Consider the following 137,582-nt stretch of genomic DNA (forward strand, 5'->3'; position numbering starts at 1 on the left):
CCATACACTAGCCACCATTGTGACATGTACACTCTCGTTGGTTGGCCCTCGCTTCATACTCCTTGCCAATCCCACTGGCTACAGGTTATCTACAAGTCTCTGCTAGGTAAAGCCGGCCTTATCTCAGCTCACTGTTCACCATAGCAGCACCCACTCGTAGCACGCGCTCCAGCAGGTATATCTCACTGGTCACCCCCAAAGCCAATTCCTCCTTTGGTCGTCTTTCCTTCCAGTTCTCTGCTGCCAACGACTGGAACGAACTGCAAAAATCTCTGATGTTGGAGACTCATATCTCCCTCACTAGCTTTAAGCACCAGCTGTCAGAGCAGCTCACAGATCACTGCACCTGTCCATAGCCCATCTGTAAACAGCCCATCTATCTACCTACCTCGTCCCCATACAGTATTTATTTATTCATCTTGCTCCTTTGCACCCCAGTATCTCTACTTGCACATTCATCTTCTGCACATCTACCATTCCAGTGTTTCAATTGCTATATTGTAATTACTTTGCCACCGTGGCCTATTTATTGTCAGAACTCCCTTATTTTACCTCATTTGCACTCAATGTATATAGACATTTTGTTTTCTTTTGTTCCACTGTATTATTGACGATGTTTTGTTTATTCCATGTGTAATTCTGTGTTGTTGTATGTGTCGAATTGCTATGCTTTATCTTGGCCAGGTCGCAGTTGCAAATGAGAACTTGTTCTCAACTAGCCTACCTGGTTGAATAAAGGCAAAATAATTAAATAAATAAAAACGGGATCGCCTCTGGATACCGGGTGGTATAATCCACAATTACCAGGATGTAATTGTGTCCCCTCGTGCTCTTCACCAACGGACCCACCAGATCCATCGCCACCCGCTCAAACGGCACCTCTATAATGGGCAGGGGAACCAAAGGGTTTCTATAATATGCCCTCAGGGCTGTGATCTGGCACTTCTGGGCAGGTACGGCAGTAGTCCTCAATGGCGCGCTTGACTCTGGGCCAGTGGGATTGATTCCCAATCTGCTCACTGGTTTTCTCCTTCCCCAGGTGTGCCCCAAGCAGGTGGGTGTGGGCGAGCTGCAAGAGTGTCCTAACATACTGGTTGGGTATGAGGAACAATTATTTTGTCTCCCCATTGCGCTTTACTATCTGATATAATAAATTAGGCTTGATGGCGAAGTGTGGGTAGCGCCACTCACTTACCCCAGGTAACAGCGCGCTTTTCACCGCGATCACCTGCCCCTCGCGTTCTGGAGGTTGGCGTCCTCTAACTGGGCCGTCCCGAACTGGCCCGTGAGGATTCCCTTGTCGGGCGGCCCATTTGGTGCCTCCACCTCCATAAAGAGGAGCCTGAGGTCCTCCTCTGACGATGGCTTGTTTCTATGCACAGGGTCATCTCCCTCCTCCTGGTCCGACAGTGGACACCTCATACGGCAGGACGTGGGTTGCGCAGGTGACAGTCCTTTTTCCTCACACGCCTCCCCAGGTCCCTCCTCCCCACTGCCTGAAAGATCGGGCAATCTCTACTGAGGAGATGGGCAGGTTAGGAACCCAAACACATCTGTCCTCCCCCCTCGGGGTGGTTATCCATACCAGCAGAGGTTGGGTACCTCTTCCTGTCCCCATGTACACAAGAGACCGTCATCTCTTCATCCCACAGTTCGTCTTTCCCCTCTTGTGTGAGCCCCTGCGGTTGGGCCAGGGTCACCATGCTGCCGGAGTCCAGCAGAGAACTGGTGTTGACACCATCAATTCGTACTGGAACCATCGGAGGGGCCATCTCGATGTGTGCCCAACAGGAGGTGACGTAACTCGCCATCCAGGTTACCCTGGAACTGGGGGATGCGGCAGGCATGGCTCCCCCCGGCCGGGGCAGCTCCATGCGAGGTGTCCCGGCTTGCCGCACTCAGTCATGGACCAGTTGTACACGGCGTGCGAGGCTGAATCCATAATGGCTCAGGATCTTGCGTTTGAGTCCCTCATAATTCGCTGCCTGGTTGGCATTCAAGTCAAGGTAGGACTTCTGGGGCTTCCCGGAGAGGTAGGGTGCCAAAAGGCTGGGTCACCTTTCCCGCTGCGCCGTCCTCTCGAAGGTGCACAAATACATCCTTCTCCGTTAGCTTGACCAGGAACTGATTCGGGCTAGACTCCTGGGCCGTACCACCTTTCAGCTGGATTACCTAACCTGGAGAGCCTGTTGCTTCTGCTGGCTGAGGATAAACTGAGCCACCAGTTTCTCCATGGTAATCTGCGTATGCTCGACCTCACGGCACCCAGAGCTACTGAGATGCTTGTGTACTCTAAGGTATGTGGTAAACTGTGGAGTGTTGGGTTGAGCGCACAGAGATGGACACAGAGACAGGGACAGGGAGGTTCTAGTCAGAAAACACAACTTTACTAGGCAACAAAAAAATTATGTAACAACATAATAACTTAGGGTTGGCTCGGCCCTTCTCATATTCAGCTCTGTGTCTCTGGGAGTTTTATTTCCCCCTTTAGGCTCACCCTTTGCCTCTCTCTTTTCCTCTCTTGTGTTGCGCTACGGTGCTCCATTTATGTGGCCTGCATGGCTGGTTGGCACTCTCCCCTAATTACCCCTAATTGGTGCCATTAGCGTCGGGGTGCCCAGCCTGGGTACTCCCAGCAGAGGGAGCCAACGTCGCGGCATGTACCTCCCCTCTATCACCAACCCCCGGGGTAGACCCCCCGGGATACCACAATGCGTTGAACACGATAGGGCCAAGTAGTGGAATAGTGGTGAGGTTTTAATGGGTGTAGGGTTAGCTGGTAAGGCACATTTCTGTCCTTTTTCCCCTTCCCTTTTTGTGTCACAGACTGTAATGAATTCACACTCCAGAACAGTAGGAGGAAACACAGGGCTAGATAAGATAAATAGATTAATAGGGCGGCCTCACGATAGGAAGCGGGAAGATGGCAGAAATGGAGGTTTGGTTTGAAACTGCTAGTGAGTCGGGTGAAGATAATAGCACAGAGAGTGAGAATGAGAGGGTTACAGTGGCAAAGAAAAAAGGAAACAAGAGAAGTAAAGCTGTGGAGGAAAACAGGAAGCCACTTGATTTGTTTTACTCAGAGTGAGCGTTTTGAATCAATGCTACCTGGGAAATCCGTTTAACTTCTCGAGGAAGTGTGGGTGAGATTCACAAGAAGGGGACTTTTTATGTGTGTGTGGAACAGAAGAAACTTGTTTTAAGACTCAAAAAGATATCAGAGTGGAATGTTTCCTGTATAGATTTTTTTTGTAGCAGTGCGCCTATCAAGGGGGTCATCAAGGTAAAGGGTGGCTACTTTGAAGAATCTCAAATATAAAATATATTTAGATTTGTTTAACACTTTTTTGGTGACTACATGATTCAATATGTGTTATTTCGTAGTTTTGATGTCTTCACTATTATTCTACATTGTGGAAAAAAATAAAAAAAATCCCTTGAATGAGTAAATGTGTGTCCAAACTATTGACTGGTTCTGTAAATGGAGTGGTTGGTGCATGTCGACTGGCTGGTTGGTGCACGTCGACTGGCTGGTTGGTACACGTCGACTGGCTGGTTGGTGCATGTCGACTGGCTGGTTGGTGCATGTCGACTGGCTGGTTGGTGCACGTCGACTGGCTGGTTGGTGCACGTCGACTGGCTGGTTGGTGCACGTCGACTGGCTGGTTGGTGGACGTCGACTGGCTGGTTGGTGCGACTGGCTGGTTGGTGCACGTCGACTGGCTGGTTGGTGCACGTCGACTGGCTGGTTGGTGCACGTCGACTGGCTGGTTGGTGCACGTCGACTGGCTGGTTGGTGCACGTCGACTGGCTGGTTGGTGGACGTCGACTGGCTGGTTGGTGCACGTCGACTGGCTGGTTGGTGCACGTCGACTGGCTGGTTGGTGCACGTCGACTGGCTGGTTGGTGCACGTCGACTGGCTGGTTGGTGCACGTCGACTGGCTGGTTGGTGCACGTCGACTGGCTGGTTGGTGCACGTCGACTGGCTGGTTGGTGGACGGAGAAAAGAAATTCACTTCATCCATGCTACTGTTCTTTGATAAAGAGTCTCTCCCTTCTCATATAAGTTAGGATTCCTAAGGTACCCTGTAAGAGCTTTTGTGCACAAGCCCCTTCAGTGTCATAAATGTAAAAGATTTGGTCACGTGTCAAGTGTGTGCAGAAGGGAAGAGTATCATGAAGTGAAATTCTGCAACTGTGGAGGTGAACATGTGCCTGAATTCCTGGGGTGTCTTGTTAGGGTGAGTGAGAATGAGGTGGCGAGGGTAAGGAGTGTCCAGTGTGTCTCCTATCTGGAGGCGGTGAGAAGATCGGAAGGAACGAGTGGCGGGGAAGAAGCAATGTTAGTAGAGCCTACAAGACCAGTGAACCGAGGGATAGTGAAATGCTACATGTTAAAAAAGTGGACTTTGTATTATTTACTGCAGTGTTCATAATCTGTACAGCCACAAGTGGAGAAGAAGTGGAAGTAAATAGGAATCATTGTGAATGCAGCTGAACCTTTTTTGGGTCTTCAGGATTTCATAGCCGAGAATATTCAAGAAATCATGTCGGTAAATATTCCGCTATCAGACATCTGAGCCTGTGTAAGGATGCATTTTGGAGTGGACTGTGACTGAAGAAGTAGGATGGGTTTTGTTAGTTGACGTGTCTAATTTGGTATTTTATATTATCTCGTTTTTCCCCGTTCACGCAGTTTTTTAATTTTCTCATTCAATACCCCGCCCAGCTGGTGGCAGTAATGCACCAATGACATTGGATGACAACCACCGGTAAACCTCATCGAGGTAGAAGAGGTCGGCCTCACACTCCAGTACAGTAGGTGGCGGTGTATTCAGCTTTCAGCTGGTTGCGATCCGACAATACACATTTTAATAAGAAGAAAGAATCCGAAAAAGACATGAGACAACGACCCAACTCATTCTCGTTTGGCAGCTGAAACTACACCACAGCGGAAAAGAGTCACCGCCGCAAGTTCTAGGCTCCCGTTGGTGGGTTAGATACAGAGAAGCTAGCGAACTTGTTTTGCTTGTTATCCGTGTATTTATGTGAGGGTGTTGTTTGGTTACTTAATCCGGATTCCTCCAAAATGCCTAACATAAAGATATTCAGCGGTACCTCTCATCCGGACCTTGGCCAAAGAATTTCCGACCGCCTGGGACTTGAGCTGGGGAAGGTTGTGACCAAAAAATTCAGCAACCAGGAGACATGGTAGGTTAAGTGTTTTAAACAATTCATATATTTGACCGAGTACCAGCTAGCTACGGTTAGTTATTTTACCAGTGGGTGAATGTTCTGCATGGGAATGCTACTTTGGTTGTTAGCTAGTCTACAGTAACGTTAGCCAGTTAGCTAAAGTTAGCCCACATGGCCGATTGAAAGCGCGAGTGAGTGTGGTAGTTATTGTTGCTAGTTCGCTAACTCAATTAGCTTACGGCCAACGTGTTTCACAACTAATCTAGCTAGCTAACTGGCATTACTTAGCTTTGTTGTTAAAAAAGTAGACGGTAAGGGTAGGAGGCCTAACGTTGGAACTGCAACAGCCCAAAATCCATGTGAACTATTGTAATGCCGGGCATACACAACGCGTTTTTTGCCGGCCCAGACGAATTTTCATGATCGGGGTGAAATCCTATGTATGAACTTGGACTAGGATCAGTACCTCTGGACTCGCGTAGTTTGAGTGGGTGAAGGGCAAGCCGATGGTGGCTGTTCTGTTTTCCAGACCCGTGTCGGATGATGGTCTGATAATGTTTCTTGTAAGTATGAGCAGTGCTACGACGCGATTGGTCAAGGACTACTGCCATTAGCCAATGTGCACTCAGCATGTTAGACCAAAACAAGGATAGAGGAAAGTAACAATTCGCAGGTTGTCACTGGTTACCACAGCCTAAAACAAAAATTGGGGTCAGAATTTAAAGTTAGGCGCAATGTTAGCAATGTGGTTAAGGTTAGGTTTCAAATCAGTTTTTAATAATTGTTTGCAGAAATCGTAGTGGTTTAGGCATCATTATGACTCGAGACCTATCACAAAGGCCCAATAGTGTGTGATTGTGGCCTTGGGAGTTCCTGCATATGGCCTTCCTGCATCTTTTTTTCAGGGGTAAAGGACACTATCTACCTGCACTATGTACTCGCTGCCCAGACTTACATAATTAGACAGTGGAGATTCTCATGATTAAAATGACGTCCGACTTGAAGAAATCGACATATACACACTAGAGGTCGACCGATTAATCGGAATAGTTGGTTAATTAGGGTCGATTTTCAAGTTTAAATAACAATCTGACATCGATTTGGCCGATTTAAAAAAATATATATATAATTAAAAAATATATTTCTTATACACCTTTATTTAACTAGGCAAGTCAGTTAAGAACACATTCCTATTTTCAATGACTGCCAAGGAACGGTGGGTTAACTGCTTTGTTCAGGGGCAGAATGACAGATTTTTACCTTCAATTTTGCAACCTTACAATTAACTAGTCCAACGCTCTAACCACCTGCCTCTCATTGCACTCCACGTGGAGCCTGCCTGTTACGCGAATGCAGTAAGCATCCAAGGTAAGTTGCTAGCTAGCATTAAACTTACCTTTATAAAAAACAAACAATCAATCATAATCACTAGTTAACTACACATGGTTGATGATATTACTAGTTTATCAGTGTGTACTGCGAATGTGATACGCAACATCTGGGATTTGCATTTAGCCACTAGCATGTTGGCAGAAAATGGTGTTTCATAAGGAAAGTATGCATATTTTCCCTGTAATTTATTATTTTTTCCCGCCTTCTTACCATTAAATAAAGTTAAGAAAATTGAAGCCTACGCAGCCTGTAATGGGGTATGTTTTAGGTACGAACCGGTTCATGAGAGCGAGAGATACAAATGTATTGCAGGCTGCTTACAATGCATTTGGATGGTAAGATGACACTACTCAATACTGTCATCTGTTGTCCTTTGGGCTACAAAAGACCATAGCTCTACTGGTGAAATGCACATGAGGGTGTACTCTGGACAGAGCAAAATTGTGTAACCGGAAAGGGTAGGGAATCACTGCTCTACTAATTGATTTTCCCATCAACATAATTGAAACTGGTTTGATAAGACAACTTATCTTTTCATATTGCCATATTACTTGCTACTCGTGAGTTGTTGTACTGTTCCTATTAGTGATAGAAAATCCCATGATCCAGTAGTCTTTGACTTGCTTACCTGTGGCCGGGTATAAGTAACAAGTGCCCTTTGAGATGTAAAAAGCCTGAGGAATTGGTTTACCTGGAGGTTTGTAATGATGGTGCTGATCCTGAGCTTTGACATCCATAGGGTTGTTCAAACTCCACGGTTTCTTCAAGTTAAATGGTGGTGGTATAATATGCAGGAATCGCTCTGCCATTTCCTGGTTGCTAAAATTCTAATAGTTTGCCTAATTTCAGTTTGTGAAGAAACAAGCAATGTATAAAATAGTCACTGTACCATCTAAACCGCAGCAAAATATATTTTCAATTTAATTTTTTTATTTTTTTTTGCTGTTTGAAGCTGGTGAACAAAACTGAAAAGTAAAAGATGCAGAAAATGTAAGAATGGGAAGCATAGAAAATGTCCACAAAAGGTATTTCCTGCTCCTTAGTCTAGCATTAAATGAGTGACCGATCTATGTGAATTTGGTTGGGTCGCCCAAACAATTACATATTGCAGCTTTAAACGCCAGAATAATTGTTAGGACAGGAATGTATGACTGAATTAGGCCTGACCCCATTTAGTTGACTGGTTGATGGGCTGTTGGTCAACCTGAGATTGTTTTGTTGAGCAGTTGCAAAAAATGGCATGTCTTGATTGGCGCCTGTTTCAGTGGACTAATCCATTGCAGAGGCCGCGGGGATGGCACACCAATACCACTAGTAGTACATTTACTGTTAATTCCCAGAATTTGTAACCGACAATGTTTGTTTGGTTAACTTAATTTCTGTTAATACATTCTTTATTATTATTTGTCTTTTACAGTTCCCATTTTCAGAGTTGACACGTTGTTTGCAGAGCACACAACCTAGGCTACACTTGTGAAAAACAAGTTTTGGTTTATTTTGTTCCATTTATGATTTGTCAATTTATTAATTGTTTTGTTTGGAGTGCTCCTGTCAATGTTGATTAAGGATGCACACCTGAATACGCATAGAAGTAGGCCTAGGCTACCTGGCCTGCGCACAAATGTAGGCTTATAAATGTGCCCACTTGGAGATCTGATAGTATGTCTTTCACTCACCACCACTAATGAATGAGCTGAGGAACTTCTTAAAGTACGTTTTTCTTCACCTCAAACGGCAAGTAATTTTATACTGAACAAAAATATAAATGCAACATTTCAACAATTTTACTGAGTTACAGTTCATATATGGAAATCAGTAAATGTATATTCATTAAGCCCAAATCTATGGATTTCACATGACTGGGAATACAGATATGCATCTATTAGTCACGCTCTGATCCGGTGGAAACACCATAAAATTGTCTTACCTGATTGCTTCTTATCTCTAGCGCAAATAGCCTACGTCTGTTTCTGTCTGAAGCTCACTGGCAAAACTCTGAGGGTCCAGAATATTTTATACAATGTCTTAAGTTTATTTGTGCAAGCTTGTGCTGGACCTAGTTGATACAATGTTTCAAGTTTCTTGCAGACAGGCCATGCATAACCATGTGATTGATTTTTTAATTTTTTTTATCAGGATATTTCTTACTGCTGGCTGCAATGTTTTTATTGTTGAATTTACATAGGCTATTTTTACATAGATTGCAATACTTACTTTTAGATTTGTATAATTCATTTTTATATCATTTTTATTAATCACATGACAATGATTTTGCGATATGAAGGCTTTATTATAAAATAAATGAAACGCTTTCACAAATGTGCAGATGAAAATCATAACTGGCGAGCTGATCGTTAGAAAGGGTAAGATAAATTGGCATTCCAAATGGAAAGGTTGCTGACCCCTGGTGTAACCTATTATCGGAAACTTCGGGATCATAATGGCAGAATCTGCGAAGGCCAGTGGGAGGTGGTGGTTCAGGAACCCTTTCCTCCTGCTGGTTAGGTTATCTTGATCTCTGGCTCCCTCTTGAGTAATTTGTCTTAATTATTGAATCACCGTTTGCTTAAAGCATCAGACAATCTTAGTAGCCGACATATAGTTGATTTTATTGAGAGTGCGCGTGAGAGGGGTTTTAATTTTGAACAGCTTTTTTTTTTTGTGAAATATGGATCATTCATTGAGTGTTTGTCTATTGACCTGGAAGCCCATGATGCCATGATTTATGTACATTAACAGATTGGTATTTGTGTTCTCTACCTGTCACCATGTATAGCCTACTGTCTGACAGTCTATGATTTGATCCTGCAGCGTGGAGATCGGGGAGAGTGTCAGAGGAGAGGATGTCTACATTGTCCAGAGTGGTTGTGGTGAGATTAATGATAACTTAATGGAGCTCCTCATCATGATCAATGCCTGTAAGATTGCCTCTGCCTCACGAGTCACGGCTGTCATCCCCTGTTTCCCATATGCAAGACAAGACAAGAAGGACAAGGTGGGGGTGAGGGAAACTTAAATAGTTTGTTCTGTTCACAGCATCAACACACTTCACATCCATATAAATCAGTCTATTTGCTTTGATTTCATATATTTGACTGCTTCACAGAAATGCCATATTGGGCAAACCAATTTGGTTGATTAGAATATAACTGCCAAAGCTAATTCAGAAAGGAGATTGATCTCCCTCGTAGTAAATTGTTTTAATTGCATTTTCTCAATAGACCTTCTGCATGCATTGTATGAGAATAGAGATTAGCAATGTTTTTCTCAACAGAGTCGGGCTCCCATCTCTGCAAAGCTGGTGGCCAACATGTTGTCAGTGTCAGGAGCCGATCACATAATCACCATGGACCTGCACGCCTCGCAGATACAGGTGAGCCTTCTGGCACATTATTTGCTTTGTTCCATCTATATTGCAGTCACTAGTGTGACAACTAAGTACAAATGATTGATTAGGCTATGAGATAGTTAAGTACTATAAACGGGTTGCCTGACAACGTCACAAATGATGCATGCACATCGCAAGTGTAGAAGGCTGGGTTAGGATTCTGAGCGATCAGGTGTAATTGTTGCTTGACAAGAAGCTGCCTTGTGGGGAATCCTAGGTGGCTGGTTTCAGAAATGTTTTTTTTGTAGTGCTGAGAAATAAAAGCTTTTTTATGTCTGTTTGGTTTTAGTTAGATTATTACAAAATAATCATGGTTTTCAGTTTCTATATTTGTTTTTGTATTTTACATTAAATGCATTATACAATTATTTAGAGCTTTTTAATGTAAAAGCCAGTCAAAATGGTGAACATTCAATTGCCAAAACATTGAAAATATTCCCTTGTCTGTCAGGTCCACATAGGAATGTATATTTTTTAATTCCTAAAAGTAATCTCATCACTTCTCAGGCAGTAGCAGACAGACAGAAAAACATCTAACAACTCTGTTCTCCCCATACTTTACTGTCTTTAGTCATCCTTTTTAGCTAGGCCAGCCGGCCTAAATATGCTGCAGAGCTGTCTGATAATCATTTTGCTAGTTCTTCAAAGTAGATGAGGCATACTTTCACAAACTCTCTATCCCTCTTGTCGTTTTGTCTACATTCCTCCCGTGTGGTCTTGTGTGTATCTAACCTAACGTAGCAGGCATCAGTGAATCTATGTCTGAGCCGGAAAAGAACCGGCGCAGTGGATTATGGTCATTGTAGTTAACTACTACGGTTCTGTGCTGAACTAGGTTGAATATTTTCTTAGTGAAAAGAACTCCCTTCAGCCCAGCATCCCATATAGTTCTTGACTTCATTTCTCTCATGACTGATTTGATGTCTCTAGATAAATGTTGCATTGGGCTCACAAAACCCGCCTAAATGGGATTCAAGTACGCTGAACAAAAATATAAACCTAACATGCAACAATTTCAAAGATTTTACTTAGTTACAGTGATATGAGGAAATCGGTCAATTTAAATGAATGCATTAGGCCCTAATCTATGTATTTCACATGACTGAGAATACAGATATGGATCTGTTGGTCACCATATACTGTACCTTAAAAGGTAGGGGTTTGGATTAGAAAAGCAGTCAGTATCTGGTGTGACCACCATACTTTCCTCATGCAGCGCAACAACATCTCCTTCGCTTAGAGTTGATCGTCAATGGCTGTGTGGAGTTGCTGGATATTGGCAAGAACTGAAACGCTGTCGTACACCTTGATCCAGAGCATCCCATACATGCTCAATGGTGACATGTCTGGTGAGTATGCAGGTCATGGAAGAACTGGGAAATTTTCAGCTTCCAGGAATTGTGTACAGATCCTTGCGACGTGGAGCCGTGCATTATCATGCTGAAACATGAGGTGATGGTGGCGGATGAATGGCACGACAATGGGCCTCAGGATCTCGTGACGTTATCTCTGTGCATTAAAATTACCATCGATAAAATGCAATTGTTCGTTGTCCGCAGCTTATGCCTGCCCATACCATATCTCCACCGCTACCATGGGAAAATCACAATGTTGACATCAGCATTCTGATGCCACACATGCTGTCTGCATCTGCCCGGTACAGTTGAAACAGGCATTCATTCGCGAAGAGCACACTTCTCTAGCGTACCAGTGGCCATCGACGGTTAGCATTTGCCCACTGAAGTCGGTTACGATGCTGAACTGCACTAAGGTCAAGACCCTGGACTACAAGCACACAGATGAGATTCCCTGAGATTGCTTCTGACAGTTTGCGCAGAAATTATTTGGTTGTGCAAACCCTTAGTTTAATCAGCTGTCTGGGTGGATGGTCTCCGATGGTCCGCAAGTGAAGAATTTGGATGTGGAGGTCCTGGGCTGCCGTGGTTACACATGGTCTGCGGTTGTGAAACCAGTTGGACGCACTGCCAAATTCTCAAATGACATTTGAGGTTGCTTTGCATGCCCCCTCAACTTGAGACATCTGTGGCATTGTGTTGAGTGACACAAATGCACATTTTAGTGGCCTTTTATTGTCCCCAGCACAAGGTGCACCTGTGTATTGATCATGCTGTTAAATCAGCTTGATATGCCACACCTGTTAGGTGGATGGATTATCTTGGCAAAGGAGAAATGCTCACTACAGGGATGTAAACAAATGTGGTCACAATAACATAAATGTTCCATTTTTAAAAAAAAATCTTATTTCAGCTCATGAAACATGGGATCAATACTTAACATGTTTTTATAATTTTTGTTCAGTGCAATTGAACCGATGTTAGTCAGTTGTTTAATAACCGAAAAACCCCTCAAATTAAGTTATTTCCGCCGCACTAGTATCTTGTTCATGACCCCATGTCTTATTTTGACTTATGCCACGTCTATGATATGACCATTTTGCTAACTAACAACTGTTACGATGTATTTGAGACTTATACAGTTTACATGTTTACAAAATAAGTGCTTATTTTGCAAATGTATTTATTTTTAATAAACATTTGGATCAAATACAGTTTACATGTTGTAAACCCCGTCTGTATTGCCCCGAAGAGGTGCGTGCATCGGTTTTGTTTCTAAACAACATGCTGTCAATAGTGAGTCACGTGAAAATCTGTTGCAAGTAAGGCCGCTTGAAGACGCTGACTAGTGATCCTTTATCTTATCACGGGTTTGCTCACTGTATGCCTCTGTAGGGGTTCTTTGATATCCCTGTGGACAATCTATACGCGGAGCCAGCTGTGCTGAAATGGATCAAAGAGAACATCAATGAGTGGAAGAATTGCACCATTGTGTCTCCTGATGCTGGAGGAGCCAAAAGGTAGATTGGAGGAGGCCAATGTGCCTGTAGATGCTTCATCATTACAATGGGTCAAAATGTCATAAGGTGAATGCACCAATTTGTAAGTCGCTCTGGATAAGAGCGTCTGCTACATGACTTAAATATAAAAATTTAAATGTAAAATGACAGATTTGAGTTGTTAGAAATATTAGCATTGTTGAAAGGATTGTTCTTGCTCAATTCATTATTTAAGGGATTTGTCAAGTTCACCTCATTCAGGCTATTACAACAATTTTGTTGTAATAGGAAAGTATTTTTGATACCGTCCTTACAGTGCTTTGATTAATCATAGAATCATAACTGTCTATATATTCCCTTCCTCCTATAGATGTGACTTTGTGGTATGGTTATGGTACTGCAAGTGATGTCAACCATTCCAATCTGTGGATTCCCTTTGCAGGGTCACCTCTATAGCAGACAGGCTGAATGTGGACTTCGCCCTAATCCACAAAGAGAGGAAGAAGGCTAACGAGGTGGACCGCATGGTCCTGGTGGGGGATGTGAAGGACCGAGTGGCCATCTTGGTTGATGACATGGCAGACACATGCGGCACCATCTGCCACGCTGCAGATAAGTGAGTCGCTACTGTGTTTAAGCTGCATACATTTTACAGAGGCTGAATATAAAATATTTTAAATGTACAACAAATACAGACCAGAGCTATTACATCCGTTTTTAAGGAAGTCTCTGAAAAGAAAATGTATGGATCGCAAAGTTTTTATTTTTTACAAACTGAATGTGGAGATTCAACCAAATGTTTTGTTTCTGAATATCCAGGCTAGTGTCTGCTGGAGCCACAAAGGTCTATGCCATCTTGACCCATGGGATCTTTTCAGGCCCTGCTATCACCCGCATCAACAACGCCTGTTTTGAGGCTGTGGTTGTCACAAATACCATCCCTCAGGAGGATAAGATGAAACACTGTTCAAAAATACAGGTAAGAATCGCAAGCTCATCACAGTAGCTCAGCACCTGATGTTTCCTTGTAGTTCCAGAGTTTAGATCACTTGGGGAATTGAAACATAAACATTCCATTATTTTCAAAAATTATTATGTTTTGACAAAGTTTCTTTCACAAATAACAGATCACCTGACACCAGTACAAGCACACATACCAAGCTCCCTCCACCTCATGAAAACCATTCAAACTTTGTCCAAACAATGTTCAATGATTACCTAAGTAGCAGGCTGTCAACAATCTTCATTTCAATGGCTCAGCATGTTGCCTGGACTACTTACATTTCTGCTTGATTGATTCTTACTGTGTCTAACTCCTTACTGTTCTGAACGTTTCCAAATCTTTGAGTTTAGTTACTGCAGTGTTTCCTCTGGAAGAATTTGTAATAGGGATTCTATAATATTTATGAAGGACTTAAACTCACTTCTGGTGACTTTTTTTTAAAAGGACCCCACCACCCCCGGTTGCCACTACTCAACAAAAAATCTGTCTCATCAAAATTGAAGTCAATCCCCCAAAATGATTTTGAGTTATGATGGCATTTTAACCCAAGTTACCCTACAATTGACGCGTGTTACATTTAGCCCCACTCTCCCCTATGCACTAACAGCAAATTGTGGAGTGGTAACACGCTTAACCATGCCACTGCTAAAAACTCAGGGTTTAAAATGGTGCAGTTTGTGCATATTTAGGAGAAATAAATAAAGTAGGAATCGAAAGCTAAGATCCCCCTGTTTTCCCCGTGATAGGAAGAATTGTTGTGCATTGACTGCTTGTCAGAATGCATGTTTCATGCCCTATGGCACCTGTAACTTGAATGGGCCTCGGAATATTTATCTCGCGTAGAACACACAAAAACACGATGACAAAAAATGTGTAAACTATTCTGGTATGAGGTTGTCGGAATTTTCTATCCATTACTCATTTTGTTTGCAGAGGAAGTAAATGTGGACTGATCCTGGATCTTCAAAGTGTGCCTTGGCAAAACAATTTGTTCAATATTTTTTTGAGTGCAATGATTTTGCCTTGGCGCAACGCACTGACCTACTGGTAGTGTTTCGTTAACCAATTGCTTTCTTTCTGGTTTGAAATGTTTATCTGTGGGGGAAATAAGTTTGGGTGATAATTTGGTTTATACATTTTCTTTTCTCCCCACCCTTCAGGTTATTGACATCTCCATGATTCTAGCTGAGGCTATTCGCCGGACACACAATGGCGAGTCAGTGTCGTATCTCTTCAGCCATGTTCCCTTGTAACATCCCATGAACAACCCCACCCTGCTTTCATTGGAAACCTGTACCAAAGGACGGTTGTCTGGAGCACCACCATCATCTCAACCCATCCATTTATTACCCATCGAAGGAAGGGAGGAAGGAAGGAATGAAGGACATACTGTGGGGTCAATTAAAAAAAAAAAAAAAAAAGCTCCTTACCAATATTCTGTTACAGTGCACTGGCTATCAACTGGTTTGACCTTTTGACTTACCAAATGAAGATTTTAGTTAATTGGTGTATTAATATGCCAGGCTGTTTCATATTGGCATTGTCTGCCATGTTTCACATAGGCATTGTTTATTACAAGATTGAAAAGCTCTAGTTTACATTGCTGCTGAAAGCCATTTTGAGAGAAATGTTCACGCCATTATGGCATTATGTTTAAGGAGCGTGTTATTTTGTTACTGATCTGTTTTCCGCTACAAGGCGGTCTATCTACTTGCATTTCCTAGATAATATTATAATTTTGAGATGCTTGTACTGATAGAAATCTGTGTTTACACAGTTGAACAACAAAGCATTGTGTACTGTTTACATCCACGCTTTAGTTAGACTTTAGTTGTTTTCATGCCTTTGAATTTCAAGCTATATTCTAGAACGTGTTTGCAGTTCCAATTCCAAGTGTCCTTAGTTCTATGCCTTGGTGTGTTGATACCATGATTTTAATATTTAGTTGCATGATTTTTATGTAGTTGTAATCAAAGCATGACTTTCAGTGCACACATACAGGTAACTGCCAAAATAAAGGAAACACCAGCATACACTGTAAAGTGTCTTAATAGGGTGTTGGGCACCACGAGAACAGCTTCAATGTGCCTTGGCATACATTCTACAAGTCTCTGGAAATATATTGGAGGAATGCAACACCATCCACGAGAAAGTCCATCATTTGGTGTTTTCTTGATGGTGGTGGAAAACACTCAGGCACTGCTCTAGAATCTCCCATAAGTGTTGAATCGGGTTGAGACCTTTTAAACCCCCTATGCTCATTTGAGACCTCTCTTTCAAAGTCACTGAGATCTTTTTTTAGACGTGGTCGCCAAAATAATGGGAAACGGGGCATTTTATACGTGACCCTAAGCATGATGGGATGTTTTAATTGCGTGATTAACTCAAACCCCATCTGTGTGGTTGCAACTGCTTTCAACATGAATCCCTCATTCACTCAAGTATTTGCTTTTATTTTGGTATTTACCTCGTACCTAATGAATGTGATTCAATATCATGCACATCTGCCATATTTTATTCATCAAGCAATAAGGCATGTAGTGCATGGAGCCTAATGTAACTGTCACATTATTTGAGCTTTACCAATCCAAGTGGTTTTGCGTTGATCAATTTCCACGCTAAAACTCGGGTATCCTAAGGGTACTCGCCACTTGGGGTAGCATGCACCCTTTCAAAACTTCAGTTCAGTCTTCTATTTCGAAAACAATGGCTTGTGTAGCTCAAAGGCTGCCCACGTGTAAGGCCTGCTTACATAGTTTTCTTTCGAGTATTAAGTATTGTCAGTCCGTCCTATATATAACTCAAACACGGCTGTAGCTGCTTCAATTCTCGTTAAAGGCAATCCACACCAAGGCCATTATACCACATCGAATCTGATTTTACTGTTTAAGACAATGTATGTAAATGTGTCTGATTTTAGCTGAGATTATAGTTCTTTAAACCTACTCTGACACCTCTTGATTGGTTTGAGGATCCCTGATGCCTTAAGTTTATCTATGCAATTCAAATTACCTACCTGGGAGTGGGGAATTTGTCAGTCAGAGGGCTTAGTCTAAAGTCCCTGTTATGTTCATATGTATGCATTGTATTCCCTTGATGTATAATAAAACCCTTTCCTTTGGGATAGATGCATCACACAAAAACACTGCATGCCTTCTACCAATTAATGAGTCAAGCAAGGTGTCCACAGCAGTAGTTATGAAGCCTTCCGGGCGCTGCTAACAGAATAAATACATCTCAATGGAACGCCGGGGGAGTTTCCACCGTTGGTTACCGTTATCAACAACAGCAAGCCAGGCAACAACATGATTGTGGTCCTTGTCTTGTGGGTGGTATGAAATAATCCCTATCAAACAAGCATTTTTTGTACTAATGGAGCCATGTATCCAAGTGTCGGTATATAACGTGTAGCATGTTGGAATACGAGCATTAGCTAGCTAGAGATGAATTAAACCAGAAGTTTATATTGCTAGCTTTTTTTTCATTTTTAAACTTTTGACGTTACTGTAGCTAGGTACTGTACTAGCCAAATGTGTGCTCTAGATAGTATTTTCAGTCTTGTAGGATATGTTGAGATGTTGTAGATAAGCAAGTTTTATGACTAAATCAAGACGGTTAACCCCATCTTATATCCTTGGCTTGGTCATTTCAAAATGTCTTGACAAGTAGTCCCAGTGGGCGGTTTTATTAAAGGTCAACACTATCGGATCTGCTACAGTACAGGCTGGCCAAGTAACGTTAGGAGTATATTATGGCCGAGGACAAGATTGATGAGTAGTGACTGGTGTGTGATCTGACTTCTCCTGTGTGATTGCTAGCAAGTCATTAACGTTACTCATCACTTATGACTGCTGTTGTCACGGAGATCCTTTATCAGAGGCAGCTTGTCGACTCTTTAATCCACATAAGACCCTGACACTGCTTTAAAGCCATCCAAGCTGTTGAGTCTCCTGCTGCAAATCTGGGTCTGTACTGAGTGTAGTGGAGGTAACATGATTCAGTGGCTCTACATTTTGAGAGCTACTTTGGACATTGATATATCGCTTTTACTTGATGTCACTGAAAGAAATGTTTGATTTGTGTTCTGAATTTAGTGTACAATTCAGATGCTTTTTGTTTTTCAGTCAGTGAAAAGTGAAGAACACTGGAGAATTGGAGAGCAGTTTAGGCCGGATATCGGGATGAAGCAGGACATTGCTGCACTGGAGCTGGTAGAAGTTCGAAAGTTACATGAATTAGTGCGGAGACTAGAAATTCAAAATGAATCTCTAACGGAGAGGCGAAGAAATATCAACACCAAAAACCAGGCTCTCTCTGGTGTGCTTATCAGCTGTCCCTCTTCACCGGAGGAACATCTAAATTGCTGTGATTTGCCAGACCCTGAACCAGCAGAGGTCAACGGTGGGGATGGTATATCTCCACCTCCTCTTGAAAGCCCCAGAGATACACTAGTGAGGCAGGATGGACACGTATATGATGGCTGTTATACACACTTGCCCCACAGTGACATGTTGGAAGAGACACACAGGCAGGGATGCATAGGGTCAGATGAGCTGGTGGTCAGGGACACAGAGAAAAGAGCAGAGCACTCTTCTCTGGAGCTAGTGGACCTCCTGGACCTAGAGGAGTGTTGTGAGGTGGAGAATGAAGTGAGCTGGTAGGTACCTGCACAATGTGTTGATAAAACTAAACTGTATAGTGTTAAGAATTTGCAACTTCACTATTTTAGGCAACATTTTTGTCCATGCCTTTGCAAACCACCTTTTTTAATACCTCAGTTGCTTAATTATAATTCAGTGCTTAAGTAGAATCTCTCATTAATCATTAGGTTATATGAGTCACCCAAGAAAGGGGCATCTGCCGAGAGAAGTGATGTGTCCCCTATAAAGTGGTGCAGACAGGTCCTGGACAACCCCAGCCCTGAAACAGAGGTGGCATGTCGCACACTAATTAATATCCTGGACCAAAGTAAGTACTGCACAGTATATTACAATCTCTCTCACACAAATGGACACAGACTAAAAGTGGCCATAATTCTTTATCATCTTGAACAGGTAACTCCTATTAATTTAATTTCCTTATACTTTCAATTAGAGACGAGATGGAGTAGTATCTTTAGCCGTCGCTACCACAGACGTCCTGTAGCCTTCCCTGACACTGGCCATCGCTGCATGGGCTCACCTTCCCCTCGGTACCAGAGATCAACTGACAGAAGTCAACAAACCAACAAACCTAACAGCTCAGGTAGGGTGCAATCTGGAGAAAACAATTCCCAATTCGTAAAACTGTTCTCTCCCATGGGTGCCTGTACATGCATTCGGAAAGTATTCAGACCCCTTGATTTTCCCCCCAAAAAATGTACGTTACAGCCTTATTCTAAAATAGATTAAATAGTTTTTTCCCCCTCATCAATCTACGCACAATACTCCATACTGACAAAGCAAAAACAGCTTTTTAGGAATTTTTGCAACATATACATAAGTATTCAGACCCTTTACTTGGGAATGATGCTATAAGCTTTGCATGCCTGTATTTGGGGAGTTTCTCCCATTCTTCTCTGCAGATTCTCTCAAGCTCAGTCAGGTTGGATGGGGAGCATCGCTGCACAGCTATGTTCAGGTCTCTCCAGAGATGTTAGATCGGGTTCAAGTCCGGGCTCTGGCTGGGCCACTCAAGGACATTCAGAGACTTGTCCCGAAGCCAGTCCTGCGTTGTCTTGGCTGTGTGCTTAGGGTCATTGTCCTGTTGGAAGGTAAACCTTCACCCCAGTCTGAGGTCCTGAGCGCTCTGGAGCAGGTTTTCATCAAGGATATCTCTGTACTTTGCTCCGTTCAGCTTTCCCTCGATCCTGACTAGTCTTCTAGTCGCTGCTGCTGGAAAACGTCCCCACAGCATGATGCTGCCACCACCATGCTTCACCGTAGGGATGGTGCTAGGTTTCAGGCCAAATAGTTCAATCTTGGTCTGAGAGTCCTTTAGGTGACTTTTGGCAAACTCCAAGCGGGCTGTCATGTGCCTTTTACTGAGGAGTGGATTCTGTCTGGCCACTACCATAAAGGCCTGATTGGTAGAGTGCTGCAGAGATGATTGTCCTTTTGGAAGGTTCTCCCATCTCCACAGAGGAACTCTGGAGCTCTGTCAGAGTGACCAAGGCCCTTCTCCCCTGATCGCGGCCAGCTCTAGGAAGAGTCTTGGTGGTTCCAAACTTGTTTCAGAAATGTTTCAGAAATGTTTTGGTACCCTTCCCCAGGTCTGTGCCTTGACACAATCCTGTCTCGGAGCTCTACGGACAATTCCTTTGACCTCATGGCTTGGTTTTTGCTCTGACATGCACTGTCAACTGTGGGACCTTATATAGACAGGTGTGTGGCTTTCCAAATCATGTCCAATCAATTGAATTTACCACAGGTGGACTCCAATCAAGTTGTATAAACATCTCAAGGATGATCAATGGAAACAGGATGCACCTGAGCTCAATTTCGAATCTCATAGCAAAGGAAATTAATACTTATGTAAATAAGGTATTTCAATTTTTCATAACTTTGCTAAAATGTCTAAACCTGTTTTCACTTCGATATTATAGCGTATTGTGTGTAGATTGATTTTACGCATCAATCTTTCCAAATGCTCTGTAACTCCAACCAACTAAAGTTCCAGATTGTCCTGGTTGTATTTACTCAGTGTCTCTATTGCCTTGGTATTTCAGATGGCAATGATGCCATTTTACCACCATCAATGGACGAGAATGAGCCGAGTTTCTCAGATGACTCCATCACCATGGGCTACAGGCTGCAGGACCTCACTGATGTCCAGATCATGGCTCGCATGCAGGAAGAGAGTGAGTATGGAAAGTTTTGATTCATATAGTTACGGTTCATATGAGGAAATCAGTCAATTGAAATAAATTAATTAGCCCCTATATATGGATTTTACATGACTGGAAATAGAGATATGCATCTGTTGGTCACAGATACCTTAAAAAAAGTAGTGGCGTGGATCAGAAAACCAGTCAGTATCTGGTGTGACCACCATTTGCTTCATGCAGCGCAACACATCTCCTTCACATAGAGTTGATCAGGCTGTTGATTGTGGCCTGCGGAATGTTGTCCCACTCCTCTTCAATTGCTGTGTGAAGTTGCTGGAGATTGGCAGGAACTGGAACATGCTGTCGTATACGTTGATCCAGAGCATCCCAAACATGCTCAATGGGTGACATGTCTGGTGAGTATGCAGGCCATGGAAGAACTGGGACATTGTCAGTTTCCGGGAATTGTGTACAGATCCTTGCGATATGGGGCTGTGCATTATCATGCTGAATCAAGAGGTGATGGCGGTGGATGAATGGCACAACAATGGACCTCAGGATCTCGCCACAGTATCTCTGTGCATTCAAATTTGCAACAATAAAATGCAATTTTGTTCGTTGTCCGTAGCTTATGCCTGCCAGTACCATAACCCCACCGCCACCATGGGTCACTCTGTCCACAACAATGACATCAGTAAACTGCTCGCCCACACGACGCCATACACATGGTCTGCTGTTGTGAGGCTGGTTGGAAGTACTGCCAAAATCTCTAAAACAATGGAGGCAGTTTATGGTAAATAAATTAACACTAAGTTATCTGGCAACAGCTCTGGTGGACATTTTTGCAGTCAGCATGCCAATTGCATGCTCCCTCAACTTGAGGCATCTGTGGCATTGTGTTGAGTGACACAACTGCACATTTTAGAGTGGCCTTCTGTCCCCAGCACAAGGTGCACCTGTGTAGTGATCATGCTGTTTAATCAGCTTCTTGATATGCCACACCTTTCAGGTGGGTGGATTATCTTGGCAAAGGAGAAAACACATTTGTGCATTACATTTGAGAGAAATAATAGTTTTGTGCTTATGGAACATTTCTGTGAAATTTTATTTCAGCTCACTATACATGTTGCGTTTATATTTTTGTTCAGTGTAAATACTATGCATATCTACTTTACTTGTGGACAGGGTGTATGACAGTGTTTTCCTTGTCCCAAGGTTTACGACAGGACTATGCCTCCATCCCTGCTGCCCCCACACCGTTCAGGGGTCCTGGTGCATCCATGCTGTCACCTTCTAATTATAGCTACAGTGATCTGGAGTTCGACAAGTATAGCCTGGAGGACACAGTCGCATACACACCGCCTCCCAGCCAGCTGCCCCACTACCGCCGTTCCCCATTGGGCCAGTCACCCAGAGAAATAGCCAAGCCTGGTTACAGCAGCCAGCTGCCAAGGCCTCCCAGTCAAGCGACTACTCAATCTAAGCTGTTTAAGATTGCAAAGAGCAGAAGTAAAAAGAGCACCTATAACAGGCAACATGGAAAATCCCTTGTGACACACAAATATACACATTGACTTTTACATATTCTTTTTTACATATCGACAGCACTCTTTAAAGTGGTGTGATGTCACATAGAACATTCTTTACTCCTATCAGTTTATCATAATCTGCTATGTGTGTTTCACCCGATTGTATGTGAAATGGGAGTTAACCCAGAATGTTGTTGTAGAGGGTCTGAGAAGCAGCATGTCCAACCAGGATTCACCCCCTCGCACCAGCCTCCGCTCTCTCCAGGCAGTCAGGAACAGCCGCAACCTGGAGGCCAACGGCCAGCTCCTCACAGACCACCCCACCTCCCGCCTCACCTACCCTGTAGCAGGTTCAACCAGATCTCCACCAGGTGGGTTGGCATTTTAGTAGGGATTAGATATGACTAAACCTTGCCCGCCACCATGTACAGTTGAAGTCGGAAGTTTACAAACACTTAGGTTGGAGTCATTAAAACGTGTTTTTCAACCACTCCACAAATTTCTTGTTAACAAACTATAGTTTTGGCAAGTCGGTTAGGACATCTACTTTGTGCATGACACAAGTCATTTTTCCAACAATTGGAAACACTATCACAATTCCAGTGGGTCAGATGTTTACATATACTAAGTTGACTGTGCCTTTAAACAGCTTGGAAAATTCCAGAAAACAATGTCATGGCTTTAGAAGCTTCTGATAGGAAAATTGACATCATTTGAGTCAATTGGAGGTGTACCTGTGGATGTATTTCAAGGCCTTACCTTCAAACTCAGTGCCTCTTTGCTTGACAAAAAAAAATGTCAAATCAGCCAAGACCTCAGAAAAAACATTATAGACCTCCACAAGTCTGGTTCATCCTTGGGAGCAATTTCCAAACGCCTGAAGGTACCACGTTCATCTGTACAAACAATAGTACGCAAGTAAAAACACTATGGGACCACGTAGCCGCCATACCGCTCAGGAAGGAGACACTTTCTGTCTCCCAGAGATTAACGTACTTTGGTGCAAAAAGTGCGAATCAATCCCAGAACAACAGCAAATGACCTTGTGAAGATGCTGGAGGAAACAGGTACAAAAGTATCTATATCCACAGTAAAATGAGTCCTATATCAACACAACCTGAAAGGCTTGTGTTGATATAGGAAAGTGTATGCAGTTTCCTCTGCTTGGAGCACCAGTGAAGTGGGCAGGGCTGTACAGATGTCTTCTCTTACATCTGCAAGCAGAGTCTGAACATCAGACAGGATGGCATTGTCTCCCACAATCTGTGCAATGGCTACTGCTATAGGTTCCAGGAGTTTCAGGCTGCTTACCACTCTCTCCCAAAATACATCATCCAGGAGGATCCTCTTGATGGGGCTGTCCATATCGGCAGACTGTGATATGGCCATTTCTTTGAGAGACTCCTTCCCCTCCAGGAGACTGTCAAACATGATGAACCACCCCAACAGGTGTTGCAGGGCAGCTTCAATGTGGTGCTCTTATTCTTCTCACTTTGCTTGGTGAGGTAGATTGCTGATAATACCTAACCATTTCCTTGGTTCTCTTGTAGTGTGTATCCATTGTTTTCAGTGCCATGATGTCCTTGAGGAACATATTCAATGCATGAGCAGCACAGCCAATGGGTGTGATGTGAGGGTAGGACTCCTCCACTTTAGACCAAGCAGCCTTCATGTTCACAGCATTGTCTGTCACCAGTGAAAATAACTTCTGTGGTCCAAGGTCATTGATGACTGCCTTCAGCTCATCTGCAATGTAGAGACCGGTGTGTCTGTAGTCCCTTGTGTCTGTGCTCTTGTAGAATACTGGTTGAGGGGTGGAGATGATGTAGTTAATTATTCCTTGGCCACGAACATTCGACCACCCATCAGAGATGATTGCAATACAGTCTGCTTTCCTTATGATTTGCTTGACCTTCACTTGAACTCTGCTGAACTCTGTATCCAGCAAATTAGGAGATAACGCATGTCTGGTGTGAGGGGTCTATGCTGTGCGAAGAACATTCAGAGATCTCTTCCAATACACATTGCCTGTGAGCATCAGAGGTGAACCAGTTGCATACACAGCTCGAGCAAGACATTCATCGGGATTTCTATGACTACGTTCCTCCATTGAGTAAAAAAAAACTGATTCCAGGAGGACCATGAGCTGTTGCTATCGATAAGGTGTCTGATTCATCATTTTCACCTGAAATAGAAGTAGGGGGACTTTTGTCAGAGGGTGCTTGTTGTGAGCACTGAGGGAACTTTATGCACTTGGCCAGATGGTTATGCATCTTTGTTGCATTCTTCACATATGATTTGGCACAGTATTTGCAAATGTACACAGCTTTCCCTTCTACATTTTCTATTTATTTATTTTATTTCACCTTTATTTAACCAGGTAGGCAAGTCGAGAACAAGTTCTCATTTACAATTGCGACCTGGCCAAGATAATGCAAAGCGGTTTAACACAGAGTTACACCTGGAGTAAAACAAACATACAGTCAATAATACAGTATAAACAAGTCTATATATGATGTGAGCAAATGAGGTGAGATAAGGGAGGTAAAGGCAAAAAAAGGCCATGGTGGCAAAGTAAATACAATATAGCAAGTAAAACACTGGAATGGTAGATTTGCAATGGAAGAATGTGCAAAGTAGAAATAAAAATGATGGGGTGCAAAGGAGCAAAATAAATGTATTAAATACAGTAGGGAAAGAGGTAGTTGTTTGGACTAAATTATAGGTGGGCTATGTACAGGTGCAGTAATCTGTGAGCTGCTCTGACAGTTGGTGCTTAAAGCTAGTGAGGGAGATAAGTGTTTCCAGTTTCAGAGATTTTTGTAGTTCGTTCCAGTCATTGGCAGCAGAGAACTGGAAGGAGAGGCGGCCAAAGAAAGAATTGGTTTTGGGGGTGACTAGAGAGATAAACCTGCTGGAGCGTGTGCTACAGGTGGCAGATGCTATGGTGACCAGCGAGCTGAGATAAGGGGGGACTTTACCTAGCACGGTCTTGTAGATGACATGGAGCCAGTGGGTTTGGCGACGAGTATGAAGCGAGGGCCAGCCAACGAGAGCGTACAGGTCGCAATGGTGGGTAGTATATAGGGCTTTGGTGACAAAACGGATTGCACTGTGATAGACTGCATCCAATTTGTTGAGTAGGGTATTGGAGGCTATTTTGTAAATGACATCGCCAAAGTCGAGGATTGGTAGGATGATCAGTTTTACACGGGTATGTTTGGCAGCATGAGTGAAGGATGCTTTGTTGCGAAATAGGAAGCCAATTCTAGATTTAACTTTGGATAAGAGATGTTTGATGTGGGTCTGGAAGGAGAGTTTACAGTCTAACCAGACACCTAAGTATTTGTAGTTGTCCACGTATTCTAAGTCAGAGCCGTCCAGAGTAGTGATGTTGGACAGGCGGGCAGGTGCAGGTAGCGATCGGTTGAAGAGCATGCATTTAGTTTTACTTGTATTTAAGAGCAATTGGAGTACACGGAAGGAGAGTTGTATGGCATTGAAGCTTGCCTGGAGGGTTGTTAACACAGTGTCCAAAGAAGGGCCAGAAGTATACAGAATGGTGTCGTCTGCGTAGAGGTGGATCGGAGACTCACCAGCAGCAAGAGTGGCCTCATTGATATATACAGAGAAGAGACTCGGTCCAAGAATTGAACCCTGTGACACCCCCATAGAGACTGCCAGAGGTCCGGACAGCAGACCCTCCGATTTGACACACTGAACTCTATCAGAGAAGTAGTTGGTGAACCAGGCGGGGCAATCATTTGAGAAACCAAGGGTGTCGAGTCTGCCGATGAGGATGTGGTGATTGACAGAGTCGAAAGCCTTGGCCAGATCAATGAATACGGCTGCACAGTAATGTTTCTTATCGATGGCGGTTAAGATATCGTTTAGGACCTTGAGCGTGGGGTGCACCCATGACCAGCTCTGAAACCAGATTGCATAGCAGAGAAGGTATGGTGAGATTCGAAATGGTCGGTAATCTGTTTGTTGACTTGGCTTTCGAAGACCTTAGAAAGGCATGGTAGGATACATTAGCTGCAGTGAAATGTCACCACACATAAGATAGTGCCCGTGGCATTTTCCTGTAAAGATGAGAAAAAAACGAGTAAAAAGAATAACAAATACAATTCCATGTACAGATAGATAGTTAAGCAGTTCGATTAAACAACTCCTTTGCAAGATACATGTTTTAAAATAAAACATGTATGGAAACAGGTGAATTAACACTCCTCAAAAGGGCTCAAGCAAGCTAAAATCCACATGGTAGCAAAAACTAACTAGCAGAAAATTAACAAGTTAGAAATTATTTAAACACATTTTGCTCAAGGCTACTATGTACTAGTTAACAAAAAATCATGTATGTCATATAAAATATATTCACCCCACCCAGTATTGTAATCAAAAGCATGTAGTCCTTGGCTCAGACAGTGTAGTAGTGTGGACTCAATAGCATCTCATTAGTGAGCAAGATCTTGAAGATCAGCTGTACATGTAATGGAAGAATGCACTGTGCATGCAGAGGGTTGCAATTCCATTGAATTGGGGATAGTTTAACCAAAATATGCCACAAGACCTAGAATTGCCTTTTGTGTGACCCAAAAAAAAGGTTCACTGTAATAAGCAAACCTTTTTGATGAATTTAAGAAAAATTCCCCAAATTCCCGGTCTTAACTTGCCAATAGAACATTTCTGGAAATTTCCCGGAAAGTTTCCGACACTTTGCAACCCTAATCCTGAGGAGTGGCTTCCATCTGGCCACTACAATAAAGGTCTGATTGGTGGAGTGCTGCAGTTGTGCTGCGGTTGTCCTTCTGGAAGGTTCTCCCATCTCCACAGAGGAGTCGGTTTTACTCCTGGCTCAGAGTTTGTCTGAGCAGTGTCTAGCCTTTTACTGCAGTGGGCTTAATCGGGGTCACAGAGTGATTCTTGGTAGTCTTAAACAGATCTACTTTGAAACAAAAGTATTACAACTCACACAGATGGTTACAGTCTTAAAAAAAGAAGACACCTGTACCATGTCATTTATAGAGTTTTTAATTCAAATAAAAAATGTATTGGTCACATACACTTGTTTAGCAGATGTTATTGTGGGTGTAGTGAAATGCTTGTGTATTCAATGTAGAGTTTGCATCCCAATATTTCACTTCATATACATCACAGAAGACTGAAATATAACAAAACTGTTTGACATACAAACACCGGATTTTCATCAGTTAAAAAGAAAACTTTTAACGATGAAATTATGAAAAATATGAACATTCCACCCATGAGGCCAAACAAGGCACTTTTGATCATTGACTGCAGGATAGTGCTACCATCATCCTTAAACTAACTGACCTGGGAGTTTTTTTGTTGTCTTAAAACAGGTTTTAACAGGATTCCTAGGAACTATTCTGCGATGCTTTGTGGATACGGGTTCAGATCTCAACCCAATTGAACACTTTAATAGAAGATTCTGGAGCTGCCTTTTTTAAAACTTGGCTTTATTTCAGACAAGACATGTTTAGTCCATAACATTTCCAAACTTGTGATTGCCTCCTAGGTGAGTCTTCAGCCAGGCTTAGGAGTGGTGGCCGATCTTCATCTGTTTCTGCCAAAACCTTGAACTCCAGTGACCCCCCTGCAACTGGAGCAGCACGGCAATCCCTGAGAGAATCATTTCAGGCCTTGTCTATTAGAGGGCTGCCGAGAGCCCAGTCCCTCATCCCCTCTGGTTTGAGGATCCCCTGTCCCAGTAAGGACTTTTCAGTTGGAGGGTACCTATCAAGTCATGTCTATGCCTCCCCTGAGAGGTCGACTACCATGGCTTGGGGCAGACTGGGGCAGCCTGCCAATAACCATAAGTAAAAAGGTATACTCAATGTTTCTCAGTAATTCCTCAGTAAATCTGTAACATACTCTCACTCAAAATAACTCCACTTAATGTATTAAAGCACATTAAACAGTGGTTTCTGTGAATTTGATTTTAATTATTGTTTTCTTCTGCCAATCATGCAGTGCTGGTTTATTTTGTGTGGCTTCACAATCCCTTCCACTGCAATTGGACACCTTATCCATAATTTCTCATCTTAAATGCTCAATGCTAAAATCCAAATGATCACCAATGAAATTCATCTTAATTTGATTCAGATTTGGGAATTGACACATTCACATACTTAGAACTGATACAGTATATCATTATTACATTGTCACTGTAGAGTATCTCACAGGGCTTGGTTGTAAACACCATCTAATTCTGCATACTAAAAGTTATACCACAACATGTTTCAGTTGAAACTATCATAATTTAACACGTTGAGGACAGTTACAGTATTGAGCCCTATTTAGTTCTTGTTGCAAATTGATCAGTTCTGGTATACACTACTGCGCCACCTTTTAGTTAGAATAAACTGTTGAAGACCGAGTGCAGTTTGTCACCTACTTCCCTACCGCCCCCACCCTTCCGAGCTAACAGCGAGCTACGTGATTGGTCCAGGCCTGAAAAACAGCCTTCAGGATCTAGAATGTTGTACAGGCCTTGCATTCGCACCATGAGAAATATAACCTAATTTAATAATACGACTGCGGAAATACTGTTCAAACCGGAAAAGTGGAATTAAAAAAAGACAGTAGTGACTTGATTTGGTAAGTATATATTACATTTAATGCGATATGACGATGGGGCCTTGTCACGAAGGCTTATGGGCCTCTACCCAAGCCGAAAAAACAACAACAATGACTGCTAGCTAGCCGTTGATAGCTATGCTAACTAACGACATAGCTCGTTCGGAAATATGTGACTTTTGTAAGACGAAAGTCATTTGTGCCATCTTCCAGTGCACACGTTCTAAAGTATGGTAGGTTTACTGCGTTTATTTGACTAATGATATCGATTGCAATTGCTGGGAATGCTATTGCTAGCTAGTTAGCTTGCTAATTTAGCCCAACAATGGCCCAGACTGGGCAGAAAATATGCATTTACGGTCAGGATGTCGCAGAGCGTCAGTCTTGCACGCTTGTTGTTGGAGTCTTGAAACAAGCGCATAGCTTGGATTTCATTAAATATTTAGCATAGATTCGATTTATGCTTATCATTCATGCATAGCCATTAATTTAGCTAAATTCACCGTGTGCACTCAAGCGCCTTTGTTGTCGGGATTCTGTGTCCACAATGTAAACAGAAGCCGCCATATTTAATGCGTCTGCGCGCGCTCTCTACGGTCAGTCAACTACTGCATTGGGCGAAAACAGTGCGTGTGAATCACTTGCCAGCTACTTTCCCGTATCTGTCACTGTAACTACAGACACAGATAGAACAAGGAGCAATATCTATGCTAGCGTGGCTCGGGGATTCTAACCAGCGACCTTTCGGTTACTGGCCTAAACGCTAGGTTACCTTCCGCCCCCAAACCACAATGTCTCCTGATACTAGGACATTATAAAGGCACATTCTTACAAGTAATAAAGTGGTATTGATTAAGTAGGGAATCTGAATCAGAGGTGCTGCCTTAATCGACTTCCACGTCTTCGACGCCCGGAGAACTCAGGGGTAGAACGACAGATTTTTACCTGGTCAGCTCGGGGATTCGATCTAGCAACCTTTCGGTTACTAGTCCAACGCCCCAACCACTAGGCAACCTGCCGCCCCATTACTATCACCCACAGTGCAAATGATGTTATATTGACACATTAGCCCTGGAGGCATGTATTATTTGTTGGTGCCAGAAGTCTCCCTTTACTTGTAACTCCAGTCTACTCAATTGATCCAAACCAAGGAGTATCACCTGTGAGTGTGTGAATATAAACACATTGTAGCTTTTTGCTTCCCATTAGATGTATCATTGTATCATCAACCACCTTACTTGTTTTTTTAATTGAACCTTTATTTAACTAGGCAAGTCTGTTAAGAACAAATTCTTATTTACAATGATTGCCTACCAAAAGGCCTCCAGTAGGGACTAAAAAAATGACAAAACACACATGACCAGAGAGAGAACTCTACATAAAGAGAGACCAAAGACAACATAATATACTTCTGCATTTATCAAATAGTTTACCCTCTCTAATTTTTACATTTGAGTAATTTAGCAGACACTCTTATCCAGAGTGACTTACAGAAGCAATTAGGCTAAGGTGCCTTGCTCAAGGGCATATTGGCAGATTTTTCACCTAGTTGGCTCGGGGATTCTAACCAGCGACCTTTCGGTTACTGGCCTAAACTCTCGGTTACCTTCCGCCCCCAAACCATAATGTCTCCTAATACTAAGACATTATAAAGTCACATTCTTATAAGTAATAAAGGATTATAGCAGTCTTTATTTCCATTACCACAATTATATTTCAAGATAGATAAAATCATTGAAGCTGATGCATCTGTTATGTGTTTTTCTTTTCTCTATTTCAGGCGTTTCTCCTCCCTAGCTGATTAAAAAAAACATAACACTTCCCTGATGGTTTGAGAGCTCAAAATCAAATATGGAGTGGTGAAATACTGTCATTAGCAATGTGTTTTTAATCTTTCAGTATTAACATTTTGTTAAAGCTTTAATGTCACATAAACGAGTACAGTGAAATGTCTTTCTTGCAAGCTCCAAACCCAACAATGCATTATTCAATGTTAATGTTTATTCAGCATTGAATCAGTGTTGAGACATTTGTAATGAGTTATGCATTGACAGAGGTCCTAATTGATCTGATAAAATTAGATCAACTTAATCATTTACATTACATTTACGTCATTTAGCAGACGCTGTTATCCAGAGCGAATTACAGTTAGTGCATTCATAGCTAGGTTGGACAACCATATATCACAGTCATAGTAAGTCCTCAATAAAGTAGCAACCAGCAAAGTCAGAGCTAGTAAGAAAAATAAAATAATCCTCCTCATTTGTGTTGGTAGCAGACAGGATAAAAAGAGAATGGACCACGGTGGAGGGGTCTTGAACTTTCAGATGCAAGACTCAAAGATGCCACACACAATGATAATGCAGGATTTTGGTAAGTCTATTCCATCAATGCAGAGAACTAATAGTCCATGGCCTTTTGTTTATTTGATTGTGTCTCTGTGTGCTCGAACTGATAACAGTTCCTCCTGATTTCCCCGGTGGCAGGTATGGCCCACATTGACGGTGATCACATTGTGGTTTCTGTGCCAGAGGCGGTGCTGGTGTCAGATGTGACTGACGAGGAGGGAATCATGTTTGAGCATGACCTGGGGTCAGAGGTTGTAGAGGGGCCAGACATCTGCTGCAGCGACGATCCTGACGGCATAATCATGACTGAGTCGGTCCTAGGGGCCGAGGTCGCCATTGAGGACGTGCTGGACCACCATCACCATGTGCTGACAACAGATCTCATAGAGGAATCTGATAGGGTTCCTGACCAGGTGTTTGAAATTGTCACGGAGGAGGTCATGGTCTCCAACTGCAACTCAGAGACGTATGTGGAGGAGCAGGAGGAGATTGAAGACTCTGCAGTCACCATCCAGGAGCCGGACGACGATGCTGGAGAGAGCGTCTCCGAGGACTACCTGATGATCTCCTGTAAGACACATGTCTTATTTTCTTGGTACTACTAGACTGCTCCAACACAAATTTTGACTCTAATAATAGGATGAATCTGATAGTGTATAATGATGAGTGTGCTATTGTTTGTGCAGTGGACGATGTTGGGGAGAAGTTGGACATGGAGGACACGCCCCTGAAGATGGGTTCTGAGGTGATGGAGGATGGCTCCAAAGAGGGTGACTATGACTCTGAGTGCATCAAAGTCTACATCTTCAAGGCAGAGGCTGATGATGATATAGGTAAGGACTCTTACAAGTTCCGATCAATTTGAAAGATACACTTCTGTTCAGTTTCTCTGAATTCAGACATTTACTGTGAGTGCAGGTGGCACAGAGATTGTAGCTGAGAGCGACTTCCACAACGGTCACGCAGTGCTGGAGACTGGGGGCATTGGCAAGCTGTCTCGAGAGAAGATGGTCTACATGGCAGTGAAAGACCCATCCCAGGGGGATTCAGAGATCAGTGAGTCCCCTGAATTAGCAGCCTTTCCTCCAATCCCTTATACAGCACAACATATTAAACGGCTGCCTTATTATTTTTGTCCCAATAGATGGTTGTAGTGTTAAATTAAGTGACTGAGTTTTCCTTGTCTGTGAGCAGACTGCACTGAGATGGCAGATGAGGTGTACATGGAGGTGATAGTGGGAGAGGAGGATGCCCCCGCCATCCAGGACTCACTGGATGACTCCAGCCACAATAAGACCTTCGGCACTGTAGCCTGGGCTGCAGCTTATGGTAAAGCCTACTCCTTTTCTCCATAGACACAAGTTACTCAGAGACATACATTCAGTATGGCGTAAGATAATTCTACATTTAGCCCAACGTTTAGATCTGTTCATGTCACAATTTAAGTGTGTTGAATTGGTGTATAATTTTCCTTAGGTAACAGTCTGGACTCCAGGCTGGAGAACAAGACCAACACAGGGACACATTACCTGAAGATCAGCGACAGCCTGAGTACAAGTAGAGCTCTCAAACAGAAGATCAAGAAAAAGAAAAAGGGAGAAACACGTCAGTGTCAGACAGGTATGGGGTTCTATGTTCATTAAAACATTTTCTAAAAGCTTGCATCATTTTGTAAGATTATACTTTTCTTTTATAGATGTAGGCCTAACAATTCCTGTTCTTTTTTGCCTCCACACTTTTCCTCAGCTGTGATCATTGGTCCAGATGGCCAGCCTCTGACTGTGTACCCCTGCCACATCTGCGGGAAGAAGTTCAGATCGCGAGGCTTCCTTAAGATCCATATGAAGAACCACCCCGACCACATCTTCAAGAAGAAGTACCAGTGCACAGACTGCGATTTTACCACCAACAAGAAGGTCAACTTCCACAACCACCTGGAGGGCCACAAGCTCATAGTGAAGAGTGACCGGGTCCCAGAGTTCACTGAGGTCATGAGGCGTTACTGTGTGGAGAGCCCACTCAGCTCCAATAAGCTCATCCTACGTGACCAGGAGCCCAAGCTGCACCACTGTAAGTACTGTGACTATGAGACAGCCGAGCAGGGCCTTCTCAACCGCCACTTGCTGGCTGTCCACAGCAAGAGCTTTGCCCATGTGTGTGTGGAGTGTGCTAAAGGTTTCCGCCACCCCTCTGAGCTCAAAAAGCACATGAGGACCCACACGGGTGAGAAGCCCTACCACTGCCAGCACTGTGAGTTCTGCTGTGCCGACCAGTCTAACCTGAAGACCCATATAAAGAGCAAGCACGGAGCGGAGCTGCCCTTCAAGTGTGGCCACTGTCCCCAGGCCTTCTCTGACGAGCGGGAACTGCAGAAGCACATGGAGATATTCCAGGGCCACAAGACGCACCAATGTCCGCACTGCGAGCATAAGAGCACCAACTCCAGCGACCTGAAGCGCCACATCATCTCCGTGCACACCAAGGACTTCCCTCACAAGTGTGACGTGTGTGAGAAGGGCTTCCACCGGCCCTCAGAGCTGAAAAAACACACAGAGACTCACAAAGGTGCCAGGCTGCACCAATGCCGCCACTGTGACTTTAAGACCCCAGACCCCTTCATACTCAGTCGCCACATCCTGTCCGTCCACACCAAAGACTTGCCCTTCAAGTGCAAGCGCTGCCGACGGGGCTTCAGGCATCAGCTGGAACTGAAGAAGCACATGAAGACCCACAGTGGGCGGAAAGTGTACCAGTGCCAGTACTGTGAGTACAGCTCCTCGGACGCTTCAGGTTTCAAACGGCACGTCATATCCATCCACACCAAGGACTATCCCCACCGCTGTGACTACTGCACTAAAGGCTTCCGTAGGCCCTCTGAAAAGAGCCAGCACATTGCGCGGCATCACAAGGATGTTTTAATGTAAAGTGCTTCTTCACTTTCCCATATTCAGAACAATCTGATTCTCACTCACTATAGAGCAGGGAAATACAATTATTTCAATGTGATAAATAAAGGATGACAATTGTCACATTTTCCTCGAACTGCATTAGTAATTTATTAACTTGTCCTCACATCACCATTAATACTCAAACCTGGGGTGCTATTCAAACAAACCTCAAGTCAGATAAATCCTGAATCAGAACACTGCTTGAAAGCACACATTTTCTCAGTAGTATGCTTGTCTGGGTTGTTGGAATAGCACACCACTTGTCATATGCAGTATCAGTGGTAAGATAACTCTGTAATTTATCTGTTGACTGTATTCTCACTGTTGACCTTGGGGTAACCATTATCTGACAAGTCATTGTATGATTTTTAGTAATGTTACTGCTAGCAAATTGTGAAAAACATACATTTAAAGACCCAGTTCTAATTTCAAACGTAAACAGTCATCTGTATCAGTTTTCTCTGTATTCAAAAGCATGAAAAGGGGATGTCGACAACCCAGCTTTTTACTTTTATTTGTCCTTTGAAATAATCGCTTGTCAAACAATCAGGGGTTTTAATTTGTCCCATGTGTGCACTGGTAAAATCATATTTCTCAAAGCCAATAACATGTTTACTATCAGGAATGTCTCATGTATCAGATCCAAATCAGTGTTATCTATTCTCTATGTCTGTCAACTGAAATATTAGGAGCTTTAGTAAATAAAGACATCTCCTGATGAATTGTTCACCTCAACCTATTACTTTCATTCACTCTTTTTGCCATCATTCAGTAACAAAGAATGTACCAACCAACAAGTGGATTTGTGTTAAGATGACAGTGTTTTGCATCTTACAATAAGGGCGCCTACTGACACCAAGTTATCCCATGATTGACCTAGAGGTGAAATTAAGATTGTATTTTGTTTATTGATTTAAAATGATTAACATCTGATTTGTAGAAAATAAATGTTATTTTTGAAAGCATCTTTAATTGATGTTGTATACAATGGTGTTTCATGACCAACCAATTGAGGTGTCTTGAGTTGCGACCCACCATAAGGGTTGAGCGGTGAAATAAATATACATAGAACATCATCTTGGCAGCAGAGAGAAGCTAATTTCCAGCAATTCTACACATTTTGCCATGACGCTGAAATAAAAGGTTGCAATTCTATACATTTTTCCAAGGAGCTGAGAATTTTCACTTAAGCTAATTTCAGTCAATTCTACACATTTTGACGTGTTCTTATCCTCAAACATAAAATCAATGGGTGCCTGATTATCTAGTTTTTATTTTGCTGATTGTACATTTTCAGATTATAGGGTATTATCTTTTCTACATACTTTCGATTTGGTTTTAGTTGTTTAAGTTTACACAAAGCGGTTTTCCATACATGTTTTTTTGTGTAGCTATACTGTAAATATAGAAATGTACGTTGAAATGATTTAAACCAAATCTAACTCGGAAATGTACAAATTTTGAATTCCAATTAAATGAAATTCCAAAGACTACATTTTTGTTTTACAATTCAAACAGTCTAATTCCAATTCCAAAACTTGAAGATTGTTGAAATTTGAATTGAATTTAACTTAAATTCTCCACTTCATGAGTGAATTCAAGAATTGAATTTGAATTTCAAATGAAATTGACCCAAACCCTGTTACTTAGGCCTGGAGATCCGAGTTAAAGCGACCGGAAATTGAAACATTGGAACATTGCCTTTACATTTCAATCGCGTGTGTGGATCCACACTACGGATTGAATCTAGGAATAATAGCCTTTATTAGTAACAAAATTGTCAAACAATAAACCTTAAAACAGCAAAAATATGAGCCAATTTCATAATCAGTCAATGTGGATTACTCATAAAACTTAGCAGCCAGCCACAATACATTTTTAGTATGTTAAATTAAAGTTTACAAAGTCCTTGAATGTTTACATTTTCCACTCACTTTAAATTATATACGAGTTGAACTTTTTTGAATTGTGATAGTGAAATTGGTGGTGTTCTAATTCAGGCCATGGTTACCCCTGTTTGTCCTCAGCAGTGTCTCCCTATCTGGGCTCTGGGAAACTGGGAACTGGGGTTGTACTCCGGTGCCGAATAGAGGGGAGCATGTGAACTGGGCGCAGGATACCCAGACATGCCTTCTCTCTGGAAGATAGAAACAGATCTCATGTCAAACTGCTTTTCTATATCAGCCTGGTCACCTAGGGTCTAACTAATATGGACCTTTAGGCTAAGATCAAAACCAAATGTTTTAGCCAGAGTTTCATCCTGCAGTTTACTTTTCCAGTTGATCAGTTGAATTCATCCTACTGTTCACTAGGGGGAATCAATCACTCACCATCATGCCTTTGAGTCCTGGTGGGGGGTGTGTTGGTCTCATGTGCTGGTCGTCATAACAGTCTGGAGGTGGCGCTTTGTCTTCATACGGGTTCCTTGGCGATGGAGACTTGGGATGGGGGTTACCCAAGGGCTGCGTCATACCTGTAGCGTAGCTGAATCCAGAAAACGATTCAACTTTCAGAAGCAGACAAACCATATAAAAACAATCCTAATAATGTAGTTCAAAGGTCAAACAATCATAACTTGTCATGGAACAAAGAACTATATCAGATTGAAAACACACAAATAAAAAGACAAAGGCTTCCTTGTATGGTTGGCTTTCAGGGTTGGATAAAGATGATCTATCTAAATTGGGTCGCATACTCGTGGACTTTTCCCTTTCTTCAATGACAACAGAGAAATGACCATGATGGATATGGATATACGCTGTATCGGCAGGATAGAACAGCGGCGTCAGGTAAGACAAGGGGTGGCGGACTATGTATTTTTGTAAATAACACCAGGTGCACGATATCTAAAGAAGTCTAGAGGTTTTGCTCTCCTGTGGTAGAGTATCTCATGATAAGCTGTAGACCACACTATCTACCTAGAGAGTTTTCATCTGTATTTTTTGTAGCTGTCTACATACCACCACAGACTGATGCTGGCACTAAGACCGCACTGAATGAGCTGTATTCCGCCATAAGCAAACATGAAAACGTTCACCCAGAGGCGGCACTCCTAGTAGCAGGGGACTTTAATGCAGGGAAACTCAGTATGTTAAATGTGCAACCAGAGGGAAAAAAAGCTCTGGAGCACCATTACTCCACACACAGAGAATAATACAAAGCTCTCCCTCGCCCTCCATTTGGCAAATCTGACCATAATCTTATCCTTCTGATTCATGCTTACAAGCAAAAATTAAAGCAGGAAGCACCAGTGACTCGATAAATTAAAAAAATGGTCAGATGAAGCAAATGCTAAGCTACATGCCTGTTTTTCTAGTACAGACTGGAATATGTTCCGGAATTCCTCCAATGGCATTGAGGAGTACACCACATCAGTCACTGGCTTCATCAATAAGTGCATTGATGACGTCATCGTACATACATACCCCAACCAGAAGCCATGGATTACAGGCAACATCCACACTGCACTAAAGGCTAGAGCGGGACTCTAACCCGGAAGCTTATAAGAAATCCTGCTATGACCTCCGATGAACCATCAAACAGGCAAAGCGTCAATACAAGACTAAGATCGAATCGTACTACACCGGCTGTGACGCTTGTCGGATGTGGCAAGGCTTGCAAACCATTACAGACTACAAAGGGAAGCACAGCCGAGAGATGCCCAGTGACACGAGCCTACCAGACGAGCTAAACTACTTCTGTGCTCGCTTCGAGGCTAATAACACTGAAACATGCATGAGAGCACCAGCTGTTCCGGAAGACTGTGATCACATCAAGTCGATGTAAGACCTTTCAACAGCTCAACATTCACAAGGCCGCAGGGCCAGACGTATTACCAGGAAGTGCACTGCGAGCATGCGCTGACAAGTGTCTTCACCGACATTTTCAACCTCTCCCTGTCTGAGTCTGTAATACCAACATGTTTTAAGCAGACCACCATAGTCCCTGTACCCAGGAACACTTAAGGTAACCTGCCTAAACGACTACCGACCCATAGCACTCACATCTGTAGCCATGCGGTGCTTTGAAAGGCTGATCATGGTTCACAACACCATTATCTCAGAAACTCTAAACCCACTCCAATTTGCATACCGCCATAACAGATCCACAGATGACGTAATCTCTATTGCACTCCACACTGCCCTTTCCCACATGGACAAAAGGAATACCTATGTGAGAATGCTATTCATGGACTACAGCTCAGCGTTCAACCACATAGTGGCCTCAAAAGCACATCAATTTTTTATTTTACCTTTATTTAACCAGGTAGGCCAGTTGAGAACAACTGCGACCTGGTCAAGATAAAGCAAAGCAGTGCGACAAAAACAACACAGAGTTACACATGGGAAAAACAAACGTACAGTCAATAACACAATAGAAAAATGTGTATACAGTGTGTGCAAATGAAGTAAGGCGGTAAGGTAATAATTAGGCCAATAGAGGCAAAGTAATTACAATTTAGCAATTTACACTGGAGTGATTTATGTGCAGATGTGCAAGTAGAAATACTGGTGTGCAAAAGATCAAAAAAACAAAAATGGGGATGAGGTAGGTAGATGGACTATTTACAGATGGGCTGTGTACAGCTGCAGCGATCGGTAAGCTGCTCTGACAGCTGACGCTTAAAGTTAGTGAGGGAGATATAAGTCTTTAACTTCAGTGATTTCTGCAATTCGTTCCAGTCATTGGCAGCAGAGAACTAGAAGGAAAGGCGGCCAAAGGTATGGCTTTGGGGATGACCAGTGAAATATACCTGCTGGAGCTCGTGCTACGGGTGGGAGTTGCTATGGTGACCAGTGAGCTGAGATAAGGCAGGGCGTTACCTAGCAAAGACTTATAGATGACCTGGAGCCAGAGGGATTGGCGATGAATTACGTAGCGAGGACCAGCCAACGAGAGCATACAGGTCGCAGTGGTGGGTAGTACATGGGGTGACGAAACAGATGGCACTGTGATAGACTGCATCCAATTTGCTGAATAGAGTGTTGGAAGCTATTTTGTAAATGACATCGCCGAAGTCAAGGATCGGTAGGATAGTCAGTTTTACGAGGGTATGTTTGGCAGCATGAGTGAAGGAGGCTTTGTTGCGAAATAGGAAGCCAATTCTAGATTTAACTTTGGATTATGCTTATTAATATGAGTCTGGAAGGAGTGTTTAGAGTCTCGCCAGACACCTAGGTATTTATAGTTGTCCACATATTCTAAGTCAGAACCGTCCAGAGTATTGATGATCATCGGATCAAAGAATCACCTGCAGCAGGAGCGACATCATTGATATAAATAGAGAAAAGAGTCGGCCCGAGAATTGAACCTGTGGCACCCCCATAGAGACTGCCAGAGGTCCGGACAACATTCCCTCCGATTTGACACACTACTCTATCTGAGAAGTAGTTTGTGAACCAGGCAGGGCAGTCATTAGAGAAACCAAGGCTGCTGAGTCTGCCGATAAGAACACGGTGATTGACAGAGTCGAAAGCCTTGGCCAGGTCGATGAAGACGGCTGCACAGTACTGTCTTTTATTGATGGCGGTTATGATATTGTTTAGGACTTTGAGCGTGGCTGAGGTGCACCCGTGACCAGCTCGGAAACCAGATTGCATAACGGAGAAGGTACGTTGGGATTCGAAATGGTTGGTGATCTGTTTGTTCACTTGGCGTTCAAAGACTTTAGAAAGGCAGGGCAGGATGGATATAGGTCTGTAACAGTTTGGGTCAAGAGTGTCTCCCCCTTTGAAGAGGGGGATGACCGCGGCCGCTTTCCAATCTTTAGGAATCTCAGACGATACGAGAGGTTGAACAGACTAATAATAGGGTTTGCAACAATGGTGGCGGATCATTTTAGGAAGAGAGAGTCCAGATTGTCTAGCCCAGCTGATTTGTAGGGATCCAGATTTTGCTGCTCTGCCAGAACATCAGCTGTCTGGATTTGGGTGAAGGAGAAGCGGTGCGGGGGGCTTGGGCCAGTTGCTGTGGGGGGTGCAGAGCTGTTGGCCGGGGGTTGGGGTAGCCAGGTGGAAAGCATGGCCAGCCGTAGAGAAACACTGAAATTCTCGATTATCATGGATTAATCAGTAGTGACAGTGTTTCCTAGTCTCAATGCAGTGGGCAGCTGGGAGGAGGTACTCTTACTCTCCATGGACTTTACAGTATCCCAAAACCTTTTGGAATTAGTGCTGCAGGATGCATATTTCTGTTTGAAAAAGCTAGCCTTTGCTTTCCTAACTGACTGTATGTATTGGTTCCTGACTTCCCTGAAAAGTTGCATATAGCAGGGACTATTCGAAGCTACTGCGGTACGCCACAGGGTGTTTTTGTGCTGGTCAAGGGCAGTTAAGTCTGGAGTGAACCAAGGGCTATATCTGTTCTTAGTTCCACATTTTTTGAAAGGGGCATTCTTATTTAAGATGGTGAGGAAAGCACTTTTCAAGAACAACCAGGCATCCTCTATGGACGGGATGAGGTCAATATCCTTCCAGGATATCCGGGCCAGGTGTAACGGATTTCCTCCTCTTCGTCTGAGGAGGAGTAAGAATCGGACCAAAACGCAGCATGGTAAGTGTCCATATTGATTTATTCAAAAACACAACTGAACACTGGAACAAAATAATAAACGTGAAATATAGAAAACCGAAACAGTACCGTGTGGTCCAAACACTCACACGGAAACAGAAAATAACTACCCACAAAACCCATGTGGGCAAGAGCTACCTAAGTATGGTTCTCAATCAGAGACAACGACAGACAGCTGTCCCTGATTGAGAACCATACCCGGCCAAAAACAAAGAAATACGAAAACATAGAAAAAAGAACATAGAACACCCACCCTTGTCACACCCTGGCCTAACCAAAATAGAGAATAAAAAGCCTCTCTATGGCCAGGGCATGACACCAGGTCGATTAGAAAGTTCTGCTAGCAGAAGTGTTTTAGGGAGCGCTTGACAGAGATTACTAGTCTGTTATTACTAGTCCCCTATTACTAGCCTGTTCAACCTCTCTTTCGTATCGTCTGAGATTCCTAAAGACTGGAGAGATGGATCTTTAAAAGTAGAAGCTCGAACTGTTTGGGCATAGAGCTGGATAGTATGACAGAACTCTGCAGGTTACCTCTCCAATAGATTGCAATTTCGCCCCCTTTAGCAGTTCTGTCTTGTTGGAAATTGTTGTAATTGGGGATGGAAATGTCTGAATTTTTGGTGGCCTTCCTAAGCCAAGAATCACACACGGCTAGGACATCAGGGTTGTCTAAAGTGTGCTAAAGCAGTGAATAAAGCAAACTTAGGGAGGAGGCTTCTGATGTAAACATGCATGAACCCAAGGCTTTTATGGTTGCAGAAGTCAACAGATGAGAGCGCCTGGGCACACACAGGGCCTGGGTTAATCTCTAAATCACCAGAGGAACAGAGGAGGAGTAGGATGAGGGTACGGCTAAAGGCTATAAGTACTGGCCATCTAGTGCTTTGGGAACAGATAATAAAAGGAGCAGATTTCTGGCCGTGGTAGAATAGATTCCGGGTATAGCGTACAGACAAGGGTGTGGTAGGGTGCGAGTACAGTGGGGGTAAACCTAGGCATTGAGTGATGATAAAAGAGGTTTCATCTCTGGAGGCGCCAGTTAAGCTAGGTGCGGTCTCCGCCTGTGTGGGGGTTCGGACAAGGGGGGTATCTGAAGCATGTTGAGCAGGACTCCGCTGTAAAATAAAACAATAAGAGCTGCCCTAAACAACAGTATACAAGGCATATTGACATTAGAGAAAGGCATTCCCCTCTTTCCACTGGGATTCACTGCCTCTAACCCTATTATTATTAGACCATGCTGGTCATTTATGAACATTTGAACATCTTGGCCATGTTCTGTTATAATCTCCACCTGGCACAGCCAGAAGAGGACTGGCCACCCCTCATAGCCTGGTTCCTCTCTAGGTTTCTTTCTAGGTTTTGGCCTTTCTAGGGAGTTTTTCCTAGCCAACGTGCTTGCTGTTTGGGGTTTTAGGCTGGGTTTCGGTATAGCACTTTGAGATATCAGCTGATGTACGAAGGGCTATATAAATCAATTTGACTTGATAAAGTAATCACAGATGTTGATTGGGACAGCTAAGACAACAACGGGTAAACAGCTAGGACAACAACAATGGGTAAATGGCGATGAATGGGCAGAGAGGGTCAGATAGCTACACACAGGCCCTGAGTTCAAGGCTGGGGCCGATAAGATATACAAAATGAAGTACCGTGTTAATGAACAGTCCAGCAGGCATCAGCTGTGTAGCCGAGTGATCATAGGGTCCAATGCGCAGCAAAGATGAAACAGGGAGCATGCTCAGGTAGTCGATTACTACGTAAGGAGAGCGGGAGACACAGCGTTCAGGAAGCTAGCAGGCCGGGGCTAGCAGATGGAACACCACCAACATCCACGACGCACATCGGCCGAATTACGTCAGCAGACCAGTCGTGATGGATTGGCAGGGCTCCGTGTCGACAAAGGGTCCAGGCCAATTGGCAAGAGAGGTATTGTAGTTGGTGTACTTTGTTTACTTGCCGGGAAATGGGCCTAGCTCGAGGCTAGCTGGTGCATGCTTCTAGTTACTACCCACTCGGTAGTAACTAGCTAGCAGCGAAGATCCAGTGTGATGGTCCAGAGCTTGCGGCAGGAATCTGGTGATGTAGTGGGGGGTCAGTTCGATATGCTCAGGGCTGATATTGTGCTGTGCAGACCGGCAGGTATTATTTGGGCTAAAGCGGCTGGAGTCCAAACAAAAGGTAAAGACCGCTAGCAGTGGCTAACAATTACTAAAAAGGTAGTAGCTAATTAGCTGGCTAGCTGCTGATGGAGGTTCCAGTTACAAGGTCTTAAATAGAAAAAATAATAGCAGATCCGTACCACATTGGGTGAGGCGGGTTGCAGGAAGGTATATTTAATTTGAAAAAGGAAAAAAAAAAATTTAGATAATGAAATGTATACAAAACCCCCCGAAAAATACAAGATTTTCATGGGACAAAAACAAGCACGTCAATAAGCTAAGGACCCTGGGACTAAACACCTCTCTATGCAACAGGATCCTGGACTTCCTGACGGGCCGCCCCAGGTGGTATGGGTAGGTAACAACACATCCGCCCCACTGATCCTCAACATGGGGGCCCCTCAGGGGTGCGTGCTCAGTCCCCTCCTGTACTCCCTGTTCACTCATGACTGCACGGCCAGGCACCACTCCAATACCATCATTAAGTTTGCCGATGTCACAACAGTGGTAGGCCTGATCACCAACAACGACGAGACAGCCTATAGGGAGGAGGTCAGAGATCTGGTCGTGTGGTGCCAGGACAACAACCTCTCCCTCAATGTGATCTAGACAAAGGAGATGATTGTGGACTACAGGAAAAAGAGGACCCGAGCACGCCCCCATTCTCATCGATGGGGCTATACTGGAGCAGGTTGAGAACTTCAAGTTCCTTGGTGTCCACATCACCAACAAACTAACATGGTCCAAGCACACCAAGACAGTCGTGAAGAGGGTTTGATTTGGCATGGTTCCTCAGATCCTCAAAAGGTTCTGCAGCTGCACCATCCAGAGCATCCTGACTGGTTACACCTGGTATGGCAACTGCTCATCTATGAGAGGGGGTCACTTTAATAACTCTACCTACATGTACATATTACCTCAACTAACCGGTGCCCCCGCCCATAGACTCTATACTGGTACCCCCTGTATATAGACTCGCTATTGTTATTTTACTGCTGCTCTTTAATTACTTGTTACTTTCAATTCTTATTCATACTTTAAAAAAAAAACTGCATTGCTGGTTAGGGACTATAAGTAAGCATTTCACTAAGGTGTCCTGTTGTATTCGGCGCATGTGACTAATAAGATTTGATAAGGATAATGTCTGTGTCATCATGACTCATGCTCCTCAAATCCCTGGGTGACTACTCATTCTCTGTCGAGGGGGCGTTGCCCTGTTGTCGTCTCTAATGTTGTTTCCATGTTTAGTCCACCACCCAGAACATGGTTATACGCACAGAATGGGTATGACATCACTGCCATTGAACAAAGTATCAGACCGAAAGCAAACACCACCAAGGTTCTTACTTTATGGCTGGCTTGTAGGGTTGGTCGAAGACAATCTGTCTAAAGTGGGCAGCATGCCGTTTGGTTGAAGGCTAAGAGAGTAGAGAGATCAACATTTCAATGAAAGCACATTATAACATTGCACACTATAATAAGGTCCCCTATAATGAAAGTGAAAACCAATGGCATGTTGAATTGTGTTCAGACAGCTAACCTGTAAGGGCGGTTGGGTAAGTTGGATATGGGAAACCTCTCCTGGGCGGGCTGGACACTGGGAGGCTTTGGCCTGATTCTGAAGAAATAAGAAAAACAGACAGTTTCTCAGGGCCATGTTTACTATGCAACATTGACAGTCATGTCTATTACTGAATGTGTCTGCTCTGCATCTGCACTTATGGCATCTTTACACTACACTACTTGGATGACACAAACTACGTCCAGGAGAGACAGTAGATTCAAATGGCTCTTTAAGAGATGGTGTGGAAGACATCTTGAAAAATAAAAGAGAGCCGCACACCCTATGAGTCAGATGCAAAAATGATAATGTCCATGTTTTGCCAGACAAGCTGTCTTCATCAGGGTATAATGACAAACATTGCAGGATGACTCATTTATATAGTGTGAGAAGACACACACAGGTGTCTGTAATCATGGCCGGGTGTGGCCTGATATCATTGGTTAATTCTCATATATTAAAATAGCATACAAAAAACATAAATGGATAGTCTGATCATAGATACAATTTGGCTGCATAAGCCTACAAACATTTACAACAGCAAAATCAAAAGCATCACAAGTATGGCTTCAGATCAAAGTCTACGATGAGACCGAAGGGAGCAAGGTTCTTTAAATTAAAGATCCAGGCAGGCTCTCGTTTTAACAACAAATTATTGAGGTCAACCCTCTCCTTGGAAGGGTGACATGTTCGATGCCAATATAACAGAGACGAAGTCGAGTGGTTTGCTTCCAAAAAGTGGGCCACAACTGGGTAAGTCGAGTTTTTGCTACGACGCTCTGAAATTCATACTTTTTATTCACGCTTTGTTTTAACCACATAATTTTTACCACAAGGAAAAGTTATAAGATAAATAACTGCCTTAGTGGAGCACGTTATAACACCTTTGATTGGGATCTGTTTCCCTGTTTGGGGGTAAAGGACCTACATGTATAAGTGCCATTGCATTGAGCACAGCCATTATACTTGTATTTCCATCCAGTAGGGGCGCAAATACACATTGTGCAGGGATATCTTGGGGTGGTAAATCAGAGTTTACCAATTGATATCTGCCCAGCGAGAATTACTACCAAGGGAAGTTCCGAAAACACATTACCGATACTATCATCGGATCTTAGAATGTGCCAATGTTTGTGAACAATTCCCTCTTGCTCTATACTGCCCCTGTTGGAGAAAGTGCGTGCCCATAGTAAACTGAAAATATTTTTCCCCAAAATTGCTAATATATGCATATAAAAAATATTAGCGAATAGAAAACACTCTAAAGCTTCTAAAACCGTTTAAATTTTGTCTCTATGTAAAGCAGAACCCTCAGGGCATGCATTCTCCCAAATGCTCTCTTGTCATGGAAAAAGTTGGCCCAACTTTGACGTCATCTCACACGCACTTCCCAAACAGCTACTGCTCTGGGAACAGTCTGTACGTGTTCAGCGCGAAGCCTGCTTTCAATGGGGCTTCTCATTGTGAGAATCGCGCGCTCATGGGAGTTTGAGCGAGCCGAAACCTCTCGGCCAAGCGAAAAAAAAGGTGACTGTTACGCGCGCTCTGGCCGGGTGATGTATTTTCTTCAGGATCAATTAAATGACGTGTGTGTTTCTGTTCGTCCTCAAGATTTCTGTGCACCTTTATAACATGTTAAAGCTTAATTATGAACATAGTATGACAAGTTTAGTCGACATATAATATGTAATTTCAACGTTTTGGTGCGCATCCACTTGAATTTTGCCTACATTTAGACCGAAATGTGGCTATTTTGAGAACCGAAAGACGCAGACTTGAAAACTAAACGCTGGTTTGGTAAGTATAATCCCTTCCAGGTCTTTTGATGGAAGAACAGCAAAGGGAATATCTATGTGGTAAATTTGGGTTTCTGTCGACTCCAAGATAGAGGAGCGATAATGCTAATTTTGGAGCGCCGACTCCTAGTATAGCCTAGTGAACGCAACCTGTAACGTTAAAAATAAATGTAACACAGCGATTGCATTTAGAAAAAATGTATCTTCCTATACATATGTAAAACATGCATATTTAGTCAAAGTTTATGATGTGTATTCCTTGTTAGCTGACGTTATCTGCCGGAGCTATCGGCATTTCTCCTGACATTTTAGTAGCATTTTTTTGAACGATGCATCATTGTAAACAGAGATTTATGGATATATATTGCAGATGATTGAAAAAAAAATGAATGTACTGTGTAACATGTTATATTACTGTCATCTGATGAAGATTTCAAAAGGTTAGTGAAATGATTTTTCTTTTAATCCTGCGTTTGTTGATTGCATATTTTTTCCTACTTGGCTATGCAAATGAGCTATGTCTATGGTGGTGGTTTGACATAAATATGTGCTATGTTTTCGCCTTAAAACATTTTAGAAATCTGACTTGCTGGGTAGATAAACAACTTGTTTATCTTTCATTTGAGCTATTTTACTTGTTAATGTGTGGAGGTTAAATATTTTTAGGAATATTTTTTCGCATTGTGCGTTATGCTAATGAGCTTGAGCCGTAGTCACGAACCCGGATCCGGTATTGGTAGACTATGAGGTTAATTTGTTCAGAGCATTTTGAATAGCGGGTATTTTTTAGAATGCTTCTTTTTGCAAGACTGACCTTGAAAAAAAGGTAATGTCTTGTTTTGAATTTTCTCAATGGCAGTATTAATTTGACCATTTTTGTACCCCCTCTCCTTGAATTTTCTTTGCATCTCAGCCATAATTCTGTCAAAATCGGATTGTTTTTAGTAAATTCTTTTGATTCGACAGAATTGGCGGTATCACTACTGGGAGATAAGGAAACCCTAACTTAGCAGGATCTCTGGATGTGACATCACCATTGGAAATACCTTGGTCTTAGGTTGATGTAATACCTTGGAGAGTAAAGGAACTCGAGCTACTCACCGGCATGTCTGAGGCAAACACTGTGTTGGAGAACATGTCATCTTGGTTATTTTCATAATATGTTGTCGGTGACATTGCATAGTTTGTGTAACTGAAAAAAGTGAAATTTAAATTAGAAAGACATGATGAGTAGTCATATCAAACCTGAAACAAGACTGTGGACAAATATTAATCTATTTAGTTAATGCCCAACATCTTATTTTTCTTTTCTTATTATTTTTTAACAAGCCAACTTCCTGATACTAGGTGCCATGCACTGTGCAAAACACATGGCAATATTGAGCCTCTGAATTCTATCTTGTCCAAACCCTCTCCCCCTCTCACCCAGTTGTCCGATCCTTTTGTTTCTTTGCTGGTTTCCTTAAGTAATGGACACACTGGACTATCACACCAACAATAACAACCAGGGCCAGTCCTGGTAGAGATGATACCAGGGCAAAGTTCAATATCGTCCACTCAAAGTCACACTTCTCCCCTATGTACCACTTGTCTATGTAGTTGTTACACCTGAAAAGAACAGCATAACAGAGGTAACTGTCATATTTATATAAGGATTTAATATATATATTAATTCCAAAAATAAACAAATATTGAGGATAAAGCTGTAGAGTCAAGTGTGGGAAGCATTGAAACGTACCTACAGAAAGGTTTCTTGTCCTTACAGTAGCATTTGCTTTTCTCAACATTGCATGGATATGCAGTTCCTGTGCACACTTCAAAGTCATCTACTGTTACACAACTTGCTGGATGTAAAAAGAAAACATGTAACTGAAACGAGATAGTGATTTGGCCCAGCAACATCATGAGAAATGAAGACACAATTTGATAAAAAGCACTATCTTCAAACAGAGTGCCTAACCTACCCCCCCAAAACCATGTCATCTGATTCAATGCTACAGTAATACATATCCTACTCATACTAAAAGACAGGCTTTCTTTACAGATTTCAACAGAAAAAAATTGCTACTCACGATCTGGTGTCGTTTGTCCAATAACTGTGACAGGGGCCAGAAATATTAAACACAGCAAACTATAGCCCTTCATCTTCACACACATACTATTTTATACTTAACACACACTATCTACGTGACTCCATTCAATCATGAGTTTACGATGGAGCAGAGTTCATGTTCAGCTTGTATGACCACTGTTCTAAGATACGAGCGAGGGCAAGCCTGTAAGGTATGGCAGGATAGGGAAAAGCAGGGAAACAGGAAGCACCTTGGTCATATAACACACAACAGACTTCTGTAATAACATTTCATATTATCGTTAATGCGTTAGTGCAGATTGGTATTCAACAGTGCCTCTTACTTTCGATAAGCAACACAGCATAACACGAAAGGACAATTTCAACGTGGTTACGTCAGATACAGCTAACATTTATCCCCAAAAACAAACAATGAAAAGATGATGGTCTTATCTCTGGTTTTTATTTAGGATCTCCTTGGAAGTTTGAGTTTCCTAGTAACAGTGCTGGAAACATCTCAAATGCCTGAAAATCCAGGCTGCAATCATAATAGTTAATGGGGAATAACCGTATTTGTCGATCACTCAACCCAGTGTCTCAAGACAAAAGGTTGAGATGAGACGTGGCACTGAAAACAAACAATTGCCATAGTTGACTATTCAAATATCTTCATTTTGGCCAAAGTTCTGCACAACCATAAAATAAAACGTTATTCAATTGTAAAAAAATATATATACATGTGTCGGTACACTGAGAAGAGCATAACCAGTAGAAAACATTGACTTAAAACATCAACTCCAATTTAATCCTGCCATTATAGATAAACAAGCTCACTTCAGTTTGATTGAACATTTTGTACAATATTGATCTCACAGGAGTTTATCATAGATACTTCATAGGTGTGGTAATGACCGGACAGAAAACAGTCTTAACTATCATTGGGGGATTGACTGACATGAGATAAAGTTATGATGACAGTACGTGCATGTAATTCAGCCTGCAAGTTTAAGGTGTATTCATTTAGTGAGCCTGAACTCATGTGTATGGATGTGGATCTGTCTGTTATAATGATTGTAGAGTACATTTGCATCTTTAAGTGTGTGTGTGTGTGTGTGTGTGTGTGTGTGTGTGTGTGTGTGTGTGTGGTGGAACACTTCTCTAGTTGTCTGAGTCCATGTCACTGTCACCCCCGATAGACCGGAATTCTTCACTGTCCTCCTCATCCTCACTCAGCTGCACCTGGGAAAGTACACTGGGACCCCTCCTCCGAGCTGCCTCTTTATCTTCCTCCTCTTCCTCACTCATGCCGTAGCCCTCTCCATTGCCCATGCTGGAGGTCTGGGTCTGGGTCTGACCCTCCGGCTCCTCATAGCTCCCATAACTATGGTGAAGGGGGAGAGAAAGAGAGGGATGGGTAAAGTGTGGGTTAATAGGGCCCAAGAGCCAACCAACGATGCAAATCCACCATGTACATAATGTCGGCCATGGTGGTTGACGGCTCCATGTTGTACCTGACATTACTGTCCTCCAGGTGGGTCTCATCCGGCACATCTTCCCCGTATGACATCATGCTGTCGTCCTGCTCCAGGCCCATGCGGGCTGTCTCTTGGTGGGGTCTGGGAGGGGGCAGGGGACGCACTTCCACCTCTCTGTCTGAGTCACTGCCACTCTCTGACAGGTGGATCGCTAGGGTGGGACAGGGCCGGATACACCATTAGAAACTCATATCTCACATACAGTCTGTAGTGTCCTACAGATATCCCCAAATCATAGGATGTAGGTTTTAATTAACCTTGATATACTTCTTAATGTCAATTTAATCTCTATTTATAATCTCACTCCATCCTATGACAATCTCCACCCTAGTGTGACTCACAGGAGAACGGGTTGTCTCCCTCCTCTTCGCTGGCGTCATCCTCTCCGTCTGACATGAGCAGGTCCTGGTACAGCACGCTGGCTTGGGCTGGCCGACTGGAGCCTTCATCCTCGTCATAATCATCATCATTGTGGCCTTGCAGTTGTCTGCGGAGCGGCGGCAACAGCATCTCCTCTTCATCATCCTCATCCTCCAGGTCTCCCTCACCATCCTCAGCCTGGGGAACAGTCATCATCATCAAAAGGACTAGTTTGTTTGTAGATCAGTCTGTCTCCAAATACATAATGCTTCCCTTTCAAAATCCATCCACTCTAAACCCCATATTGTTTCTCCACGATCAGAGTCTTACAGGAGCTGGTGTCTTGGGCTTGCAGTCATACTCCTCCTCCTCGAAGCCCTCGATGTCCACGTCCGACTCCTCCTCTCCTAGTCTTCTATGACGACCCTGGAGACACACAGAGAAGTTAAGCAACACTGACAGAGACAGAAGGGATATTTCTGGGGAAAGACAGTGATGACTTGTGAAGCAATAGAGATGATGGCTGAAAATGGATAATTGTCAGGGAAAACAGAACACTAGTACGACAAACAGTCACAATTAGGAGCAAAAGTAACACACAAACAAAACAGGCAGACACATGAACCAAATGAGTTATGGGGAGGAACGGAGGGATGGAAGGTGAGAGGGCGGTTAAAGGAGAGGTCAGACGCCGTTATACTCCTGGGGGATCTCTCCGTACCTTCCCTAACCCCCTCTTCTCTGGAACAGCCATAAGAGATGCCTTAACCTCAGAGAAGAGTCTGGGCTCTCTGTGCAGGCTCACAGAGGCACTGCTGTCAAACACATCGGCAGGCTGCGCACACACACACACACCACACACACACACACACACACACACACACACACACACACACACACACACACACACACACACACACACACACACACACACAGGAAAGAGGGAGGAGAAAAGATAACCCACAGGGTAGGAAGGACAGCATAGAAATGAAGATATACAGAGGCTATAGAAACAGCTACTGAATTGCAGACAACAGTGCTAAAGAGGAACTACGAGGCAGAGAAAGACTAGAATGTGAAGAGGCTATGTAATAGAGAGACTACAGCAGACAGAGGTTAAAAAGTAGGTCCTTGGAGAGGAGTTGCATTCCCCAACTCTGGAGCATGTGAGGGTTGAGTTGAGGTACTTTATTTGGTGACTGGGGGTGATAGGGATGTAAGGGCCCATTGGTTGTATCTGTCTGTTTTCTGGCCCATACTTATGGGACAGGAACATTGCTACCTGTGATGTGTAGGTTCCAGGAGTCATGGGGTCCAGGCAATCCAGGTCTGCTGCATCCAGAGCTGCCTCTTTAGCTGTGGAGATGTCCTTCTCCAGCTGGGTCAGGTGCTCATCATACTGGGGAGATATCAAGCAACAATCAAATTATCCTTATTGGAGGATCATAAACATGATTCGTCATTTGAAAAGGTGTAAAGAGTTTCATTATGTCCCTCACTCTCCGTTTCATACACACACCTCTGCCAGGGTCTGCTTGCACACGTTGACTATCTCCAGGGCCGTCTTGGTGTAAGGACTGTCTGGACCGTTGTACTTGACACTGTTGGTGTGGACCAGGCTGACGTCAAACAGGAACACATCCCGGTTCTGGTACTTGTGTTTGGATATGTTCTGTTGGACCACAGCACACAGAGACTTTTAAATAACATAAATTATTATATTACACATATTACCATCTACCACATTCTGTAATATATTCTGTATATTACATAAACACTGAGTGTACAAAACATTAAGAACACCTTCCTAATATCGATTTGCACCCCCCTTTGACCTCAGAACAGCTTCAGAACAGGGATGCTGGGCCCATGTTGATTATTCCCACATTTCTGTCAAGTTGGCTGGATGTCCTTTGGGTGGTGGACCATTCTTGACACACACAGGGAACTGTTGAGCATGAAAAACCCAGCAGCGTTGCAGTTCTTGACACAAACCAGTGCACCTGGCACCTACTACCATACCCCGTTCAAAGGCACTTCAATCTTCTGTCTTGCCCATTCACCCTCTGAATGGAACACACACAATCCTGTCTCAATTGTCTCAAGGCTTAAAAATAATTATTTAACCCGTCTCCTCCCCTTCATCTACACTGATTGATGTGGATTTAACAAGTGACATCACTAAGGGATCATAGCTTTCATCTGGATTCACCTGGTGAGTGTCATGGACAGAGCAGGTGTTCTTAATGTTTTGTACACTCAGTGTATAATCATCTACGACATTTAGGTTTGATCCATCTTGGCATGGAAGGATCCTAAAGGTGTCTTTGTTGTGGTTTTCCTCAAAGCTGACACTGAAGTCCACTTCCCCTAACTAACTCACCTTGCGGACATTCTCCAGGTCCATGGGTTGGACTATCACTTTGTAGTAATCTGGAACAAACTTCTTGTTGACTGGATGGTGGAACGGCCAAGACTGAAGAGGGGATAGAGACAGAGAAAGGACAGTTATAACATCATCCAACTGAGTGCTTGATTGAAGTTTTGCCACAATTGTCAATATTTTAACACATTAAAAATATATATTTTATTGTCACATACACCGCATAGGTGCAGTGAAATGTGTTTTTACAGGGTCAGCCATAGAAGTACGGCACCCCTAAAGCAAATTAGCGTTAAGTGCCTTGCTCAAGGGCACATCTACATATTTGTGAACTTGTTGGCTCGGTTATTCAAACCAGCGACCTTTTGGTTTCTGGCCCAAAGCACTAACTGCTAGGCTCACTAAAATGACTTAGACACAGAGAAAATACTAATAGCAGATATTCTCTCAGTGACATCTGAAGCGTCCGAAAGAAAGTAGAAACCCTGATGACGGGTGGCTCCACTCACATCAGGCACGGCCATCATCTTCTGAGTGACGATGTTGTCCAGGATGAAGGAGAAGGCTACCTGGTCGTCATCGTCCAGCAGGGGGTTGATAGCTTTCTCCAGTCTCACCAGCCTGTCTTCCTTCTGCACAGGACAAAGGAATTTACCCCTTTAATAATAAACAAGTACTACTATTGAAGGCCACTTCCATTGTCTTCCAAGAGTTGCTGAACATTTGCCTCGTCCTTCTGCAAACAGAGCAGCAGACTTTGGGCGGTGTCCAAAATGGCACCAATCCAGGAATTCCTCAGCGTTCACACGTACCTCTTTCAGTTTCACATCACAAAGGTCCAGCATTGTCTGCGCCACCTGGGTTATTGGATGTTTGGCACCTGAATACACAAAAACAATTACAGTCTCAATAAGTTACATAACAGAGTCCAATATTACAGTCATTCTCTAAGGCTTCAAGTGGTTTAAAGTTGTACCATTGTATGTGGCGCTGTTCTTGATGATGAGCTCCACGTTCTCTCTGAACTCCTCCCGGGAGGGGTACACACGCTTGCGCACATTCTCCCGTAGCGTCTGCAGATCCATGGGACGAGGGATGACCTTATAGTAGTCCTTCACCACCTTGGCATTGACCGGCGTGTGGAAGGGGTATGTCTGGGACAAGAGGTAAAGACAACACAATTGTGTGTTTATTTATTTTTATTTCACCTTTATTTAACCAGGTAGGCAAGTTGAGAACAAGTTCTCATTTACAACTGCGACCTGGCCAAGATAAAGCAAAGCAGTTTGACACATACAACGACACAGAGTTACACATGGAGTAAAACAAACATACAGTCAATAATACAGTATAAACAAGTCTATATACGATGTGAGCAAATGAGGTGAGATAAGGGAGGTAAAGGCAAAAAAGGCCATGGTGGCAAAGTAAATACAATATAGCAAGTAAAACACTGGAATGGTAGATTTGCAATGGAAGAATGTGCAAAGTAGAAATAAAAAAGAATGGGGTGCAAAGGAGCAAAAATAAATAAAAACATAAAATAAATACAGTAGGGAAAGAGGTAGTTGTTTGGGCTATATTATAGGTGGGCTATGTACAGGTGCAGTAATTTGTGAGCTGCTCTGACAGTTGGTGCTTAAAGCTAGTGAGGGAGATAAGTGTTTCCAGTTTCAGAGATTTTTGTAGTTCGTTCCAGTCATTGGCAGCAGAGAACTGGAAGGAGAGGCGGCCAAAGAAAGAATTGGTTTTGGGGGTGACAAGAGAGATCTACCTGCTGGAGCGCGTGCTACAGGTGGGTGATGCTATGGTGACCAGCGAGCTGAGATAAGGGGGGACTTTACCTAGCAGGGTCTTGTAGATGACATGGAGCCAGTGGGTTTGGCGACGAGTATGAAGCGAGGGCCAGCCAATGAGAGCGTACAGGTCGCAATGGTGGGTAGTATATGGGGCTTCGGTGACAAAACGGATTGCACTGTGATAGACTGCATCCAATTTGCTGAGTAGGGTATTGGAGGCTATTTTGTAAATGACATCGCCGAAGTCGAGGATTGGTAGGATGGTCAGTTTTACAAGGGTATGTTTGGCAGCATGAGTGAAGGATGCTTTGTTGCGAAATAGGAAGCCAATTCTAGATTTAACTTTGGATTGGAGATGTTTGATGTGGGTCTGGAAGGAGAGTTTGTGAGTGAGTGAGTGAGTGAGTGAGTGACTTTAAAATGGTCAGAGGAATATAGGCAGTCTGTCTGTCTGTCTGTCTGTCTGTCTGTCTGTCTGTAAGCAGTCAATTGTGTGTAGCTTACATTAGGGTGATCCCGCATGTCGTTGATGACGCTCTCCAGGACTGAGGACAGGGTGACCATGGGGTCAGTGCGTCGGCGGTGGATGGATTTGTGGGGCCTCTGTGAGAGGACGACAAGTAACAACAAAACAACAATCACAGTGTTAAAGATTTCTAGACCATGCTTGAACTGAATATACAACAGTCAATATAGTGACAACTAGGCTCACATTGAGGTAGTCACAGTGTACAGTGGTCCCCACACGTCTCTTCTTCTTGGGGGGAAGATGCTGTTTGGGGAACTTCAGCACCAGAGACTTCCTGCGCACCTCATCAGCACTGGAAGAGACAACATGGTCCTTTATACAGCAGCACAACATGATATATCACAAACTTTAGCTAGATTTCCATCCAATTTGTGACAGATTTCCATGTGAATATTAAAAAATATTCAAAAGAAATTCCACCAGAGATGCGTTTCCATCAAACAGACTTTTTGCGGCTAAAAGTCTGTGTGTGATGACATAGTACACAAAGAGCCGGGCGGCCCTATACGCTCACTACGCAAGTTGAGTAGGGCCCTGCAAATCATGCAAGGGCCCGTCTCCCCCTCGTATCAAAGCGGGTGTCAATGTTTACAACTTGGATGAGAGGATGAAGCGGAACTACCCTTCTGGTCACGAAGAGAGAGAAACAAAACACAATGAGAGTGAATTGTGGGAACAGCGATCAGGTAAACTTGTGTTCTCTCCTCTCCAAGTTTGATGTCAGCAAATAACAGTAACGTTAAGTTGATCTGCTAGCTTGCAGTGTATCTCCCTCTCGTCTGTCTGTCTTGCTAACCGAGCTGGGCAGTGCATCTCTTGGTCTGTCAGTGTCTTGCTTGCCAGCCACTTCCAGGACTGTGTTCTGTGACTTTATGCCTGACAAAAGTGAGAGTGAAATACAACTATTTATTATATTTGATAAACGCCAACGGGCAATGGTGTTCATAAATTGCAGCTCGGGAAAAGATAACCGCGTCGCGTGTGAACATGTGTTCATATGTGTTCATATGTGCGTGCATGAAATTAAACTCGCGCTTTCCATGCAGAAACCTCTGTGGGGACCAGTCCAGACAATATATGGGTGTGATTGCACTCCTCATAGGCGCACATCATTTTAAAACAAGAAAATGATTATCTAGTCTCTCAGTCAAGGTTTAGTTACAACTCTTGACTAATGCAAGAAGAAAAGCAATGGATTGACCTTGACTATTGATTTATATATTGAATTTAACATGGTGATTAGCTGGGCATACTGGACGAAATGGATCGTGGGTAAATAATAACCATCAAGTATTCAGCCAAGCCAGAGTATAAAAAGTATTGGAAATCTGGGAGAGCCAGTTTAAATGGGCCTGATGCAGCTGATAAAATTAATAATAGTATTGTTATCTATAATTGACAGGTGCTTTGCTTAAGTTTGTCAGTAGAGGAGATTAGTCACCAGGAGCAAATGTCCATTATTCTGAGAAGCGTGGCTTTAAAAAGGGAAAGCCAGAGATCAAGGAGCACTTCCTCTACTTTGTGAATGTTGAGGTTACAACAGGCTTGAATCTGTCCACTGTCATCTTAGATGAGCTGAAGATTCCATTTGAAGATTGTAAAGGGCAAGCTTATGATAATGGGGCCATCATGAAGGGCAAGCACCAAGGAGTAAAGCCAGACTGCTCAAAAAACATCCCAGAGTCGTGTACGTCCCATGTGGAGCACATACTCTAAACCTTGTCAATGCAGATGCTGCCAAATCTTCAAAAGATGCAGTTGTTTTTTTGGGGGCATGTGCAAAAACTCTTCACCTTCTTTTCAGCTGGCACACAAAGATGGAGTGTTTTAAAGAAACACGTGAACATAACTGTGAAGTCATGGAGGGACACAATATGGGAGAGTAAGCTCCAAAGTGTTCATGCACTCAGGTATCTGTCACTGTGAAGTCATGGAGGGACACAATATGGGAGAGTTGGCTCCAAAGTGTTCATGCACTCAGGTATCTGTCACTGTGAAGTCATGGAGGGACACAATATGGGAGAGTAAGCTCCAAAGTGTTCATGCACTCAGGTATCTGTCACTGTGAAGTCATGGAGGGACACAATATGGGAGAGTAAGCTCCAAAGTGTTCATGCACTCAGGTATCTGTCACTGTGAAGTCATGGAGGGACACAATATGGGAGAGTAAGCTCCAAAGTGTTCATGCACTCAGGTATCTGTCACTGTGAAGTCATGGAGGGACACAATATGGGAGAGTAAGCTCCAAAGTGTTCATGCACTCAGGTATCTGTCACTGTGAAGTCATGGAGGGACACAATATGGGAGAGTAAGCTCCAAAGTGTTCATGTACTCAGGTATCTGTCACTGTGAAGTCATGGAGGGACACAATATGGGAGAGTAAGCTCCAAAGTGTTCATGCACTCAGGTATCAGGATTCTGATTTGCTGTGTCGTATGGTGTGAGATACAGACAATGACAAACAAGGTGAACAAGCTCCTCCAATCCGCCTCAATGCAGTTGGATATCGCAGTGAATTTAATCTCAAATGCAAAGGCCTCACTCACTACATACCGGGAAACTGGATTCTCTGAGGCCCAGACAACAGGCAAAAGCATTTGTGAATAAATGAATGTGGAGGCTGTTCTGAAAGAGAAGAGACTGAGAAACAGCAAGAGGCATTTCAGCTGTGAGGCTCCGGATGAACCAGTGACTGATTGAAAAACCTTTAAGTCAACATGGTGGTCGACTCCATTGTTGACATCCATGGATGAGAGATTTGAAACACTCAACCAGGTGAAAACCAAATATGGAGTGCTGCTGACCATCAACACTGCCTCTCAGATGTCCAGTGAATCTTTAAAGGCTCACTGCATGGAAGTTGAAAACACTCTAACCTTCAGAGATGACTGTGACCTCAGCGGAATGGATCTGGCACACGAGATTCAGAATGTACCTGATCTGTCATCAGATAAGATGACTGACTGCCTTTGAGCTGCTTTCCTTTCTCTGTGAGAAAACCCTGGAGGAACTCTCTCCTAACCTTTGGTTGGCCCTAAGAATTGCAGTCACCCTACCAGTAACAGTAGCATCAGCAGAAAGGATCTTTTCAAAATGAAAGCTCATCAAAAGCTACCTGAGGTCTCCCATGTCACAGGAACATATGAGTGGTCTGGCCATCATGAGCATACATCATGATGTAGGGAAACACATGACCTATGATGACATCATTGATGATTGTTCCTCAAGAATGTGCAGAAGAGGAATAATTTGATGGTAATATTTTAATTCAAACATTCAAATGTTACACACTTAGTAACATTTAAGATTGCATGGCAGAAGTGCATTTGTGTAAATGACTGCTTAACTAACTTTGTGACATACTTTCTCCATTTCTTCCAGACAGTCCAGATAGACTGGTACCCATTCCCAGGCTGCAGTGGGAACCAAAGTTAATCACACTGTATAGGCTTGATTGTGCTATTTTGAGACATATAGCTGTAGCCATAGCCTATAGGCTTATATTTACATTGTCTAGACAAAGCTAATTGTATAATATTGTGAGGACTGGACAAACCCAGTACTTCCGGGTTGGAGCGAGCGGTCGCATCGGCACTTCGCTCCGCAGGTAGTATAACTTTTTCATTACATTTCATTACATTTCATTATAGTACAACGGTTTGATTTGTCTAATCTTAGCAATTTCTTCTTAGCTAGCTACATAGCCGTCTTTGTATCAAAGATAATTGCATAATTATCGTATTTCGTCGTCCTAACGTAGTCTTCACTGCTATTTGCCCAGCAGCTAGCCAGCTAGCCAGCTAGCAAACGCCCACCGATTAGCAGCACTGTAGTAACTATTACACTCAACTGAACGACTTGATTAGTGTAGTGTTAGCTAGCTACATAGCTGTCTTTGCTGTCTTCGTATCCATGATAATTGTGTAGTTTAGTGTGTAGTCTTAGAGTGATTATCTTAATTTACCAAGGTTAGCTAGCCAGCTATTTGTCGTCCTTAACGTAGGAGACTCTGCTAGCTAGCCAACAGCTAACAGCTAACAGCTAGCCAACGTCTACTGAATAGAACTCAACAACCCGGTCTCATTCACAGGTAGTATCACATTTTCATTTAATTTCATTACAGTACAACGGTTTGATTTGTTTGATCGTAGCTAGCTACATAGCTAGCTACATAGCCGTCTTTGTATCAAAGATAATTGTGTAGTCTAGAGCGATTTTCTAGGTTAGCTAGCCAGCTATTGTCGTTCTTTTAACGCAACGTAACGTAAACAACACTGCTAGCTAGCCAGCTAGCCCCCGAATAGCAGCACTGCAGAAACTATTACATTCAACGGAACGACTTGATTAGTGTAGTGTCAACAACGCAGCCACCGCCAGCTAGCCTACTTCAGCAGACACTTTATCATTTTAATCATTTTAGTCAATAAGATTCTTGCTACGTAAGCTTAACTTTCTGAACATTCGAGACGTGTAGTCCACTTGTCATTCCAATCTCCTTTGCATTAGCGTAGCCTCTTCTGTAGCCTGTCAACTATGTGTCTGTCTATCCCTGTTCTCTCCTCTCTGCACAGACCATACAAACGCTCCACACCGCGTGGCCGCGGCCACCCTAATCTGGTGGTCCCAGCGTGAACGACCCACGTGGAGTTCAAGGTCTCCGGTAGCCTCTGGAACTGCCGATCTGCGGCCAACAAGGCAGAGTTCATCTCAGCCTATGCCTCCCTCCAGTCCCTCGACTTCTTGGCACTGACGGAAACATGGATCACCACAGACAACACTGCTACTCCTACTGCTCTCTCTTCGTCCGCCCACGTGTTCTCGCACACCCCGAGAGCTTCTGGTCAGCGGGGTGGTGGCACCGGGATCCTCATCTCTCCCAAGTGGTCATTCTCTCTTTCTCCCCTTACCCATCTGTCTATCGCCTCCTTTGAATTTCATGCTGTCACAGTTACCAGCCCTTTCAAGCTTAACATCCTTATCATTTATCGCCCTCCAGGTCCCCTCGGAGAGTTCATCAATGAGCTTGATGTCTTGATAAGCTCCTTTCCTGAGGACGGCTCACCTCTCACAGTGCTGGGCGACTTTAACCTCCCCACGTCTACCTTTGACTCATTCCTCTCTGCCTCCTTCTTTCCACTCCTCTCCTCTTTTGACCTCACCCTCTCACCTTCCCCCTACTCACAAGGCAGGCAATACGCTCGACCTCATCTTTACTAGATGCTGTTCTTCCACTAACCTCATTGCAACTCCCTCCAAGTCTCCGACCACTACCTTGTATCCTTTTCCCTCTCGCTCTCATCTAACACCTCCCACACTGCCCCTACTCGGATGGTATCGCGCCGTCCCAACCTTCGCTCTCTCTCCCGCTCTCTCCTCTTCCATCCTATCATCTCTTCCCTCTGCTCAAACCTTCTCCAACCTATCTCCTGATTCTGCCTCCTCAACCATCCTCTCCTCCCTTTCTGCATCCTTTGACTCTCTATGTCCCCTATCCTCCAGGCCGGCTCGGTCCTCCCCTCCCGCCCGTGGCTCGACGACTCATTGCGAGCTCACAGAACAGGGCTCCGGGCAGCCGAGCGGAAATGGAGGAAAACTCGCCTCCCTGCGGACCTGGCATCCTTTCACTCCCTCCTCTCTACATTTTCCTCCTCTGTCTCTGCTGCTAAAGCCATTTTCTACCACTCTAAATTCCAAGCATCTGCCTCTAACCCTAGGAAGCTCTTTGCCACCTTCTCCTCCCTCCTGAATCCCCCCTCCTCCCTCTCTGCAGATGACTTCGTCAACCATTTTGAAAAGAAGGTCGACGACATCCGATCCTCGTTTGCTAAGTCAAACGGCACCGCTGGTTCTGCTCACACTGCCCTACCCTGTGCTCTGACCTCTTTCTCCCCTCTCTCCAGATGAAATCTCGCGTCTTGTGACGGCCGGCCGCCCAACAACCTGCCCGCTTGACCCTATCCCCTCCTCTCTTCTCCAGACCATTTCCGGAGACCTTCTCCCTTACCTCACCTCGCTCATCAACTCATCCCTGACCGCTGGCTACGTCCCTTCAGTCTTCAAGAGAGCGAGAGTTGCACCCCTTCTGAAAAAACCTACACTCGATCCCTCCGATGTCAACAACTACAGACCAGTATCCCTTCTTTCTTTTCTCTCCAAAACTCTTGAACGTGCCGTCCTTGGCCAGCTCTCCCGCTATCTCTCTCTGAATGACCTTCTTGATCCAAATCAGTCAGGTTTCAAGACTAGTCATTCAACTGAGACTGCTCTTCTCTGTATCACGGAGGCGCTCCGCACCGCTAAAGCTAACTCTCTCTCCTCTGCTCTCATCCTTCTAGACCTATCAGCTGCCTTCGATACTGTGAACCATCAGATCCTCCTCTCCACCCTCTCCGAGTTGGGCATCTCCGGCGCGGCCCACGCTTGGATTGCGTCCTACCTGACAGGTCGCTCCTACCAGGTGGCGTGGCGAGAATCTGTCTCCTCACCACGCGCTCTCACCACTGGTGTCCCCCAGGGCTCTGTTCTAGGCCCTCTCCTATTCTCGCTATACACCAAGTCACTTGGCTCTGTCATAACCTCACATGGTCTCTCCTATCATTGCTGTGCAGTCGACACACAATTAATCTTCTCCTTTCCCCCTTCTGATGACCAGGTGGCGAATCACATCTCTGCATGTCTGGCAGACATCAGTGTGGATGACGGATCACCACCTCAAGCTGAACCTCGGCAAGACGGAGCTGCTCTTCCTCCTGGAGAAGGACTGCCCGTTCCATGATCTCGCCATCACGGTTGACAACTCCATTGTGTCCTCCTCCCAGAGCGCTAAGAACCTTGGCGTGATCCTGGACAACACCCTGTCGTTCTCAACTAACATCAAGGCGGTGGCCCGTTCCTGTAGGTTCATGCTCTACAACATCCGCAGAGTACGACCCTGCCTCACACAGGAAGCGGTGCAGGTCCTAATCCAGGCACTTGTCATCTCCCGTCTGGATTACTGCAACTCGCTGTTGGCTGGGCTCCCTGCCTGTGCCATTAAACCCCTACAACTCATCCAGAACGCCGCAGCCCGTCTGGTGTTCAACCTTCCCAAGTTCTCTCACGTCACCCCGCTCCTCCGCTCTCTCCACTGGCTTCCAGTTGAAGCTCGCATCCGCTACAAGACCATGGTGCTTGCCTACGGAGCTGTGAGGGGAACGGCACCTCAGTACCTCCAGGCTCTGATCAGGCCCTACACCCAAACAAGGGCACTGCGTTCATCCACCTCTGGCCTGCTCGCCTCCCTACCACTGAGGAAGTACAGTTCCCGCTCAGCCCAGTCAAAACTGTTCGCTGCTCTGGCCCCCAATGGTGGAACAAACTCCCTCACGACGCCAGGACAGCGGAGTCAATCACCACCTTCCGGAGACACCTGAAACCCCACCTCTTTAAGGAATACCTAGGATAGGATAAGTAATCCTTCTCACCCCCCTTTAAGATTTAGATGCACTATTGTGAAGTGACTGTTCTACTGGATGTCATAAGGTGAATGCACCAATTTGTAAGTCGCTCTGGATAAGAGCGTCTGCTAAATGACTTAAATGTAAATGTAATGTAAATGTAAATTACCAGGCAGCAGAGCAAAAGCTCAGTGTTATATTTTATTATTTTCCAAATGTTATATTTTCTACAATTTCTTATTTATGTTAATCTTAAGATTCTATAGAAAATACTCCATTCAATAAATATTGACAGATGGAGCAAACTGTTTTAAAGGAGGGATGATTGTAGTGGGAACACTGGTTTGTCAGGTGTGACTGTGTGGCAGTGGTAAATGGTTTACATGGCTCACAGGTCAGGTAGGAGGGCCCCTTAGCAGCATTTTGCTTAGGACCCCAGGGAGGTCAGGACCAGCTCTGAGTGCACATGCAAGTAACTGCCATTAAATTCCCATGTACTGAATGAAAAATACAAGTTAAATGGGTTTCCATCACATTTTCAACTCTACTGGTTTGTCACAAAAACTGTTGCGTTCTATAAAAAATGTGACTCCCTTGGTCATGGCACATGGTCTCTAGCCAACAGCTCACAGATACAGTACGTGTAGGCTACCTACACTATGAGATTATTATGGATAAGAGCGATATTATTTGTATTTGTCAAACAGCAGCCAAGTATCGACCATTTCACCAGAATAAGACTGGAAAGGAGCATCAATCTCATCACCGTGCACTTTCATCATCATTTATTTCATCTGTAGCCTAATAAACTGCATGCTTTCCTGAAGTGTTGTAGTGGGAGGATCACACAACATATCCTCCACCGCCTGACTCGAAGTTTACTTCTGTATTTTAATTTTATTTAACCTTTATTTAACTAGTTATGATGGTATGATGGTTGTTATATAAATACATGCGCATCAAGGCGTTTCTGCCACCATTTCTCATATAATTGTAATTTAACATTTTATAGACAAAAAAGATTCCACCATGTTGAACGAACAAATTGTCTGTCAGCATTTATAAAATTGTACCGGCATTTCATGTTCCATCTAACCGGTTGTGACTTTTTTAATGTGACAGGTAATTAATTTTATTTTTTTATTTTACCTTTATTTAACCAGGCAAGTCAGTTAAGAACAGATTCTTATTTTCAATGACGGCCTAGGAACAGTGGGTTAACTGCCTGTTCAGGGCAGAACGACAGATTTGTACCTTGTCAGCTCGGGGTTTGAACTTGCAACCTTCCGGTTACTAGTCCAACGCTCTAGGCTACCCTGCCGCCCCAATCCGCATGAAATGGTTGGATGGAAACGTGGTTATTTAGACAGACGTACAGAGCATAATGGACAGATCTACAGAAGCTCAATTAGCTGTGCAATACCTTTTGGTGCTTGAAGCTGGCATTACCGACTCAGTAAAAGAGTAAATATAGTAAAAAAGACTTCGGTCACTCTAGTGACATGGAAATATTTCAGTTTAAGTTTCCTTTTCTCCTGAATGTCTAGCCTGTGTGTGTTTGTACCTCTCGATAAGCTGCTTGCCGAGGACGATCTTGGTTCCCTCCACCTTGATGAGTTCCTCGTTGTCGTTGTGAATGACAGTCTTCTCCAGCTCCTCCTCCTGTTCCTCTGTCATGGCAACCGGGTTGGAGGGCGGGGCGTTGGTCTGGTAGTATAGCGGGCAGAACTTGTTGGTTCGCATGTGCCCGATGGCACCGCAAGCTCCGCACTTCAGCTAGGGCAGGGGAGGAAGAAAAGGAGATGTAGTTAACAATCAGACAAACACACTATACAGGAATGGAAACTGCAACTCACTGCATCACATGGCACACACTAACTGCCACATCACATGCAAACACTACATTATCATGCTTATTATAAGCAATATAATATATTGCTACTAAAGGAAAGTATGAAAACAGTGAGGAAGGTTCATCTTGAAATGAATGATCCTATTTTAGAAACAGAGCAGGTCAGCAGGAAAACAGACAGTAGGTTATGGAAAAGCAGGGGAGGATAGTCTTGGAGTTGAATCATTATGGGCTGGCAAGCTTACTTTTACCTTGAGGTCTGGCCTCTCCTTGATCTTCTTGGCCTTCTTCTCCGGGGGGCCCTTGAACCTGTCCTTCTCCTGGTTCCTCTTCAGCCTCCTCAGCTGCTCCTGGATCCTCCTCCGCTCCTTCCTCATCTCCTCTCTGTGTTGCTCGTCAAACACAGCAAACTTTCTTCTGTAGAGGCAGACAGAGACTTAGTGACAGGTTGGACACACACACACAGACCGCATGCGCAGACACAACAGACCTCATGCGCACACACACACACCACACAGATGGACGGACTCACATGAACTCATCATCCTTGGTGGTTCTGATTCTGGTGTAGGCGTCTATGACGGAGGGTTTGCGGACCGTCTCACAGCGGACATACTCCTTGCCGTCTTCGTCTCTGAAGGTGCGGTAGATTTTGAGGCGCCGTCCCGTAGCGGACGAGTTCAGGCTGGTGACCGAGGACGTGTCGTCATCTTTATGGGAGCCTGTGGACAAGGCACTGGCTGCAGGGACACACAGAGAGAGATATAAGTCAAACACACCAGAGTTTCCGTTAGCCGGCAATTGCCAATTTGTTGGTCATCATGTATCTTATTTATCGAACACAACTATCACACATGCACATTTGAATCTGGATTTCACCTGTAGCTACTCAGCTGGTTGCTGATGGAGTAAAACCTTATTTTATCAGCCCGTTCATTATGCAACAATTCTAAATGCAATTGTGTGTTAAAAAATAGAGCGAGCTATTTTTATTTCTCAACTGGTATTTAAAGCGAGCCTCTCATTCGACATTCAAGTGCAGGCAACAGGCTATCAGCCTGTCACCCACCACTTTACAATATGAGCTGGAGGCAGAATGCATTTTGAAAGCATACTTAATTGTTTGAAACTGGAATGTTATATTTCATATTATGAGGCATATCTTACCTTTCTAGAAAGTAGCCCAAAGGCAAAATCCGACCACAGAAACGTGGAGGCAAGTATTTCATAAGGACTTCCTAGGCAGTGCGTGATCATACACTGTGATCCATCTACAATGATACAAGACATTTGTGCATGGAACTCATAGCCTACAGGCCAACGCAGCAGTAGGCCTATAACTTCTATAGCTCTTTCACACTGGGGATTGGTGATTATCGAGGGGGAGATTGTTGGAAAGATTTTTCAAATAGCTTACTGTGAGGAACTAATACTTTTAATATACACTTAGTGTACAAAACATTAAGGACATTTGCTCTTTCCATGACAAACTGACCAGGAACCCAGGTGAAAGCCTTGATTGTGTATGTGCGCCATTTAGAGGGTGAATGGGCAAGACAAAATATTTCAGTTCCTTTGAATGGGGTATGGTACAGCAGCGGTTGGTGCCGTTGAAGATGAGGGAGGATGATATATTTTTATGAGCATGGCCTTATTTCTATTACAGTATATTGGATGACTCTCATTCGTATTCCATTCACCCAGCTCGATGTAAAATCGATATGCTACTACAAGATACTCAAATCTTCCCTATACCCATCATGAGGTTGCTACAACTTATGAATGACAGTTTACAAAGGTAGGTGAGAGAAATTTGAGTAATCTAGGAGACTGACACTGACACAATCCATACTGCCTTGCACAATCCATACCGCCTTACACCCAAGCTGATCTAGGGTGTAATCATTACACTAAAAGTTGCAAACGAGAGTTTCTATTGGACAAATTCAGGTATGATTATCAGTTTTGTTCCGTTTGCTTCCTTAACAAAACGTTTTTCAACAGAATCGTCCGTTCACTTTATTAGCAGCCGCATACAAACAGCACGATCCCTTTGATCATTGGATAATTCCTTCTCGCATCTACACACTCTCCTCCTCTCACCTTTTCCCTTTGCTTGTGGACTTCAGTGTACAACACATCAGCTGTCTGTGACCAGGTGAAAAAAAACTTTCCAAGCCAATCCTTCATATCATAACTGCTAACCACTATACACAGCCTACATCATTGTCACCATATTAGCTAACATCAAGTAAACATAGCAACTAGGATTAACACGTTAGTAAACCCGCTACCATCACGCAGTACAGTGTTCAGTTAGCAAGCAGTTGAGCAGTTATACCGGTGGGCCCCGGTGGGAATAAATTCATAAAACCAAAAGCTTACCTTGACTTGGAAGAGTTCTAGTGTTAGATAGCCATAGCCAGCTAGGTAAGATCCCGCATCCCTCTCAGTTTGAGCCGGGTGTTTGAGTAGGCTAAACTACACTGCTCCAAAAAATAAAGGGAACACTAAAATAACACATCCTAGATCTGAATGAAATGTTCTTATTAAATACTTTTTTCTTTACATAGTTGAATGTGCTAACAACAAAATCACACAAAAATTAACAATGAAAATCAAATGTATCAACCCATGGAGGTCTGAATTTGGAGTCACACTGGGCCAGTCCATAGCATCCATAGCATCAATGTCTTCCTCTTGCAGGAACTGCTGACACACTCCAGCCACATGAGGTCTAGCATTGTCTTGCATTAGGAGGAACCCAGGGCCAACCACACCAGCATATGGTCTCACAAGGGGTCTGAAGATCTCATCTCGGTACCTAATGGCAGTCAGGCTACCTCTGGCGAGCACAAGGAGGGCTGTGTGGTCCCCCAAAGAAATGCCACCCCACACCATGACTGACCCACCGCCAAACCGGTCATGCTGGAGGATGCTGCAGGCAGCAGAACGTTCTCCACGGCGTCTCCAGACTCCAGACGTCTGTCACATGTGCTCAGTGTGAACCTGCTTTCATCTGTGAAGAGCACAGGGTGCCAGTGGCAAATTTGCCAATCTTGGTGTTCTCTGGCAAATGCCAAACGTCCCGCACGGTGTTGGGCTGTAAGCAGGGACTCTGCTTTCCTAGCTTCAGGGGGAAGCTGGTTCCACCATTGGGATGCCAAGACGGAGAAGAGCTTGGACTGGGCTGAGCGGGATCTTCCTTCCTTCCCGTAGGGGTGGGAGGCCCAAGAGACCTAAGGTGGCAGAACAGAGTGCTCGTGTTGGGGTGTTTGGTTTGAGCATCGCCTGAAGGTTGGGAGGGGCAGTTCCTCTTGCTCTTCCGTAGGTAAGCACCATGGTCTTGGAGTGCGAGTTTTGACTGGGAGTGTGCGGAGCAGTGGGTTTACATGAGAGAACTTGGGAAAGTTGAAAACCAGGTGGGCTGCAGCGTTCTGGATAAGTTGCAGGGGTTTGATGGCACAAGCGGGGAGCCCAGCCAACAGCAAGTTGCAGGAATATAGACGGGAGATGACAACTGCCTGTATTAGGACCTGCGCCACTTCCTATGTGAGGTAGGGTCGAACTCTATGGATGTTGTAGAGCAGGAACCTGCAGGAGCGAGTCGTTGCTTTGATGTTTACAGAGAACGGTAGGGTGTTGTCCAGGGTCACGCAAAGGTTATTTGCACTCTGGGAAGGCGACACTGTGGAGTTGTCAACCGTGATGAAGAGGTCTTCTTGCGGGCAGGCCTTCCCTAGGAGGAAGAGCAGTTCCTTGTCTTGTCGAGGTTGAGATTGAGGTGGTGGGCCGACATCCAAGTTGATATATCTGCCAGGCATACAGAGATGCGTGTCGCCTCCTGGGTGTCAGAAGGGGGGAGGAGTTGAGTGTCATCCGTATAGCAATGATAGGAGAGACTATGTGAGGATATGATGGAGCCGAGTGACTTGGTGTATAGAGAGAAGAGGGCCCAGAGGACGGAAACTAGCTGTCCTCCGGCTACACCACGGTGCTACCCTACAGAGTTCTGTTGAGGCTACTGAAGACCTTCATTGCAAAACAGCGTGATTAAATAAATGATTTGATGATGTGAATATAATTAGTATAGTTTAATCTAAAAAGGACAACTTTTTTAATGTTTCACTATTTTTATGAAATTCAAATGAGGATGGTCCTCCCCTTCCTCCTCTGGGGAGCCTCCATTGGTATGCTCAACAGTTTCATGTGTGTATCAGGAATGGTCCACCACCCAAAGGACATCCAGCCAACGTGACAACGGTGGGAAGCATTGCCGTCAACATGGACCAGTAACAATGTGGAACGCTTTTGACACCTTGTAGAGTCCATGTCCTGATGAATTGAGGCTGTTCTGAGGGCAAAAGTGGGTGCAACTCAATATTAGGAAGGTGTTCGTAATGTTTTGTACACTCAGTGTATTATCATTCGCAATGGATGTTAAATAAACACTTTCCTACATTTCTGCGCAGCAGGCCAGGTACTTCTACGCGTACTCAGGCACACTCTCCCTCAACATTATCAGAACAGATAAACCAGACATGTTCATTGCTCACAAGGAGCTCTCCATGAAATAAACCAAAACCTGTTACTCAAGTGTAGCAGGGGTGAACTCTGTAACCAAATGATGGGGATAAACTGTATTTTTTCTACTGGTACTGTATGTAATGAGGATTTGATAAAAAATAAACTTTTTTTTGTTAAAGGGCAAACTATGCCATTTCTCTCCTGTTCTATTGGTTTTCTTCTCAACTTTCTATTGATGTCCAGAAGCCAAAGGCACCATACTGTACTAGTCATAATAGCAACCCATCCTAGTTGTTGCATCTTTAGATTAACCCTCTTTTTCTAACTGAGATTTCATCTCGTTCACTTATGCAACCATTATCAGGTGTGCTGTTCAGAATGGTGTTTTCCCAGGTGTGCTGTTCAGAATGGTGTTTTCCCAGGTGTGCTGTTTAGAAAGGTGTTTTCCCAGGTGTGCTGTTTAGAATGGTGTTTTCCCACAAATTGCATTTTGCCAAATGTTTGAAAAGTCAGTTTTATTGGCTGCTTCATTACATGAGTTGCAATGTTCTGTTAAGAGCATTACCATAATATAAATGTGATTTCTGTCATGCTGAGCACCGTGGGTGGACGCCATAATGTGTTATGCACCCATTGCATATGGGTCAGGTAAATTTGAATCTTCCTGGTCACGTTGTCCGGCACCACATTTTCCTAGCATATACCCTGACACATACACACTCCTGTAAACACATACTCCTGTAAACACATTTAAAAAAGCCTGAAACGCACAAACACAACACTTACAGAAGCCCTTGCGTCCCTTGTGGTCGCTCTCCTCTCCCATCAGCATCCTCTGCAGCTCCTTCCTCTCCTGCTCCTCCTTCTCTCTGGACAGCTGGGAGCTGGTCTTCTTGTTCTGCAGCATGTTCTCAATGTTCTTCCCCATCTCCTCAAAGTCACTGTCCTCCGCCGAGCTGCTGTCTGTGTCTGTGGACAGGACCTCTGTGGAATCCAATACTCTGGGGGGGAAGGCAGACAGGCTGGAACATCAGATAGTGTACAACTACAGCATCCCAATAAGAAACGGGTAGTGAATTATGGTTCATTGGAAAAGGGGAGGATGGGAGGGCCTCACTTGTTCTGCAGGTCAAAGATCCTCTGGCACTCCTCCTTGTAGCGCTCCTGGTGTTCGGCTACAGAGAAGCGGGACCCACGAGCAAACTTGCTCATGGGCCCCTCACCAGAGCGGGCCTGCTCTGTGGACATGGTCCTCACCACGTCAATCACCTCCCAACGAGACAGCTTCTTTATCTGAAACACACACAGAAACACTGGTTTGAAAGATTGATATAGCTTTCATACGTCGGTTGGTGGATGAAATGAGGGAATGAAGACATTTAAGTTATATGGCGGCAGGTAGCCTCAAAGTTAGAGTGTTGGGCCAGTAACTGAAAGGTTTCTGGTTTGAATACCGGAGCCAACAAGGTAAAATAATCTGTTGCTGTGCCCTTGAGCAAGGCACTTAACTCTAAATGCTCCAGGGTCACTGTACAATTATGACCCTGGCCGTGACCCCACTCCCTGTGGGTGTCTCAGGGGGAGTTGGGATATGCGAAAACCAGGACCAATATAAGCACCTCCCAAATGATGATAATTATTATTATGTTATTACTGTGTTATTACCTCCTCCTCTGGGACACCGAACTTGCGCAGTAGCTGCTTGGCGTTTTTGAGTGACAGTCTTCTCAGATCAGCATCTGTCCCTGTCACAGTCTTCTTAGCGGGTTGTGGTTCCCGGTCGTCTTGGGCCTGAACACGACAAATAAAATAACCTTAAGCTTTAGTAATAATCACCAAACAACCGTTGAATGGTTAGAACAGGAAAATAGGTATTGTTTTTCTGGAGGCTATGAACGCATGAATGGAATTAGGGCTCCCTGATCTGGCAGAAGTGTTTCAGAGCACTGGGGGTAAGAGAGAGAAGTACCTTTTGTTGAGTGGGCTTGTTGGGTACTTTGACGTAAGAGAATCCCTCTCCACAGCCTGTGGGGTCGGCCACCCCCATGACCTCCAGCAGACACTTCCCCTTCATGGCAGCGATGAAGGCTCGTGTTGTGTTCCAAGGGGCTGTGCGGACCTAAGGTGAACCACAGAGAATATTGGTGAAATCATGGATCATCATTTTTTCAACATCAATGGAGCATCAAAATCAATGTTTCATGAAAAGGAAGCAGTAGAGCTGTACCTCATCATCAATCTTCATCTGGAAGTCTTCCTCATTCTCTTCCTCTGGGGCAAAGAAGGACTTTTCACCATATCCAGCATCCTGGATGAGAGAGAAAAGTTCTGGTATAGTTCACACAGTGCCTTAAAGAGAATCGGTATCACAGCCGGTACCTACACAAGGAGCCTGTCAGTCTTACCTTCAGTCTCTGCTCTGCCACCAGCATGCTGTAGTAGGCACAGCACTGCTCTGGAGACACCATGGCCCTGATCTCCTCCTCAGTAGGCAGCCTGAAGTCAGGCTTCAGCACCCACCAGTTAGAGTCCATCCCTGGGGACAGAGGCATGAGCTTCAATCATATAACAAGTATTACTAAGTTCTCTTTAGTCCACCTTTACTTAAGATTCATGGATGCATTTTGCATGGCCAATTCCCCCCTCCAAAGACTTTTGATTAGAAAGCTTCCCTGCTGCATCAAATGTACCATAATTCCATTCAACTGAAGTGTCTTGTAGGCTTATAGCGGAGGTGTTGCAGGAGCAGAACAGCAGATATTAACGAAGGACCCTGCAAACCTATGGGTCCTTATTGATGCTTTCCTTAGACCACACCTTACCTCCACAGTAAACTCCATATCCATAATATGCTGACCTCTCTCTTTCCTGGCGCCTATCTGTCAAAGTAAGGCACACCATCTCTGAGCTCACACAGCTAAACACTCGCTCTTACACCTCAGCACTTCCCTGAGATCACACGGAAGTAGAAACGTTAAGAGGAAATCAGGATTGTTGGACAGTTGTGAGTGGCAACGTTCACGAGGCATATTCACAGTTCTGCATTACTTATTCATCTTTGTGAGGGCAAACAATGAAGGACAGCGTGTCATACCGTACTGTTGACAAACATGAGGCTATACGGTTGTATTGGGTTATGGCAGGGTTAGCCGTTTCTACCTGTACGCTTAAAGTCAGCACAGAGTTTTAGGCGTTTGCGGATGCTGCTTTCTGAATGTGAGGGGAAAGCTTTCTTTATGTCCTCCATGCGGATTCTCCTGGGACGATCTTTACTCTTCCAGAACAACCGATAGATAAACACCTGCACAGAAGAGCAGAGAAGACATGAGTGTAGGCAAGCATGTATTCTGTAAGTGTGCTTTCTCTTGTATGTGGGTCATTCCATGAAATGAGTCCCTTTTGCGTCCCTTTGATATTTGAAGTAGAAATTGTGCATACATTTTTGATTATAAAATCCTGTTATATAAACGGCGTGGGAAATTCTAAATGCAGCATTTTGAAGTCCCTCTGTGCACCATTTGTGACTAGGAACATTTTAACCCACTTAACCTCCGAACTTCTAAAACATGTCACCATCATTGTAAAGTCCTCGTTATGTTTTGCTTTGACAAAGTCATTTCTGATGATGATGATTTATTTAATGTTATTAGTATTACATTTTAAGGTTAAAACAATAATCTGGCCCTCATTCTAAGGTCAACACTGTTACGTGAACTCAACTCTCATTAAATATGTTGTTCAAAATAAACAGTCAAATCATAGTTTAAAGCAGGTAAGCTGGTTTTACTCCAATTTCTGGTGTTCCGTGGTGGAAAACTGAGTAGGTCGGCAAAACACGTCAACCCTGTTACCATTGTTGCATTCTTTTGTCCCTCCCTGCTGCATACAACAAGCTGTTACAGTGAGATTTATTGCTGATTTGAGATGAAATCATCAACCCTGTCACGGTCAACCCTGTCACGGTCAACCCTGTCACGGTCAACCCTGTCACGGTCAACCCTGTCACGGTCAACCCTGTCACGGTCAACCCTGTCACGGTCAACCCTGTCAACCCCCTGTCACGGTCAACCCTGTCACGGTCAACCCTGTCACGGTCAACCCTGTCACGGTCAACCCTGTCACGGTCAACCCTGTCACGGTCAACCCTGTTTATTTGGCACTTAACAGACACATACTATGTATTGTTTTTATTTAACCTCTTGAGATGGGAAAACATGTTTTTCATTAAGTGGAACATGTACTCGTCATGACACAATTTGACAATATTCTGAAATAAACCTGTTGTTTGTTTGTTTACCTAAAAGGAACTTATTTTGTGGAACAACTCATTTGACAATGTGTGTGTGTGTGTGTGTGTGTGTGTGTGTGTGTGTGTGTGTGTGTGTGTGTGTGTGTGTGTGTGTGTGTGTGTGTGTGTGTGTGTGTGTGTGTGTGTGTGTGTGTCGTAAGGTATACCTGCAAGAAGTCTCTGATATGGGTGTTGGCTCGTTTGGAGTTGGGTCCAGGGACCTCATAGAGGGGACACTGCTGGCCGACCACAAAGATGTCTACCAGCTCTCTAATGAAGTAGCCCTGCCGTGTACGCAGCACCAGGAAATCTGTCTCTGGCATCTTGTGGAGGTAGATGGGGGCACGGAAAAGGTTGTTTTCAAAAGCCTGAAAGAAAGACACAGATTTTCAATTAGGTCTCTAAAATGTTCTCTTTCTAGGTATCAGGCTATTCACATTCACAGTGGATGGCTTTTTCAAACATTACTGAATTGTCATGCAACTGACTGTAATGACTGTGGTACTGACCGGCAGCAGCTGCCCGGGGTGCAAGGAGCCCAGGAAAGGTGAGGTGTGGCAGTACACGGTCTCTCCGTACTTACAGTCTGGAGCTCCAGGGTCCTTCCCTGGTTTCTGTGGGAGAACAGCCATGTTTCAAGTTAATTAAATCTTAAAATGCATTTTTTCACATAAACATAACTCATATCAATAGAGTAAGGAAAAGAACCACTGAGGTGGTTCAGCTTTTAGTAAATGCTAAACGATGTTGATACAAGGGGAATGGTAATTGAAAGACGACTGCAGTGACTCACTCTCTTGTAATAGTTCTTAATCTTGGTTGCCATGCCGACTTGCATGATGAGCGGAGGGTATTCCTCGCTGTACTCTGCCAGAATCAGGTCTCCGTCTTTCCCTGTCAGGTCCTGAGCTGTCCGCATGAAGAACATGTCACCTCCACCGGAAGCCTGGCGTTCCTGCTCTCGCATCTACAGGCACAAAAAGGGACATTTAACATAAATCACACAAACAAGGTTATCAACACAGACAGAGAAGCAGAAGCATTCTTGACGACCTGTGTCAAGACGGAGAGAAAGATGGAGGTGAATGAGGTGAGTGCTGGGGCCTCACCTTGGCCTTCTTCTTGATCTGTTTGAGTAGGGGTTGGGCTGCATGGGGACCTGGCTGGGACAACGTCCCGAATGAGTACTTCTTCAGAGAGGGCCGGTGGAACCCACGCAGCTTCATGGGTCCCATGTGAGTAGGGAAGAACGGCTGCCTCAGCTCCACTGCAGGGATGGAGTGCTGGAGAGAAAGATAGACAAGGAAATGTTTCATATAGCATAGGCTAACTACAGTGTTTTTAAGATTATCCTACACTATAGTTAACCCATAAGAGTCTAAGCCCTGTCTGAGATGGGGGGGGTTCTACTAAGCTATTTTTAATACATGTATTTAACCCCTTATTGTTGGCAATAACCAGTCTAAGCTATATGTTTTAAGGTCATACCAAGGATCATTTTGCTATTTGATTTGGAATGTTAAGACCCCTTGAAGTAAAATATGAAATACAATTTCAAAATAGAACAAATGTCTTTCACGAAAAACAAAATTCAGCCTTACTGCTATTAGCCCATACAAATGCATTGAATAACAGATTTACTACATGGAACAACAGATAGTCCAGACAAAAAATCTAAAGGAAGTTTGTTCTGAAATGTCTGTTCTACATGTGAGAGATACTGTATATCTCTTTATTTGAGTCGTGTAGGCCAAACCGTTCTGATTTTCGGGATGTCCCATGGTCTGACAAACACCTCTCTAGCTCTGTCACCTTTCACCACAGATGCGGAAGTGTGGCACTGATGGATGTGGTGGATTGAGATGCATCCAATGCAAAAAAAAACAGATATCTATTTTAAATTGACAGATTTTTATGGGGATTTATTATTATTATGCTAATTAGATTTCCGCGGGGGTGTGGAAATCGACCTTAGGGGGTTAAAGCTACAATATGTAACTTTTTGTGTGACTCGACTAAATTCACATATAGATGTGAGTTACAGATAATTAATTCCCATTGAAAGCAAGTCTAAAAAGTGGTAGATATGTTCTATGTGCGCTATTTCTATGCTTCCCGTTACCAAGTTTAGTTTTTGCGTCTTTTACTTTGAGTTTTGTACACCAGCTTCAAACAGCTGAAAAAACTTATGGAAAATATATTTCAGAGCGGTTTAGATTATTCTCTCCACAATGACTACTTGTTTTGTCACAAACTGAATTTATGTGAACTATTTGAATTTTAGCAACCAGGAAATTGCAGAGTGATTTCAGCATAGTGCATCTTTAAGTTTATACTCTTTAACTGCTAATCAACCTGTATAGGAACAGAGCTCACAGGAGAGAATCTAGTTCCCACCTGAATGATGTTGCCACCGAAGGTGCCCCTCAGGCCTTGCTGCTTAGGATAATAGAACTCATCATTGGACAGGTTCCATGGGTCCTTCACCTCAGGCTGGGACATGTTCTGTAGGCAGCAGACAAAACAGAAAAGGAGTTAGAGCAGGTTAGTTCAGGGACTGTAGTCCCTGTTGAATGGCAGATCTATGTTATGTTCCATGGTCAAGTCCTGTAGTCCCTGTTGAATGGCAGATCTATGTTATGTTCCATGGTCCAGTCCTGTAGTCCCTGTTGAATGGCAGATCTATGTTATGTCCATAGTCCAGTCCTGTAGTACCTGTTGAATGGCAGAACTATGTTACAGTGGGGCAAAAAAGTATTTAGTCAGCCACCAATTGTGCAAGTTCTCCCACTTAAAAAGATGAGAGAGGCCTGTAATTCTCATCATAGGTACACTTCAACTATGACAGACAAAACAAAAAAAAAAACCAGAAAATCACATTGTAGGATTTTTTATGAATTTATTTGGAAATTATGGTGGAAAATAAGTATTTGGTCACCTACAAACAAGCAAGATTTCTGGCTCTCACAGACCTGTAACTTCTTCTTCAAGAGGCTCCTTGTCCTCCACTCGTTACCTGTATTAATGGAACCTGTTTGAACTTGTTATCAGTATAAAAGACACCTGTCCACAACCTCAAACAGTCACACTCCAAACTCCACTATGGCCAAGACCAAAGGGCTGTCAAAGGACACCAGAAACAAAATTGTAGACGTGCACCAGGCTGGGAAGACTGAATCTACAATAGGTAAGCAGCTTGGTTTGAAGAAATCAACTGTGGGAGCAATTATTAGGAAATGGAAGACATACAAGACCACTGATAATCTCCCTCGATCTGGGGCTCCACGCAAGATCTCACCCCGTGGGGTCAAAATGATCACAAGAACCACACGGGGGGACCTAGTGAATGACCTGCAGAGCGCTGGGATCAAAGTAACAAAGCCTACCATCAGTAACACACTACGCCGCCAGGGACTCAAATCCTGCAGTGCCAGACGTGTCCCCCTGCTTAAGCCAGTACATGTCCACGCCCGTCTGAAGTCTGCTAGAGAGCATTTGGATGATCCAGAAGAAGATTGGGAGAATGTCATATGGTCAGATGAAACCAAAATATAACTTTTTGGTAAAAACTCAACTCACTGTGTTTGGAGGACAAAGAATGCTGAGTTGCATCCAAAGAACACCATACCTACTGTGAAGCATGGGGGTGGAAACATCATGCTTTGGGGCTGTTTTTCTGCAAAGGGACCAGGACGACTGATCCGTGTAAAGGAAAGAATGAATGGGGCCATATATCGTGAGATTTTGAGTGAAAACCTCCTTCCATCAGCAAGGGCATTGAAGATGAAACGTGGCTGGGTCTTTCAGCATGACAATGATCCCAAACACACCGCCCGGGCAACGAAGGAGTGGCTTCGTAAGAAGCATTTCAAGGTCCTGGAGTGGCCTAGCCAGTCTCCAGATCTCAACCCCATAGAAAATCTTTGGAGGGAGTTGAAAGTCTGTGTTGGCCAGCAACAGCCCCAAAACATCACTGCTCTAGTGGAGATCTGCATGGAGGAATGGGCCAAAATACCAGCAACAGTGTGTGAAAACCTTGTGAAGACTTACAGAAAACGTTTGACCTCTGTCATTGCCAACAAAGGGTATATAACAAAGTATTGAGATAAACTTTTGTTATTGACCAAATACTTATTTGCAAATAGTCATAAAAAAATCCTACAATGTGATTTTCTGGATTTTTTTCTTCTCATTTTGTCTGTCATAGTCGAAGTGTACCTATGATGAAAATGACAGGCCTCTATCATCTTAAGTGGGAGAACTTGCACAATTGGTGGCTGACTAAATACTTTTTTGCCCCACTGTATGTTCCATGGTCCAGTCCTGTAGTACCTGTTGAGGCTCATCTTTTATGACCCCAGTCTTCCCCAACAGGATGCGACTCTTCTTTAGTGATGACTCCTTCTTGTTCTCCTTGGACGGAGAGTGGGACATACGCTCAGACTCCTTCTCATCTGGGATTTCTGCAAGAGGCCAAATTTAGAGATTAGTGGATAGATCAAAGCATTCAATAGGTTACAAAGACCATCAAGAAATTTCATAACTTGTTTAACATGACTGACAAACAGTGTACCCACAGTTCACTAAGAAAGGGGCAATACCTAAAATGATGTTCTCATCGTTGGGGTCTAGGGTGAGGACAGGGGGTGAGAGCATGCGGTCCATGGCCTGGTCATCCCAGATGATGTTGTCCTCCCAGCGCCCGTACACCAGCTCCTCATTGTCAATGGGGAAGATGGAGAACCAGGGGGCATCCTCTTCATGAGTGGCTATAGAAAGACCAATAGGAAAACAGTAGTGAGAGATTTACTCTCTCTTTAAAGCAGGGGTCGCCAACCTTTTCTAGCATGAGAGCTACTTTTAAAAAATGTACATATCACAAGCTACTCATTGTTTTCTAGCTCCTCTGCCCTGCAACTCTTCCCCTGGTCCTTGGTGTACAAGAGAAAGTAATGGTTAATAAACAACTAAGGGGGCCCCTACAAAATCAGTGATTTCCCCCCCCCAAAAAATTGTGTTCTATATTTTCTCAAATTATGTTCTCAGTTAGATTTTTCCTGGTTTTAGAATTGTTGTTTTTCACTCTCAATTACAATTGTTCATAGATAAACAATTTAATTGGATGTTGAGTCCATATCAATGTTTAATTCACATCAAAATACCTTTTTTTGTTTTAGGTCTTGGAGAAGAAAATAATAATAATTGTGTGTGTAATCTGGCCCTTTGCGTCCACATCTAGCGAGTGAGGAATGTGCCATGTAATGTGGTGGTGCAGCGATGGTTCTGGAGCCTATTGCTGCTGCTCATTCTATTGCAAAGTTCGCAACTAAGGAATAATATACTGAACAAAAATATAGAACGCAACATGCAACAATTTAAAAGATGTTAATTCATATAAGGAAATCAGTCAATTGAAATAAATTCATAAGGCCCTAATCTACAGATTTCACATAACTGGGAATACAGATATGCATCTGTTGGACACAGATATAATATCTTCAAAGGTAGTGGTGTGGATCAGAAAACCAGTCAGTATCTGGTGTGACCACCATTAGCCTCATGCAGTGCGACACAACGTCTTCGCATAGAGTTCAGCATCAGGCTGTTGACTGTGGAAGGTTGTCCCACTCCTCCTCATGTGCGAAATTTATGGATATTGGTGGGAACTGGAACACCCTGTTGTACACGTCAGTCCAGAGCATCCCAAACATGCTCAATGGATACATGTCTGGTGAGTATGCAGGCCATGGAAGAACTGGGAGTTGTTGGGATTGAGGTCAGGGAATTGTGTACAGATCCTTGCGACATGGAGCCGTGCATTATCATGCTGAAACAAGAGGTGATGGAGGTGGGTGAATGGTACGACAATGGGCATCAGGATCTTGTGACAGTATCTCTGTGCTTTCAAATTGCCATCAATAAAATGCAATTATGTTCGTTGCCCATAGCTTATGCCTGCCCATACCATATCTCCATCGGCACCATGGGGTACTCTGTTCACAACGTTGACATCAGGGTGCGGCAGCGTAGCCTAGTGGTTAGAGCGTTGGACTAGTAACCGAAAGGTTGCAAGTTCGAATCCCCGAGCTGACAAGGTACAAATCTGTCGTTCTGCCCCTGAACAGGCAGTTCAGTTCACTGTTCCTAGGCCGTCATTGAAAATAAGAATTTGTTCTTAACTGACTTGCCTAGTAAAATAAAGGTAAAAAAAATAAATGTTTAAAAATCAGCAAGCCGCACGACCAAATGATGCCATACATGTGGTCTGCAGTTGTGAGGCCTGTTGGACTGCCAAAAACTATGCTGGAGGTGGCTTATGGTAGAGAAATTAACATTCAATTATCTGGCAACAGCTCTGGTGGACATATCTGCTGACAATTGTACGCTCCCTCAAAAATTGTGGCATTGTGTTGTGTAACAAAACTCCACATTAAACAGTGGCCTTGCAATGATCATGCTGTTTAATCAGCTTCTTGATATGCCACTATAGGTGGATTATCAGATAGGATTATCTTGACAAATAATACATCACTCACAGGGACGTAAACAAATTTGATCACAAAATTGAGAGAAATAAGCTTTTTGTGCATATGTAACATTTCTGGGAACTTTTAATTCATGAAACTGGGGTCCAACACTTCACATAGAGCATTTATATTTTTGTTCAGTATACATACAAATTACAGTGCATTCGGAAATAATTCAGACCACTGGAATTTGTTCACATTTTGTTATAGCCTTATTTTAAAATGGATTAAATGTTTTTTTCCCTCACTAATCTACACACAATACCCTATAACAAAACAAAAACAGATTTTTTGAAAAACAACAACTGAAATATGACATTTACATAAAGTTGAAGTCAGAAGTTTACATAAACTTATGTTGGAGTCATTAAAAGTTGTTTTTCAACCACTCCACAAATCTCTTGTTAACAAACTATAGTTTTGGCAAGTTGGTTAGGACATCTACTTTGTGCATGACAAGATATTTTTCAAACAATTGTTTACAGACAGATTATTTCACTTATAATTCACTGTATCACAATTCCAGTGGGTCAGAAGTTTACATACACTAAGTTGACTGTGCCTTTAAACAGCTTGGATAATTCCAGAAAATGTTCTCATGGCTTTAGAAGCTTCTGATAGGCTAACTGACATCATTTGAGTCAATTGGAGGTGTACCTGTGACATCATGGGAAAATCAAAAGAAATCAGCCAAGACCTCAGAAAAAAATTTGTAGACCTCCACAAGTGGCTCATCCTTGGGAGCAAATTCCAAACGCCTGAAGTTACCACGTTGATCTGTACAAACAATAGTACACAAGTATAAACACCATGGGACCATGCAGCCATCATACCGCTCAGGAAGGAGACGCATTCTGTCTCCTAGAGATGAATGTACTTTGGTGCGAAAGGTGCAAATCAATCCCAGAACAACAGCAAAGGATGTGAAGATGCTGGAGGAAACAGGTACATAAGTATCTATATCCACAGTAAAACGAGTCCTATATCGACATAACCTGAAAGGCCGCTCAGCAAGGAAGAAGCCACAGCTCCAAAACCGCCATAAAAAAAAGCCAGACTACGGTTTGCAACTGCACATGGGGACAAAGATCGTATTTTTTGGAGAAATGTCCTCTGGTCTGATGAAACAAAAATAGAACTGTTTAGCCATAATGACCATTGTTATGTTTGGAGGAAAAAGGGGGATGCTTGCAAGCCGAAGAACACCATCCCAACCATGAAGCACTGGGGTGGCAGCATCATGTTGTGGGGGTGCTTTGCTGCAGGAGGGACTGGTTCACTTCACAGAGTAGACAGCATAATGAGGTAGGAAAATTATTTGGATATATTGAAACAACATCTCAAGACATCAGTCAGATGCAAATTGATCTTCCAAATGGACAATGACCCCAAGCATACTTCCAAAGTTGTGGAAAAATGGCTTAAGGACAACAAAGTCAAGGTATTGGAGTGGCCATCACAAAGCCCTGACCTCAATCCAACAGAAAATGTGTGGGCAGACCTGAAAAAGCATGTGCGAGCAAGGAGGCCTACAAACTTGACTCACTTATACCAGCTCTGTCAGGAGGAATGGGCCAAAATTCACCAAATTATTGTGGGAAGCTTGTGGAAGGCTACTCGAAACATTTGACCCAAGTTAAACAATTTAAAGGCAATGCTACCAAATAATAATTGAGTGCATGTAAACTCCTGACCCACTGGGAATGTGATAAAAGAAATAAAAGCTGACATAAATCATCCTCTCTAATATTATTCTGACATTTCACATTCTTAAAATAAGGTGGTGATCCTAACTGACCTAAGACAGGGAATTTTTACTATGATTAAATATCAGGAATTGTGAAAAACTGAGTGTAAACGCATTTGGCTAAGGTGTATGTAAACTTCTGACTTCAACTGTAAGTATTCAGACCGTTTACTCTGTACTTTGTTGAAGCACCTTTGGCAGCGATTACAGCCTCGAGTCGTCTTGGGTATGACGCTACAAGCTTGGCACACCTGTATTTGGGGGGTTTCTCCCATTCTTCTCTGCAGATCCTCTCAAGATCTGTCAGGTTGGATGGGGAGCGTTGCTGCACAGCTATTTTCTGGTCTCTCCAGAGATGTTCGATTGGGTTGAAGTCTGGGCTCCGGCTGCGCCACTCAAGGACATTCAGAGGCTTGTCCTGAAGCCACTCCTGTGTTGTCTTGGCTGTGTGCTTAGGGTCGTTGTCCTGTTGGAAGGTGAACCTTTATCCCAGGCTGAGGTCCTGAGCACTCTGGAGCAGGTTTTCATCAAGGATCTCTTTATACTTCACTCCGTTCATCTTTCCCTCGGTCCTGACTAGACTTGCAGTCCCTGCTGCTGAAAAGCTGCCACCACCATGCTTCACTGTAAGGGCTGATGCCAGATCTCCTCCAGAAGTGACGCTTGGCATTCAGGCCAAAGATTTCCAACTTGGTTTCATCAGATCAGAGAATCTTGTTTCTCATGGTCTGAGAGTCTTTAGGTTCCTTTTGGCAAACTCCAAGTGGGCTGTCATGTGCCTTTTACTAAAGAGTGGCTTCTGTCTGGCCACTCTACCATAAAGGCCTGATTGGTGGAGTGCTGCAGAGATGGTTGTCAATCTGGAAAGTTCTCCCATCTCCACAGAGAAACTCTGGAACTCTCTCAGATTAACCATTGGGTTCTTGGTCACCTCCCTGACCAAGGCCCTTCTCCCCCGATTGCTCAGTTTGGCCAGGCGGCCAGCTCTAGGAAGAGTCTTGGTGGTTCCAAACTTCTTCCATTTAAGAATGATGAAGGCCATATTTTGGTACCTCTCCCTAGATCTGTGCCTCGACACAATTCTGTCTCGGAGATCTACGGACAATTCCTTCCACCTCATGGCTTGGTTTTTGCTCTGACATGCAATGTCAACTGTGGGACGTTATCTAAACAGGTGTGTGCCTTTTCAAATCATGTCCAATCAATTTAATTTACCACAGGTGACTCCAAGTTATAGTAACATCTTGAGGATAATCAATGGAAACAGGATGCATTTGCACTCAATTTCAAGTCTCATAGCAGGGTCTGAAAACATATGTATCTAAGGTATTTCTGTTTTTTTATTTTTAAAACATTTGCATACATTTCTAAATATCTGTTTTCACTTTGTCATTATGGGGGATTGTATGTAGATTGATGAGGGAAAAATTTATTCAGTCAATTTTAGAATAAGGCCGTAACGTAACAAAATGTGGAAAAAGTCAAGGGGTCTGAATACTTTCCGAATACACTGTATATACTTACTCATGATATACTTCTTCCAGGTAAGCATACTTTGTAGTTAACATTTAATTGAGAAGGTTTTGGGGAAAGTATTTCTGCAAACTCACAAGATGGTTATCACATCAACTGGCTACACACGGGAGTGATAGACAAACGTGAGCCCACACAGACAGACAGGGACAATATTGTTGGAAATTAATTGGCAGATATTGTTTTAGGTTTGGCTTTTTTAGCCAATAAAGGCTAACCACGAGTTCAGTCCTTGGGATAATATCAATGTTGCATTGATTACATAGTAGCTGGGAGCTTGATGTGTCTGATACTTGTGAGATTTGTTTATGACAGTGTGCTGTGAAACACGTGAAAATTGCATGTACTTTCAGAATTGTCTGGCGAGCTACTCATAGGTGGGCTGCGAGCTACTAGTATCTCGCGGTCGACCTGTTGGAGACCCCTGCTTTAGTGGTACTTTTTAACACATCAATTAATGGAGATATGTAGGATATGTTGTAATATCACATTATTCATCATTCTAAAAGTAAATGACACTCTACAACAGATGGCAGGTAAAATAGACTCATAGTACCATGATGGTCGTGGTGGTGTTTGTCCCTCTTGGAGCCAGAGCCGATGGAAGGGGCTTTGGGCATGGGTGGAGGAGTGGGGGGCACCAGCTGAGAGTTACTCCTACTCAGACCTGTAGAGTGTAGATAGACATCATGAATACCTAGATAACCCAAAGCAGACAAATACACAACAGTTATAACAGTTTATATTTGCCACTTTTGTCCTAAGTCCCCTGGACAATTGGGGTTTATGCTTTGGTGATAGGATATCAATGAGGTAGGAATCTCCATTACGCAGGTCAGTCTGTTAATTGGTACTGGAGTGAGTGGGTCTCTCACCCTGCTGTGCGTTATAGGCATTGGCGTTGCGGGTCATGCTGGAAGGCAGCCACCCTGCCAGACTGGCTCGCTGGGTCTTAGTGCCCTTGTGTTTCACGTCCTCTCCGTTCCAAATGATGTCGTCCTCCCACTGAAGCTGAGTGACCATCAGGAAGAGCTCATTCTCCAGGGCCTGTTTGTCCTTTTCGTCACCACTGCCCTCCTAGACAGAAAAAGACAGAAACACACACAAATAACATAGGTTTTTAAATCATGTTGTCTGTTCTCTTCTAAATTATTATTTACAAAACATTTTAGGGGGAAGTTCAGCTTTAATATTGCAAATTCCATTAATGTAATTGTCTGCATCATTTCCAATCCCCCATATATATTTTTTGTAAATATACAGTTGGAAGTCGGAAGTTTACATACGCTTAGGATGGAGTCATTAAAACTCGTTTTCAGCCATTCCAAAAATGTCTTGTTAACAAACTATAGTTTTGGCAAGTCGGTTAGGACATCTACTTTGTGCATGACACAAGTAATTTTTCCAACAATTGTTTACAGACGGATTATTTCGCTTATGATTCACTGTATCACAATTCCAGTGGGTCCGAAGTTTACATACACTAAGTTGACTGTGCCTTTAAACAGCTTGGGAAATTCCAGAAAATTATGTAATTTAGAAGCTTCTGATAGGCTAATTGACATAATTTGAGTCAATTGGAGGTGTACCTGTGGATGTATTTCAAGGCCTACCTTTAAACTCAGTGCCTCTTTGCTTGACATCATGGGAAAATCAAAAGAAATCAGCCAAGAACTCAGGAAAAAAAATTGCTTTATCTGGCTCATCCTTGGGAGCAATTTCCAAACACCTGAAGGTACCACATTCATCTGTACAAACAATAGTACGCAAGTATAAACACCATGGAACCACGCAGCCGTCACACCGCTCAGGAAGGAGACGCGTTCTGTCTCCTAGAGATGAACGTACTTTGGTGCGAAAAGTGCAAATCAATCCCAGAACAACAGCAAAGGATGTGAAGATGCTGGAGGAAACAGGTACAAAAGTATCTATATCCACAGTAAAACGAGTCCTATATCGACATAACCTGAAAGGCCGCTCAGCAAGGAAGAAGCCACAGCTCCAAAACCGCCATAAAAAAGCCAGACTACGGTTTGCAACTGCACATGGGGACAAAGATCGTACTTTTTGGAGACATGTCATCTGGTCTGATGAAAAAAAAATAGAACTGTTTGGCCATAATGACCATTGTTATGTTTGGAGGAAAAAGAGGGAGGCTTGCAAGCCGAAGAACACCATCCCAACCGTGAAGCCAGGGGGGTGGCAGCATCATGTTGTGGGGGTGCTTTGCTGCAGGAGAGACTGGTGCACTTCACAAAATAGACTCTGTTACACCAGCTCTGTCATGTGGAATGGGCCAAAATTCACCCAACTTATTGTGGGAAGCTTGTGGAAGGCTACCTGAAACATTTGACCCAAGTTAAACAATTTAAAGGCAATGCTACCAAATACTAATTGAGTGTACGTAAACTCCCGACCCACTGGGAATGTGATGAAATACATCAAAGCTGAAATAATTCATTCTCTCTACTATTATTCTGACATTTCACAGTCTTAAAATAAAGTGGTGATCCTAATTGACCTAAAACAGGGAATATTTACTAGGATAAAATGTCAGGAATTGAGAAAAACTGAGTTTAAATGTATTTGGCTAAGGTGTATGTAAACTTCCGACTTCAACTGTATATAGTACCAGCCAAAATTTGGGATACACCTACTCATTCCACGGTTTTTCTTGATTTTTTACTATTTTCTAGATTGCAGAATAATAATGAAGACATCAAAACTATGAAATAGCACACGACTTGCCTAGTTAAATAAAGGTTAAATAAAAAATAAAACCTTCAAAATATGGAATCATGTAGTCAGCAAAAAAGTGTTAAACAAATCAAAATATATTTTATATTTTCAGATTCTTCAAAGTAGCCACCCTTTGCCTTGATGACTGCTTTGCACACTCTTGGCCTTCTCTCAATCAGCTTCATGAGGAAGTCACCTGGAATGCATTTCAATTAACAGGTGTGCCTTGTTAAAAGTTTATTTGTGGAATTTCTTTCCTTCTTAATGCGTTTCAGTCAATCAGCTGTGTTGTGACGAGGTAGGGGTGGTATACAGAAGATAGCCGTATTTGGTAAAAGACCATAAGACCATAAGCAAAGAGAAATGACAGTCCATCATTACTTTAAGACATGAAGGTCAGTCAATCCGGAAAATTTCAAGAACTTTGAAAGGTTCTTCAAGTGCAGTCGCAAAAACCATCAAGCGCTATGATGAAACTGTCTCTCATGAGGACCGCCACAGGAAAGGAAGACCCAGAGTTACCTCTGCTGCAGAAGATACGTTCACTGCCCCTCAGAAATTGCAGCCCAAATAAATGCTCCATAGAGTTCAAGTAAAAGACACATCTCAACATTAACTGTTCAGAGGAGACTGGGTGAATCGGGCCTTCATGGTCGAACTGCTGCAAAGAAACCACTACTAAAGGACACCAATAAGAAGAAGAGACTTGCTTGGGCCAAGACACACGAGCAATGGACATTAGACCAGTGAAAATGTGTCCAAATTAGATTTTTGGTTCCAACCGCCGTGTCTTTGTGAGACGCAGAGAAGGTGAACGGATGATCTCCGCATGTGTGGTTCCCACCGTGAAGCATGGAGGAGGTGGTGTGATGGTGCTTTGCTAGTGACACTGTCAGATATCTATTTTGAATTCAAGGCACACTTAACCAGCAAATGAGTAGATGTGTCCAAACTTTTGACTGGTACTGTATATATTTTAAAATATATTGGAGTAAACTTAAGGACCACAACCCTTAGGCTTCTACTTCCAGATTATACATACTATACACTGTACATTTTACAGATACAGTATATTTTACAATGGTTATCTTTAGTTTGTTTTTAGTCCCATCCTTCAGCTACCCTCAACCCCTCCCATCTACCTCTGAACACCATCCAGTTTGGATTTATATTTGCCATATATTTTTCAACTGTGTTGTTTCACAAAAGTTCTGAACCTTTCCAGTCTCATAGTTTCTACATATTGTAAATTTAAGATAAAGATTTTTGCTAAGAGTATAATTACATTACAGCTATTTGCAAAGTTAGCTCCAGGTAATTGTTGCAATTCTTCAGCCATTCCTGAACCTGCGACCTAAAACATGCTGCATATGGACAGTACCAAAACAAATTACCTAATGAAAGTCTCTTCGCAGAAAAATCTGCTAGAAATGGGTGATTGATTCTTAAAAAGGGGCAATCTGCAGTTGCTACATCCATTTGTGTACTTATAAATTAATCAATGTACCCATTGATTCTTGAAGAATATAACTTATTAATGCCTCATTAGCATAGTTCAACAGTCATACTCCCCCAGAACCCAAAATATACGATTGTTTAACTCCAATGTTTGTAAACAAAGTAATATGTTTGTAAACAAACACTGTATAGCCTCACTACATGGTTAAAGCTATCAAGACTGGTTCTCAAGCCCCATCCCTCAGCTTTTTACCAAAATAGTGGTGGGAGAGCGCTTTGTTATTGTTTCAACTGCTGAATGCCACTTTAAGGAACTCCCATGATATCTAATCCTAAAGCGTCAGTGTAGTGTATAGGTGCTAACCTCTTTGGGATGTTGTAAAGGTGGCGGTGGTTCTGGCCTCTCCCGTTTCTCCTGCTCATCGTCCTCCTCCTCCTTCAGTTTGAAGCCGTAGTGGAAGCCACTGCCATCGTCAGGGACCCCCATCATGTCGTACCAGAGCTGGGCCGGACCGTAGCGCCACTCTGCCACCTTGGGCCTGGACTCTGTCACCTTGTCCCCGTCTCCAGAGGTCTGGGAGAACTTGGACTCTATTGGGGCCATCATGGTGATCTGGGGGCAGAGTCACAAGGAATGAACTATTGAAGAACATCTTATAGCAATCACTTTTGTCCATTTCCTTTTGTAAGGAGAAAGATCCCATACATAATTATACTGAGACTGAATCACATTACTAAACCTAGTGAACTCTCATAAATTAGCTGTGACAAACTATATTGGTAAATAACCACACAGTTTCAAAGGGATTTCAAACAAGTTTTCACAGTCCTGCATATCTTTGACTAAGACCATTGTTGTTGCACACTGACCTCGTCGTCAGACAGGCACTGTTCTGGGGGTGGAGGTGGGGCGTATTCATAGTCCCAGCCAGACTTCTTCTCTGGTCCCTGCTGCTCCATGGGCTCAGCTCCCTCTGGTGGGGGTGTCCCTGGCTGGGGGTCGCGGTGCTTCCTCTTCCTCTTTCTCCGTGCGCTCCGCCACACCGACGGCATGTTCTTCCCAGGGCCAAACAGTCGAAGGAACCGCAGCACCTGGAGGGATTCAGAGGTGTGGATAGGTATTCATTTTGAAAGGTTTTAATCTTCCAATCACAACTCTCTGTTATGTGGTGTACTATATAGTGTTTCCAAAAAGGACAGCTCACCCTTCCAGGCCTGAACTCTGGGAAAAGCTGTGTGACGCCAGGCAGGGCTTTGGCAGCATCCTTCTGCATGATGCCAGCCAGGGGCAGGCTGAGGCAGGCTGGAGAACCCCCTGACCCAGGGCCTGCAGATGGCCTGTCTGTCTCCGATTCAGAATCTGAGGAACTGCTGAAGTCCACTTTGTCTACCAGAGAGGAAGGAGCAATGATGGAGGGCAGGATGATCCCGTCTCCTTCATCCCCAACTGTGGACAACACAATAGCATACACTAGGGTTAGAGCCCCTCTGATGAGTGCTAACTTACTAGCATGTATTCTTGACATTAAATACATCAATATCCATGTTTACGTTATAACAGATTATGAAGTATTATGCTTGTGCAGTAATTATGCTTGTACAGAACAAAGTATATTTTCACCGGCACAAGATTGATCAAAGACTAAATTAATTACAGTTAACCGCCACCCTTTGGCCCTTCCTTATCTGATCCTTACCACTTGCAGCCGTGGGAGAGGAGTCGTCTTTCTTGCCACCAGGCGTGGGGAGACATGGAGGAGGTGGAGGGGGCATAAGCTTGGCATCAATATCCTCACAATCCGCATCATAGTCATCCTCATCATCTGAGACAGAGAGAAAAAAGTATCCAGTTACCGGCTGTGCAAAGTCTCTGATGACGATAGAGGAAATTAAATAAGCTTCATTTATCTGTTCTGGTAACCTAGGGTACAAGCACTCCTAGAGGTCTGTGTATAGTATATACAGTTGAAGTCGGAAGTTAACATACACCTTAGTCAGTTAGGATCACCACTTTTTTAAGACTGTGAAATGTGAGAAAAACAGTAGAGAGAATGATTTATTTCAGCTTCCATTTCTTTCATCACATTCCCAGTGGGTCAGAAGTTTACATACACTCAATTAGTATTTATAGCATTGCCTTCAAATTGTTTAACTTGGGTCAAACGTTTCAGGTAGCCTTCGACAAGCTTCCCACAATAAGTTAAGTGAATGTTGGCCCATTCCTCCTGACAGAGCTGGTGTAAGTGAGTCAGGTTTGTAGGCCTCCTTGCTCGCACACACTTTTTCAGTTCTGCCCACACATTTCTGCCCACACATTTTCTGTTGGATTGAGGTCAGGGCTTGGTGATGGCCACTCCAAAACCTTGACTTTGTTGTCCTTGAGCCATTTTGCCACAACTTTCTTTTGATTTTCCCATTTCCCACTGAATTTGAAGGTAGGCCTTGAAATACATCCACAGGTACACCTCCAATTGACTCAAATGATGTCAGTTAGCCTATCAAAAGCTTCTAAAGCCATGACATCATTTTCTGGAGTTTTCCAAGCTGTTTAAAGGCACAGTCAGTCAACTTTGTGTATGTAAACTTCTGACCCACTGGAATTGTGATACAGTGATTTATAAGTTAAATTATCTGTCTGTAAACAATTGTTGGAAAATTGACTTGTGTCATGCATAAGGTAGATGTCGTAACCGACTTGCCAAAACTCTAGTTTGTTAATTAACAAGAAATTTGTGGAGTGGTTGAAAAACGAGTTTTAATGACTCCAACCTAAGTGCATTTAAACTCCGACTTCAACTGTACATATGTAACAGGTGTTCTTAATGTTTTGTATACTCATTATATGTGACTAGTTGCATGCGTATTACTGCACCTGTTCTCCTCGTAGGCTGCAGGCTGCCCATGGCCTGACGATACTTCTTAGTCTCATCTTCAGCCACCTCGTTGATGTCAGAATAATCAACTGCATCGGCATCGTTCTTCACCCAGCCTGCATAAGAAACAGGACACGAAACCGTCACTCATTTATCACAGCATTTACAAACATACAACTTACAAACACAACTAAGGAGCATATTGACTGTTCATGACTCCTAGACTTTTTCCACATTTTGTTGTGTTACAGCCTAAATTTAACATGGATTAAATTGAGATGTTGTGTCACTGGCCTAAACACAATACCCCATAATGTCACTATGTTGGAAAAGTCAATAAGCATTCAACCCCTTTCTTAAGGCAAGCATAAACACGTTCATGAGTAAAAAAATGGGCTTAACAAGTCATATAATAAGTTGCATAGTGTTTAACATGATTTTTTAATGACTACCTCATCTCTGTTCCACACACATAACATTATCTGTAAGGTCCCTCAGTTGAGCAGTGAATTTCAAACACAGATACAACCACAAAGGCCAGGGAGGATTTCCAATGCCTTGCAAAGAAGAGCACCTATTGGTAGATGGGTAAAAAGAAGAGCACCTATTGGTAGATGGGTAAAAAGAAGAGCACCTATTGGTAGATGGGTAAAAAGAAAAGCAGACATTGAATATCCCTTTGCGCATGGTGAAGTTATTAATTACACTACAAAGATACAGGCGAGAGGAAGGAAACCACTCAGGGATTTCACCACATGGCCAATGGTGACTTTAAAACAGTTACTGAGTTTAATGGCTGTGATAGGAGAAAACTAAAGATGGACATTACAACATTGTAGTTACGCCACAATACTAACCTAATTGACAGAGTGAAAAGGAAGCCTGTACAGAATAAAAAAGAATACAAAACCTGATTCCTGTTTGCAACAAGGAACTAAAGTAATGCTGCAAACAATGTGGTAAAGCAATTCACTTTTTGTCCTGAATATAACGTGTTATGTCTGAGGCAAATCCAATACAACACAGTACCACCCTCCATATTTCCAATCATAGTGCATCATGTTATGGGTTTGCTTGTAATCATTAGGACTGGGGAGTTTTTTAAGGATAAAATAGAAACGGAATCCTAGAGGAAATCTTTCCACCAGACACTGGGAGATGAATTTACCTTTCAGCAGGACAATAACCTAAAACACAAGGCAAAATCTACACTGGAGTTACTTACAAAGAAGACAGTGAATGGCCGAGGTACAGTTTTGACTTAAATGTACTTGAAAATATTTATCTAGCAATGATCAACAAGCAATTTGGCAGAGCACGACCCACGTGGAGTTCCAGGTCTCCGGTAGCCTCTGGAACTGCCGATCTGCGGCCAACAAGGCAGAGTTCATCTCAGCCTATGCCTCCCTCCAGTCCCTCGACTTCATGGCACTGACGGAAACATGGATCACCACAGATAACACTGCCACTCCTACTGCTCTCTCTTCGTCCGCCCACGTGTTCTCGCACACCCCGAGAGCTTCTGGTCAGCGGGGTGGTGGCACCGGGATCCTCATCTCTCCCAAGTGGCCATTCTCTCTTTCTCCCCTTACCCATCTGTCTATCGCCTCCTTTGAATTCCATGCTGTCACAGTTACCAGCCCTTTCAAGCTTAACATCCTTATCATTTATCGCCCTCCAGGTTCCCTCGGAGAGTTCATCAATGAGCTTGATGCCTTGATAAGCTCCTTTCCTGAGGACGGCTCACCTCTCACAGTTCTGGGCGACTTTAACCTCCCCACGTCTACCTTTGACTCATTCCTCTCTGCCTCCTTCTTTCCACTCCTCTCCTCTTTTGACCTCACCCTCTCACCTTCCCCCTACTCACAAGGCAGGCAATACGCCTATTCCCTCTCGACCTCATCTTTACTAGATGCTGTTCTTCCACTAACCTCATTGCAACTCCCCCCTCCAAGTCTCCTCATTGACCACAAGTCTCCTCTTCTGTCTCTGCTGCTAAGGCCACTTTCTACCACTCTAAATTCCAAGCTTCTGCCTCTAACCCTAGGAAGCTCTTTGCCACCTTCTCCTCCCTCCTGAATCCTGCTCCCCCTCCCCCCTCCTCCCTCTCTGCAGATGACTTCGTCAACCATTTTGAAAAGAAGGTCGACGACATCCGATCCTCGTTTGCTAAGTCAAACGACACCGCTGGTTCTGCTCACACTGCCCTACCCTGTGCTCTGACCTCTTTCTCCCTCTCTCTCCAGATGAAATCTCGCGTCTTGTGACGGCCGGCCGCCCAACAACCTGCCCGCTTGACCCTATCCCCTCCTCTCTTCTCCAGACCATTTCCGGAGACCTTCTCCCTTACCTCACCTCGCTCATCAACTCATCCCTGACCGCTGGCTACGTCCCTTCCGTCTTCAAGAGAGCGAGAGTTGCACCCCTTCTGAAAAAACCTACACTCGATCCCTCCGATGTCAACAACTACAGACCAGTATCCCTTCTTTCTTTTCTCTCCAAAACTCTTGAACGTGCCGTCCTTGGCCAGCTCTCCCGCTATCTCTCTCAGAATGACCTTCTTGATCCAAATCAGTCAGGTTTCAAGACTAGTCATTCAACTGAGACTGCTCTTCTCTGTATCACGGAGGCGCTCCGCACCGCTAAAGCTAACTCTCTCTCCTCTGCTCTCATCCTTCTAGACCTATCGGCTGCCTTCGATACTGTGAACCATCAGATCCTCCTCTCCACCCTCTCCGAGTTGGGCATCTCCGGCGCGGCCCACGCTTGGATTGCGTCCTACCTGACAGGTCGCTCCTACCAGGTGGCGTGGCGAGAATCTGTCTCCTCACCACGCGCTCTCACCACTGGTGTCCCCAGGGCTCTGTTCTAGGCCCTCTCCTATTCTCGCTATACACCAAGTCACTTGGCTCTGTCATAACCTCACATGGTCTCTCCTATCATTGCTATGCAGACGACACACAATTAATCTTCTCCTTTCCCCCTTCTGATGACCAGGTGGCGAATCGCATCTCTGCATGTCTGGCAGACATATCAGTGTGGATGACGGATCACCACCTCAAGCTGAACCTCGGCAAGACGGAGCTGCTCTTCCTCCCGGGGAAGGACTGCCCGTTCCATGATCTCGCCATCACGGTTGACAACTCCATTGTGTCCTCCTCCCAGAGCGCTAAGAACCTTGGTGTGATCCTGGACAACACCCTGTCGTTCTCAACTAACATCAAGGTGGTGGCCCGTTCCTGTAGGTTCATGCCCTACAACATCCGCAGAGTACGACCCTGCCTCACACAGGAAGCGGCGCAGGTCCTAATCCAGGCACTTGTCATCTCCCGTCTGGATTACTGCAACTCGCTGTTGGCTGGGCTCCCTGCCTGTGCCATTAAACCCCTACAACTCATCCAGAACGCCGCAGCCCGTCTGGTGTTCAACCTTCCCAAGTTCTCCCACGTCACCCCGCTCCTCCGCTCTCTCCACTGGCTTCCAGGTCAGTTGAAGCTCGCATCCGCTACAAGACCATGGTGCTTGCCTACGGAGCTGTGAGGGGAACGGCACCTCAGTACCTCCAGGCTCTGATCAGGCCCTACACCCAAACAAGGGCACTGCGTTCATCCACCTCTGGCCTGCTCGCCTCCCTACCACTGAGGAAGTACAGTTCCCGCTCAGCCCAGTCAAAACTGTTCGCTGCTCTGGCCCCCCAATGGTGGAACAAACTCCCTCACGACGCCAGGACAGCGGAGTCAATCACCACCTTTCGGGGAGACACCTGAAACCCCACCTCTTTAAGGAATACCTAGGATAGGATAAGTAATCCTTCTCACCCCCCCCCCCCCTTTTAAGATTTAGATGCACTATTGTAAAGTGACTGTTCCACTGGATGTCATAAGGTGAATGCACCAATTTGTAAGTCGCTCTGGATAAGAGCGTCTGCTAAATGACTTAAATGTAAATGTAAGCTTGAAGAATTCTGAAAACAATCATGGGAAAATGTTGCACAATCCAGGTGTGGAAAGATCTTAAGAGAGACACAGAAAGACTCACAGTTGTAATCGCTGCCAAAGTTCCTTCTAAAAAGTATTGACTCAGGGGTATGAATACCAATGTAAATTAGATACTTCTGTATCTCAATAAATTAGCAAACATTTCTAAAAACAGGTTTTCACTTTGTCATTATTGGCTATTGTGTGTAGATGGTGAGATTTGTTTTGGTTTAGGCTGTTACACAACAAAATGTGGAATAAGTCTTGGTGTATGAATACTTTCTGAAGGCACTGTACATGACAGAGAGCTCTGTAGGGCTAGGAACTACCCCACCCACAGCCTTACTGTCACCCTCTTACCTGTGTCTCCATCCTCGTCCAGATCGTCCTCCTCACTTGCAGTGATCTCTGTGATGAGGTTGCCCAGTCCCAGGGAGCCCAGGCCAGCCAGGTGCTTTTTGGATTCCTGGGGGTGTGGAGGGAGATACCATTGTCAAACAACCACAGCATTTGATATACCAAAGTGTATTGGAAAATACCAGGTGTTAAAATGTCTGTCTAGAAAGACCATTTAAAATACCATTGCACAAAAGACAGTGAACAAGTGATCAACATACTGTATCTCATTCTGTATCTATCTCTCACTGTATCTCTCAGATATAGGACAGACACTTCAGAACAAACTTCCTTCAGATTTTTTGATGGGTTGTCCTCATACTTTTGTATATATAGTGTAACAAGAAACCCTTAATCAGCAAATGGACATCTCAGTCCTGTTGTTAGGCATACTGTTGTGCAGGGATGGGGGAACTCAGCCGGGTTCTCAACTTACTGTTGAGGGTTAGAATAGAAGAATACACAAGGTGCAATTTTAAAATGCTGATGCACAACCAAATTTCATCTTTTTATGTCAGTCACTGTTTGTTTTCACTCTCAATCAGATATCATATTAACATGACATAAGTCATGGAAAAATCCACTGCATGACAAAATGTGTAGAATTGCAGCAAATTCGCTGTAAAACTGCACATTTTCCCACCCCATGGCAAATGTAGTAGAACTGTGTTATAAAATTGCTAAATCTTCTCTTTGGCCAATGGCAAAATTATGTAGAATTGCAGCAAACTTGCTTTAAAATTGAACAAAAACATTCTCTACGCCCCAAAGCTAAATTTTGACTTTGTACCGATATCAGGTTAGTATGACGATACTCTATACCACCTAAAACAATACAAGGTATATTAGCCAGTCACAGAACGGCACCTGATCCATACAGATAAACTCAGCTACTGCTCTGTTCAACCGTTCAGACCACCTTCACTCCACACACAGAGATGCGTACAAAGCTCTCCCTCTCCCTCCACTTGGCAAATCTGACCATAATTCTATCCTCCTGATTCATGCTTACAAGCAAAAATTAAAGCAGGAAGCACCAGTGACTCGGTCTATAAAAACGTGGTCAGATAAAGCAGATGCTAAACTACAGGACTGTTTTGCTAGCACAGACTGGAATATCTTCCAGACAACATTCGCACTGAGCTAAAGGCTAGAGCTGCCGCTTTCAAGGGGCGGGACTCTAACTCAAAAGCTTATAAGAAATCCCGCTATGCCCTCTGACGAACCATCAAACAGGCAAAGCGTCAATACATGACTAAGATCGAATCGTACTACACCGGCTCCGATGCTCGTCGGATGTGGCAGGGCTTGCAAAACATTACAGACTACAAAGGGAAGCACAGCCGAGAGCTGCCCAGTGACACGAGCCTACCAGACGAGCTAAACTACTTTCTTGCTTTCTTTCGAGGCAAGTAACATTGAAATATGCATGAGAGCATCAGCTGTTCCGGATGGCTGTGTGATCACGCTCTCCGCAGCCGATGTGAGTAAGACCTTTAAACAGGTCAACATTCACAAGGCCGCAGGGCCAGACGGATTAGCAGGATGTGTACTCTGAGCATGTGCTGACCAACTGGTAAGTATCTTCACGGACATTTTCAACCTCTCCCTGTCTGAGTTTGTAATAACATGTTTCAAGCAGACCACCATAGTCCCTGTGCCCAAGAACACTAAGGTAACCTGCTTAAATGACTACTGACGCGTAGCACTAACGTCTGTAGTCATGAAATGCTTTGAAAGCTCACAACACCATTTTCCCAGAAAACCTAGACCCACTCTCTGTTCACTCATGACTGCATGGCCAGGCATGACTCCAACACCATCATTAAGTTTGTTGATGACAACAGTGGTAGGCCTGATAACCGACAACGATGAGACAGCCTATAGGGAGGAGGTCAGAGACCTGACCGTGTTGTGCAAGGACAACAACCTCTCCCTCAATGTGATCGAGACATAGGAGATGATTGTGGACTACAGAAAAAGAGGACCGAGCACACCCCCATTCTCATCGACGGGGCTGTAGTTGAGAAGGTTGAGAGCTTCAAGTTCCTTGGTGTCCACATCACCAACAAACTAACATGGTCCAAGCACACCAAGACAGTCATGAAGAGGGCATGACAAAACCTATTCCCCCTCAGGAGCCTGAAAATATTTGGCATGGGTCCTCAGATCTTCAAAAGATTTTACAGCTGCAAAATAGAGAGCATCCAACCGGTTTGCATAACTGCCTGACACGGCAACTGCTCGGCCTCTGACCGCAAGGCACTACAGAGGGTCCTCTATACCATGCCGTGTCAGAGGAAGGACCTAAAAATTGTCAAAGATTCCAGCCACCCTAGTCATAGACTGTTCTTTCTGCTACCGCACGACAAGCAGTACCGGAGCGCAAAGTCTATGTCCAAGAGGCTCCTAAATAGCTTCTACCCCCAAGCCATAAGCCTCCTGAACAGCTAATTGAATGGCTACCCAATCTGGAACGCTGCGCTACTCTTTGTTATTATCTATGCACAGTCACTTTAACAACTTTACCAACACTTTACCAACATGTACATACAGTTGAAGTCGGATGTTTACATACACTTGGGTTGGAGTCATTAAAACTCTCCCCCCCCCCCCAACAAATTTTTTGTTAACAAACTATAGTTTTGGCAAGTCAGGACATCTACATTGTGCATGATGCAAGTAATTTTTCCAACAATTGTTTACAGACAAATTATTTCACTGTATCTCAATTCCAGTGGGTCAGAAGTTTACATACACTAAGTTGACTGTGCCTTTAAACAGCTTGGAAAATTCCAGAAAATCATGTCATGGCTTTAGAAGCTTCTGACAGGCTAATAGACATTGTTTGAATCAATTGGAGGTTTACCTGTGGATGTATTTCAAGGCCTACCTTCAAACACAGTACCTCTTTGCTTGACATCATGAGAAAATCAAAAGAAATCCGCCAAGACCTCAGAAAAATAATTGTAGACCTCCACAAGTCTGGTTCATCCTTAGGAGCAAATTCCAAATGTCTGAAGGTACCACGTTCATCTGTACAAACAATAGTAAGCAAGTATAAACACCATGGGACCACGCAGCAGTCATAACGCTCAGGAAGGAGACGCGTTCTGTCTCCTAGAGATGAACGTACTTTGGTGCGAAAAGAGCATATCAATCCCAGAACAACAGCAAAGGACCTTGTGAAGATGCTGAAGGAAACAGGTACAAAAGTATCTACATCCACAGTAAAATGAGTCCTATATCGACATAACCTGAAAGGCCGCTGAAGGAAATAGCAACTGCCCCAAAACCGCCATAAAAAAGCCAGACTACGGTTTGCAACTGCACATGGGGACAAATATCGTACTTTTTGGGGAAATGTTCTCTGGTCTGATGAAACAAAAATGGAACTGTTTGGAGGAAAAAGGGGAAGGCTTGCAAGCTGAAGAACACCATCCCAACCATGAAGCACGGGGGTGGCAGCATCATGTTGTGGGGGTGCTTTGCTGCAGGAAGGACTAGTCCACTTCACAAAATAGATGGCATCATGAGGTAGGACAATTATGTGGATATATTGAAGCAACATCTCAATATATCCATATACAATATATCCACTTCCTGACATCAGTCAGGAAGTTAAAACTTGGTCGCAAATGGATCTTCCAAATGGACAATGACCCCAAACATACTTCCAAAGTTGTGGGAAAAGGACAACAAAGTCAAGGTATTGGAGTGGCCATCACAAAGCCCTGACCTCAATCCTGTAGAACATTTGTGGGCAGAACTGAAAAAGCGTGTGTGAGCAAGGAGGCCTACAAACCTGACTCAGTTACACCAGCTCTGTCAGGAGGAATGGGCCGAAATTCTCCCAACTTATTGTGGGAAGCTTGTGGAAGGCTACCCGAAACCTTTGATCCATGTTAAACAATTAAAGGCAATGCTACCAAATAATAATTGAGTGCATGTAAACTTCTGACCCACTGGGAATGTGATTAAAGAAATAAAAGCTGAAATAAATCCTTCTCTCTACTATTATTCTGACATTTCACATTCTGAAAACAAAGTGGTGATCCTAACTGACCTAAAACAGGGAATTTTTACTAGGATTAAATGTCAGGAATTGTGAAAAACTGAGTTTAAATGTATTTGGCTAAGGTGTATGTAAACTTCCGACTTCAACTGTTTTACTTCAATTACCTCGACACCGGTACGCCCTGTATACAGTCCCACTATTGTTATTTACTGCTTCTCTTTAATCATTTGTTATTCTTATCTCTTTTTTTCTTTTCTTAAAACCGCATTGTTGGTTAAAACTTCTCGAGTGTAGGGGGCAGGATTTTCATTTTTGGCTAAAAAACGTACCCATTTGAAACTGTCTATTTCTCCGGCCCAGAAACTAGAATATGCATATAATTGTCAGATTAAGATACAAAACACTAAATTTTATAACAGAACTGATATTGCAGGCGATAACCTGAGGAAAATCAAACCAGGAAGTGCTGTTTTTCCTGAAAGCGCTCTGTTCCATTGGATGCCTTGCCTCCATTTAAAGGGATATCAACCAGATTCTTTTTCCTATGGCTTCCTCAAGGTGTCAGTCTTTAGACATAGTTTCAGGCATTTATTTTGAAAAATGAGCGAGAAAGATAACATCGAGTCAGTGGATAGCTGGGTGTTCGCAGAGTTTTGCTTGCGCAACAGCGGGGCAACCATTGTCTCTCCCTCTCCTATTGAAAAAGTGACAGTCCAGGTTGATATATTATTGATTATATATTTTAAAAACAACCTGAGGATTGATTATAAAAAACGTTTGACATGTTTCTGTGGACATTACGGATACTATTTTGGAATTTTCGTCTGCGATGTCATGACCGCTCGAGCCTGTGGATTTCTGAACATAACGCGCCAAACAAATGGAGGTATTTTGGATATAAAAATAATCTTTATGGAACAAAAGGAACATTTATTGTGTAACTGGGAGTCTCGTAAGTGCAAACATCCGACGATCAAAGGTAAACGATTTAATCTATTGCTTTTCTGACTTTCGTGACCAATCTACTTGGCTGCTAGTGTTTGTAATATTTTGTCTACTGAGAGAGATGTTCTTACATAAACGCTTGTTATGCTTTCGCCGAAAAGGTGTATTGAAATCTGACACGCCAGGGAGATTAACAACAAGCTAAGCTGTGTTTTGCTATATTGCACTTGTGATTTCATGAAAATTAAATATTTTTAGTAATTTAATTTTAATTTGGCGCACTGCAATTCAGTTGGTGTTGCTGAAAATGATCCCGCTAAAGGGATGGGTGCGTCAAGAAGTTAAAAACCTCTCTGAGATATGTGGGGCGGTAGCGTCCCACCTTGCCAACAGCCAGTTAAAGTGGGGCGCCAAATTCAAAACAACAAAAATCTCATAATTAAAATTCCTCATCAGCCAGGAAGCATAGGAACTGAGAAGTGGTCTGTGGTCACCACCTGCAGAACCACTCCTTTATTGGGGGTGTCTTGCTAATTGCCTATAATTTCCACCTGTTGTCTATTCCATTTGCACAACAGTATGTGAAATTTATTGTCAATCAGTGTTGCTTCCTAAGTGGACAGTTTGATTTCACAGAAGTGTGATTGACTTGGAGTTACATTGTGTTGTTTAAGTGTTCCCTTTATTTTTTTGAGCAGTGTATATATATATATTTATGAAATTGGGATCTTTCCCCCTCTCCCCTCCTAGAGGACCTGAGCCCTAGGACTATGACTCCGGCACAGCCAGGATAGGCCTCCACTTAGAGCCTGGTTCCCCTCTAGGTATCTTCCTAGGTTCCAGCCTTTCTAGGGAGTTTTTCCTAAACACCGTGCTTCTACATCTGCATTGCTTGCTCCAAAGGGTTTTAGGCTGGGTTTCTGTATAAGCTCTTTGTGACATCTGCTGATGTAAAAAGGGCTTTATAAAATCAATTTGATTGATTAATGTTTCACATAGATGCAGAAAGTAAACCACATAGTGGGTCAATTTCCACAACAACCAAGAGCTCTGAAGCATGATGCTCAACTTCTCTGCTATTTTGATATCCCTGGCTACCACACTGAACAGTGTGAAGCAAACACATGCACATGCGCAGATACTGTGTGTGACTGTGTGAGAGTGAAGTGTTGAACCTCGCTCATCCCAATATCCTAGCCTCTTCATTAATGACAGGCCCTGCTTCACTGTAGTTGCGAGACATTGCAAGCCAAGAAATTGTGAGATACAGCTATTGATTACCAATAGATTGGCCTAGTGCACGGTTCTGACTGCCAACCTGCCTATACTGTGCTCCTTCCTCCCTTCTCTGTCCATCCCTCGCTAGCTATGAAAGATGCGAGTTTTTGTGTTCTAGGAAGTACAGCAACTAATTAGTCTCCCCCAGTGCTTGACCTGGACTGAAATACGAGCATGTACGAATTTTTTGGGCCGGTATTGTTTACATTTAGGAGCTCCACAATACTTTTGGGCAAATATTCTAGATTAAATAAATAAGAGGAACGGGAGCTCAAGCAGTAGAAAATGTGAGGTGCCGGTACCCAGCCCCCGTTGAGATACTGCTCAAGTCAAGCACTGGTCTCCTCCGTTCCAAAAATATTGAATCTTAGGAGTCGATTCCTTGCAGTTTAATCTTGACACTAAGAAATTGGAGTTGACACCTGGAGTCGAGGAATCGACTCTCCACTACTCTGCCAACCCCGATGTCCTTGCCGTGACTGAATCCAGGCTTAGGAAGGCAACCAAAAATTCTGAGATTTCCATACCCAACTATAACACTTTCCGTCAAGATATAACTGCCAAAGGGGGAGGAGTTGCAATCTACTGCAGAGATAGCCTGCAAAGTTCGGTCACACTTTCCAGGTCTATGCCCAAACAGTTCGAACTTCACATATTAAATATTCATCTCTCCAGAAATAAGTCTCTCACTGTTGCCGCCTGCTACCGACCCCCCTCAGCTCCCAGCTGGTGCCCTGGACACCATCTGTGAATTGATCGCCCCCCATCTAGCTTCAGAGTTTGTTCTGTTAGGTGACCTAAACTGGGATATGCTTAACACCCCGGCAGTCCTACAATCTAAGCTAGATGCCCTCAATCTCACACAAATCATCAAGGAACCCACCAGGTACAACCCTAAATCTGTAAACATGGGCACCCTAATTGATATTATCCTGACCAACTTGCCCTCCAAATACACCTATGCTGTCTTCAATCGGGATCTCAGCGATCACTGCCTCATTGCCTGTATCCGCGGTCAAACGACCACCCCTCATCACTGTCAAACGCTCCCTAAAACACTTCTGCGAGCAGGCCTTTCTAATCGACCTGGCCCGGGTATCCTGGAAGGATATTGACCTCATCCCGTCAGTTGAGGATGCCTGGTCATTCTTTAAAAGTAACTTCCTCACCATCTTAGACAAGCATGCTCCATTCAAAAAAATGCAGAACTAAGACCAGATATAGCCCTTGGTTCACTCCAGACCTGACTGCCCTCGACCAGCACAAAAACATCCTGTGGCGGACTGCAATAGCATCAAATAGTCCCTGCGATATGCAACTGTTCAGGGAAGTCAGGAACCAATACACGCAGTCAGTCAGGAAAGCAAAGGCCAGCTTTTTCAAGCAGAAATTTGCATCCTGTAGCTCTAACTGCAAAAAGTTCTGGGACACTGTAAAGTCCATGGAGAACAAGAGCACCTCCTCCCAGCTGCCCACTGCACTGAGGCTAGGTAACACGGTCACCACCAATAGATCCATGATAATTGAAAACTTCAACAAGCATTTCTCAACGGCTGGCCATGCCTTCCTCCTGGCTACTCCAACCTCAGCCAATAGCTATGCCCCCCCCCCCTCCCTCCAGGGAGACACCCTGGACCCAAACTGTTACAGACCTGTTACAGCCGTCTTCATCACCCTGGCCAAGGCTTTCGACTCTGTCAATCACCATATTCTTATCGGCAGACTCAGTAGCCTCGGTTTTTCTAATGACTGCCTTGCCTGGTTCACCAACTACTTTGCAGACAGAGTTCAGTGTGTCAAATCGGAGGGCATGTTGTCCGGTCCTCTGGCAGTCTCTATGGGGGTACCACAGGGTTCAATTCTCGGGCCGACTCTTTTCTCTGTATATATCAATGATGTTGCTCCTGCTGCGGCCGATTCCCTGATCCACCTCTACGCAGACAACACCATTCTGTATACTTCTTGCCCTTCCTTGGACACTGTGCTATCTAACCTCCAGATGAGATGCAATGCCATACAACACTCCTTCCGTGGCCTCCAACTGCTCTTAAACGCTAGTAAAACCAAATGCATCCTTTTCAACCGTTCGCTGCCTGCACCCGCACGTCCGACTAGCATCACCACCCCGGATGGGTCCGACCTAGAATATGTGGACATCTATAAGTACCTAGGTGTCTGGCTAGACTGCAAACTCTCCTTCCAGACTCATATCAAACATCTCCAATCCAAAATCAAATCTAGAGTCAGCTTTCTATTTCGCAACAAAGCCTCCTTCACTCACGCCTCAAAACTTACCCTAGTAAAACTGACTATCCTACTGATCCTCGACTTCGGCGATGTCATCTACAAAATAGCTTCCAATACTCTCCTCAGCAAACTGGATGCAGTTTATCACAGTGCCATCCGTTTTGTTACTAAAGCACCCTATACCACCCACCACTGTGACCTGTATGCTCTAGTCGGCTGGCCCTCGCTACATGTTCGTCGCCAGACCCACTGGCTCCAGGTAATCTACAAGTCTATGCTAGGTAAAGCTCCGCCTTATCTCAGTTCACTGGTCACGATGGCAACACCCACCCGTAGCACGCGCTCCAGCAGGTGTATCTCACTGATCATCCCTAAAGCCACAATCTAATTTGGCCGCCTTTCCTTCCAGTTCTCTGAATTGCAAAAATCTCTGAAGTTGGAGACTTTTATCTCCCTCACCAACTTTAAACATCTGCTATCTGAGCTGCTAACCAATCGCTGCAGCTGTACATAGTCCATCGGTATATAGCCCACCCAATTTACCTACCTCATCCCTATAGTTTTTATTTTATTTACTTTTCAGCTCTTTTGCACACCAGTATCTCTACCTGCACATGTTCATCTGATCGTTTATCACTCCAGTGTTAATCTGTTAAATTGTAATTATTCACTCCTATGGCCTATTTATTGCCTACCTCCTCATGCCTTTTGCACACAATGTATATAGATAATTTTTTTCTACTATGTTATTGACTTGTTTATTGTTTACTCCATGTGTAACTCTGTGTTGTTGTCTGTTCACACTGCTATGCATTATCTTGGCCAGGTCGCAGTTGCAAATGAGAACTTGTTCTCAACTAGCCTACCTGGTTAAATAAAGGTGAAATAAAAATAAAAATCAATAAAATGTCATCATTGTTAACAGTCTGAAAAATGGCAGAGAAAGGCAAGCGACAGCAGTGAAGTCCTGTATGGCAATACTCTAATACTCAATTCTCCACCATAATTTGCAAATAAATTCATAAAAAATCCTACAATGTGATTTTCTGGATTTTTTCCCCTCATTTTGTCTGTCATAGTTGAAGTGTACCTATGATGAGAATTACAGGCCTCTCATCTTTTTAAGTGGGAGAACTTGCACAATTGGTGGCTGACTAAATACTTTTTTGTCCCACTGTATGTTTAGAAGTTAAGCATTTTTTTCTATCACATCCCTACTCTGGGTCCCCAAAAGGCTAGGGCCGGCTCTGACTGCATATATGAGTACGGATGTAGCTATGCAGACCCCTCAGCCAATGCGGCCCTTCATGATGAGTTCAGACTTTTTGTGAACTCATCATGAATATTGCCCATTCCTGCTTTAATGTATGCATTCAAAACAGTTGTGTTTTTTTGCACTCTATGCAGAGTGTTTTCCTCTTGTAACAAAGTAATCACTCACAGTGTCCAGCACGCTGTCTCCTTCCAGCTGACCATCTTCATTGATGTTCCCGAAGAGGAAGCCAGTGAGAGAGAAGGGACGGTCTTGGTCTTCATCACTGTCTGAGTCCGACATCCTGAGAGAAACATTTACTGATCAATTAGTCAAATCAATGTGTGATTCGTAGATTCTCTCTTACATTGTTTATTTAGTCCTTACTTGTCAGGAGAAATGGAAAGCAGTTAAAGGGGGTGTCAATGACATTCATGCATGCATGATCACAACAAATGGGATGGAATGACAGACAGGAGTTGCATGCAAGAAAAAAAAAGTCTGTTGAAGGTTTAATCTTACCTTGCGCTACTTTTACTCAGTTAGGAAGGCCGGTTGGCCTCGGGTTGAGGCCAGCTTGATAATATCTTCGGACCCTAACCGAAGTTTAGCTTAGCAAGCTAACGTTAGCCATAACACCCTAAGCGATCTCCTTTCACTACGCCATTATCCACACGGAGTAAAATTGTGAGTACGCTTGCACGTAGTCTAAAGTAATTCACAGGACCGTTATTTCGAAAGAAAATGTAATGGTTTAATTTATTTTCAAGTGTAGTCCATGCAGACAACACCAACCAACACTGGTGAGATTGTTCAATGCGCGTGCGCATAATTCATTTCCGCCCCATGAAGGATTGCCCCCCGGCAGTTGTTTTCCTTTAGCGCGTGATGTGTCGCCATCTACAGGATAGCGTATTTGATTATTTTTGTACAGGGCGGTTCAATGCAAGCCACTGACTGTGAAGATAGTGTAGTAACACACTGACACACGTGATCAAAACAACATGATTCGTGTTGTTGTTACCTGATGTGACCTGACCTGACTCCTACCCCTTAAGAAGTAACTAATCTCACTGGTCTGAGAAAGAGAGCAAACATCCTTGGCTTGAGGTGTCTCTGCCTTTATGACAGAGCCCAGTCAGCCATGCCCATCTCACCAAGCAAAGTGACAATGAGATGTTTGTGTACATTTTTGTAATTTAGCAGACACTCTTATCCAGAGTGACTTACAGGGGCAATTAGGGTTAAATGCCTTGCTCAAGGGCACATCGACATATTTCTCACCTTTCTCATACTTCTCACAGGGAATTCAACCTTTTGGTAACTGGCCCAACACCACTAGGCTACCAGCATTACAGTGGTGTAACAGCAAGGTAGGATGTAAGATTGTTCAATGAGAATGCACTGCATCTACTCTGTCTTTTGTTGTGGGCTTTGAGCAAACTGTAAAACAAAATCACAGAATATATTGAAAATGTCACAGACTATCTTGAAAGTGTTATTTAAAAAGAAAAATCTGGTTACTTCCCCTTGCTGGCTCTGTCAATAGAGGTGCTGAATGCTCCTCCTGTTCATAGAAAATGTTTATATTCACATATTTAATCATTTTATCTGCGGAGGTGAGGTTTTCATCATTCAGTAGTGCCTCAAATACAGTGCCTTCAGAAAGTATTCATACCCCTTGACTTATTTTACATTTTGTTGTGTTACAGCCAGAATTCATAATGTATTAAATAGATTGTTTTCTCACCCAGCTCCACACAATACCCCATAATGAGAAACTGAAAACATTTTTGTAGGATTTTTTCCAAATGTATTGACAATTTAATACAGAAATATCTAATTTACTTAAGTATTCACACCCCTGAGTCAATACTTTGTAGAAGCACCTTTGGCAGTGATTACAGCTGTGAGTCTTTCTTAGTAAATCTCTAATAGGTTTCCACACCTGGATTGTGCAACATTTGCCCATTTTCCTTTTCAAAATTCTTCAAGCTCTGTCAAAATGGTTGTTGATCATTGCTAGATAGACATTTTCAGGTCTTGCCATATATTTTCAAGTAGATTTAAGTCAAAACTGTAACGAAGTTACATTCATTGTCTTCTTGGTAAACAACTCTAGATTTGGCCTTGTGTTTTAGGCTATTGTCCTGCTGAAAGGTGAATTCGTCTCCGTGTCTGGTGGAAATCAGACTGAAGGATTAGGATTTGGCCTGTGCTTAGCTCCATTCTATGTATTTTATATCCTGAAAAATTATTAAATTATTATTATTACATTGCATACCCATAACATGATGTAGCCACCACTATGCTTGGAAATATGGAGAGTGGTACTCAGTAATGTGTTGGATTGGATTTGTCCCAAAAATAACACGTTGTATTCACGACAAAAAGTGAATTGCTTTGCCATATTTTTTGCAGTATTACTTTAGTGCCTTGTTGCAAACAGGATGCATGTTTTGGAATATTATTATGTACAGGCTTTATTCTTTTCACTCTGTCATTTAGGTTAGTATTGTGGATTAACTACAATGTTGTTTATCCATCCTCAGTTTTCTCCTATCACAGCCATTAAACTCTGTAACTATTTTAAAGTCACCATTGGCCCAATGGTGAAATCCCCGACTGGTTTCCTCCCTCTCCGGCAACTGAGTTAGGAAGTACGCCTGTATCTTTGTAGTGACTGGGGTTTGTTGAAACACAATCAAAGTGTAATTAATAACTTCACCATGCTCTAAAGGGATATTCAATGTCTGTTTTAAAAATGTAAAAAAATCTACCAATAGGTGTCCTTCTTTGCGAGGCATTGGAAAACCTCCCTGGTCTTTGTAGTTGAATCTGTGTTTGATATTCACCGCTCGACTGAGGGATTGTAGAGAAAATTGTATGTGTGGGGTACAGAGATGAGGTAGTCATTCAAAAATAATGTTCAACAATACTATTGCACACAGAGTGAGTCTGTGCAACTTATTTTGCAACTTAAGTAAATCTTGACTCCTGAACTAATTTAGGCTTGCCATAACAAAGGTGTAGAATACTTATTGACACAAGACATTTCACCTTTTCATTTATTTATTTTTTACAAATTTCATAAAACATAATTCCACTTTGACATTATGGGGTATTGTGTGTAGGTAGACCAGTGGCAATTTAAAAAAAATCAGGCTGTAACAAAACAAACTGTGGAAAAAGTTGAGGGGTGTGAATACTTTCTGAAGGCACTATATACAGAACAAAGATGAAATACACACAAATGTAAACTTTTGCATTTATTTAGTAATGCAAGTGGGTTTGGTTGCAGTTCAAATTACAACTCACAAATCAAGTTCCACAGTACTTGAGTCAACAACCACACACTCCTTTCAGGCACTTCAATGCCAAGGCATTCCTTTCAGGTAGAGATTTTTTTTAAAGAAGGTAAAACTTGAGTTTTTGGCACTACCTAATGCTAGAATGTGCCTTTTCATTAAGTAAATCTGTACACTGATAGACCAACAGCAACCGATTCAAACGATGGCTGTATGCAGAAGGGCAAGTCTAGGTCATGCCAAATCTATGGTTTGGGTTCACTGTACCATACAGGACCGACCGAGCCTGTCAGTGATTTGTAAGTATAGGAGGACAAGTTTTTTTTTTCTTCTATGTTTTATTACCAGGTGACGTTTCCTTGATGCAACTGCTCTGACACCGCATTAATAGATTGAAGAAATTGGTTGCACATTCTTTTACATAGCCTTTTATTAGTAAGCTTATATAATTAAAAGAAAATGGGTAAACATCTTATCAAAGTAATTATTTGTAAAGGTAATGCATGTGATTCTTTGTAAAGGTAACTACACAACGTAAGGTAATCGTTTATCTGAAATATTTATTGTGCAGTACACACATTGACTTATTGTAAAAAATAATTGAATCAAAAATATATAAAGTTGAGTCTTTACACATAAAGGTAAAGACCATGACACTTGTATCTGGAATTAAATGGAATATAAAATGAATACCAAAATGTCTCTCTTGGATCATAAATACCACAACCAAGCCTCTTTAGTCTGTAGTACAGAATGGAATTGAGCACCAAAGTAATAAGGGAATATGTAGGCCTACTTAAAAATACTTAATTGAACCATTATAACCTGTTATACAGGTCTCTGCCAACATAAAGGAAACACCAACATAAAATGTCTAAATAGGGCGTTGGGACACAATGTACCACCAGAACAGCATGGCATAGATTATACAAGTGTCTGGAAATCTATTGGACACCATTCTTACATGAGAAATTCCATAATTTGGTGTTTCGTTGATGGAAAATGCGGTCTCAGGCACCGCTCCAGTATCTCCCATGTGTTCAATTGGGTTGTGATCTGGTGACTGACACACACACACATCCTTTAAACCCCCATGCTCATTTGAGACCCCTCTTTCAAAGTAACGGATCTCTTCTAGCCATGGTTGCCAAAATAACAGGCAACTGGGCATTTTTACATATGGCCTTAAGCATGATGGGATGTTTATTGCTTAATAAACTCAGGAATCACACCTGTGTGGCAGAACCTGCTTTAAATATACTTTTATTCCTCATTTACTCAAGTGTTTCCTTTATTTTGGCAATTAGATGTACATTTCATAGCAGGTTTCTGGTTTTAAAAAACTATTACATTCCACCAGAACCAATCTGTTATCAGTCAGTGTTGGGGTAGAATTAATTCCATCTGTTTGAGAAGGCAAAGACTTCCACACAGAGGAAGCGCAACTTCAGTTCTCAAGTGCTAGACTCTGCAGGTTTCCACCACATGTATTGTCCAGTCAGCAAATTTCTATGAATTATACCTAAAATGCAATACTTCACACCACTAAATTGAATTTGGTCTGATGGGGAAAAACCAGCTGACCCTGTGGCTCTTAATTACAGAAGCTGCACATCAACTCATTACAGATCCCATATGACATCACAAAGGGACGAGGCAAATGACATAAATATTCATACCAATAATACCACCAGACAATGAAAAAAATCCTGCTAGAGTAGTTTGGGTAAAAATGTAGGCCTATGCCTTCCACTCTCCAACAAGCATGTTCATGCAGCACAAGTAACTGTTAGGATTGCAGCTCCTGTTGCAGTATTAGCCATACATACTTGCCATTACACTTAGATAAGTTAACAGTTAGCCAGAAATAAGCAACATTACTGCTGATATGTGGTACCTTCAACACGCATTCCTCAATGAGGCCAGTAACACTAAACAACTTTTATGACATCCTAATGTGTAGCATTATTCAGCACCAATTTCAATGAGTTACAATAGAACATAGAATGTAGTTTACTTGTAGTTTGTTTGCCTTCAGACAAAAAATAAAGACTAACCATAAGCAGGTCAGCTGACAGAGTTAGACTTTTTTTGGGGGGGAGGGGGGTGTTAATCACTAAACACTCAAATTATTGCTTCCTGACTTTTCCCACCAGCAATACAAAAATAACAATCTTTAGGGCATCTGTTTACTTAGCAGCTACCCAAATCTGTATTCACTCTGACACAATCAGGACTTTGTTTTGACAAAGCAGAATGGAAAGCTCATGGTTTTACAGAGTAAGAGAGTGTAACAGAGCAATAGGAGACAGACTGTTCTAATCAAAGTGTGCATGTGTTCAGGGTGACAGTGTCATACATACACCCATGCTTGTCTCATACCAGCAAGGCTAGTTCGGCATATATCCTGTGACCCTGGCTTATGAACCACGTTAAAGGCAAACTATCTTATTGACAATCCACACTACAACTATTACTATAATGGCACAGAGGAAAGAACATAATGTTTAACAGTGGCTACTGATTGACACAACATTCCTGTAAATCACATCAGATGAAAACAAGAGCAAAGTTCACAGAAAAAGATCAACACATTACAAGACTGGCCTGATGAAGGAGAAAAGCAAAGGTATCAAATCAATTGTAATCTTCTTAAACATACAGCCAGTGAGGACAAGGCAGCAAGTTGCTGAGAAGGCACCATTGAAATCCCTCAGCATCGTCACTGTAGTTTTGAATTCAGAGATACAAAAAAATCCATAGGAAGGCTGTTGGCATCAATTAAAGCCACATCTTAGTGGAGAGGACCTCTTGACAAACAACCAATTAATATTGAAGCCAGGCAATGCTAACAAGTGGCGAGGGTTAGAACGTGGAAGGCATATTGGGAGCCAAAATGGCAGTGCCAATCGTTAAGTCTCTTCCCCCAGTCCCCCTACAGTCTAGGCACATAGTTATAACACAACACACTTCTTGCCATTTTTCTTGGTTACGGGGTAGAGCACAGCTCGCACGGCCTCTTCAAACACCTCCCTCACACCGTCCTGCATCAGAGCTGAGCACTCCAGGTATTTGACGGCGCCAATCTGCTTGGCTAAGGCATTACCCTGCTGTTGGTTGGTGGGGGCCAGGCCGTGCTCCTTCAACTTCTTCACCGCCTCCACATCTCCACGCAGATCCTTCTTGGTGCCCACCAGCAGCACTGGAACTCCAGGACAGTGGTGGGATACCTCTGGGTGCCACTTGTGTCGTACGTTGGCATGAGAGGAGGGGCTGCCGATGGAGAAACAGATGATGAAGACATTGGTCTGGGGGTAGGAGAGGGTGCGCAGGCGGTCGTACTCCTCCTGGCCAGCCGTGTCCCACAGGTTGAGGCTGATGGCGCGGCCGTCCACACTTATCTGGGCACTGTAGTTGTCGAACACAGTGGGGATGTACTCCTCCGGGAAGGCGTTTGTTGTGTAGGAGATTAGAAGGCAAGTCTTACCCACGGCACCATCGCCCACCACCACACACTTTATGGTCTGCATGCTTCCTTCATCCACACTGGCCACTAGGGTTCCTGAAACAAGGGGCAATATGAGAGAGAGCCACATGAGCATAAAATACTGATCATAAATGAGTAGTCATTGATTTTAGAGGAGAACACATGTTTTTGCAACACCTAGTTTTCTTATGTGGTCCTCAATGGAAAGAGGCAGACGGGGCTTACCAATACAAAGTCAAAACGAGAACATTAGAAATAAGACAGTTAAATACATTACACAAACTGATAGCAAAACATCAGTTAGCTTCTTTTGCTTGTTAACAAACAAGTTAGCGAACTCTTTCTCGTTAACTACAAAGGTTGCACTAACGTTAGTTACATAGCTAACTAAGTACACAAACATACTAGTATTATTGAATGAAAATAAAACGGTTATGTACAGACAGTACAGCCCAGGGATTTAGTTAGCTATCCGCCAGGAAAAACGTCGATAGAACCTTGAGCCAGCTAGCTAGTTAGCAACTTAGCACGCGCTTGTGTTTCCGTAGCTAGCTGTGAACTTTAGCTGGCGTTAGTGCACGCTAACCACCGCTACACGCGAACGCCAATTTCCTTTGTAAAATTGGCCGAGAACACATAACTTTTGGGAAATAATCTTTAACCAGGTTCAATGAAGAATATAACTCACAGTGTATTTAAAAGGGATGTTGAAATGTCCCATTGGCTAACTGAGCTGAAAGTCAGGTTATCTTGATAAATTGCCCCACCGCTTCTTTGACTCGCGCCCTCATCCTCATCATCCTCCTCCTCCTTCTTCTTCTTCGTGTGGTTTCCCGGCAGACTCGACTCTTCGTATTGCTGCATCTAAGTTTGGAAAGTGCATTGCACATTTGTTCACAAAAAATAATAATGGGGGAACCCTCCTTTTGTTGTAGCAGGTATTTCATCCGGGGATTCTTACCCAAACAGTATTTTATTCTGGTTGTTGTAGTCGCTAGCTGCTACAATATAGTAGTGGAGAAGTGAATTGGTCACACTTATTTAACAAAAGCCACACAATTTAAACACAACTGAAAGATCACTGTTTTTATTGTTTTGTGTACAGTTGGGACACAGAAATGTAAATACACTCGCAATGCATCTTTAATGATGCAGTCAACTCCAAGCACCCCACCACTCCATCTCTAAATTGAAATATGGAGAACTTCAATACTCATCAAAGTGGGTCTTATTCCTGACCAGATCCTTCTCTGTTTATCCCCTCTTCGCCCATTCCCTCTCTATCACTCCATATTCAAGTATCTTGTTGAATAACCCTAAGTACAACTTCCTGTATACCACCATATCCATACCTTATTTTTCATTTCCTTTGCCTACTTTCGTTATTCCACGTTATTGAGTTATTTTATTACCTACCTTATAATATTTATCACACTTTCAGTACAAAGTCATTTCTAAAAAGATGCCTGATTACCTAGCTAAAGCCAATGAGGTGTGATATCAAAAATAAAGGTACTATTCTTGATTCCCTATTGGCATCTCTCCATATCAGATCTGAGGGTTTTTATGTATGTCTAGGTGGGTGTGGGCAGACTCACTTCCACATGGATAGTGGAATTGGGAGCTTTGACCTGGGGCCAGGCAGCTTTATAACTGTGGTTTTTGAGACTGCAGATTGGCTGCTCCTGTCCTTATTCACAGCCGCAGCGGCCATGAGGGCACAGCGTATGACCTTGGCACTGGTGGTCACCGAGGCCTGAAGGGCACGGCGAGGCAGAGAGGTATGAAAGTCAGGGTGCAGGGGCAACTGCTTGGACACACACAGAGCTGACTCCATCACTGGCTCCACTTTGACTTCCTTCTCTTTCCCCTTTAGCTTAGTTTTCATCTGCACCTTCTCTTTCGCCATCTTCCTCTCCTTCTCTTTCTCCTTGACCTTCTCCCTCTCTTTCACTCTTTTCTTCTCCTTCTCACTTTCCCTCTCATTTCTCACTCCCTCCCTCTCCCTCTCTCTTTCACTCTCCAGCTCTCTTTCCTTCTTTATCTTCTCTCTCTCCTCATTTGGTTTGGCTTTTTCTAGTAGTCGACGAAGAGGATGCTTTTTTTTGGTCTGCTCATTCAAAGATTGCATTTTTCCCCTAACAATCCCTTCCGGTCTAACCTCAGAATGATCTCTGGAGGTGATTGGAGTTGGGGAACGCACTGAGTTCCTGAGAGGGAGACGTGAGGACCATGTGGAGGCTGCCTCTGACCTGCCTTGCATTTTGGGAATGGCCGAGGCTGTGGGAGTGGGGATGGCAGAGGCAGTAGAGGAAAGGGTGGAAGTGGGGCTTGTGGAGGGTGTGGAAGCCCTACTCCTGGGTATAGTTCTCTGCAGCCCAGAAGCTGGTGTGCGCACCTTTTTGTTCTGCACGTTGTCCCCCTGGACCTGGGGTGCTGCCTCTTTGTGGACCTGGGCTGCTGCCGCTTTGTGGACCTGGGCTGCTGCCGCTTTGTGGACCTGGGGTGCTGCCGCTTTGTAGACCTGGGGTGATGCCGCTCTGACCTGCTTGTCCCTCAACCGTAAGAAGCAGTGGGATCCTTCCGTGGGCTCCTCCCAGGGCTGTGAACCTCTCAGGTTCTTATAGGAGCATAGGCCAGTCACAAGAGTGTGACACACTACTGTGTCTCCCATGCATGAATACAGACGCTCCCATTCCCCAGGCTTCTGTGACTGTCCCTTGGTGGTGGGTTGGGCAGAGGCTGTGTCATGCTGTTTCTCTGGGTCAGACATTTCTTGTAGACTGCACTGCTGGTTCACCACTTTGGATGCTACATGCTTCAGCAGATCGGCACTCTCCAGAGGTGACTGTGGGCTGTCCACTGGAGGGGTGGTCTCCTTGGCAGGCTTGGCTGACATACTGTTTGTGGGGTTAGAGGGGGGAGCAGACACAGTCTGCTGATGCTTTGTCTTGGGTGGGGGTGGTGAGTGAGCAAGGGTTGGTGGTGGTGTGTCACATGATTCTGTAGTATCATCATCATTGATGTTCTCCAGTAAGTTGTGTAAGGTTGGGCTCATGGCACGTAGTCGGCTGTCTGGGCTTCGCACATTGTGGCGGCTCTGCCAGGTGTGGTAGAGGCTCCTCTCCAGAGTGCTCTCCAGGTCTTCTTGCTGGGTGTCCCTGAGTCCCACCTCCAGGGCTGAACAGGTGGCTATGGAGCGACGTCTCACCGTCCCATCCCGGTCCCTCTCCAGCCTCTCTCTCTCTGCTCGCTTCTGTTCCTGAAGCTCCCTCTTTGCATTCTCCTGAAACAAAATGACAAGAGTTATCAAATTAAAATGAACAGAATCATTTAGGGCAAATAAAAGTGCATCAATGGAGGTCTTGCCAACCAGCACACATTATTGTAGCAAACAAATATTCATTCATATCAATGGGAGAAATGAAAACATGGTTGAACACCAACAGATGCTGCTTAGGTGCTGACCTCTACAGCTTTCTGAAAGCGAATGTTGAAGGAGTAAAAGATGCTGCAGGCCTCCTCCAGCTTGAACGTGACATCATCCTCACAGAAGAAGTCCAACAGGTCCTGTTGGGCCTGCAGTAGAGCCTCCACCTCCACCTCCGCCTCCTCCAGCCTCCCCTCAGCGCTCTGACAACAGACCACAACAAAAGTCTTGCAAACCACCTTTCACAACTTATGATTGTTAGTCCAAATTACCATAAATGTACTTTCAAATGACTTGCAATGGTAAGGTCCTTTATGAAACATTTAAGGGGCAGTCTTGTGGTCTTATTTTGACATATTATTAATTATTTTATAGCAGGAGTGTCAAACTCATTCCATGCAGGGCCTAGTGTCTGCATGTTTTTGGTTTATCCTTTTAATTACGACCTAGACAACCAGGTGAGGGGAGTTATTTACTAATTAGTGACCTTAATTCATCAATCAAGTACAAGGGAGGAGCAAAAACCCACAGACACGTATTTTACAGGAAGCACTTACCTGGAGGAAGTATTTGATTTGCTGTTGGAGAACAGGTTCCGTCTGAATTCTCCTCTCTAGTCCAGTTAGTCTGCTGCACAGCTGAGACAGATCCCCTTGCACCACATCCACAGACAGTCTGATGGGTGAAAGAGAACAGTAAGGTGAGATTAGTCTGATTTAAAGGGACCTAACATTGTTATTAACAATGGACTGAATTAATGAATGAATGGATGAATGACTCAATCAATCAACAAACTAATCAATCAACATCATTGAGTACTTGGGAAAACCCCCAAAACATGCAAAAACAAAATTGTATATAATGGTGCTTCTTTTCTTTTTCAAGCATGTGAGAACTATGTCAGCAACTTGTCATGAAGCACTCATAACATCCTAAGTGTGTCACTGACCGGGAGGCGAGACCCACATGGCTCAACTTGAGGGGAAATGACAGCAGGGTTGGGTCTTTCCTAACGGCTTCCTGAGAGAGGACAGACATATTGTATTATTTAGTAGTAGTAGGAGTGTTGGAAAAAGTATTTTACATCCATTTGTGAAATATTGATCAGACTTTTACCATGGCCACATAATGCAGCAGGTTCATGCCTGGTTTGTTGGCTTTGGTGTCAGCTAGCTTGAGCAGAGAGGCGATGCGGAACCCAGCAGCATTGCCTGCGTAACCTCCCTGTTGTTGAAGGTCAGAAGGTGCGACGAGATCAGATAACTTATTCATACTCATGCACTCAACACATTTGGAAAAAATGTAGAATATTGGTTGTCAATAAATCAACCAATCAGCCTGTCTGGCTGCACTGGCTGTCTAGGTGCCAGGTGACTGCGACTCACGGCATTCATGTAATTTCCTGCCCTCAGGACCAGCCGTAGGATGGAGTGCAACTCTGGGCAGCTCAAAAGCTCTAAGAAAGAGAGATAGAAGGGATAGTAATTTATAGTATGTCAATAAGATAAATCAACATAAAAGTCGAAGAAATCTCACAAAAAAATTTCAGGGATCTGGGAAAAACACATTTCAATCACTCTGCTGTTTTCTCACCTGTGGCTGCAGACACCAAGCAGCGTGCTGACACACACAGAGAAGATAAGGCTGGGTCAAACTCCTGCTGCAGGATCATGGCATCCAGACGCAAGCGATAACTGACCAAGAAAAATAACAGGAGAGTATAGGAAAACCCACATTTTAAACAGATTAAATGAGAGAAAATGGCGACAAGTTGAGGGGATGCAAAAGACAAGAAGAGAAATTAGATAAGGAGGATTCGATAACATTGTCTTTTGGTAGGAGAAGGGTGATGACTAAACACCAACAATATGTTTAATCACCTGGGCACCTCCACTAGTAGGAGCATGAAGAGGTCAGGGTCTTCAAGATGGCTACGCTCTCCCCGGTATGCCCTCAGACGCCTCTCCTACAGAACAGGACACATGAGTTAGTACACTGTAGGAGGGAAAAACAATGAAGATATAAAGACCACTAAATAGAGCCAGATGATATGGAGAGACAGACCGAACTCCACAGTACCTCCTCAGTCTCAGGCAGCATTTTGCACAGTTCACTGAGCATCTCACTCCCATAGTGCTGCCCATTCCCCTGCCTGATGTCCTCCACTATCTCCCTGACTGCACTGTGAAGACATGAGTTATAATGAGTTGCCACGGATGACATTAAACATTTGTCTGATAGTGACATTATTATGAAAACCTGATTCAAGTGGGCTTAAAATATCTCTCCCACCTCTTGAACTGCCGGAGGAAAATTCCCACATTCATACTGCGCTTCCCGTCCAGAAGTGATACCTACAGGGTTAGACAGAAACAGAAAATACCAGTCAGAACAACAATCAGCATATAGCCACACCCCAATCATTCTCTAAGGAAACAACCCACAGTATGGTAATAGCATCAACCTGGAATGCACTTTTCATTACAATTAAGACTAATAGACATTATGCCTAAAACTGTGCATTTACATATGAAAACCAGTCCACTGACCTTTTCAGGTGCATTGCGTAGAGGGGAGCCAATAGGTCTGAGACCATGCCGTAAACTGCCATCTTTTTTGGGGGGCCGAGACCTCTTCTGTTGTCCAAACAGCTCGTCCAACGAGCTCAGGTCGAAGTGGAACTCATCTGGACTGTTCCAGACACTCTGACGGCCCTCTACCTTCTCCTTCGGAATGAGGTCCCAGTTCAGGTTGCGTAACTTGGACCGTTGCAGGACATCCCGACTGTTCTGGAGGCCACCGGGAAGTGGAGGAGGTGGGGGTGGTGGGGAGATGGCAGGGGGAGGTGGGGGAGACATGGTTGGGTGTGGTGTGTGAGACATGTTTGGAGGAGGTGGAGAGGACATGGATGTGGGGGGAGAGAGTGATGTCAGCTCAGACAGGTGATCCATGTAGGTCACTTCTATTCTAGGGTCACAAGAGTTAGGCAGTGGAGCTTCATTGAAGGGCCAGAGATCTGTATGGAAGTTAGAACAAGAATGTAGTTAGTGGAGATGTTGTTGTTGCCAGCCCAACTGTCTATAAAATGGAGAGAGGAGTTACATAGAATAATAATGGTATACTATGCCATAATTACAACAATACAAATGTCAAACTAGCTACTCAATCATCTGTAAAATGTAGAGACAATAAACATATAAAAGCTTAAATATCTCCTTGAAATTACTACATTTGTCAGTGACACACTTTGCAGGATGAATTTCATTGTAAGAAACATAAGTCCCATTTTTCAACATTTTCCTCTTGCAAGCAACTCTCGCCATAAGAGCATTCTCAAATAACACGTTTATGAGCCCAAGCATATTAGCTAGCACAAACGGCCGGCAGATGAAGCGATGACAAACGACTGAAATTAATAATAGTGCAATCTGCCGGCCGGTTGGGCTACATATTAGCCTACTATTAGAATAACATTGCAAATGGAAACTTTTCAGACTGGTTGTCACGAATTATATCGCAAGAATAAAATAGTCTATCATGCTAAAAATGAATGTCATGCTAATATATTCTCATAACACTCACCATAACAAATACATTGTCACTATATCTCTAAGCACCTGATATCAGTTTACATTTCATTAACCGACATTATTGAATATATAGCCTAATTTGTAATATAGCAATTCAATTTACATTTTTTGAGGCTGCCGTTCAGTGTTGCCTCCAGCGATGTCATTCCACTATTTACTTTGATGTGTACTACTTTTAGAAGTGCTCGTTTCTAGACCAATAATACATATCTCCATCGTAAACATATTTACATTCACATACGTGCGCAGATATGCCGTGTTGCTCCAGGAAAGCTTGAACATTTTCGGACTGTCCAAGCGCCAGAACCAGACGCACTGACGTAAATGAGGCTATCCCTTCCCATCACTGAGTATGACACACCGCTGAGCTTGGAGTTCTTCTTATCTTCTAAACCAAATCAACTTCTGACAATTGCACTATCTTGAACCTCTCAAAGTTTAAATCAATCACCCGAGCAGCAGTAAAACACTTTAACGTAAATATATTCTTGCCTGTGCAGTCGCCAAAGGAGAAGGAATCGGATATGGATAGGCACTGGGCAGTATATCTTATAACTCACAAATACATTGCTCATAATATTAATGGTATTTCCGATATTAAGCACCTGTTATTATAAATGTTATGAGGCAATGAGCAGTGGATTCCTTCAAGTGGCCTGATACTGTGTAGTAGACCATTGAAATGGAGCTGCCCTCGGATAGCTTGCATGACAGCCCAGTGAGCAAAATTACAATTGACATCTTTTCCAGAGTCTGATAAAGTATTTTAAAGCGTTGAAAATACATATTTTTTGGTCATTGTTTCTATGGCCGAATTTCAACCGTAAATGAATTCACTTGTATCTGCGTTTCAAGGAAGAAAACATTATATCACCTTCCAAAAATGGAAAATGGAGCCAACTGAAGATTGCAGTGTGTAACATTTATGATTACTCCCATCTGTCACATGCCATTATGTTAGCTTTTCCAAAAGCTTTAAACTGGCAGTGATCATGTTCAACAGAAAAAAACAATAGAACACTTCAACTATAATAACATTCTCAGTAACAATTACAGACACGTTTTTCTTGCTTTGACTGTGATACATGTGACTCTACCTACATGTACATATTGCCTCAATTACCTCGACTAACCTGTGCACATTGACTCTGTACCGTTGTATATAGCATCACTACTTTATTTTACTGCTGCTCTTTGACTATTTGTTATTTTTTACTAATCTATTTATTACCTAACACTTATTTTTCTTGAAACTGCATTGTTGGTTAAGGGCTTGTAAGTAAGCATTTCACTGTAATGTGACAAATAACATGTGATTTGATTTGATGTGGTTTAGCACTGACTGTCATTTGCTCTGGATAACAGCATCTGCTAAATGACCAAAATGTAATTTTAAAAATGAACACTTGCTAGGCAAGTAAAGTACTATAGAGTACAGTAGGGTACAGTACAGTACAATACAGAGCATTGTACTGTACCCTACTCTACTGTATTGAACTATACTCTACTTGTCTTTACTATACTTAACTGTACTGTACTATGCTGTGCTCCACTGTACTGTGCTGTCCAAACTTGGACCAAATCTGAACCAATCATAGCCGTTTTTTGGGGGACCAAATGAAGGCCCGTCCGGACCAAATCTGAACCAAATATAGACGTCTATGTTTTGGCCAAAACAAGGCCGGTCCGGACAGTACCGAATCACGTCTGGACCGGATGTCTGTGGACGCTGAAATGAAGGCCAGGCTGGACTGGACAAGAAAATGACTCTGTGGACGTCATGTTTGAAATCTATGTACTGGACTGATTTCTCACTGTGAAAGTGTTCTAGACAAAATACACAGCTTCCCACTCCCTGACTTCCTTCTAGCCAGATATTTACAAAAGCAAAATAAGAAAGCTCCATGATTGAAATCTCCTTCCATACCTCAGACCCCCTCCTTTCACATAGCCAGAATAAACCAGCTCAGGAAGCAACCCTCTTAATTCAAATACTTAGGCATTAGCACTCCTGGCACAGAATTCAAGGAAATGCCTCTGCTGTATAATAGAAACAAGGGCAGGGCTAAACAATCTCCAGGAGACATGACTTTATAACCCAGAGCCTGCTGAGATCTGGGATCTACGCTGTGTTATGAAGGGGGACTGATGGAGGGGTTTTATTGTGCCCAAATGGGGCGTGCCCACATGGCACAGTTTTGATTAGTCAATACTCTGTAACCCCTTATTATTTAGGTTCCTGGGAACATCCCAGTAACTTATCATGGCAGGGAAAGAGATGAGGAAAGAGAGCTTTTTTGAAAACATTAAATACACAAAATAATATAAACATTCGGTACAGAGACACTTTCATCTTGATAAAAGGATGTACTTTCTGGATTGGTCTCTGAACTAATTGCCCCATTTGTTTTGTACAGGGACAAGACTGGTTTCTAAAAGTACTTAAAGTCCATAAAAGATATAGAACAAATTCTTCCCAAATACCTTCTCTCATGTCTCATGTCCTCAATGACCAAGAGACAAACAGGAGACTGGGATAAATAGATAGTCTCTCCTGGCCTTTGCTCCCTGCCTTCTCCAAAGCATTCTCTGTAGGATAAGTCATGTGTTATGCATGTGACAATGCATCACTCATGACTGAGGTTGAACTCAGACAGACTACATGACGGATCGGGATTCAACCAAATCAAAGCAGTACCTTATCCTTCCAGGTTTATCTCCAAATCATTTGAGGCAAATTTGTCAGCTATTGGTTTATTATAAACACAATAAGACCTTCAAGTATCTGTGGAGTGCAGGACAATACTGATATGCTTGAGAAAAAGTTTAACTTAACCCTTTCAGGTGATAGGTAAAGACACCTCTTGCCCAGTAATCAGATTAAAGACTTGATACACATTGAACTGTGGTGGTAAGAATGTCAGTTGTTTTGGTTTGGTGGAGGTGGCATCTCCTGTATCAATAAGGTTTTGATAGAATCACAGGAGCAAAGATTGGCTGTAGATAACCCTATCAAAATCCCAAATAGTGGTATGAAGTATTAAAACTCAAAACCTAATGTTGCTCTCCAAAAGTCACATAGCCAGGGAAAGACCAGTGGATGACCCAACTGCTGAAACAAACCTGACATAGATTATTTGATTGGATGAAGAGTAGGACAAATTGGGAAGGATTCCTTAAGCAGAGACTGTTTGGTCTGAGAAGCTAGAGAGAGAGAGAGAGAGAGAGAGAGAGAGAGAGAGAGAGAGAGAGAGAGAGAGAGAGAGAGAGAGAGAGAGAGAGAGAGAGAGAGAGAGAGAGAGAGAGAGAGAGAGAGAGAGAGAGAGAGAGAGAGAGAGAGAGACCACAGGTAACTTCCACAAGGCTGTGAACAATCTAAGAGACAAGGCGAGAAGGGCTTTCTGTGCCACCAAAAGGAACATAAAACTCAACATCCCAATTAGGATAAATCAGTTATAGAACCGATTGCTCTCTATGGTTGTGGGTCTGGGGTCCACTCACCAACCAATAATTCACAGAAGGGGATAAACACCCAATTGAGACACGCATTGCAGAATTCTTCAAAAATATCTTTCATGTACAATGCAAAACCCCAAACAATGTATGCAGGGCAGAATTAGGACTATACCCACTAATGATCAAAATCCATAAAATAGTTGTTAAATTCTACAACCACTTAAAAGGAAGCGATGCCCACACATTCCACCACAAAGCCCTCACCTACAGAGAGATTAACCTAGAGAAGATTCCCCTCAGCCAGCTGGTTCTCAGGCTTTGTTCACAAACACAAACAGACCCCACAGGGCTCCAGGAAAGCAACACAATTAGATCCAACCAAAATATGAGAAAAAATATATAACTATTTAACACACTGGAAAGAATCAACCAAAAAAACTGAGCAAACTGGAATGCTTTCTGTCCCTAAACAGAGAATGCACAGTAGAACATCCTTGACTATAAACAGACTCAGTCAGCATAGCCTTGCTACAGTATAGGCAGACCTGGCTCATGAGAGAAGAAAGGCTATGTGCCCACGCCCACAAAATGAGGTGGAAACTGAACTGCACTTCCTAACCTACTACCAAAGGTATGACCATATTAGAGACACATATTTCCCACAGATCACACAGACCCACAAAGAATTTGAAAACAAATCAACATGGGTAAACCATATACAGTTGAAGTCAGACGTTTACATACACTTAGGTTGGAGTCATTAAAACTTGTTATTCAATCTGGTTTTCAGTCTGGTTCATCCTTGGGAGCAATTTCCAAACGCCTGAAGGTACCACGTTCATCTGTACAAACAATAGTACACAAGTATAAACACCATGGGACCATGCAGCAATCATACCGCTCAGGAAGGAGACACGTTCTGTCTCCTAGAGATGAACGTACTTTAGTGCGAAAAGTGCAATTAAATCCCAAAACAACAGCAAAGGACCTTGTGAAGATGCTGGAGAAAACAGGTACAAAAGTATCTACATCCACTGTAAAACAAGTCCTATATCGACATAACCTGAAAGGCCGCTCAGCAAGGAAGAAGCCACTGCTCCAAAACCGCCATAAAAAAGCCAGACTATGGTTTGCAAAGATCGTACTTTTTGGAGAAATGTCCTCTGGTCTGATGAAACAAAAATAGAACTATTTGGCCATAATAACCATCATTATGTTTGGAGGAAAAAGGGGGAGGTTTGCAAGCCGAAGAACACCATCCCAACCAAGCACGGGGGTGACAGCATCATGTTGTGGGGGTGCTTTGCTGCAGGAGGGACTGCTACACTTCACAAAATAGATGGCATCATGAGGAATTAAAATTATGTGGATATATTGAAGCAACATCTCAAGACATCAGTCAGGAAGTTAAATCTTGGTCACAAATGGGTCTTCCAAATGGACAATGACCCAAAGCACACACACACACGCACGCACGCACGCACACGCACGCACGCACACACACACACACACACACACACACACACACACACACACACACACACACACACACACACACACACAAAACAGTAGTATGGTAAAACAATACTTTTAACTATACCTATGTATATAATACAATACTTTTAACTATACCTTTTAACTATACCGGTGTATATAATACAATACTTTTAACTATACCTTTTAACTATACCGGTGTATATGGCAATAAAAACATCTTACTCATCTAACAGTCATATTCCTCAAAGCTATTGGATTTAATTATCTCTAAAGTTGTTTTAATCATTCATCTAAATATGGTGTTTACCAGCAGCTGTATTACACTGTTTTGTGGTCACTGTAAAACTCTATTAGATTGAATTATTCACCCAACGTAGCTATTGTTGACTAGATAGACTGAGTAACACAGACCAGAAATCCTGATATTATTGTACAAACACATTCATCAGATGATGGGCCATTCTTCCTGCCAAAATTGTGACTGGGCCAGGAGTCCTACGTCAACCTTTGCAGTACCGAGGAAACTTTGTCTTTCTCCTGTCAGATACCATGACCTTATCCAGGCACTGTAGTCTCTTTGAGTTGAACATACAGTGAAAATTCAGAATAAATGTTTGATATCAAATAGGGCTTTGATGGGAATACATGTCTAACATCCGCTCAGACTAGAATACATGTCTAACATCCCCTCAGACTGGAATACATGTCTAACATTCGCTCCGACTAGAATAGATGTCTAACATCCCCTCAGACTGGAATACATGTCTAACATTCCCTCAGACTGGAATACATGTCTAACATCCGCTCAGACTAGAATACATGTCTAACATTCCCTCAGACTGGAATACATGTCTAACATCCGCCCAGACTAGAATACATGTCTAACATCCCCTCAGACTAGAATAGATGTCTAACATCCGCTCAGACTAGAATACATGTCTAACATCCCCTCAGACTGGAATACATGTCTAACATCCCCTCAGACTGGAATACATGTCTAACATCCCCTCAGACTAGAATACATGTCAAACATCAGCTCAGACTAGAATACATGTCAAACATCCGCTCAGACTAGAATACATGTCTAACATCCCCTCAGACTAGAATACATGTCTAACATCCCCTCAGACTAGAATACATGTCTAACATCCCCTCAGACTGGAATACATGTCAAACATCCGCTCAGACTAGAATACATGTCTAACATCCCCTCAGACTAGAATACATGTCAAACATCCGCTCAGACTAGAATACATGTCTAACATCCCCTCAGACTAGAATACATGTCAAACATCCGCTCAGACTAGAATACACGTCTAACATCCCCTCAGACTGGAATACATGTCTAACATCCGTTCAGACTAGAATACACGTCTAACATCCCCTCAGACTGGAATACATGTCTAACATCCGCTCAGACTAGAATACATGTCTAACATCCCCTCAGACTGGAATACATGTCTAACATCCGCTCAGACTAGAATACATGTCTAACATCCGCTCAGACTAGAATACATGTCTAACATCCCCTCAGACTGGAATACACGTCTAACATCCCCTCAGACTGGAATACATGTCTAACATCTCCTCAGACTGGAATACATGTCTAACATCCGCTCAGACAGGAATACATGTCTAACATCCGCTCAGACTGGAATACACGTCTAACATCCGCTCAGAGCTGTGAGCTACACTTCTACACGATGGGCCTGAGAAGGGGCCAGACAGCCTGGTTTCTCTCATGGAGGCAACAACATCATCACCACCACCATCTAGTGGTGTAGAAAAGCACAAGCAGCAAAATATATCCTCAGGTCTTGATGGACGTTTCCACTGACAGCGAGGAGATTCACCCCGCCAGATTCATCATTATACATACCGGCACACCTATCCACTGTTATGTATCATATCTACAGTTGAAGTCGGAAGTTTACATACAGCTTAGCCAAGTAAATTTAAACTCAGTTTTTCACAATTCCTGTCTTAGATCATCACTTTATTTTCAGAATGTGAAATGTCTGAATAATAGTAGAGAGAATTATTTATTTCAGCTTTAATTTCTTTCAACACATTCCCAGTTGGTCAGAAGTTTACATACACTCAATTAGTATTCGGTAGCACTGCCTTGAAATTGTTTAACTTGGGTCAAAAGTTTTGGGTAGCCTTCCACAAGCTTCCCACTGAGTCAGGTTTGTAGAACTCCTTGCTCGCAAACACTTTTTCAGTTCTGCCCACAAATTTTCTATAGGAGGTCAGGGCTTTGTGATGGCAACTCCAATACCTTGACTTCGTTGTCCTTAAGCCATTTTGCCACGACTTTGGAAGTATGCTTTGGGTCATTGTCCATTTGGAAGACCCATTTGCGACCAAGCTTTAACTTCCTGACTGATGTCTTGAGATGTTGCTTCAATATATCCACATAATTTTAATTCCTCATGATGCCATCTATTTTCTAAAGTGCACCGGCCCCTCCTGCAACAAAGCACCCCCACAACATGATGCTGCCACCCCAGTGCTTCACGGTTGGAATGGTGTCTTCGGCTTGCAAGCCTCCCCCTTTTTCCTCCAAACATAACAATGGTCATTATTGCCAAACAGTTCTATTTTTTTTGCATCAGACAGAGGACATTTCTCCAAAAAGTACAATCTTTGTCCCCATGTGCAGTTGCAAACCGTAGTCTGGCTTTTTTTATGATGGCTTTGGAGCAGTGGCTTCTTCCTTGCTGAGCGGCCTTTCAGGTTATGTCGATGTAGGACTTGTTTTACAGTGGATATAGATACTTTTGTACCCAGAATCTTCACAAGGTCCTTTGCTGTTGTTCTGGGATTGATTTGAACTTTTCACACCAAAGTACATTCATCTCTAGGAGACAGAACACGTCTCCTTCCTGAGTGGTATCATGGCAGCGTGGTCCAATGGTGTTTATACTTGCGTACGATTATTTGTACAGATGAACGTGGTACCTTCAGGCATTTGGAAATTGTTCCCAAGGATGAACCAGACTTGTGGAGGTCTACAATTGTTTTTCAAAAGTCTTGGCTGATTTCTTTTGATTTTCCCATGATGTCAAGCAAAGAGGCAATGAGTTTGAAGGTAGGCCTTGAAATACATCCACAGGTACACCAGAAGCTTCTAAAGACATTACATAATTTTCTGGAATTTTCCAAGCTGTTTAAAGGCAAAGTCAACTTAGTGTATGTAAACTTCTGACCCACTGGAATTGTGATACAGTGAATTATAAGTTAAATAATCTGTCTGTAAACAATTGTTAGAAAAATTACTTGTGTCCTGCACAAAGTAGATGTCCTAACAGACTTGCCAAAACTATAGGTAGCGTTCTCCTGGCTTCCACCAAACCAAGAAATTTCTGGAGTGGTTGAAAAACAAGTTTTAATGACTCCAACCTAATTTTTATTTGATTTTACTCAGCAAGTCAGTTAAGAACAAATTCTTATTTTCAATGACGACCTAGGAACAGTGGGTTAACTGCCTGTTCAGGGGCAGAACAACAGATTTGTACCTTGTCAGCTCAAACTTGCAACCTTCCGGTTACTAGTCCAACGCTCTAACCACTAGGCTACACTGCCACCCCCAAACTTCCAACTTCAACTGTAAGTGGTAGGAAGAGTAACACTTTATCTGTTGAGATGTTGCCAGAGGAGAGAGATGATCTTTGTCTGCGTGGTGTCTCAGATGCATTACATAGGCCCTCAGACTTGACAAGACAGACAGATCAAAGAAGGAAATTGCATTGTAAAAATCCTGTGTAAATACAGTGTATCCACATTGCTCTTGTGTACCTTTAGCCCTTACTGTCATGGATGCCAACACTATAATTTGAAGAGTATCTATTTCAAGTCAAACTGTGTTATATTTATGGCCACTGGCTGGTGTTGGAAATTAAACACTGTAATTGGTATTCATCATTGTATGTTTTAGCCTATTTATTTGTTCCTCTATGAATTACAGTAATTTTTTGCTCAGCCATTATAGTTTTGAGTAATAAAACTGCCATGCACGCTCTTACATACTATGCTTACTGTTAAAGCAGGATGAGGAGGAATCTAATGTGGTTTGTTCCACTCTAATTAGCTATTAAAAATTGATTATTCCAATGTGATACCTAGCCCTATATTGCCACATTTTGTCTTGTTGCTTAACCAAATTACAAAATGACATATGGTTTCCCTAGACTGTAAGTAGTCTATGGACAAGGTATGACAGCAATCCATACTCTGCTCTTCATGTCTAAATTATCATAAAGTATCTTAAATGGATTGTGTAGTTCAATTACGTTTTATAGATGATTTGGACATAAAAAGTGAAATTGCTATAGGTACCATTAACTTGCATTGGATTTGTGTGACAAAGGCGAAAATGTTAGCATTTAAACAGTGGCCGGGTAAACAAAACCAAAGCCTGGATTCCAGTCATACACTATATGAACAAAAGTATGTGGACACCTGCTTGTGGAACATCTCTTTCCAAAATCATGGGCATTAATATGGAGTTGGTCCCCCCAATACCATATTAAGAGCATTAGTGAGGTCAAGCACTGATGTTGGGTGATTAGGCCTGGTTCACAGTCTGCGTTCCAATTCATCCCAAAGGTCTTAGAGGCCTCTTTACAGGCCAGTCAAGTTCTTCCACACCGATCTCAACAAACCATTTCTGTATAGACCTCACTTTGTGCACGGGGGCATTGTCAGGCTGAAACAGGAAAGGGCATTCCCCAAACTATTGCCACAAATTTGGAAGCACAGAATTGTCTAAAATGTAATTGTATGCTGTAGTGTTAAGATTTCCCTTCACTGGTACTAAGGGGCCTAGCCCAAACCATGTAAAAAAGCCCCAGACCATTATCACCCCATCCACCAAACTTTACAGTTGGCACTATGCATTGGGGCAGGTAGCGTTCTCCTGGCTTCCGCCAAACCTAGATTAGTCCGTCGGACTGCCAGATGGTGAAGCGTGATTCAAAGCGTTTCCACTGCTACAGAGTCCTATGATGATGAGGTTTGCACCACTCCAGCCGACGCTTGGTATTGCGTATGGTGATCTTAGGCTTGTGTGCCAATGCTCGGCCATGGAAACCCATTTCATGAAGCTCCCAACTAACAATTATTTAATTGTGCTGATGTCGCTTCCAGAGGCAGTTTGGAACTCGGTAATGAGTGTTGCAATCGTGGACAGACGATTTTTACACCTTATGCGCTTCAGCCCTCAGTGGTCCTGTTCTGTGGGCTTTTGTGGCCTACCACTACGCGACTGAGCCATTGTTGCTCCTAGAAGCATCCACTTCACAATAACAGTACTTACAGTTGTCAGCGAAGCTCTAGTAATTGTTGGAAAGGTTGCATCGTATGACGGTGCCACGTTGAAAGTCACTGAGCTCTTCAGTAAGGCCATTCTATTGCCAATGTCTATGGAGATTGCATGGCTGTGTGCTCAATTTTATACACCTGTCAGCAACGGGTTTGGCTGAAATAGCCAAATTGACTAATTTGAAGGGGTGTCCACATACCTTTGAATATATAGTGTATCTTGTCCATAGACTGATTCCAGGGTAAGGAAACCAATGTGTCATTTTGTAATTTGGGTGAACTATCCATTTAATAATGGTGGCTTTACAAGTATCTGTGTCACATAAAAGGAAGTAACTTGACAATATTAATCAGACAAAAGTGATATTCCAACTCAGTGCGTAGACCAGGTGTAGACAACCCTGGTCCTGGAGGGCCACAGGCACTTCATGTTTTTGATTTAACTGACCTGGAAGACCAGTTGTGTTGAATTTAGGCAATCTGATCAATTATCTCAGTTGGTCCAGTGTGGTGCTTAGTTGGAACAAAATCCTGCAGTACCTGCATCACTCCAGGAACAGGGTAGCCTTCCCCCGGCGTGGACTCTCAAAGCCTGTGGTGAAAACAATGTGTTCTCACTGCATGGTATGGACGAGTATCTTTCTGGTATTATGATTATCCCTAAAGGGCTTTGACTGTCTGGTGATACTAGTCTTAACCACATTATTCTACATGCAAGGTATAGCTATACCGTCCTGTATCATGCAATGTGCCCTCCCTCCTTCATCTGTTCTTTTGCATGCCTATGTATTTTGGAATTGGAACATGGAACATAAACAGAGAACAGATCAGCATGTTCCAGCCTTCTTGTGTGTCATAAAAAATCTTTATTGTACTCTTCCTGCAAATTATTGGCCACTGACATGAGTCCATAGATGCCAAACTTTGTTTTCATACAGTTGTGCTCTTTTCCTCTGTCATGTTTGAATATGGTGAGGTGGAGGCAGAGGGGGGTGGACTGACAGAGGAGGTTCTGGTTCCATATGATGCTTAGATGGGTGGGTGTGGGTGGTGGAGGGTTTCAAGTTAGCAGGTACACTGACATTTAATGATATAACCCACAAGAGCGGTGAACTGACTCATGTTGATTGGCATAATATTAAAGCTTAGCTATGACAGCATGGCCAGAAAACTCCCAGTAAATCCACTTTTCATGGTGTACAGGCCTGGTCATTTTTGAGCGAGTGTGACTGTGTAATGCATACAAAGAGGGAAGCATACACCCTTTGGCCAAGATCCTTATGTATAAAGGGGAGAGAGTGGTTACTCAATACAGGAATGACTGTGATCTGTTAAAGGGACAATCTGCAATTGCTACATCAATTGTTTTACTTTTAAATTCATGATATATAGCCATTTATTCTTGAAGAATATAACTTAGAAGTGCCTCATGAGCTTAGTTCAACTGTCTAGCCGCATCAGAACCCAAAATATAATCTTGATTTACTCCTTTGTTTGTAAACAATGCAATTGTAAAGGTATAGCATCAAAACGTGGTTAAAACTGTCATTTTAAATGGTCAGTCCTGGCATCTATACACTCAGAAGAAAATAGTACAGTTAGGGTACAGTATTGTTCCCTGGGGTACAAAAAGATAAAAATGTGTACTTTCAGAGGAACACATTGATCTCACATGGTACTGTTCGGATGTGCGGCTGATCTAGTGTAATGGTACATTTGTGTACTGAATATTTTTTATATAAAGGTACAATCATCAAACACAAAAAGGGGTACGGTGAAGGTACATTTCTGGTTCCCAAAGTACAAACGTATTTTGTATACACTCAAGGGTGCACGAATGATTCTTAATGGTACTGATCTGTACCTTTTCTTAGCAGAAAAGCTACAAATTGACAAGGTATTGAAGAAAGGTACTTTAGATATTTGTACCCACCATAAGGTACAATGATGAATCCACCTGTGCCATCTTTTTGACACGATTTAAATATTGTAACAGAAGGGCCTCATTATATTGGAGGCGTGGTTTAGTGGGGGCGTGGTTTTCAGTTAGTTATTTTTGAACACCCATGAGTGATAGTGCTGTATCAGTTTAAGTGGTCTATGTTTATGTAAAAGTGTCACGGTTTTCTAATGGTGAAGGAGAGTCGGACCAAACTGCAGCGCGTATATTGTGATCCATGTTTATTTACACAACGTAACACGAATCCAAAACACAAACTCTACAAAACAATAAACGTAGTGAACACCGAAACAGCCTTAACTGGTGCAAACTAACACAGACTAAGGACATCAAGACACTCAGGACAATCACACACAATACAACCAAAGAATATGGCTGCCTAAATATGGCTCCCAATCAGAGACAACGATAAACACCTGCCTCTGATTGAGAACCACTTCAGACAGCCATAGACTCTCCTAGAACACCCCACTAAGCTACAATCCCACTAAGCTACACACCACATACAAAAACCCATGTCACACCCTGGCCTGACCAAATACATAAAGAAAAACACAAAATACTTCGACCAGGGCGTGACAAAAAGCTGCAACTTTTTGAGCGACCCGACCAAATTCACATAGAGAGGTCAGTTATAGATCTGTTATTCTCATTGAAAGGAAGTCTAAGAAGCGGTAGATCTTTTCTATGTGTGCTATTTCTATGCTTCCAGTTCTTACGTTTAGTTTTTGTACCTTTTACTTACGGTTTTACACACCAGCTTCACATAGCTGAAAATTTAATATGTTTGATTATTGAAATGATATTTCACAGTGGCATAGATGGTACAATAATTATCTGCTTGTTAAGTTAAATAAACTAAAATTAGAATTTTAGCATCCAGGAATTGGCGGAGCAATTTCTGCATATTGCACCTTTATTAAATCAAGTTTGAGGATGTCTGCTGCCATAAGGCTGACATAAGACCATTTGACAATAAAGAGCTATAATTAATATTGTAGTGACCTTAACCCAGCACTGAGTGAGTTACCTTCTCAAGAGGTACAGACCTATTTGTGTAATGTTATGGTGTTGACTTGACAGTTGCTAGATTTACAGCAGAATCTTTCCACGACAGATTATTGTCAGACTAACATTCTGATGCCTCCTCATCAAGACTCAACTCTTAGGGCTAGGGGGCAGTGTTCGGAAGTTCGGATGAATGATGTGCCCAAAGTAAACTGCCTGTTACTCAGGCCCAGAAGCTAGAAGCTGGGATATGCATATAATTGGTAGCATTGGATAGAAAACACTCTGAAGTTTCTAAAACTGTTAAAATAATGTCTGTGAGTATAACAGAACTGATATGGCAGGTGAAAACCCAAGGAAAATACATCCGGAAAATGTTTTTTTGAGGTCACAGTCCATTTCAATGCTTGTCTATGGGATATTCAAAGGAATTCCTCACATATTGCAGTTCCTATGGCTTCCACTAGAAGCCTGTCTTTAGAAAGGGTTTCAGGCTTGTTTTTTGAAAAACTAACGAGTAGTTGTAGTTTTTCCAAGGTGTCTCTCATTAGAAATGTAGTCTTGTTGCGCGCGTGAATGAGGTGCGCACTCTTCGTTATTTATCTTCCCTATTGAACATACTATTCTCCATCTTAAATTCGATTGTTTATTTAGATATTAGAGTACCTGAGGATTAATTAGAAATATAGTCTGACTTGTTTGGACAAACTTTACTGGTAACGTTTTAGATTTGTTTGTATGTATGTTGAACAAATGAATTACTGAATCAAGCGTGCCAACTAAACAGACATTTTTGGGATAGAAAGAAAGACTTTATCGACCAAAACAACAATTTGTTGTGTAGCTGGGACCCTTAGGATTGCAAACAGAGGAAGATCTTCAAAGGTAAGGTATTTATTTTATCGCGCTATTAAGAAAGGACTTTGTGATATCTGAACTGCTTAATTTATTCACCTGAGCCTTTAGCTATTTACTTTATATTGATAAACATTACTGTGTTAATACGCAGAGAGGACAAATTATGGGTTACAGTAGCATCTGTGTCAAGTTTAATGAGAGGCACCTGTGTTGTGAGAGTAAAACCAGAGGAGGATCTGTCACTGACCAGACCAGGTACTGCAGCACTCCCTCCACAGTACTGAATCCAACAGGTGAGTTCTGCCCGCCTTTGATCTTTTAGACACCAATCTGGAGACCGTTATTGGATACTGGAAGGGAGAGTGTGCTGCTCATTCAGACACAAGACAGCTTGCAGAATACTTACATGATTGACTCATACATATACAGTTTATTGAGACTTATGCTATTCCCTTTGAGAAACACGTTCAAGAGGTTTAAATACAGGTCCATAGACTTGCATTTGTTTGGTTCTGCTTGACCATCTGTAGTGTATGAATAGTCCATTACTCAGAAGAGACTGGGTATAATGTGTGTGTGAATGCATACACAGCTGCCCAAAATGATTTTAGCAGAATATAGAGAATATATTTTACAATTGGTTGTAGAGTATTGTAAGATTTGGCATGTGTCGAATTCTTTGGAGTAGATATGGTGGAAATTACAAGATTAAGTTATAATGCTGTTATTGCATCAAATGGTTGTTTTATGCAACATAAGGGGTGGTTAGAACGCTCATCTGTGTGTGTTCTACTGAGGATGGGCCTCTGGAAGATTTACGATGTCTTTGGGTGATACCGCATTCCAGAGCATGAGTTAATGTTTCTGTTCTATAAGGTACCAGGGAGAGATGACTCCAGGGCCAGACCTTGGTCTCTACACAATGACATACGGTCTGCTGTGAATTCTAAGTATCTTTCATACTAATCTTAACCTTGTGACCCATTTCATACATCTGTTGTTTGTCATGTAGACTGAAGGAGGATGGACTTTGCTATAAAATGCTGTGGTTCAAACCAGCTGGTTGAGTTCTCAGTGATCATCTCCAGGGGTGATTACCTGTCACGCCAGATTTCCTCCTCTTCCTCTGAAGAGGTGAAACAAGGATCGGACCAATATGTGGCGCGGTAAGTGTCCATGGTTTTTAATGTGAAAAACTGAACATGAACACGTATAAAAAAATAACAAAGTGAACTGGCAACGAAACAGTCCAGTGTGGCACAAACACTGACACAGGAAACAATCACAAAGAACATGGCTGCCTAAATATGGTTCCCAATCAGAGACAACGATAAACACCTGCCTCTGATTGAAAACCAATCTAGGCAACCATAGACTTATATAAACACCTAGAATGAACACAACCCCATAAATCTACAAAAACCCCTAGACAGTCCAAACACCCTAGATGAGACAAAAACCATACATCACCCATGTCACACCCTGGCCTAACCAAAATAATAAAGAAAACAAAGATAACTAAGGCCAGGGCGTGACATTACCGACCAGCTTCATTACTGCAGTAATTAAATAATAAAGTTTGATTGTTTTGAGGAAATCTAAAGGTCTCTCCTTTTGATTACAATAATTCCACCACACAGATCACATTACTTTTCCAGCGTCTTCACTTTGGGGTATCTCACTGCACCCTCATATGCCGTGTCTTGAAATATGCAGACAGACAGATTAAAAGCAAATTTACATTGTAATACTACTACAGCCAAAGTTCTATCTCCGCCCATAACGTTTGGACTTTAAAGCATTCCCAGAAGGCATGGATTATTGAGTCATTGTTAGTTTTCCACTTAAGACATGACTCTGCCGTTGTGCTGTAGAATTTGTGAATTTTGTCTCTTGTATAATAAATTCTATACATTAGTTTATACTGAATTAAGCATACATTTTCTTTATCATTTAGAGTCATAGAATTCAGTAACACTGGTTGCTAGTGACATGTTGGCCCATAAATTGTGTGTGAAGTCATGCTAAGAATATGAATATCAAAGCTCTATATATTTTCCCCAGGGCTCTACTGAGTAATGCGATTTCTACCCAACCAATTAGCCAATGTCCATGTTCTTTGTTTCAATAGGTTGTTCAACTGGAAGCAGAGACCTGGACCATGACCACCAAGGGTGTGTTGACCTCCATGATTCTAAAACTGTACACTAGCTTATATGTAAAACATCACTCCTCCATCATGAGCAACAGCGGTATATCAATGCATAATGAGTGTGCTTGTGTGTTGTAGAAGTCAACAGAGGGCAGGTGGTTTGGACCATGAAGTTGCATACTTCCCTCAAGGGAGACGACAGCTGGATCCATAGAGCGCCAGACCCTGATGGTGAGAAGGGAAAACCACGGTAACCCAGCCCAAACAAAAAGACACCCACTTTAACGTTTTAGGAGACAACAGAGACACATTTATCTCTGTTTAAGACATTAGCTAATCACCCCCCAACATCGGACACCCCCTGACTTCAGACACTATCTAGCGGTTAGAGGATTAAATCACCTCGAGCTCCACATTTAAATGGACTAGAAAATAATAGTACGTTTTGCGACTAAAGACTCCCTTCTAGCCAGCTGTGCACCGATTTTCATTGCAATTTATGTAAGTTAAGTTAGGTTTTGATAGTTTTCAAAAAAGTTACATTTATATATATACACACATTTTATGGGACACGCAGTACAGTCGTGGCCAAAAGTTTTGAGAATGACACAAATATTAATTTTCACAAAGTCTGCTGCCTCAGTTTGTATGATGGCAATTTGCATATACTCCAGAATGTTATGAAAAGTGATTAGATGCATTGTAATTCATTGCAAAGCCCCTCTTTGCCATGGAAATGAACTGAATCCCATTTCAGCCCTGCCATAAAAGGTGTCATGTCAGTGATTCTCTCGTTAACACAGGTGTGAGTGTTGACGAGGACAAGACAGGAGATCACTCTGTCATGCTGATTGAGTTTGAATAACAGACTGGAAGCTGTGGTGCTTGGAATCATTGTTCTTCCTCTGTCAACCATGGTTACCTGCAAGGAAACACATACCGTCATCATCGCTTTGCACAAAAAGGGCTTCACAGGCAACGATATTGCTGCCAGTAAGATTGCACCTAAATCAACCATTTATCGGATCATCAATAACTTCAAGGAGAGCGGTTCAATTGTTGTGAAGAAGGCTTCATGGCACCCAAGAAGGTCCAGCAAGCGCCAGGACCGTCTCCTAAAGTTCATTCAGCTGCGGGATAGGGGCAACACCAGTACAGAGCTTGCTCAGTAATGGCAGCAGGCAGATGTGAGTGCATCTGCACACACAGTGAGACAAAGACTTTTGGAGGATGGCGTTGTGGCAAGAAGGGCAGCAAAGAAGCCACTTCTCTCCAGGAAAAACATCAGGGACAGACTGATATTCTGCAAAGGGTACAGGGGTTGGACTGCTGAGGACTGGGGTAAAGTAATTTTCTCTGATGAATCCCCTTTTCGATTGTTTGGGGTATCCTGAAAAAAGCTTGTCCGTAGAAGACAATCCTCTGTCATGCCAACAGTAAAGCATCCTGAGACCATTCGTGTGTGGGGTTGCTTCTCAGCCAAGGGAGTGGGCTCACTCACAATTTTTTAAAATATATTTTTTACATTTTTCTCCCCAATTTCGTGGTATCCAATTGTTTTTAGTAGCTACTATCTTATCGCTACAACTCCCGTACCGGCTCGGGAGAGACGAAGGTTGAAAGTCATGCGTCCTCCGATACACAACCCAACCAAGCCGCACTGCTTCCTAACACAGTGCGCATCCAACCCAGAAGCCTGCCGCACCAATGTGTCGGAGGAAACACCATGCACCTGGCAACCGGGCGCGTGCACTGCGCCCGGCCCACCACAGGAGTCGCTGGTGCGCGATGAGACAAGGATACCCCTACCGACCAAACGCTCCCTAACCCAGACGACGCTAGGCCAATTTTGCATCGCCCTACGGACCTCCTGGTCGCGGCCGGTTACGACAGAGCCTGGGCGCGAACCCGGAGTCTCTGATGGCACAGCTGGCGCTGCAGTACCTTAACCACTGCGCCACCCGGGAGGCCCGGCTCACTCACAATTTTGCATAAGAACATAGCCATGAATAAAGAATGGTACCAACACATCCTCCGAGAGCAACTCCCAACCATCCAGGAACAGTTTGGTGACGAACAATGCCTTTTCCAGCATGATGAAGAACCTTGCCTTAAGGCAAAGTGATAACTAAGTGGCTCGGAGAACAAAACATCAATATTTTGGGTCCATGGCCAGGAAACTCCCCAGACCTTAATCCCATTGAGAACTTGTGGTCAATCCTCAAGAGGCAGGCGGACAAACAAAAACCCACAAATTCTGACAAACTTCAAGCATTGATTATGTAAGAATGGGCTGCCATCAGTCAGGATGTGGCCCAGAAGTTAATTGACAGCATGCCAGGGTGGATTGCAGAGGTCTTGAAAAAGATGGGCGAACACTGCAAATATTGACTCTTTGCATCAACTTCATGTAATTATCAATTAAAGCCTTTGACACTTATGAAATGCTTGTAATTATACTTCAGTATTCCATAGTAACATCTGACAAAAATATCTAAAGACACTGAAGCAGAAAACTTTGTGTAAATTAATATTTGTGTCATTCTCAAAACTTTTGGCCACCACTGTATATTGTACAATTTGACTGCGTGACAGACCATACATAATTTAATATCAAACCTTTTACCTCTGAAATGTAGCTAATGGATTTCAGATAAGTAATTTTGTTGTTTAACCTGAAGGCTAGCCAACTATCTAGTAAACACTTTGGATACAAGGTTGGTGTCTCTTTTTGTTGCAGGAATTAAATTCCTCTGTTTTAATACCCAATTAAAATCAAACACTGTCAATTCATAAGAATTTGTATGACCCTTATTTGTATAAAATGGACAGAGCCCAGTCTTAAAGTCAACCAGCAGCGTTTATTCACGAGAGTACTGCTCATTACACATTTTACCACAGGTTATAAACTGAAAATGACGTCAGCGTTTTCTAAATGTTCTGTCTCTTCTTGACACTGGTAGAAAGGCTCTATAGTTCTCAAGCCTTCCCACCTCGCCTAGAGCCAAGGTCAGCCTGTGTAGATAAGCATTCTAGCCAGTCTGGCGATATAGTTCATTAATTTCTACCAAGGAACAGACAGTCATTGTTCTAATTCTTGATTATATTTACACACATTATATTCAGTACTAGGATTAAAAAGAAAATTCATACATATACAGTAACATAATAGTATTCTGATTAGTCAGTCCTGATTGAAATGTATACATAATTAGTCATTGATAAAAATTCCCTTAACACTTTTTAACAAAATTAAACGGATATATCTTGTAATTAAACTAAATAGTAAAGTGGCCAATAACTGGGGACTGTATGCCGATAATAGGGGACAGTTGTTTTTGCTAAACTGGTTATCAAAAAGCTGCTAGTAGTAGTATTTCCACTGAAATGTCAAACATGCTAATTGCTAACCCATTAGCTAACATTTTTACTACACCAATAATCACAAAATATTGATGGCTTGATCACAAGATAATACTGTTGTAGGTAACATATTTCTTAAACGCTGTTCAATATTCCGATAATAGGGGGTGCTACGCTAGTGATTTATTGAAAGTAATAATCGCGATTAACAGTTGA

At 43.1% G+C, this 137,582-nt stretch overlaps 7 protein-coding genes across 26 annotated transcripts; 3 read left to right on the forward strand and 4 right to left on the reverse strand.

Annotated features, from left to right (window-relative positions):
• Nucleotides 1-4,893: 4,893 nt before the first annotated feature.
• Nucleotides 4,894-15,865, forward strand: LOC118390189 (ribose-phosphate pyrophosphokinase 1-like). Of its 3 annotated transcripts, none has more exons than XM_035780497.2 (7): nt 4,894-5,212; nt 9,401-9,584; nt 9,864-9,962; nt 12,728-12,852; nt 13,274-13,447; nt 13,651-13,810; nt 14,995-15,865. In XM_035780497.2, exons 1-7 carry the CDS (start codon nt 5,091-5,093, stop codon nt 15,085-15,087), a joined length of 957 nt encoding a protein of 318 aa, XP_035636390.1. In that variant the 5' UTR covers nt 4,894-5,090; the 3' UTR covers nt 15,088-15,865. The 3 variants fall into 3 exon arrangements, with proteins under 3 accessions (XP_035636390.1, XP_035636389.1, XP_052313045.1); XM_035780496.2 differs by having other exon boundaries at nt 4,895-5,212; nt 9,401-9,590; XM_052457085.1 differs by lacking the exon at nt 4,894-5,212 and adding an exon at nt 6,433-6,565 and having other exon boundaries at nt 9,401-9,590.
• A 142-nt stretch (nt 15,866-16,007) lies between these two features.
• LOC118390186 (SLAIN motif-containing protein-like) lies at nt 16,008-28,118 on the forward strand. 4 transcript variants are annotated; one of them, XM_035780493.2, is made up of 8 exons: nt 16,008-17,159; nt 17,959-18,491; nt 18,663-18,802; nt 18,929-19,078; nt 20,541-20,672; nt 21,855-22,148; nt 22,369-22,539; nt 27,714-28,118. In XM_035780493.2, exons 2-8 carry the CDS (start codon nt 18,016-18,018, stop codon nt 28,016-28,018), a joined length of 1,668 nt encoding a protein of 555 aa, XP_035636386.1. In that variant the 5' UTR covers nt 16,008-17,159; nt 17,959-18,015; the 3' UTR covers nt 28,019-28,118. The 4 variants fall into 4 exon arrangements, with proteins under 4 accessions (XP_035636386.1, XP_035636380.1, XP_035636385.1 ...); XM_035780487.2 differs by having other exon boundaries at nt 17,058-17,166; XM_035780492.2 differs by lacking the exon at nt 16,008-17,159 and adding an exon at nt 17,173-17,821.
• A 511-nt stretch (nt 28,119-28,629) lies between these two features.
• LOC118390185 (zinc finger protein 711-like) lies at nt 28,630-35,042 on the forward strand. 5 transcript variants are annotated; one of them, XM_035780483.2, is made up of 8 exons: nt 28,630-28,795; nt 31,050-31,147; nt 31,261-31,692; nt 31,809-31,955; nt 32,041-32,178; nt 32,317-32,451; nt 32,599-32,742; nt 32,869-35,042. In XM_035780483.2, the coding sequence occupies exons 2-8, from the start codon at nt 31,069-31,071 to the stop codon at nt 34,044-34,046; spliced, it is 2,253 nt and encodes a 750-aa protein (XP_035636376.1). In that variant the 5' UTR covers nt 28,630-28,795; nt 31,050-31,068; the 3' UTR covers nt 34,047-35,042. The 5 variants fall into 5 exon arrangements, with proteins under 5 accessions (XP_035636376.1, XP_035636378.1, XP_035636377.1 ...); XM_035780485.2 differs by having other exon boundaries at nt 31,306-31,692; XM_035780484.2 differs by having other exon boundaries at nt 28,634-28,795; nt 31,053-31,147.
• Nucleotides 35,043-35,815: 773 nt separating this feature from the next.
• On the reverse strand, nt 35,816-48,518 carry LOC118390188 (uncharacterized). 2 transcript variants are annotated; one of them, XM_035780495.2, is made up of 8 exons: nt 48,235-48,518; nt 47,901-48,006; nt 47,588-47,770; nt 47,264-47,354; nt 44,346-44,423; nt 44,153-44,223; nt 36,401-36,554; nt 35,816-36,207 (listed from the first exon to the last, which is right to left on the reverse strand). In XM_035780495.2, the coding sequence occupies exons 1-8, from the start codon at nt 48,317-48,319 to the stop codon at nt 36,094-36,096; spliced, it is 882 nt and encodes a 293-aa protein (XP_035636388.1). In that variant the 5' UTR covers nt 48,320-48,518; the 3' UTR covers nt 35,816-36,093. The 2 variants fall into 2 exon arrangements, with proteins under 2 accessions (XP_035636388.1, XP_035636387.1); XM_035780494.2 differs by having other exon boundaries at nt 47,901-48,518.
• A 159-nt stretch (nt 48,519-48,677) lies between these two features.
• On the reverse strand, nt 48,678-104,791 carry LOC118390190 (transcription initiation factor TFIID subunit 1-like). 5 transcript variants are annotated; one of them, XM_052457079.1, is made up of 39 exons: nt 104,455-104,790; nt 104,122-104,236; nt 94,157-94,262; nt 89,819-89,935; nt 88,644-88,769; nt 88,152-88,393; nt 87,817-88,038; nt 87,311-87,559; nt 83,625-83,826; nt 83,306-83,446; nt 77,544-77,711; nt 77,275-77,405; nt 75,340-75,447; nt 74,052-74,225; nt 73,736-73,909; nt 73,452-73,556; nt 73,110-73,310; nt 71,814-71,955; nt 71,060-71,190; nt 70,882-70,962; nt 70,624-70,773; nt 70,320-70,445; nt 69,772-69,947; nt 69,441-69,655; nt 64,660-64,867; nt 64,379-64,544; nt 63,840-64,051; nt 55,023-55,131; nt 54,815-54,913; nt 53,488-53,665; nt 53,324-53,391; nt 53,021-53,143; nt 52,512-52,604; nt 51,648-51,800; nt 51,411-51,527; nt 50,459-50,554; nt 50,110-50,326; nt 49,745-49,919; nt 48,678-49,614 (listed from the first exon to the last, which is right to left on the reverse strand). In XM_052457079.1, the coding sequence occupies exons 2-39, from the start codon at nt 104,233-104,235 to the stop codon at nt 49,392-49,394; spliced, it is 5,838 nt and encodes a 1,945-aa protein (XP_052313039.1). In that variant the 5' UTR covers nt 104,236; nt 104,455-104,790; the 3' UTR covers nt 48,678-49,391. The 5 variants fall into 5 exon arrangements, with proteins under 5 accessions (XP_052313039.1, XP_052313042.1, XP_052313040.1 ...); XM_052457082.1 differs by having other exon boundaries at nt 83,306-83,416; nt 104,455-104,789; XM_052457080.1 differs by having other exon boundaries at nt 64,373-64,544; nt 83,306-83,416; nt 104,455-104,789.
• A 2,195-nt stretch (nt 104,792-106,986) lies between these two features.
• On the reverse strand, nt 106,987-111,645 carry LOC118390191 (rho-related GTP-binding protein RhoG-like). 5 transcript variants are annotated; one of them, XM_035780499.2, is made up of 2 exons: nt 111,495-111,645; nt 106,987-110,802 (listed from the first exon to the last, which is right to left on the reverse strand). In XM_035780499.2, the coding sequence occupies exons 1-2, from the start codon at nt 111,589-111,591 to the stop codon at nt 110,195-110,197; spliced, it is 705 nt and encodes a 234-aa protein (XP_035636392.1). In that variant the 5' UTR covers nt 111,592-111,645; the 3' UTR covers nt 106,987-110,194. The 5 variants fall into 5 exon arrangements, with proteins under 5 accessions (XP_035636392.1, XP_035636394.1, XP_035636396.1 ...); XM_035780501.2 differs by having other exon boundaries at nt 111,416-111,583; XM_035780503.2 differs by lacking the exon at nt 111,495-111,645 and adding an exon at nt 111,168-111,323.
• A 159-nt stretch (nt 111,646-111,804) lies between these two features.
• LOC118390192 (FH2 domain-containing protein 1-like) lies at nt 111,805-118,431 on the reverse strand. Of its 2 annotated transcripts, none has more exons than XM_035780506.2 (12): nt 117,989-118,431; nt 116,707-117,173; nt 116,450-116,511; nt 116,237-116,339; nt 116,038-116,123; nt 115,751-115,851; nt 115,543-115,613; nt 115,274-115,381; nt 115,107-115,177; nt 114,715-114,832; nt 114,196-114,360; nt 111,805-114,013 (listed from the first exon to the last, which is right to left on the reverse strand). In XM_035780506.2, the coding sequence occupies exons 1-12, from the start codon at nt 118,089-118,091 to the stop codon at nt 112,322-112,324; spliced, it is 3,147 nt and encodes a 1,048-aa protein (XP_035636399.1). In that variant the 5' UTR covers nt 118,092-118,431; the 3' UTR covers nt 111,805-112,321. The 2 variants fall into 2 exon arrangements, with proteins under 2 accessions (XP_035636399.1, XP_035636401.1); XM_035780508.2 differs by having other exon boundaries at nt 117,851-117,996.
• Between the last annotated feature and the right edge of the window lie 19,151 nt (nt 118,432-137,582).

The sequence above is a fragment of the Oncorhynchus keta genome, chromosome 11, assembly GCF_023373465.1.
Source record: "Oncorhynchus keta strain PuntledgeMale-10-30-2019 chromosome 11, Oket_V2, whole genome shotgun sequence".
NCBI lineage: Eukaryota > Metazoa > Chordata > Actinopteri > Salmoniformes > Salmonidae > Oncorhynchus > Oncorhynchus keta.

Excerpts from the sequence above, each read along its gene's own strand:
- LOC118390188 (XM_035780494.2), bottom strand. The coding sequence starts at position 48,181 with ATGAGTAGGATATGTATTACTGTAGCATTGAATCAGATGACATGGTTT. Across the intron at positions 47,355-47,587 it reads CAAAAGGATCGGACAACTGG|TTACACAAACTATGCAATGT; the intron begins GTGAGAGGGGGA and ends CACTTTTTTCAG. Across the intron at positions 36,555-44,152 it reads CCCTACAAGCCAGCCATAAA|CTACGCTACAGGTATGACGC; the intron begins GTAAGAACCTTG and ends TTCTGGATTCAG.
- LOC118390192 (XM_035780506.2), bottom strand. The coding sequence starts at position 118,091 with ATGGGAAGGGATAGCCTCATTTACGTCAGTGCGTCTGGTTCTGGCGCT. Across the intron at positions 117,174-117,988 it reads AACACGGCATATCTGCGCAC|ATCTCTGGCCCTTCAATGAA; the intron begins GTATGTGAATGT and ends ACTTCCATACAG. Across the intron at positions 115,852-116,037 it reads CTACTAGTGGAGGTGCCCAG|TTATCGCTTGCGTCTGGATG; the intron begins GTGATTAAACAT and ends TTTCTTGGTCAG.
- LOC118390189 (XM_035780496.2), top strand. The coding sequence starts at position 5,091 with ATGCCTAACATAAAGATATTCAGCGGTACCTCTCATCCGGACCTTGGC. Across the intron at positions 5,213-9,400 it reads TTCAGCAACCAGGAGACATG|CGTGGAGATCGGGGAGAGTG; the intron begins GTAGGTTAAGTG and ends TTGATCCTGCAG. Across the intron at positions 9,591-9,863 it reads ACAAGAAGGACAAGGTGGGG|AGTCGGGCTCCCATCTCTGC; the intron begins GTGAGGGAAACT and ends TTTTCTCAACAG.
- LOC118390186 (XM_035780487.2), top strand. The coding sequence starts at position 17,140 with ATGATTGTGGTCCTTGTCTTGTGGGTG. Across the intron at positions 18,492-18,662 it reads GTGGAGAATGAAGTGAGCTG|GTTATATGAGTCACCCAAGA; the intron begins GTAGGTACCTGC and ends ATTAATCATTAG. Across the intron at positions 19,079-20,540 it reads CAACAAACCTAACAGCTCAG|ATGGCAATGATGCCATTTTA; the intron begins GTAGGGTGCAAT and ends TTGGTATTTCAG.
- LOC118390185 (XM_035780483.2), top strand. The coding sequence starts at position 31,069 with ATGGACCACGGTGGAGGGGTCTTGAACTTTCAGATGCAAGACTCAAAG. Across the intron at positions 31,148-31,260 it reads AATGATAATGCAGGATTTTG|GTATGGCCCACATTGACGGT; the intron begins GTAAGTCTATTC and ends CCCCGGTGGCAG. Across the intron at positions 32,743-32,868 it reads AACACGTCAGTGTCAGACAG|CTGTGATCATTGGTCCAGAT; the intron begins GTATGGGGTTCT and ends ACTTTTCCTCAG.
- LOC118390190 (XM_052457077.1), bottom strand. The coding sequence starts at position 104,235 with ATGTCGGACTCAGACAGTGATGAAGACCAAGACCGTCCCTTCTCTCTC. Across the intron at positions 88,039-88,151 it reads CAGAGTTCAGGCCTGGAAGG|GTGCTGCGGTTCCTTCGACT; the intron begins GTGAGCTGTCCT and ends GAATCCCTCCAG. Across the intron at positions 71,956-73,109 it reads ATATCAGAGACTTCTTGCAG|GTGTTTATCTATCGGTTGTT; the intron begins GTATACCTTACG and ends TCTTCTGTGCAG.
- LOC118390191 (XM_035780499.2), bottom strand. The coding sequence starts at position 111,591 with ATGCAGCAATACGAAGAGTCGAGTCTGCCGGGAAACCACACGAAGAAG. Across the intron at positions 110,803-111,494 it reads GGGCGCGAGTCAAAGAAGCG|GAACCCTAGTGGCCAGTGTG; the intron begins GTGGGGCAATTT and ends CCCTTGTTTCAG.